We start from the raw sequence: 124,130 nt of genomic DNA, 5'->3' as shown, positions 1-124,130 counted from the left end.
ACAAATTTCATTCAATTATGTGTATCTCAAGATCCAGATCAGCTAGAAGGTTGGTGTGTTCTACAAAGATGTTCAACATATCAAGAGGTATCTGTTGGTAAGACATATAATTGAGAATTTATCCACTAGGTGGCGCTAGTATTTTGTACCATTCTTATCAAGATCCTGGTACAGTCAAAGCTCGTTATAACGAAAACTTTTATAGTGACAAAAGCTCTCTATAGACATTTTTCGGTCCCTTGAAAAATACTTTGATGTTATAACTATTCTCTATAGTAACAATTCGCTATTACGACGGTCCCTTGCGATGTCGTTATAACAAACTTCGACTGTACACACACTTAAATTATTTTACGGATTCCTGTAAAAATCTCAACAGCTGAACAGTTCGGTGAAATAAATTAACGGAGTACGGTAAATTTTTACAGTATTCGGTGAAAAATCACCGGAACCCGTAAAATTTCGACGGAATTACGGTGTTTTATTTCACCGAACTGTTCAGCTGTTGAGATTACGGTGAAATTCACCGTAAAAGCTTAGTGTGCAGCTATAAGATTCATAAGATGACGTGGAAATCGAACCATGACACCCCATTACATTCATCCACCTCGAGATGATTTAAAAACTTTAACGAAGTGACGAGCCTTCTAGCTTTTCAGTATCTTGAGATACTGGAGATTGAAGAAAATTTTGTTAAAATCGTTGCCCAGCGGATAAGCTCTCAATCAGACTCTTCATTGCCAGATAGGGCTTGATCTGCCGAATAGCTTTGAAACATCAACCTTTAAGCTGATCAGGATCTTGAGATACAGAATACTGAAGAAAATTCAATACTAGCAACACCTGCATTTTCAATAAGATTTTTCACAGTGGCGCGGGAAGTGGGTAGGACAGATAGGACATGTACTACGAACAATAAAACCTGGGTAGGACAGTCAAAGGGTTGTTATACCCACGATTCAGTAAAATCAAGGTCAATACAATAAGGTATTTTATGGTTTCTCATGGTTTCCTAAAAATATCCACGACCAACCCTGTGTATGTTCTGGCACAAATTTCCGTGAGCATTCCTGGAAGTAATTCATGAAAAGTTTTTGGAACATCCATAGAGGATTATCAGAAGATTCTTGAAGAAGCTATGGATTAATCTAAGACCAGTCGCATCGTTTTATACAAAGCACGAGTTTGGTGGTACTAGCAATTTTGGATATTGTCTATCAAAGCATTGCTGAACATCTTGACGATTTTCAGAACAACTCCTATAGAACTCCCAGAGTGTCAAGAAGTTCTTGGCATAAATTTTAGAAATAGTTCTTAGTGAATTTGTGAAAAAAGATTCCACATACATTTTCTGATCTATATTTCAATACAAGTCTCTAAAAAGTCTCTACTTCAATGGAAGGTATCTAAAGTCTATGCTTTAACCAACATGGTCCTTATCCTCAAGACATTTTTTCAATTTTCTGCATGCATAGAATCCTGATGCAAAATTGTACAGGCTCCAGAGAAACCTTCAGAGACTATATTGGATTCAACAGGATCTTCAAGATTTTAGTCTCAGACTCCCCGAAGAAAGCTTCGTAAATTATCACAGTGATTTTATTTATAATACTTTCAGGGGCTCCTAGAGTTCTTGAATAAGACGCGAATTTCGTTTTTCAGGATTGTTATTTGGAATTATTACTATCGGCCCTGTCTAGCGTACACTTCAAGCATTAGTCTTTTTAAGGATACTTGGATACAGTTGGCGTATTTTATAATATTATATTATGTTTTATTATAATATATTATAATTTATATATCATATTACATTAGATTGTATTGAGTTATTTCATATTTTAATACTATTTACTATATTACAATATAATGGAAGGGACGGAGCACCAAAGCAACATTCAAGTTGCAACAGGGCGCGAACCTTGGTTTTACACTTTTTTTATATGGAATTATTACTATATGCCCTGTTCGGCGCACACTTGTGGCATTAATCATTTTCAGGATACTGAGTTGGCGGATTATAAATACTATATTGGATTATATTATGTTTCATTATATTATATTATGCTTTGTTATATAATATTATGTTTTTCATATACCATATTATATTTACATCACATTATTATACTATACAGGGTGTCCGCAAATTATCCGAACAGCAAAATATGGGAAAGATGATCTCGCATTGAAAACAATGAAAAATCAATGTCCATGTACCTTTTATAATACATCTATATGTTAACACAAAATACAACTTTAGATAGTTTCGAAATGATTGATTGTTACTGAGATAGGCAAATTTAAATTTTTCAACGTCGTTTTTCCTGAGGGCCGCTAGTCATACTGGAGATGTGTTATCCCTGAAATCTAAAAGAGATGAATCCAAATGTCCTATTATTATTTGAAGTAACCTATAGTTTAGTGGCTTCAAGTTAGACTGGAAATATAAAATTGTACGGTTCAAATCAAGTGAGTTCTGTGGACATTCCCGAGCAACACACATGTTATAATTGTGTATTATCAACTAATATATGACTAATTTTGGTCATATATCAGTTGATAATACACAATTATAACATGTGTGTTGCTGGGGATTACTCTTCCGTCATAAAGCTTGAAAGACAGCTCCGTTTAAGACACCTCTACACCTTTGGCTTCCTTTTACAAATATTGGAAATCGGATATGTGTCAAATTCACTTCTTACGAATGTAATAAGCCAATGTTTAAAACCATGCAAGAATTTTGAATTTATTATGCTTGATTGTTTAGAGCCATGTCTTCAAAGTTTGTACGGATAATTTGCGGACACCCTGTATAATATTGACAATCGACTGGGAAGGGAGGGGGCATCAGGGCATCATTGAATTTACAACTGGACAATGAAGTGGAGTGCCAATCGGAGTCAGGAGGAAAAGTGTTAGTCGTTCGCGTCCAGTACTTTTCTCTCCAACAGTTGTAAAAGATTTGACGCGCCCTTTTTTTAACAAATCTTTCCGTGGAAAGCTCGACAAGTATTGCAAATTCTAATACTCAATCTGTTGGATCATATGACTGGAAGGAGATTCTCTATTTCCCGCGGGTTTCGCGTAAGTGTTTCTACTTACGGGTCCGCCACCCCCCATTTGGCCCTTCATACAGCGATATGTTGAATGCAGATTGGTAATAAAATTTGATCTTACTGTTGAGTGGAGCCGCATGCAGAGCAAGACTCAAGCAAGGATTGGTGGCTACCTACATACATACATACAATACTTTTAGGGGCTCCTAGAGGAATCTCTTCTGAATTCTTCAATTCTCCCATAAATTCTTTCAACGATTTTACAAATCATGCGTAGAAGAATTTCTACAGAATATGTTAAAGTAAATCAATGAGAATTCCAAAGCTACTGCCTCCAGTAATTTCCTCAAGTATTGTTTTGATTTTTTTTCTAGATTTTTAGAATTTTTTGTAGAAGAACTATCCTAGAACTTCCTCCATATATTTTTTTTCGCTAATCCTTCAATCAAATTCTTCCATTGTTACTGTAGGAGATCTTCCAAAGAATTCGAAAGAATTTCTCCCGAGGACATTCACAAAGGTTTATTCCAGAGTTAACAAAAAAAAAGCTTCAAGAAATTCCTGCTAGTTCATGTCCTCTTCTCTTTCTAGCGTTACGTCCCAACTGGGACAAAGCCTGCTTCTCAGATTAGTGTTCTTATGAGCACTTCCACAGTTATTAACTGAGAGCTTTCTTTGCCGATTGACCATTTTTGCATGTGTATATCGTGTGGTGTGGTGTGGTTGAAAGGTCTCATTTCCCCTCTGTACAAGAAAGGGCATCGACTGGAGTGCGCCAATTACCGAGGGATAATACTCCTTAATTCGGCGTACAAAAGCATGTCTGGAATTCTGTTCAACAGATTGAGACCGTATGAGGAGTCCTTTGTCGGCGAATACCAAGCTGGATTTCGAGAGGGCCTATCAACGACGGATCAAATGTTTACCCTGCGTCAAATCCTAGATAAATTCCGGGAGTACAACTTGCAGACTCATCATCTGTTTGTAGACTTTAAAGCAGCGTACGATTCAGTGAAGGGAAACGAGTTGTGGCAAATTATGTCCGAACATGGCTTTCCGGCGAAGCTGATTAGACTGATTCGTGCAACGCTTGATGGATCGAAATCAAGTGTGCGGGTGGTGGACGATTTTTCGTCATCGTTCGTAACCTTAGATGGATTGAAACAGGGTGACGCTCTTTCTAACTTGCTGTTTAACATAGCGCTCGAAGGTGCTATCAGGAGAGCCGGTGTGCAGAGAAGCGGTACCATTATCACACGTTCTCATATGCTCCTTGGCTTTACGGACGATATCGACATCATCAGGATTGACCGTCGGGCAGTGGAAGAGGCGTTCGTGCCTTTCAAGAGGGAGACAGCGAGGATTGGGCTCACGATCAACACCACAAAAACGAAGTACATGATAGCTGGTGGTCAACGTGGGTCCGGACCAGTGGTAGCGAAATGGTGCTAGGTGGTGAAAAGTTTGAAGTGGTGGAAGAATTTGTGTATCTTGGAACACTAGTGACATGTGATAATGATGTTACCCGCGAGGTGAAAAGACGTATTGCAGCTGCGAGTCGGGCTTTCTACGGGCTCCGTATCCAGCTGAAGTCCCGTAGCCTGCAAACGAAAACAAAACTCGCGTTATACAAGACACTGATCCTTCCGGTTGTCCTATACGGCCATGAATCATGGACATTGAAGGAAGTCGACCGGAGAGCTTTCGGGGTGTTTGAACGTAAAGTGCTGCGAACAATACTCGGCGGTAAACTAGAAAACGGCATCTGGCGGCGTCGCATCAATCACGAGTTGTACCAAATGTATAAAGAGGTGGATATTGTCAAGCGCATAAAACACGGCAGGCTGCGTTGGGCTGGTCACGTTGCCCGTATGCCAGAAGAACGACAAGCAAAGATAATATTCAACAGAGAACCCGGACGAGGCTGCCGACTTCGTGGCAGGCCGTGCACAAGATGGCTTTTTGCGGTTGAGGAGGACTTAAGGGCACTTAACGTTCAGGGCGACTGGAAGCGATTGGCCCAGGAACGAGCCCAGTGGAGAAGACTCATCCATTCGGCGCAGATTCATCTTAGCAAATTGTAGACCATCAAGTATCAAGTATCAAGTAAGTATATCGTGTGGCAGGTACGAAGATACTCTATGCCCTGGGAATCGAGAAAATTTCCTTTACGAAAAGATCCTTGACCAGCGGGATTCGAACTCATGACCCTCAGCATGATCATGCTGAATAGCTGCGCGTTTACCGCTACGACTATCTAGGCCCCCCTGCTAGTTCATGTGGATTCCTTCAAGAAGTCATCCACGTTTCCTCCCAGGGACCCAGGAACTCCTTAAGGTGTTCTTCAAACAAATCTCTTATTTCAAAGGACGTTCTCCAGTTTTTCATCCAAGTATTCTCCCGTAGTGTTTTTGTTTGAAATCTAAAATCTTAGAATTTTTCTCAAATCATTCCCATGTAATCTTCAAAAGTCTATTTAAGTTTTTACACCAGTTAAAACTACTGCAATTTTCCCAATACAGTCAGATCTCCTATAAAACGCTGCCATCCACTTTCCTCCCACGGCAATTTCTCAGCAGTTGAGATGCAGCTGATTTTTCGTATTTGACTGAGAGCTTATAATCCACCAAAATTGATCAGAATCGATAGGACAGTAGCTTAGAAAGTTTGGTGGGTGGTAACGTCTAATAGGAGAGCTGACTGTAATTCCTCCAATCCTTTCTGCATAATTTATTTTGAGATTCTGTCCAATGTTTTACGAATTTGTTTTTTAAATCCTGCGAAACACTAACCCGAGATTCGATTGCTTTGTTTTTTGATCATCTCAGCAAATTATCTATGAAATCTTCTTAAACATCCTTGAAAGTCTAGGAGTTCTTTAAGGAGTCCTTCATTAAAGAGAAATTCACACAGGTTTTATTAGAGGGTACATAGAGATTTTCTTCATAAATACCTCACGGATTTGTTTTTCAGATCAAATTTCTTATCATTTTCCTGGAGACATTCCTGGAAGAAATCCTGAAAAAAAAAATCTGGATTTTAAATTAATTAACTCATTTGTGGGGATTTGAAAATTTGTAACCTTTTAAGTAATTGGGTTACCAAGTAGCTCGGTAGCTTAGTTAGTGACCCAATTATTTAAAAGGTTATAAGTTTCGAATTCAAATCCCCAAAAAATGAGTCCTGGGTTCAAATTCCAGCCAAGCTCTTGGATTTTTCCATAGTTCCACTCAAAATTTATCCATCTTTATCACGCGTAATGAGTTAATTAATTTGAACACCATGCGAATTGGATTACCGCACAGCTCAATATAAGCGTCGATTTTTCAGGATTTGCTTTAGAAAATCTCATAAAATTTGTGGAGAAATTTCTGTAGAAATCTTAGAAGGAATCTCTGGAGCAATTGCTGAAGGTATCTTCAGATAAATTTCTAGTTGAAATTTTGTACAAATCGTGAGAGGCAATTTCATAGGAACTCCCTAGGAATTGCTGGAGGCATTTCTAGAGAAGTTATTGATTGTATTTTAGAAGATGATTTAACCATGAAAATTGAAGGATGTCTCAGAAAAATCTGTGGATGAATGTAAGAATCTTGAAAAAGGCTTTTCTTGAAAAATTTATCAAAGATTTTTTGGGGGAAATTTCATTATATCCGAAATAATCTTTGAAGAAATTCCATTTCTGTGGTACAGTCACCCCACAGTTATGGATAGCACACAGATATGGATCAGAGTTGGATTAAAACGGAAATATCTCATCAAATACAGGTGCAATTTCGCAGAACACATTTTACCTACGTGAACCATAAATCTGTACAGCATCGCAATCAATTCAAATATGCTTAAATATATTATTCCCGTCTGTAGGAAATAAAATGTCAATCGTTATCCCAGAAGCGTTGATTCATAACTGTGGGGCATTGAAACCCATACCACAGTTATGAATCAAACATAAGACGATTCCGAAAGAAACGCCAAAACGTATGCTTTCACCAACACACCATTCGTTTTCCTCGCAGTTAAATTGCTGTTATAGTGTTTTGATCCATAATAGGCGGCGTCCATTTATTACGTAACGCTAAAATTGGAAATTTTTGACCACCTCCCCCCCCCCTACGTAACGCTTTTTGTATGAAAATTTTTAAATTTTTGTATGAGCCGTAACGCTTGAGCCTACTCCCCCCTCCCCCTAGAGCGTTACGTAATTTGTGGATGCCGCCATATGAGTCGATTTGATCCATAATACGGATCCTCCTCTTCCACTGATCCACATCTGTGGGGTGGACATCGTTTGGAATTTCAATTTAAATCGACCATTTTTGGTAAATAACCGCAAATTTTGACGTGTATTCTCAAAAACGACTATATTCTGCAGTGTCAGGAAGGTAATTTTGGTTTGTACAGCGCCACCATGTTGTTTAATCATATTTTGTTCTGAAAAATGACCCTTAGTTGATTCATAACTGTGGGGTGACTGTAAATGTCAAAATATCCTTTTAACTGTTTATTTGCAGCTTTTAATTATGTTGTTGTTGTTTGATTGCATATTCAGTTATATAGACAATTTTGTTTTTATAAAATCAGATCTCACTTGCTGTTTAGTTTTTGTACAATTGTAAAAAAATATTTAAACATGTGATAATTTCCGTCAGTAGTCAGAAATTTGGAAAATTCTTTTTAAAAACCCCAAAAAATAAGTTTCGGCCAGCCTGCAACTCAAAATTTCCAGTTATGCGTGAAATCGTTACTCTTCATCTTGGACAATGTGGCAACAAAAACCCAGACATTCTGGGAAACTATCTGCGAGGAGCACTGCCTAAACGAGCGCGGCCAGTTTATAGGAACACTTTCTGCCACTTCAACGGATCAACGTGTACTTTGAGGAAGCTCCCTGCTGCAATTTAGTACCAAAGGCAATCTTCGCCGATCTGGAGCCGGGTGCGATGGTCGGTTTGAAATGCAGCCGCTACGGGTAGCTCTTTTCCCCAGAAAGTATGGTCAACGGGATGCTAGGAGCTGGGAACAATTGGGCCCGAGGCTACCACACGGAAGGCGCCGAAATGTTGGACAGGATCATGAATGTGGCCCGAAAAATGGTGGAAGGTTGTGATTGTTCCCAGGGGTTCCAAATGGTGCATTCGATTGGCGGTGGAACCGGATCCGGATTGGGAACATTGATGATGGAGAATCTGAAGGATGAATATGGATGAGTATAATTTTTAATTTCTTTATTTCTATAATTTTACGGTAAGATACTTTAATAACACTATATATGATATATTACTATATATTGGGTATTGGGGAGGGGTAGCCTAAGGGAGTTAATTGAACTGTTGACTGGATGAAAGTGCGTGGGGTCGCCAGCCTTTTATCATGAGAAAACAGCCTTAGTGTTGTCTTCCAAAGGTCTTCAAAGATATTAACTAGCCCTGCTACAACAAACCATCAGGTAGATCATACCATCCCGGTATGATTCTGCAGCCATAGGTAATCCTTGCGCTGATGGTGGCTAAATAATCATCATCATCAATTGTAAAAAAATATTTAAACTAAGCACATTAAATATTGTATAATTCACAGTGTCTGCATATTTCAATATACAGTCAACAACGCCGATCCTCAGTAGGATCCGTCATCGTTGAATTCTTCTTTGTGTGAATGTGCGAATCTGGTAGAACGTGCATTCAGTTTTTCAATTACTTTTTCTACACTACTACAAGTGTTGGGGGCCCAGATAGCCGTAGCGGTAAACGCGCAGCTATTCAGCAAGACCAAGCTGAGGGTCGTGGGTTCAAATCCCACCGGTCGAGGATCTTTTCGGGTTGGAAATTTTCTCGATTTCCCAGGGCATAAAGTATCATCGTACCTGCCACACGATATACGCATGCAAAAATGGTCATCGGCATAGTAAGCTCTCAGTTAATAACTGTGGAAGTGCTCATAAAGAACACTAAGCTGAGAAGCAGGCTCTGTCCCAGTGGGGACGTAACGCCAGAAAGGAGGAGGAGGAGGAGGAGGGTAGGTAAAATGTGTTCTGCGAAATTGCACCTGTATTTGATGAGATATTTCCGTTTTAATCCAACTCTGATCCATATCTGTGTGCTATCCATAACTGTGGGGTGACTGTAAGTCAACATTTTGAGAATGATTTCAGCATATAAGCCTGCGATAGTGTAATGCACTCTAATAGTCAACAAAATAAGTAAATATGACCATTTATTTCTACGCTTGAATCTGTGGCACATGCTGACAGCAGTGCAACATTACGCTTCGGATTGAAGGGTAGAAGTATATAAAACAACAGTAGAAAGCCGAAAAACGATAGAGTGTGTAATTAACTCAATGTCGGTTTACCGATCTGGCCCGACCCCACTTGATAAAGGTACACATTAGACCTATTCATATTTTCAAAAATGTCTGGAAACTCCCCAGTCAACCAATACTTTGATTTTTCATTGCAAAATGAACTTCTGGCCAAAATTTCACTCAATTTAGAGTAAATTTAGGTGTGCTTCAAATCAATATGTGTTTTTGGGCTATTTTCAAGCTTTGAAAAATCATAACTACCGAACGAAACATCGAAACTTATCGGAAATACCTCTACATAGTAGTTCATCCAATTCTACGAACTTTTGCCGAACACGATTTCAAGATTGGAGCAAGTTTTTACATAGTTTGGTTGAGGTTTGTAAGGGGCCCAGATAGCTGTAGCGGTAAACGCGCAGCTATTCAGCAAGACCAAGCTGAGGGTCGTGGGTTCGAATCCCACCGGTCGAGGATCTTTTCGGGTTGGAAATTTTCTCGACTTCCCAGGGCATAGAGTATCTTCGTACCTGCCACACGATATACACATGCAAAAATGGTCATTGGCATAGTAAGCTCTCAGTTAATAACTGTGGAAGTGCTCATAAGAACATAAGCTGAGAAGCAGGCTTTGTCCCAGTGGGGACGTAACGCCAGAAAGAAAGAAGAAAGAAAGGTTGAGGTTTGTATCTCGAGGTTCTTGAAAATCTCTTTTTTCGGGAAGTGTTTTCACTGAAAAGCATGCCTGCATGAAAATTTCGGATTTTTAATTTCCAGACATGATGACTATGCATATCTTAAAGTCAATCCCGTTCAAAGTTACCATTTATCTTACGAAGATAAGTTGTAAAAAATAGGTAATTATGAAGCACATTTGTAAATCCACTGTGGGTGAGCCAAGAGCACCACCGCGAGCTTCAAAGAACACAAAAAATGAACACGTTAGCACTGCCTTTTCTCAGTCGATGATGATGATTGTATTCAAATCGTTCTAAATGATCAGTGAAATGCGATCAAAACAATCATCAATCGGAAAGAAAAAGCAATGCTAACTTGTTCAATTCATTCGTTTTCGGTACATGTGTCATACATGATATAACTATCATTAGGTTGCGATGCGGTGTTCGATCTTTGGGCATTTATTGTAATTTATTGCCTTAAGCAACATGTAAGCTGTTGATGGTTAATGAATTCATAAATGTATTATGTTTGATTCCCGTTGACTAGGGCCTGAAAAAATAATGTCAATGGGTGTTTTATATACCATGTATATTGAGAAAACTGTAATTTCTGGGTACTTTGGAGAACAAATTTGGATCAAACAATGTTAAAACTCAATTTAATCTTATTAGCGTGTTCGACAAACTTTGACAAAATATAATTAGCTTTCAAATAGTGGTGATAGCAAGTGGTTTTGATTTTCCACATGCTAGTTATGATTTTCCAAACCTTGAAATAACCGCAAAAACACATTTTCAACTTGAAGCATACTGAAATCTTTATCAAATGAGCTGAAAATTTGACCAGATATTGTTCTTAACATGAGAATTCCGAATTTTGCTTGACCGGTAGATTTCCAGACATTTTTTAAAATATGAACAGGTCTAGTACACATGTATGATGTGTCATCCATCCAAGTCCGCGGTGGTTCACGAGCTCTGCACTTTTCGTCTGTTTTGGGACTCAGCTCAATGGGGTGTCTGGGACATAAAATGGAGACACTGGTGTCGTGTTAATTACCGCTTGCTTCCCTATTGATCCAGTCACGTAATTGGAGAATTTTATTGATGGCGTTCAAGTGTCTGCAACTGGTTCGGCTCAAAGCGTATGATTGACAACAGTGGGAGGTAATTTAGGTAACTTAAAATTATATTTCTTCACACTCAACTGCTTTACAACTCCCTTTTTTATGTATAAATGTTTCTAGAGACATAATATTTCAATTTAAAGGGATGTCCTCCAATGCAAGCTTTGACAACACGTTTTCAGATCTACAAGCGAAACCTGTAATATTTGGGAAGTTTTTAAACACTATAGATTCACATAGGGGGAGATCCCCCAGTGCCGGACACTTAAGCCATTAAATTCGTGATTTAAAAAATATGGGTTTTATGTGATCCTGTTACCCATTTACGATAGGTATTATATTTTTTTTTTCGTACAAAATTAAATTTGAAATTATAAATATGAATATTGACATCACATTTCGATGATGTATTCTACCACCAAATTTTCCAATCCTTAAAGTCTCCAAATACCGGACTCAATCTAGAAATGGCTGGATTTTTGTAAATTTCTACATATTCCCCTATTACTTCTTGGCATTACGTCCTCACTGGGACAGAGCCTGCTTCTCAGCTCAGTGTCCAATGAGCACTTCCACAGTTATTAACTGAGAGCTGTCTTTGCCAAAGTTACCATTTTCGCATTCGTATATCGTGTGGCAAGTACGATGATACTCTATGCCCAGGTAAGTCAAGGAAATTCAAAAGTCTACAGGCGAACTTGAATTCTATCCACCGAAACTGTGCAGACAAAGCAAAAGGCTCCGTACGCAACGCACTACGCGTCAGCGAAGAAATGAAGCTGAATACTGTCACCGCCGGGAGAACGAGGAACTCGACCTTCAAAGAGTATGGGTAACGTAGTGTGAAATTGTTTCCACTCGTGTTGAAGTTTTTCTGGCAATGGAGAATCCCACTCGCAGAAGACGCCGTCCTGCTTTAACGCCCACAGGCGCTGCATAAACAACTTTGCCTTTGCGATGACAGGACCTAGCCAGCCCAGCGGGTCGAAAATCTGAGCGATGTTGTCATGTATACCTATCTCAAGTGGCTGCCGAAGGCGCAGAAGAAAGACTTCCCGGACAGTGGACTGATTAACAAATTATTTTATTTTTTATTTGCAGGATATAAAAGATGTATGACATCACTTTCCGCTTGGTAAGAATGGCAGCAGGGAGAGGTATTTCTACCTTAAATCGCAGATTGTTGGCTTTCGGATCCCATAGATGACCGAGCCCAGACAGCCGTAGCGGTAAACGCGCAGCTATTCAGCATGACCATGCTGAGGGTCATGGATTCGAATCCCGCTGGTCGAGGATCTTTTCGTAAAAGGAAATTTTCTCGATTCCCAGGGCATAGAGTATCTTCGTACCTGCCACACGATATACACATGCAAAAATGGTCAATCGGCAAAGAAAGCTCTCAGTTAATAACTGTGGAAGTGCTCATAAGAACACTTATCTGAGAAGCAGGCTTTGTTCCAGTTGGGACGTAACGCCAGAAAGAAGAAGAAGAAGATGACCGAGCGTGGAGATTGTCTGCTCATCCTATAAATCGTAGAGAGGCAGGATGGCCAGATCTTCCGGCAGTACATCCTGCAACACCACCTGGACGTTGTACAATCACTTTTTGAAGGTAAGCCCGGTGAAGCCGAGCATAGCGGTGACTTGCTGTCGGATTACCGCAGAGTGGACGTTCGGTGCGCCGGACAGTAGATTGTCGAAGTAGAAATCTTCTACAACTGGGTTGACAGCAGCAGGATACAGTTCTGCTTGATCTGGTTGATGGCGATTTGCTGGAGGGTTTTCATGGCTAAATACGGCACACTTACCATTCCGTAAGTGACGGTCTGCAGCTCGTACGTAGCGATGGGATCGGATGGTCTACTGCGATGACGAATACAGAGGAATGGACGATCATCGAGATATTTGTGTCCGGAATCTCAGGTAGATGGAGTAGAGGTCTTGCTGGACAACCGGTCCAACGAGGAGCGTGTCGTTCAAATAATAACCGGACGAGGTCCTGCATGACGCGTCAAAGACTACCCGGACCTTCGTGTTCGCGCTGTATTCCTTAAAAACGACGTGATGAGGAGTGTAGCAATGTGGAATACTATCATCCACAGGCTCATGCACCTTTTTCATATGCAGATACTCTTCCATGAAACGATTGTATGAGTCCTTGGTTGCAGGATCTCTTTCAAGTCGGCATTCCAGGCTGACGATCAGCTATTGATCTGGATTCTCCCAAAAGAGTGATTCCAAGCAACAGCACCAAAATTTGGTATTTTTTTTAATTCATTTTTTTCTATTGAGCTGAAACTTTGCACAGTTTTCCAGTTCCATCTAAATCGTCATTTTCCGATATCAAATCTTCAAGTTGAGTCAGGACTAACTTTTCAAAAGGGTGTATGTGAAAATGGTTCAAAAATATTCAAAAAGCTGCACAGCAAAAACGGTTCGTTCGATTGTTAGACAACTAAAGAAACAAATACTTGTTTTAATTATGAATCGTGGTTTACGGCCAACCAGCCGAGTGGAAGTTTAACAACTACCGAAAAGCTAAACATTACATATAATTTGCAATTGGATTAGATTGTCCATCTAATCCAATTGCAAATTATATGTAATGTTTAGATTTTCGGTAGTTGTTAAAGAAACAAAGTTAGACAACTAAATAAAGATTCCAAAAAAAATACACACAGTAAAAATTTTTTTTTTGCATTAAAAAACATAATTTTTGACACAAAAACTCAAATATCTCAAAACCCTATCGGAATACCAACGTAATTTTTTGAGGGAAAACGGTCCATTATATTAGCTATCTACCATAAAAATTTGGTGATGGTAAACCAATAAACAAAAAAGTTATGACATTTCAAACATGTCACAATTTTCACATTTAGTAGAAAAAAAAAATTTTTTTTCGGTGTAAATTATTACGGGAACCGCAGTTTGTTGCTGATTTTATTGTTAAGGGCCTTGCGTGAATTAAACAAGCCGTTTTCATGTATTCATTAGTATTATGTATATTATATGTATAAATATTATGTATATGTATAAATATTATATGTATATGTATATATGTATAAATTAAAATGAATTAACAGATTACACGAAAATAATTTTTTTTTACCAGGATATTTTTTTTTAGAGTATGATCGATGAGTTTCTAAATGTTATATATAAACTTAAAAAGTTTTGGATTTGGGTATGCGTTATGAGATCATGAAAACATTTTATTAATACTTATTTATTTATTGTTATTCAATTTTTTTACAATATCGAACACTTTTGCATCATTATCAGTACAGTTCGAGTATAGTTTTGCTTTAATTTTATTTTCTGACAATGGAATGAAACAGTGAAATTTTTGGGTTCCTTGGATCGTTTTCGCGTTATTATATTGCTCGCTGAGCTCTGATGCCGTTAATTTGTACTCTTCAGTAGTAGTAAAACAAAATGATAATTTTGTTAAATCTTCTTCTTTTCTGCAATTCGCCCAATCAAATAGTTCTTGTGCAGTTTTAATTGGATGCTCACGTTCTTTGGCTAAACTTGCTCTTGTGGCCATGCGCTTTATGGTTCCTCCAATAGCATCACAAGGACCTTTGCCATGTGACGTAGCAAAGAAATGCCATTCTGCATCAATTCAATAGTTTTCAGAAAAATCACAAATGATTAAAAATTCATTATCTTGTAATGTATTTTTCGTATTTTTTAAAAAGCGGGATTGCTCTGTTTTAATAAAGTCGTGAGGAATTAAACTTTCTAATTTCAAGCAAAAAAATGACACAAACTCATCTACAGGTTTTACAATAGTTTCTAGGTCACACCTATCCGTGGTCACCCATTGCTCAAATGATAACTGATCAATATAATTTTCTTCAAACTCAGCGAATAAAGTATTTTCCAATGATGAAGAATCTGGACAATCCGAACAAGATCGTAGATAGCAATTTGATGTTGTATTTTCACACAAAAGACTACCAGTTAACATTTTAATATACTTTGATAAATTGATTCTTTTCAAACTATGTAAGATTATGTTAATATTTTCGTGTGTTGTGCACACACAAACATTATGTGTTCCTGAATTGGATAGAAGCTTGCATTGCCTTGGACGAAGGCTTGCAAATGAGGAAAAACCTACCTTAATATTTTCGTTAATTTCCTTGAAGCGTGTATACGCTTCTTTCAAAGTAGTCATCATTAATCGTTTTTGGATTGCTTGACGCTTTCCATCTTTTTTTACAGATACATAATCTTTTTGGCCAGGCATAGCTCTACTTACTTCATCGTCTTCAAAATATTGAATTATTTTTTCTTTTGTCTCATCTGTTAATGAAGTACTCGACCTAGCATTTTTGGTTGCAAGACAGTTATTTTTGAATTGTTTTGCCTCTTTTGCTGTATTTCTATTGGTTTTGAACTCATCAATGGCATCTTGAATAGACCACGAGCTTGGCAGCATCGACAAAATCAATAATTTTTCTTTCCTTGTCGGGGCTAGATTCGAGAACCTTTCCTTCATATTCATAATTACCTCATCGTAGTCTGTATTTTCCACATCCTCAGGTCCTAATTTGAAGAGGTTTCTTCGTACAGCTTCGTTGATTTCACGGTATTTTTTCTCGGGATAATTGACGTAACCCATCTTCGTCCATTTAATCGGAGTCACTTTTATTCCAGCTATCCCTTCGTTGAAGCGCTCGATGTTGACCTTCTGGATGCACTCATCTTCTGATTGATTTGTTGAAACAGATGTCGCTGATGGTACCGTGGCAAGACTATCTGCACTTGGTAGGGTAACGGTCGTATTTTGGACCCCCTAAGGAAGTGATTTCAGTTTTTTGTCCCAATTAATTGATTGCAAAGCGTAACCAAGTCAAAAAACATGGCAAAATGTAGAGATAAACTTCCTCTACGAGATAAAATGCCCATACGATCATTAGGGATCCAAAAAACGTCGAAAATAATTGAATTGCGAAGCACTGTTTTTCATTATTTTGGACACACTAATACATTTTGGACCCTCAAGGTATATATTTTGGACCCCCGGCATTTTTTATCGTTTGGCGACAATGTCCACGACACTGGTTGTATAATATGCTTGCCCATAGTCTAATCAATCGATTGACAATGGAAAACCGAAGAAATTCTACGCTTTTAGTTCAGAAATTTGAAAAAAGTTTTTGTTTACATCTGGAAAATTTCTGACGGCTTCAATTTCTGTGTGTAACGTATTGTAACGGTTGTATGGATGAACCGATTAAATTAAATTAATTTCAGATAAAATAAACACATTTTCTTTGTACAAACGGTTGATGCAAGTACGGAATAGTCCTATCTTTCCAAATGACATGCGAATTGAGTTGGTCTTTCGATTTAAACTGGGAAATTTGCAGGAAAATAGCCCAGGGGGTCCAAAATATATAGAGGTCCAAAATATATTGGTTACCCTACTTCTGGTAACTCCTCAGTTGTTGTCGGTGCATCTAGTAATTCCTCAGTTGTTGTTGTTTTCGAACTTCCTGCAACCTGATCCACCGATGATGTACAGATTGCCCGTTTGTCAACGTTTAAACGGCAGGACGTACAAATGCGTAAATTTGTATTCAATGTAGACATTGGAGCATAACCAGCCGCTTTCAGTTTATCTATGGTGCTTTCGGTGAGATTTCGTAGCTCTTTCGAACACTTTTTTTCTGCAAACGGCCTGCAACAGTTGAGAAAGCGACTACTCATGTTGCTCGTTAGATTTTAATAAACAAAATCACTTTTAAGTTTTTACTGACTAGTTTGGTGTCGTTTGCTTGACCGAAGAAAAATTTTACAATTAAATCTTTTATAACCATAGTGGTAGTATATTTTTAGCTTTTTCGTAAGTATGTTCATGGTATGTACCTATCATGTTTTTGATGTTGTTGAAGTTACTCGCTTTCTCCCAAATATGATTAACAAAGTCTATTCTCTACCAAGGCGGGTCTATACCCAGGTGTAATCAGATTTTAACTTTGTGGAGAAAACCAGCGCCGAGAAAACCGATCTGCTTTACGTATACTAGATCACCTGGGTATAGACTCGCCTTGTTCTCTACGAGGTAAACTTTTTGCAGGTAAACTAGTCGTATACCCAAGGGGTGGATCACTTCTTCAGTGCACATCGAATGTACATCAAATTGCATTAAATGCATTTTTTCGACATTCACATCAGCTTAGCACTGACCGTTTTTATCGTCGTACTATAGCAACGCGTTATTTGTTATGAAAGGATCAACATAGTTTTTCTCTTCCCAATAAATAAACTTATCACTAATATTTTATTCGTTTCAGATACTCAAGCTGTTGCTTCATAACGAATATGTATTAAATATCAATCAAAAGCTTTATCGATGTCGCGGCAATCCACTTCTGGATCCTTGGAGCTAAAAGCGTCTGATTACTCAGGGGCTTTTTGAAAACCGGTGTACAGATTAACAAGCTTTGTGTACTTCATGAGTTACGGGATAATAGCTTGATCGTCCCACGTCCCTGTAGGAACCACCTTCCTGAGAAACCCACATACTGTTTATTATTAGTGACGGTGGAACAAACAAAAAAAGCCTTGAAAATTTTTGGTCTGAATTATTATTTTTTATGTATTTTATTGTCTATCAAGAGCAGTACAATAAACTCTAGTTTTTCTTATAAAAAAAATGTTCACGTGCCTATTGAACGTGTTGTCTGTCTTCGGAACATATATTTGCTATGGATAATGTCATAATACTGTTCAAGAATCACAGCAAGTGGACAGATCTTCAGATCATAAAACATTTACCACAGCGTGTGAATAGCTACTTCTGAATAAACTCCTCCCTATAACAGAACATGATAGAGCACAATTTTTGATCTGATATCTATGAAGCTTCACACAATCCCTGAACATTTCGGATAGGATCCGTCAATGATCCATCTTCACAATGTGACGATTTCATGCTTCCCCGAAGCTGGAGTCCACCTCCATGAAGCTGATGATAATGTCCACGGAGATTTAACGCATTTTGATGAAGAATGTTTTCAGTCCCTCTTGGCACCATATATCCGTATCGACCATTATTTGGGTGAAGTAGTGTAGCTCTTCTTAAATTCATAGAAAAAAATAGTTTGACACTTCAACAACGACAACAATAAAAAGTTTGAGCAAGCCATGAATTGCAAATCTATCGAGTGTGCATTTAAATGCATTTCGATTTAACAGATGCATCAGGAGTGATCCACCCCTTGCGTATACCTGTATAGAAAACTTTTTTTGTAGCTTTTGTCTTCAATATTAGATTTCTTATAGGTTTCTTTTATCAAAAGGTTTCAACACTATTGAGAGAATTTTTCTTCAGTTACGTACAATAAAAAATATGACACTATCAAGACTTTAGATCACAACACTGGATCGCGTCTAACTTTCTAATAGATGCTATAATAGTTATGAATAATTAAATAAAATATCATGAAAACAACTTGTTAACCTCATGTGGTACCCTTAACAAAAAATTCAGCAACAAACTGCGGTCCTAAAAAAATTAACAATAAAAAAAAAAAATCACTAAGTGTCAAATTTGTGAAATATTTGAAATGTCATAACTTTTTTGTTTATTGGCTTACCATCACCAAATTTTTATGGTAGATAGCTAATATAATGGACCGTTTTCCCTCAAAAAATTGCGTTGGTATTCCGATAGGGTTTTGAGATATTTGAGTTTTTGTGACAAAAATGATGTTTTTTAATGCAAAAAAAAAATTTTTTTTACTGTTTGTATTTATTTTGGAATCTTTATTTAGTTGTCTAACTTTGTTTCTTTAGTTGTCTAACAATCGAACGAACCGTTTTTGCTGTGCAGCTTTTTGAATATTTTTGAACCATTTTCACATACACCCTTTTGAAAAGTTAGTCGTGACTCAACTTGAAGATTTGATATCGATTTGACGATTTAGATGGAACTGAAAAACTGTGCAAAGTTTCAGATATTTTTGAAATGGTCGATCAGAATCGACTTGCATGCCTCCGTGGAATCCCTCAAAACCTTTTCAGGGTCTTCAGTTCGCAGCAGGTGCACGACGTATCGTCCAGTTGCATCGCGCGCCGTCGTTGTAGTGTATAGCTCTTCACAACGGCTCTCTTCAGTGGATCGAACTGGACCCAATGGAGTGGTTTTCATGTCCCAGAATTTGCGTAGAGGGGATTCCAGTCGATCATCGGCAGTAGACAGATATCAGAATCGTGGAATGCAGGTATTGTTACCGATCTTTAAATCGCAACAATAAGCATCCATTTAATTGTCAGTTTATTATTTTGTACATAAATATAAATTATGGTTTAATTAAATTACCATATCTTTCATTAAAAAAAACTATCTGCGAGTAATATACTGAATTTCGATATGTTTAAATTGTCAAATAAAAATCGAGGAGAGAAACACCGTTAGTACTAAAAAGGTAGACGGGTAATTTGGCTACCAAAATGGGATGTTTGGACAACACAGCAATATTGGATCCGGGAGTAAAGAGAATGGGAAGAGAGAAGGAAAAGGACAGGGATAACTGGAGAAGGCTATTGGTGATTTTGGAATGGATAAGGAGGATTATTAAAGTCTAGACCACGAACCGAAGAACAACTAATTTTGGTCGAGGTCCTAAAGTTGTGCGGTCGTGTAGTGCGGTTATTAAAGTGAAAGAAGCCAGTGTCACATGGAAATAGAGGTCCCGAATAATTAGTGAACCGGGCCTGAAGGACGATTCTATACTCAAAACCAAGTGCGGTTCCCGCCACGATGTTAGACCTTTCGGACTTCAACTGACTCCACTGTATGCAGACCACAAACGGCCCACATCTCTGCCCAGGTCGCATCACCCCTCGTCCGGTAAAACCCACCACCCGAACACCACGTGAATATCATAGAACCCGCCGCAGGGTTGCTACAGGTACGTGCACCATCCTCTCTCCCCCATCATCGCCCAAAGGGCCCCAACGTCACCGAACAGCGCTGCAACGATTCCCGTCTCACTCGAATACCCGAATAAAAGATAGTATTAAGTTAAACTCTCATCTCTCCCAATATTGAATAATCTCGAAAGAGTCGGTGGTTGTGGCTTGTTCCGAAACCCTTATAGTCAGCCCGTGTTGTTCATTGGTAAGTGTCTGGTGTCGCGCGTCATCCCGAGGTCGGTGGCAGATTAGATGGCCATCTTGAACTGACGAAATTAATACAAAACAGCTTGATGTGGTGCGAGAAAATCTGGTCCAGCGAGAAAGGCAGAGTTGAAAGATTGGCTCTGAACCTTAGCACCAGACAAGTCGACGTTCAACGGTAGAATTCAAAACCGTTCGGGATCGAAGCTGTAGAATTCCTCTGGGTTTGCTTTATAAGCATACCATTTTTCTTGGCACTGACTAATGGGGTCTTGAAGCTAGACGACGTTCAAGACAGCGTAATCCGCCATGGACCTGTTGGAATTCCACGTCGTCGTACTTCCACAACAAGCCAGTTTGGCACCTGAACGAACAGAAATGTGGAACAACGGATGCACGGACCATTCAGCATCGGTGGACGTGCTTCCAAAGACCGACCAGCCTAGCCTGGTTTTGGCTGCGATTGGGCTACCTTTGACTCCTTCTCTACTCTTGCGTGTAGCCATCACGAACGAGTTTTCCAAGCCGAACAGAATCGTTGGAACAGCGCCGGTGTTCTCAACCGGTAAGCCTTGCAGATGCGTGAGCTATCCGGAAAGTTCACTGAAGTTCAATGATTGTACCGGGAGGTTGATGCTCTGAATGGTGTGCACTTCCTTTAAATCAAACCTCGTGGTGTTAGTAGCTCTTTGAATCTGCAACACAAGTGTTCGAGATGAACCGTCGTCGAAAGTAAAAGTGCGGATGGTCATGTATCGACAACGTAGATATTCTGAAAAGAATGTGCTCCTTGACCTGACGATGAACTGCTGTGGATTTCCTGGATGGAGGAGTATGTGATGGCAATCGTCACAACCGCTCTCTCCACAGAAGCTAGCTTTACAAAGGAACTTTCTGTCAGCACCCATGCACCGGCGACAAAGGTAATGCTCCTGGACGATACTCCAACGATCACCGAGAGTCATCTTGTGGAATACATGGCTATCCTTGATTTTGTGGCCGTCCTTCTGGCAGGCGACACATGGCTTCGGCTAATTCTCCTTGCGATCGGTAATGCTGTATGGCACCTTATTTTCTTCTGAACCGCACGTATTCACGTACATCTTCCCATTGGTTATCGGGTTTTCCTGCTTGATACGATGCCCATCCGCCTCGTTGATGGTCAGGCTACTAAGATATCCGCAAAATAAAAGTTCCATAATAACTACCGCCGCCTGGTGACGTAATTCCGAATCAGATTGTCCACTAGGGTGCGGTTTATTTTTCGAATGTGCTCGAAACCGAAATTTCGTATGCTCTTCTGAATTCAAATCACATAAAATGGGAAACCTCAAATTTTGAGCCAAACATATTAAGATTTGGAAGTGGCGCAAGTGACTTGAAAGTGAATTTTCAAGTTATGAAATATGACCTTCAGTGGAGTCTTCATAACTTTGTTATTTTGCAACCAATTTTGAAGCGCTTAGCGCTCTCTTCAAAATTAATGAACAGAAACATCAAAACATCAAATTTGTATGAAATCAAAACTAGTTTTAGTTAAAAGTAGTTTTCTCCAATATTTTCGTTATTTTACTAAAAAAAATCACTTTTTTGTGACTATAACTTCATGGATAATTAATGGATTCTAAATTTGTTTACATGCCTTTGAAGCAAATTTAGTAGTTTCTAAACTGTGGGCACAACAAATTAATTAAAAAAAATAGTTTTAACTTACACAGTTAAAAATATTTGAATTTCAATGTGGCGTAAAGAGAAGAGTATAGTAAAAGTAAATCAAATTCATCTATTGTTAAAGCAGCGCGTTTAATTCTCAGCTAAAGATGCTTGAATGTTACATGATCGTGTAAATTTAAAGTGCTCTATTGAAAAGTAAACGATTTGTCGTTGACATTTCAGTTTATTTTGATGCTCCAAGTAGGTACATGAAAATAAACTGAAATTTACAACATATTTTTAGTTGTGTAGTTATCTAAGAAAAACTGCCCAAAAATATGAATTTTCTACAAAAAATACTATATTCTTCAATTTTTTGTCAGCTTAAAGTGAACACGTTTAATAAACAAGTCAAAAAATTTTTTAAACAAATTTGATATATACACAATCTGGAATCAACCCAAATTTGCTTCAAAATCATGTAAAAAAATATGGAATCGGTTGAGTATTGATGAAGTTGATGATGAGTATTGATGAAGATCAAACAAAGATGATATTTTAAGTAAAAAGAGGAAACATTCTCTTTTAACTAAGACTAGTTTTCATTTTAGACAAATTTGATGTTTATACAAATTTTTCTTTAATTCAATTTTTATGAAAATGATGCTAAGCGCTTAAAAATTGGTTACGAAACAACAAATTTATGAAGACTTCACTGAAGGTCATATTTCATAACTTGAAAATTCACTTGCAAGTCGCTTGCGCCATCACTAAATCTTAATATTTTTGGCTCAAAATTCGAGGTTTTCCATTATATGTGATGCGAATTCAGAAGTGCATACGAATTTTTGGTTCTGAGAACTTTTGAAAAATAAACCGCATCCTGATGTCCACTATATGGCAGTCTTCGAGCTACAGAACAACTCTTTCGAAGACACCAACCATCCAAATCATCCGGATCTAGAGATATCATATGTTACAAAGTTTGCATTCTTATCCCTCCCCGACCAACCAGTCCTCCGATTTCTTTATAGATCTTTGTCCAACGATGGCGATCGCCAACGATTCAAAACGAATCGGTATCGATCGCTATCGAAACTCGCTGACTGGTTGACCGGGTCCAAATAGGAGGCAAATAGGAGCGCTTTTTCAGACTTGCACTATATGAACCTAGTGCAAGTCTGAAAAAGCGCTCCTGTTTGCCAAGTTCTCAACCAAAAGGATGGTCAGCAACTCATAAAGGTACATCGTATTGAGTGCAGAAACTTCTCCCAAGACAGTACTGTGCTATCTCTTAAAGCATACGATATATTCCCCCAAAATGATGAAATCCCATAATCCCTGGGTCTCCTAGAAATCTGTAGACCTGACTGTACTAAACGCATCATCCATACCGTTTTTAGGATAAACATGTGTGTAAGCATTTTCACTCACTTGAAATTGAAGCATGAAACGAGCTCACCAAATGATAATCTATCGTCGACAAGGCAGCTGTAAACTACTTTCCATTTCGACGCATAACGCATACGGTTTAAAATCTGAACGCCTCAAACGCACACAGATTCCATTTCCCAGACAACCAGAAATCACATGAAAGTTCACGTTACAACTCGTTTATTCATACTAATTACATCAAACCCGCAAAACACCGTGGATAAACTCGTCTGTTTGATGAGTTTCCTCGCATAAAACACTTCTTTTCTGAGTTCATTTATACATTTTGTTTTGTCTCGTACACTCGTACAAAGTAAGTCGCATCAATCCGTAGCAGCTGTCAAATCAACATTTGTTATCATAAGTTAAGTCGCATAAGATCACAGGTTGATTCGGTGGAATATTTATACACTCACATTGTATGTTATTATTCATCACATAATATATGCACGCATATCGCCTCCACTTTTGTACGTAGAAGGCCTTTTCGCGACATCTTATAAGTGAAATTTTGCACATATAAAGCCTCCAGGTGATTTCGTTATACGTACATTTTGGTTGTCTGGGTTATTAATTACTTAAATAGATGTTCCGAAAATGAAGGTTTCAGTGTAGTTGAAGTACCTAGTAGACAACTGCAGTAGGACAATTCTAGTTTAGTTCAAACATTCTACTGATAATTATATGTTTTCTTCCAGGGAGCACATAAATTATAACATAACACAGTTTATTACCAACGTAGTTTCGTTTGTTCTAAACTCCAGTAAACGAGCACTTTATGATGATTATCCTCCTTTCCGGCGTTATAATCGTAGAATAATTAATTATGAGTCATTATTTACCCGCCTGAACGGGAGTTGGATTCCTCCATTTCTCACGCAAATTCCGCCCTCAGCAAGCGTAAAGGGAAAGGAATTGGAGCCTCCTGGTTGCTGACTTCTTCATTTGGATTGACAGTTCGCTCGCAGGACATCTTCTGGGTGGACATCCACTGTCTATACGCAGTGAGTGAGTATACCATATAAATTGGACTCACGACCGAGAACGCACTCTAGTCGGCAGTGAGCAACCGTCGCGGTCAGACGTTGAACGTTCTCCGGTCTCTCTCCGTTGTGGGTGGTAGTACATAGTTCTTTTCTCGACAAACTCTGTGTCCAATTGGTTCATCCGAGCTGTGAAGTGAAGCTCAATTCTGGAGTTGGAAATCGTTTGGCTTGTTCCAATCAAATTCGCGGTGGATGCTGTTCTAATTTTTGGGGTAGGATATTTCGGGTGGATTTGAATGCTGGTGTGGTGCAAACAAGGATTTGTGATTAATTGGTGGGATAAAGAGCGTGGTCTGGAAAATCTACGACTCGTTCGGTTTCGAATCAAACAGGTGATGTGGAAAAACAAACGGTTTCCACTGCCTCTGGTTTGAATCCATTTCCGGTGGTCGAAACCTGAAGAATAATGGATGCGGTATCAGTACATAAATATTCATCGTGATTTGTGGAAGCGTGTCAGTGGTGCGGTAGAAGAAGATTAGTGGAAATTGTTCGTTGGGAATGTGTGCAGTGGGAGACATTCGTCTCTATTGTGGGCGATAACGCTGAACGATATGTTAGCAGTTGGTGGAAATCAGAGGATATTGTGTAGATTAACGTAGAGTAAAATGTGAATGATTATGTCAAGCCCATTGAGAAGAAGAGACGACTAGATTGCTGGAAAATATATGCTTGTTTAATATGGTGCCTTGTCTAGATCCGTCGTATGGAACGACGATGGCTGAGAAGATTTATGTATGAAAAGAAAAGAAGAAGGGAATAGAAGACTCGCAGTCGTAATTGAGTTTGCTGAAGATTTTTTGTGTATACTTACAGGCATGGATAAGTATCGTTACAATTTTTTCCAAAATTTCTTTATGAAGAAAATTAACATTGAATTAGAATAGAATAGAGATTGAGGCGCCATTCGATTTGTACATACTTTTGTAGAAAATATGATTAAGAGTTTAAAGTGCATGTAAACTAATTCTTAAACCCATGTGTACCTACGTGCGTTTGAAACCGCTTTACGGGAATATAAAGATTTGCATACTACCTTGTGATGATTCTTAATTGAAACAGGCTTTGTCTAACGATTGAGTGAGTGTCATGAACTTCCACAACAATTTTAAACCTTACTCTTCTGACCATAAATTCTTTCAGCAAGTTCAGAATTATTTCTCACAGAATAAACGTTTAAGGGAAAAATCCAGAATTTTCATTTAGAGGTTCTACCAAAGATATTCCTGCACTATCGTTGGAAATGTCTAAGGGTCTTCTCTTGGTTCTGCCAGATATTATATCGGCAATAGGTTTATTTTTTTTTAAATCCTTCATAAGAAACATTTTAAACAATCATTTCTTATGTTTAGGTGTTCTAAGTTAGGAAACATTATCATCCTTCTTTGAGAGCGTATATTGTTTTCAACAATATATTACATTACAGTTACATCAGAATTTTTACAGGTGATTTAATTGCGCCTGCTAATGAAAAAAAAACGTTTTTTTATTAACTTAACCTAACTTAATTATAATATATACGACATTGATCATGGCACTGGAAGATGGCAACGTATTTTGTTTAAAATTCTTAATAACTAGTGGTCCCGGAAAACTTCGTCAAGCCATCAAGTAGGCTGTTGCAAAATGTCAATGGAACCTCCCATACAAAATGTCATATTAAAACTCTCCCGTTTTACCAAATTTTCCGAAAACTTTTTCGTCACACGAACTCGTCGGAACCATTCAAGAAAACAACCGTGAAAGAATTATATAAATCGGTTGTCCCGTTCTCAAGCCATTTCGTCACATACAAACACCACTTCATTTTTATTTATATATAAGATAGAAGATAGATAGATTGATTTTGTTTGAAATTTGTTCCAAAGTTTCAACTAAGGTTGTTTCAGGTAACAACTCAAGTAAGTCAGATGTGAAAGTATTGTACAATATTGGTCCCAAAATGCTGCCTTGAGGAATACCAGCTCTTACAGAAAGTCTATTAGACTTGGAGTTCTGATAATTAACAATGTGTACGATTTGACAGAAAGCTTTGGATTATTTTAGCAATGTATGTTGGAAAATTGAAGTTTTCTTTAATCATTTTTCAATCAAGCATCCATGTCAAACACTATCAAATGCTTTGTCTATATATAGAAGAGCATGACCAGTAGAATAGCCTTCATATTTGTTGGAACGATTCAAATTTCCCACACTCAAAAGTTTATGAGTGGCTGAATATCCATGGCGGAATCCGAACTGTTCCGAAAGATTCTTGATGACGATGTAGAAAATTCCATAATCGCCAGGGGCTATCATATTTTTTATTTTTTATAATAATAAAATTCTCACTTCTTCCAAATCAGTCTCTCAGGAATTTTTAAAAACGTTCTCTTGATTGAGAATGCTTCCGAAGTCCCGAGTAACTTGATATTGAATTGGACTAGTAAATCCTAAATTAAAATCATGCCTGCTTTCAAACTGCATAGCAAGTTTTCGAATTATTTCGTAATTAGTTAGTAATAATTCGGTTTCCTCGTTCAATGCCAGAATTGGTTTCAGAGTTTTTTTTTCAAATTTTTTTTTTAATATATTTATTTTTATTTTATTACCGGAGCAGGGAAAAGCCCGCTGGAGTAGAATATTCACCATATTTATCCTTCCTCCAACAGGCATAAAACCTCCTCATCTTTTCAATTTCACAATTCCAATAACAGTAAGATTTTCATATTCACCTCCAGTGAGTGTGCACTCTTTGAAAGAGGTGGGATTTTAAGTTTTTACAAAATTGTAGATAATTTCCAAAAGGGCTTAGAGCCAGGGTCCAATTGAGAAATTTTGTTTTAAAAATTTTTGTTTCTAAGGAAGAAAATCGTTTTTTTAATTTATTTCTGCCAATCCTGCCATCTAACTTTCATAGCAGGATCGCGAGTGCTTTGAAATTGCCTTATTCTTACGTTTTAAGACGGATCAAGAGTTTATCGTATATAATCATGGAATCGAATTTTATTTCACATTTTAGTATTACAATGCCTTTTGCTTCTTCAATGGAATTAATTAAATTTTGGAGCTGATAGGATTGAAAAACACTTCATGGGACATTTTAATCGTAACAGTGACATGCTCAGAATCAAAATCAGCAAGCGTGATAAATTGGCTACAAAGGTGACTAGAGTCGGTTAAGACCAAATCAATCGTAAAAGGGTTTCTAGAAGAGGAAAATCAAGTAGGGCTATGAGGGTATTGAACTGAGGAACATCCAGAAGAGCACTTATCAAATAAAATTCTGACATTGGAATTACTTAGCGAATCACGTCGAGAGCTTTTTTTGCCAATTCACCATTTTTGCATTCCTATATCGTGTTGGAATCACGGAGATACGCTATGCGCTGGGAAGTCGAGAAAATTTCCGTTTCGAAAAGATTCTCGATCGGTTAAAGTCTTAAAGTAGAAGCTTGTAGCGCTGATTGTGAAAAAATTGATGAAAAAAAAATATTGGAAACATTAGGTTTCCTATTAGAAATTTCTGAAGTAGTTCTTAGAGAAATTCCTTTGGAAATTATTGGTTGTTACCTTCATTGATTCGTGGAAGGATTTACTAGAGAAATTCTTTGAGGAATAGCTGAAGTTATCTTCACAGAATGTTACGAATGACTCCGTTGAGAAATTTCTGGATCAATTCTTTCAGGAAAATACTAAGGAAACCCAAGCAGAATCTGGAAACAATCCAGCAAGAATATAAGTTGAGGTTGAGCTTGATTGGCCTACAGTATCGCCAGAGAGCTGACTGCTTGGGACTAACAGACACTCTCAGTGTATATGTGCAGATAATCTCTTACTCTTACTCTTAGGCAACAATGGCGCCTGCCGTCAGAATGCAGACCATTGAGGGAAAGGGCTAGGAATTGATGTTGCATTTAAAACTGGCCCACAGTAGACCAGATATACCTCTTCGCCTGTTCATGCGGAAAGGTATAGGGGCACGGCAGAGAGGATTGCTTTGGTTAGCAGCCTGCCTTTGTATCTGGCATAAGGAGAGGCGTGGTATGAGGAAGAATGGAAGCATAGGGAAACGGTTTCTTGTTCGTCTCTGGTTCTAGCGATTGCTATGAACGAATAGTTTGGTAGATTAACTCTTCAGTCGTCGCGCGGTTTGCCACCGTGAGAACCACCACGCTGATGCTGTGTACGATAAGCGAGTTTTTTTCACCACAAAAATACAACAGCGCGACGACTGAAGTGTTAAGAGTGAGAGATAGAAGCATGCGGACGATACAACTACAAAGTAAGGGGAAAGGGACGGGTCTGGGATTGAATTCTGCTTATGAAGTAGAAGTGGTAGCCATTAGACCACCAACCCCGTATGAGGAAATTCCCTCATGACACCTTGGAAATCCTTAAAGGAAGAAAAAAAAATGCCAAAAACAAAATACATGAATTTCGTGAACATTTTTGGAAGTATTTCATACCGTACAAGTTTTGAGAATAATCCTAAGAGTATACCGTTGCGAAATTCTTGGTGGTACTGCAGCAGAAAATTTTGGTAGAATTTCTAGAAAAATACCCAGAGCAATGTTTGGAAAAAAACTATTCAATTCATGAAAATATTTATTGAAATATCCTAGGAAAACCTTGACAAATATGGGGACGGACCTGGTGTAGGGGTTAGAACTCTCACGCCGAAGGCCTGGGATTGAATCCCATCCCCGAGATAGTCACTTGTAACGTAAGAGTTATAGTAACGGCTTACTGAGATGCACTAGCCCAGGGCTAAAAATTTCGATAATAAAGATAGACATTTTTTTTAAAGACATATTTTGAGGAGTTTTTAAATCATTTCTTAATGAATCAATGCTGAGTAATTCATTGGAAATGTCTTTAAAATTGAAAAAAATCCTTGAGAAAGCTTCTGGAAGAATTTCCCAATAAATTATTCAAGGATTTTTTAGAAGTGTGCGTAAGAACCAGGGCAACCCTTGCATGATTTTCCTATGAAACGTTCCCGAACGAATACTTACTGGATATCTAGGATGAATCCTTGGCGGAATTCCTTGACAACTCTGCGAACCAAGAATACAGCACACTGTGTTTTATTTTCTCGTTTTCATGCGCTTTTTGAATATTTTTATATTTATTTATTTCGTCAATCATTTGTAGACTACATAGTTACATAGTTTCTTATATTCTAAGATTTCCTAGTGAGTTAAAATATGATTTCAATTTAGTCCGGGGCATACTAAGATCAATCATTTCACAGTGCTCATTGTAAACAGACATCATTTGATTTAGAGGACTAAATTTGGCGTAGTTTGTACGATAACGATCTAAAGTAAACAAATTTCTGTGACGCAATTGTCGATTAGGAGCATAAAAGTTTAATTTAGATAATAGCTTTGTTGAGTCAATACGTTGTGAAACGATATCATTAACAAATGCGACCATGGCATATTCTCGTCGCTGTTTTAATGTCTGAATGTTTATCAACATGCATCGTGCTTTATATGACGGAAGAGGAAATACAGTCCATCCTAATTTGCGGAGTGCGTATAGTAAAAACTGCTTTTGAATCGACTCTATTCGTTCTTCATGTGATTTCAAATATGGGGACCAGACAACACTACAATACTCTAATATGGATCTCACATAAGCAACGTAAAGGGTTTTGATCGTATAAGGGTCTTGAAAATGATATCCGAAACGTTTTATGAAGTTAAGCATATTGCCCGCTTTATGAGTTATTGTGTTGTAATGTTCAACGAACGTTAATTTGGAATCCAAAATTACTCCTAGATCTCTAATTTTATCACATTTTTTAACTTGTTGGTTTCCTAACCTTATTGTTAAATTCGGAGTGTTTCGTTTTCTGCTATAAGTTATTAGATTACATTTTTCAACATTCAACTTCAATAAACTTTTAAAACACCAGGTATTAAATAAAAGTATTTCATTATGGAATGTTTCATAATCGTCGTCTTTCATGATTTCTAAAAACAATTTCATGTCATCTGCATATATAAGAATCCGTATTTTTTTTAAGAAGAAGAGATACGTCGTTAACATATAAAATAAAAAGGAGAGGTCCTAAGTGGGAGCCTTGAGGAACACCTGATGTGACTTGAATTGGTTTGGATTTTTTGTCATTAAATCTTACTATCTGCTGCCGGTCAGTTAGATATGATTCAATCCATTTGAGAAGCTTTTTCTCGATACCTATTTTACTCAGTTTGAAAATTAACATTGAAATGCCAAGTCTATCAAATGCTTTACTAAAATCAGTGTAGAGAGCCTCTACGTGGTTACCTTTATCCATTACCATTATGGAATAATCAACAAACTCCAGGAGGTTTGTAGTAGTTGAACGGCCTTTAAAGAAGCCATGTTGTGAATTAGTTATTCTGTGTTTAATTTGACCAAAAATACATTTGTTAATAATTGATTCGACCAGTTTTGGAATGCATGAAATAATGGCAATCCCACGATAGTTCAATTGAATAGCGCCCTAACCGTTGATTTTAGCGATATAGTTTGTTCGGAGAAGTTTCTTGGTATATTAAAGCGCAACTTTTGACGAAAAAAGTTTTATGATCAATCCACCTAGCAGTGAGATAGAAAAACTATTTTTGCAAAACATTTAGATAGACATATGGTGTCTTTAGCAAAGTTGTAGAATTGGCAATTTGAAACAACTTTGTCGAAGACACAATTTTTCTATCTCTTATACTTTTTGAGATATATGCCGTTGTATGTGAATGACCCCTAAAAATCATATTTTTTATCATGACTTTTTTCAGCGTAACAAAAATGACATTTTTGCGTGAAGCAAATTATGCGTCTCTAGTAGATTTGGGAATTTTGGATCTGATGCCGTTCTCAGAAATGTTTCAGCACGTCCCAATTTAGAGCTACAGGTCATAAAAGTTGTATAAAATACCGTTTTCATTGATGTTTACATGAAATTTAAAGTATGATGTATCAAACGTTTTTGTGACCTTCCAGATATAATTTGGTTGAAATTGCACGATTAAATTTAGATTAAATCGATTGTTTCAACATGCTTGCAGGTCTCCTAACAAAATTATTCGTTTCTCTCATATGGTCAAATGTAATACTTTACGAAACCATCGAAAAATAACTTTTCAGTATCGAAAATATTTATAAACTTTGTTATGAAATTAAAAAAAATCTAGAGGGATCTCTAGACAAAACTCATTCAACATAAAATCTTTGAAAAAATGCAAGCAGAACCTAGAAAACTAACAAGAGTGTATAGCGAAATTCCCGCAGATCGTCGGAGAAATATCTGGGAAAAATCCTCGAGAGAGACTCTCGAGAAATTCCACAAGAAATCTCTGGAAGCTTTTGGCAATATCATTGCAGAGATTCCTGAAGGAATCTTAGGATGAATTCTTGAATGATTGCTTAGGGAAACTCTTGAAAGCATTCCTGTTCATCTAGCATGGAGTTATCTTTGGAAACGTTTTCAAAGTGATTCTTGAATAAAGTCCTGTAGACATTCCCAAATAATTTCCAGCCATATCCGTAGAAGACTTCTCAAGGGTTTTAGAAGAATTTCTGGCTGTTTTTTTCTTTAATAATCCGTGTAGAAATTATTAGAAATAATTACTGAAGTTCATTTTATTTAAAGAGACTGGAAAAAAATATTTTTTTACTTGATTGTATTTTGGAGGTGAATCTTGGGAAAAAAATGAAGCAAAATATTTTTTCAAAATCTCAGCAATATTTTTTTTGAGAATTTTCTTTAGAGTTGCTCAGCAAAAAATCTTAAAATCGTCAAATCCTCCATGGAAAAAATCATGCATGAGCTATTATTGGAGCTCTTATATATGATGTCTCGATTTGTTTCCGTAAAATATTATTTCTAGGCAAATTACTGGAGGGATTCCGGTAGTAATACTTGGAGGAATTTGAGATGGAATTTATGAAAAAAAATACGATAGTATTTCTTGGGAAATATTTGCTTTGGTTTATTTTAAGGTGTCTAGTCAAATTTTTAGAAATTTCTTGTAAGAATAGTATACAAGATTTTTCGAAAGAATTCCGAATCGAGCTTTTAAACAAGTTTTGGAATATTCAATAGAATATGTTTGGACAATGCTTCGAAAAATTCAAGAATTGCCTTGACTGAAATGGGTGTAATATTATTATTAGCATAAGAAGTTAAGAAATTTTGCTCTATACTGATTAAAGAATTACTTCAAATTAATTATTTTTTGAAAAAAATCTTCAAAATGCTTATCTTAATATAGCATACACACTAGCCTGGGACACGGTTATATGAAAAAAAAAAAATAGATTTTCGCTCCAGTTCACTTTTTAGATTGCACTTAGGTCCCATAACAACTGTGCAAAATTTCAGCTCGATCGGAGAAACTATATTTTAGCGCCAGCCGTTCAAAGTTTGTATGGGATCTACTATGGGAAAACTTACTTTTGCAAAGAAAAATCGCCAGAGGTCGCCCATACACCTCTATAAAAATTCTGAATACTGATCTCGATAGGTATTCATACGATGAACAACATTGCCGAAGACCGCAAAGCAATCGGATGCTTGTGAAAAAAGTTATTAAGCATAGCCTATTCCTAAATTTTGCCCGATTTTGTTGTTATTGTTATTCCTTTACGTGTTAATCAACGCCGCCTTGCCAATAGGTTTCCATTGATTTTTTTTTTTCACAAGTGTCGGATTGTTTCGCGGTCTTCGGCAAAATTCTTCATCCTAAAAATACCTCTGGCAATTTTTCTTTGCAAAAGTAAGTTTTCCCATAGTAAATCCCATACAAACTTTAAACGGCTGGCGCGTAAATAAAGTTTCTCCGATCGAGCGGAAATTTTGCACAGTTGGTATGGGACCCAAATGCAATCTAAAAAGTGGACTGGAGCGAGAATCTGAATTTTGACCCACTAATACACACTGACTGTACACGTCAATAGTTGCTACTGCGTTATTAGTCAGAACTGGTAAGAATTGCACTTCGATCCAAATCAATAAGGGATCGGACTTTCCACTTATTATCGAAGTGCACATTTTAACATTTCTCATATTATTGATCAATACCGGCGCCGACCAAGTCCTTACAGTTGGTTGGGATGGATAAGGAATGTAAATGCGTAATGATTCTGCTTCTGGAGACCGAGAATACCTCTGCATCTCCACAGGTAGCATGGGAAAGATGATCTGGTCAACTTTGGTCAGTGATGTAATTCATGGACATGGAGGAAACGAGGTACGACTCTTACTTAAAACTAAAAGTTATTTGTAGAAGGTTAAATATATACGTTTACATTCATAATGTTGAACGAAATGAGAAAGATATGTGTGTATTGAAAATATAGAGAACAGGTATAATGCCGACACTTGCAGTGACGAACCGTACATAGTTTGTTTAAAAATTACATAAAAGCGACGCTGACACATAAGCATGAAAACAGCTCACCAGTTGGTAATCCATCCTCGACTGTACACGAATGTCTTTTCTCACTCGTAGAATGCGAATCGCACACGATTGGTGTTAATTCCGCCGCTCACCCCACAAGAGCATGCAACTGTACCAACAAAACGCGCAAAAACGAGAAAAGATAAAAACTTCTTTACGACGTCACGAAAACTAACCGTATTGTTTGGGCTTTCTAAGGCACTACGTCTTCAAAATGCTTCTCTCAATATATTTCCTGAAGACTTCGGGCGATTTTTTAAACATAGAAATCAATGGTGTGCTTCTAGATGGCATTTATGGAGTTATTCAAAGCTAAAATAAAACAATAAATGTTCTACCAAAATATCGTAAGAAAGATTTGGATGTCTTTTTTTTTATAAATTGTTAAAAACATCTGGGACAGGCTACTTCAAAAACCATTGATAAATTCTAGAGAATTTTTATTCCTGAATGTGTTTGAAAAGGAAAACTTGTATATATTACCTGAAAAAAAAAGTGAAAATTGCATTGAGATGCCATCAGTGGGTATGAAAGACGAATACTTCAAGGAGTCGTTGCAAAATCTTAATGTTATAATCTTGTCTTCTGGAAGAAAATTTATCCAGGATTTAATGGATTAATTTTTGAAGAATCTTTATAAAATTTTCTATGGAAATAATAAATAAATGAAATTCAAGAAGGGTTTTCAGGATATAAATTTAGTCGAATTCCTATGAAAATACATAAAGAAATCGCTGAGCACTCTCTAAAGAATTCCTTATTCTTAGGAAAAGTTTTGGAATGATGCTTAGAAGAATTCTTGGAAAAAACTTTATTTTCTTGATACTTCTGCTTGCAAAATTTTCAACTGTTTTTTTTTTGTGAACTTCATCAAAATATTTTAAGGCAGATTCCTTGCGAGTTCTTGGCGAAATCTTCGAATGATCTTTGGAAGAAGCATGATGTTTGAATCATTTCCGAGAAATTTGTAAAACATGAAGTTTGTAATGAAATGAAGATTGATGTTCACGAACCGATCCGAGATTTCGAACATACCAACGTCTAGTTTTTTTTTCAGTGAAAAATATTCATTCAAGCCAGCGTAAGTATAGTTTTAAAATTTATGTTCTCAGCTATAGTTTTAAAATTTATGTTCTCAATTCTACGAATAAATTATAGCAGAACCACTTTAAGAACTTGTAAACACGAGTTTGCTATGATGCTTTGTGCTCGTAAAAATTCTCCCCAACGATGTGGAAAATCAATTCCGCGCGACACAATGTGGAGTGCGAAAACGATGAAAAAACAACAGAACACCCAAAATGCAAACAAATTTGTACGGATTCTCATCCACTACGTGAAGCGAAGAACGACTCATACATACATAATTTACGGATTTACGACACGACTAAACCCTTGAGCATATATTTTGAGGCGTGCTTGATCAGCAACATGCTAGAGAATTATGGATGATGATCTGAGAATTCTCTTCAGAATGGAGGGAATTTAAAAAGTTTAACACCTTCTTAATGTTTCTTGTTCCTTGGTTCATGTCCATCAGTGCAAAATTACATACTAAGGAAGCCACATCAATGGATTCTCATTCTCCAAGAAGGACGATTGTCCATATCGTGTACTTCCTTTCAAACAAGCGACCGTTAGGGTAACGGTCGTATTTTGGACCCCCTAAGGAAGTGATTTCAGTTTTTTGTCCCAATTAATTGATTGCAAAGCGTAACCAAGTCAAAAAACATGGCAAAATGTAGAGATAAACTTCCTCTACGAGATAAAATGCCCATACGATCATTAGGGATCCAAAAAACGTCGAAAATAATTGAATTGCGAAGCACTGTTTTTCATTATTTTGGACACACTAATACATTTTGGACCCTCAAGGTATATATTTTGGACCCCCGGCATTTTTTATCGTTTGGCGACAATGTCCACGACACTGGTTGTATAATATGCTTGCCCATAGTCTAATCAATCGATTGACAATGGAAAAGCGAAGAAATTCTACTCTTTTAGTTAAGAAATTAGAAAAAAGTTTTTGTTTACATTTGAAAAATTTCTGACGTCTTCAATTTCTGTGTGTAACGTGTTGTAACGGTGGCATGGATGAACCGATTAAATTAAATTAATTTCAGATAAAATAAACACATTTTCCATGCACAAACGCTTGATGCAAGTGCGGAATGGTCCTATCTTTCCAAATGGCATGCGGATTGTATTGGTCTTTCGATTTAAACTGGAAAATTTGCAGGAAAATGGCCCAGGGGGTCCAAAATATATAAAGGTCCAAAATATATTGGTTACCCTACTGTTTCGTCTCGCCAACCAAGCAACTAAAGGACAATAAATTTTATGAGCAAAGTTTTCCCCTCGTTTCGTCTTGAGGAATCTGCTTATCTAGCAAAGTACTGCTTCATTCTGGACCGTAATGATGGCGCAATCTTTGCGCCGATTTGAGCTCTTCACCAAATCAAACAATAAGAATTCAGCTGATGGACGGCTTCAATGATGATACATTTGGCTGCTAAGGGATGAAGACAAATCTCATCAAAGAACTCAATTTCCGGCCGGTTTCTGGGAATAGCTGATTGGCATACGATGGATGTCGCCACGGCAGCTTTCGATTTTGGGCTCCCAATCGGTGGAAAAGAGCGAACCGTTCGTAACTGGGTGCACAGTGGTTCAGAAAAGTTAAACTTTCAAATGTTCACATGCTTCAATAGTTTTCGATGTTTGTATCTGTTGTGTCGATTGTTGTGTCTGTTTTTGAATTCATTCAACCACTGTGTAACGCGATAACAATGTAGACAGACTGGCTAAGGAAAATTCTCATCGTTATTCATAGCGACAACACGGTCTGGATCCTTTCTAGCTTGAATGGTTTTTGCTGCATGTGATTTGGTGTTTTTGTGGGAAATATTCTACTGAGATTTATAGGACAAATTCAGTACTGAGGAGCTAGTTTGGCATGTTACCGTCTAGTTTACATGTCTCCAAATTTTCCAGAACGCTAGGATCAACGGAACTGTAAATGTTTCCACACCATGGCCTTGAGTTTCATGCGAAATGTAGTGTTGGTCACGGACATGAGCATTGTAGTTTATGGGAAAAAGCTACGGCGGCAAGTTTGATTATGTCGTGATAATTCTCATATTATTTGAAAGAGCCTGCGTATCCTCAGTTCTCAACGAAATCAGATCCCATGTTTGGAGGTTGGTGTTTAATCAGAATGCGAATCCGAATCCGAATCCGAATCCGAATCAGATTCAGAATTGCAATTGTGTTAACCTTCGGGCTTTCACGCTGTTGTCTTTGTACAACAGTTGTGATTTATGTGCTATCATTTTGCAACAAAGATATCTATCGACAGCAAACCAAAACGTATTCCTCAAGAACCTTCTTAAGAACAATACTCGACAGTTTTATTTACAGTATAGCCCTTTAAAATCAACAAATGTACATAGAAGTCGCACATTAATGCGCTATATACGGTACCACAGTTTGAAATCGGTATATCTCAAAATCCAGCTAATTTAGAAGCTTGGTGTCTTGAGTAAAGTTGTTCTGGAGGTGAAGCGCTATCTGATGGTACTTCATTCAATTTGAAATTTGACCGCTAGGCGGCACTAGTGGGCATGGAAGTTTTACTTTTGTTTTGCAGATATTTCAGGATCCTGACCACTTAGAAAGATGGCGACTTCGGGAAAGTAGTTCAGTAGCTCAAAGGCTATCATTATTAAGGCCAAGAAGTAGGATGTTTGGCATTAGGCGGTGCTAATAAGCATGAAACCTTTGTTTTGCGGATACTGCAAGATCCTTACTTTTAAGACAGATGACATCTTCGGCAAAGTTGTTCAGAAGCTCAAGGACCATTATTTTATTAAATCTCGAACTTCATGGATTAAACAAAGAAAGAATTCGAGCTACTGAACAGTTCTGCCAAAGACGCCATTTTTCTAAGTGATCAGGCTCCTGAGATATTTGCAAAACAAATTTTTTATGCTCATTAGCGCCGCCTAGTTGCAAAATTTTTAATCAACTAGCTCGAACAATGATAGTCCTTGAATTATCGAACAACTTTGCCGAAGACGCCATCTTTCTAGGTAGTCAGGATCCTGAGATCTGCAAAACAAAAGCTTCATGCTCACTAGCGCCGCCTAGTGGCAAAATCCCGAATTTCTTGGCTAAAATAATGATAGCCCTTGAGCTACTGAACAATTTTGCAGAAGACGTCATCTGTCTAAGTTGTCAGACTCTTGGGATATTCGCAAAACCAAGGGTTACTCACGTTACAAAAATTCACGCGACAACCGAAAGGTTTATAGAAGGGTAGAACCTTTGATTTCCGCAACGTAATGGACTGGAAATTGATTTTGTGTAAAGTTTACAGCTAGGATGACGGAAGAAAGATGAACAACTATCTGGATTGAAGGATTTATGAACAGCGGTGCTATGAAAACTATGCTGCAAACGTAAAAGTACATCAGTCACATATTTCCCTTGGTAGGGTGTTTATACATCCACTAAGATTGTGTGGGAAAGCGCGTGTCATTCCATGTGCTAAGCTGTCGTTTGATGGCGGCTTCGATGTTGCGGTACGAGAGTAAAAGCACAACTGACTGGATTAGTTTTGTTTGCTAAGCACATAGGCTGAATGTGTTCTACGCCATAGTCAATCAATCTTGGTGTGGCGGCATGTGGGTTTTGTTTCCTTTCTTCACTTTTGATTTGTTTGCGCTATGGTGTACGCTATTACACTGAATCTCTTTTACGCATTTTTTCCACATGGTTTTTGTGGACTACCCGGTGCTCATATTCATAGTGGATGTCTTTCTCGCTAGAAATTCAATTCAAGATCAATCATTTTTAAGGGGTCCGCGGGATTTTTCAAAGAACTTAAAACATGTTGGGAACCACTGGCTCATGGAAACCTTCCATAGATTTAACAGATTTGAGAGTTTTTTTTCTTGTATCGCCAAGCTTCTACCAGATTCCGCGAAGTTCTCGTCAAGATTTTTTTTTCCAAAGATAGGTCCAGGTCCGTATTTCCGGGGCCGAGGGGGCCACGGTTCATAATATTCCAACACCATATGATTCGATCTTTCATATCTTGAATCTCTAAGATGATTTCATAAATCCAGAATAATGGGTGAAATTTATGCAAATATGCTCAAATAATAAACATCTAAGAACATTCAGAATGAGATTTTGTGGACTTCACGAGAAACAAAATGATAAAGAAAGATTGAAAAATGTTTTGGATAAACACGTAGAATGACATTCTGTTGCTTAAATTCCTTACGATTTTCTAACGTGATTTTTTCTACTCTAACGAAAGCTTTCTCAAGTAGGTTTGTATTCAATTTATACGATGCGGTGGCGTAGCCAGAAATCATTTCTAGGAACAGTAGGGGTCATCACAAGAAAAAAAAATTGGGCCGGCATACACAAAAAAAAAAACACTTTTTCAAACCCCCCTTTTCTTAAATACGTTCAAAACTGCAAAACCATTCATATTGTAAATTGCAATACCAAATTATCTCAGATTTATGCATGAAAATTGAAAAACAAGAACATCAAAAAACAAATTCCGGATAATCGAGTCTAAAATTCCGAATAATCGAGTCTCCGGATAATCGAGTCCGACCTGTATTTGGAAGAATAAAGATGTAATCCCTGACGAAATTAATGGAGGTGGTATCGTTTGTGTGCTCAATTATTTCCTGGAGAAATTCCGCCTCATGAATTTCTGGGAGAGTTGGTAGTGGAATCTCTAGAAATAGTTCTTAAGAGATCCTTAAGAGATCCATGTGTTTCCAATTATTACCATTGAGGAGATTTGCAGTCCGTGGTTGGGTCATCTAGGAAAGTATTCCAAATTAAAGTATCCAAAAATAAAGTCTCTGGACAAGATTTCTGGAAATTATTCCTCGACGAAAGTAAGGCAAAATGCATGAAAAACCTGCTGAATAGCCACGTTGCAATCAGAATAATGAAAAAAAAGACGTCGGAGACCATGTTGGTATAAATAGAGACTTTAGAAATCTTTCATTTAAAATAGAAACGTGTATTAAAACGGAGATCAAGTCTCTACAACGACAGCTGCTACCAGCCTTACACAAATTTATTCATCTATAGATTGATAAGCAAATCTGTATGTTAAACAACTTGAATATTAAAACATGAATAGAATAAGCATAATTTGATTTAGGATACCAATAAGAAGGTAATCGTCAAATGGATTTTTGTTGTTAACCTTTCGGTCGTCGCGCGAATTTTTGTAATGCGAGTAGTCGTGCGTTCTACTTTGTACAAACGCTTGGTTTTGCGAATATTTAGCGCCGCCTAGTGGCAAAATTTTGACTAGTTGTTTCAAAATTTTGCCAATGGACAATGATAGTCCTTAACTTACTGAACAACTTTGCCGAAGACGCCATCCTTCAAAATGGTCAGGATCCTGAAATATCTGCAAAACAAAAGTAAAACTTCCATGCCCACTAGTGTCACCTTGTGGTCAAATTCCGAATTATATGAGGTACCATCACATAGCGCTTTACCTCCAGATCAACTTTACTGAAGACCCCATTTTTTTAAATTATCTGGATTTTGAGATATACCGATTTAAAACTCTGGTTCACTCGAACCGTATATAGTGCGTTCATTATTATGCGACTTCCATGTACATTTGTTTATTTTACCGCATTATTAAAGGCCATACTGTAAATAAAACTGTCGAGTATTGTTTTTAAGAAGATTCTTGAGGAATGCATTTGGGTTTGGTGTCGATAGATAGTTTTGTTGCAAAATTATAGCATATAAATCACAACTGTTGTACAAAGCACAACAGCGCGACAGCCCTAAGGTTAACTAAAAAGCTACAAAACATTGAATTTGATCTCAACATCTACAAAGTCACATAAAATATTGAAGAAAATATTAGTTACATTCATTCAAATTCAAAATTGGTTTACGTTCATGCAAGATCTAAAGCATTTTTTGGACGTTATAAAACAGTTTAACTTCTGATAATTAAAACATTACAAAGAACATTGAAAACTATCTATTCTATTCTAGAGTATCAACATGTTTTTCAGGGAATAGGGCCTCCACCAGACAATGGTTCCCGGTCCCGGACATTTGTTAATCCGGCCCTGGATAGGGTATATATCTACATTAGCATTGCCTCTGCAACCTGCTTTAGTATTTTAAGGAAACTAATGAGCTTACTAGGAAAAATTATTTCAAAAAATTCGACAGAAAATCATCAAAAATCTAGTCAGATACTCGTCAAGAATCTTCGCAGGAATCTTCAGAAGATCAGTCGAAATTCTCATCAGTCCTGCAGTTCGATTTGAGAAGATTTCGCCAGTGATTTATGTGGAAACGATGAAAAATTTCGAATTTCTTAAGTCCCGTCAATAGTTCGTCAGGAACTTCTAAAAAAATCTAAGATTTCTCCATGAAGCGAACGATGATCGAAGAATTTCCTACGGATACCTCGAGGCCTTAGGAACGATAGTATCGAGGCCTTAGGTTCGCACTGGAAAAAACACGTATGAAATTCCGGTGAGGTGAGAATGAAATTGGACGTTTTTTTATTAGTTATTATGAAGATTAAATCGAACAAAACAGGTAAAAAATTTGAAATGTAAATCTGGATCAATCAGATAAGATAAGATATTTCTTACATTTATTAATCATACTTAAAAAACCGATTCTTATTCAAAATGGCTAGGAGAGGTCATGACAGAACCTAGACGTCCGTGGACTACCGGTTTGGAAGTACTGCGATATACTCATACTAAAATGGCAACTAAGGCAAAAGAAGCTCATAGTCTCATAGCTCGCCATTTTTTTGGAAATACTGTCTCTATTTTTTTAGCATTTGGCTGTTTCAGGCGTCGGTATCGTACACATCGTGAAACCATGTTAAGATCGGTGGGCTTGAATCCCGGCAGTCGAGGGTCTTCTTGGGTTGAAAATTTACTATTTTTTACCAAGACAAAGAGTATCTCCGTGCTTCTTTAAATATATTTTTGGCCTTTTAAACTAGCTTACATAAGTATACAAGAAAATTCAACTCAGCAAATATAAATCGTAATATCACACCGTTCTCATTGCTCATCACTTGAGTCGTGGATATTGTATAAAATTACATCCAAACTGTTGTAATTACTCAATAATGTAATATATAAATAATATGTAGCAATGAAAAATCGTTGTCTGCTTTGCAAATCAACAAATTTTCTTCAGCACAATTGGTCGGCGTTGAGTCAGTCATATTTTTTGATAAAGTGATTTGGTTCACTCTTTCAATCTTTTGATGTTTACATAGTCAAACTCGGTTCATATCATTAAGATTAACAGATTACCAACATCTGTTTTTTTTTTTTTTTTTTTTTTTTTTTTTTTTTTTTTTTTTTTTTTTTTTGTATGTAAAATTACCAACATCTTTCTTTCCAATATCTTCATCAGTATCGTAAATTCTTCAAGAATCTATATTTTCAATATCGAAATAAGTGAAATTACGATAGCTTGAAGATTAAAGTTTTGTTGGGTCAGTACATTGAAGGCCAGAAATATTCAAAAATGTTTGGCCAGAGTGGCCAAAATATACCAATCCAATAAGCGGGATCTAGGACATTCCATAAAGACACCATATAGCTGCTAAAAATTTCAATCGGATTCTGGAATCGACTTCAAGAATACAATGATCAATAAGTTCGTTGCGTTTTGCAACTTGATCCACTCTGTCTGCATAGAAAGGTTTGGAATTTCTGATTACCTCTCCAAATAGGGTAAGTGATCAGAAAACTAAGCCAGATGCATGGAATTAAGTAATTTTTATGAATTTCTATTGATGGTTGAGCAGAAGCATCATATTATGTCGAGAAATCTGACAAACAACTTGGAACGTCTTGCATTTCCTCGCATTTTTCAGTCCACTTATCGTTTTCGTTGCTATGATTAAAAGCACTTGGTCCACTCTAACCTATTTACTATGGTCGATTTTTATTGATCGTCCATTGTAATTGTTTAACACATCTTTCACAGTTTACAACGTCCATCGAATCCGATCAAATGAATGAAATTTTGCATCTAATGACAGAATAATCAGTTTTTACCAAGTTTTGCTCTTGGTTCATTCTGATTTAACGCCGACCAATTGATCCATCAAAAGATTTTTTTATTTTTAGAGAAAATCTCATGCATTCCTCAAGTCATCTTTTAAGGTTTTTAAGGTTTTTGTCCCCAAAAACTATGCAGCCAAACTTTCTTAAGGCATCAAACTATAATTCATATCTTTAATATTACTACGCTTTATCATCGATCCCAGTTACTTGAACACACAAAAAAACTTAAAAGAAAAAGACCGAACAAAAGCGCAAAATTTTCAAGAATAACTGCCACAACCCGAGGACGAAAGGTAGTAAAATCTCGTTACTGAGCACAATAACCAAGTTTTTATTTTCCCCTTGTAGAATCAGCTCTCTTCGTTCTTAGGTCACGCAGTTTTCTGTCGCAGCAGTGACTAGCTGTTCCCGTAGCTCGGTCATCGTCGCTCGTTCCTATAAAAGCATAACTGTCCCATATGTAACAAAATCCAAAATTCGTAATTGCTTCGGGGGTTGAATGTTTATAAGGAGACTGATATCTGCCTTAATTTTTCAGTACGGGGGTACACTAACTTCATACATTCCCAACATTTTCAGACAAAGTGTGTTGATTTCTGAAAGCATAGCTAACATTAAAACGAGAAAGACTCTCGCCATGACAAAAAAAAATGTTGCTTCGAAAAGCCACATAGGATGGTTATGCTTCCATGGGCAGTTAACGACGAGTAGGAGGCTGGGATGGGAAAAGCTCAACCACTTAGCTGAGATCAACAACCATCCAACGCCCCCATGGAACACCTGCTGACTGTGTGGTGGTCGAGCATACAAAGATGGAAAAGCATAATTTATCTCTTTTGTTTCCTTGCACGGAAGTGGTTTCTGAATGAAGGTAAAAATAGGCATGCTCCCGAAATGGTGACCAGGAATCACTTTAGGGATGCGTATTTACCTTTAAATAAAGTTTTGGCAGAGCCACAACGCATTAATGGGAAGTTACACATTCTTTCTGCTGGCGGAAATTTCGGTTTTACTCAAAAGGGATGGTACACAAATTATGTCACGCTAAATTTCGAATTTTTCGACCACCTCCTTTTGTCACATTTTTTGTATGAGCCATTGTCAGAATGAAACAGTATTTTTCAGTGTTTTTTTCGTTGGACTTGTAGACACAAGTAAAATTTTTTTAGCGATTACCACCTATTACTACTACTACCTATTACTACTCCTAGAACACCGCATCGGGAAAAAAATATCTTAGAAGGTCAGCTACAATTATTGTTTCAAAATATATGGAATTTTGAACTGTCGCTAAAGATCTCAATTTTTGAATTTATCGAAGCGTCGTATGCAGCCCATCATCAGCTCAGTCACTACCTTTCCCATTTCTGATGATCCAGACAACTTGTTGATAAACCAACCATTTTCAATTCGTGAGATTCTCTTCGCACTCAAGTGTTGTAGCGGAAAATCTTTTATCAAGGCCCTAATTTTTTTATCAAGGCCCTAAATATTTTTGAAAGAGTTCTTCTAAGAACATGACAAGGAGTTTCTCAAGGAAATCTTCGAAGAACTTAAGGCATTTCGATAGAATTACAGAAAATATTTTTACTTCGCACATGTTTTTTTTAATATTTTTCGAAAGTCTTTAGAGAATTTTACCAAAAATTCAACTAAAGAATCCTTTATGAGTTCTGCATGGAATTCTACATGAAACAACTTCAACTAGCAGGTATTTCAATGTTTTCGATTTTAATCCAAAATCCAGAACAAACATACCCAGCAAGATCATTTTTTTCCATACATTTTAAAACGTTATACTAGGATTTGGAGGATGCGTTGAAGGCAAAAAATCATTGACCGTGAATAATGGGCATTTATTTATAAGGCCTGTACTCGAAAATAATGCACCATTTTTATCCGTGTGTAACTTGTTTTTCCGTGGGTAAAAATTGATGAAAATCTGGGTATAACTAGATTAGAGTGTATAAAAAATTGAAGACAGCTGACCCTGTGAAGGCCCGGAAGGTGTTGGATTATTTTAAGCGTAATCCGAACCTTTCGATCAGTGACGCGGCTCTGAAGGCCAAGTGATCCGTCTGGTCCATTCGGTAAACAGTGAAACTAGCTGGGCCTCATGTATTCAAGGTCCGAAAGGCACCGAACCGGGGTGATCAACAAAACACGGCGGCCAAATCCCGCGCAACGAAGTTGTATTGAGAGTGGTTAACGAAACCGAAATGTATGGTTTTGGATGACGAAACCTACATCAAGGCAGACGCAAAGCAGATACCGGTAAACTGAGTAATCCATACATTACAACAGGTACCATCAACAGCAAAATTTACCGCACCAAATGCCTCCAGAAGCGTCTGTTGCCCTTCCTGCGGTCTCACGGAGGCGAGACATTATTTTGGCCGGATCTGGCATCATGCCATTACGTGCGAGCGACGTTGAATTGGTACAGAGACAATAACGTTGTTTTTTGTACCAAAAACCGCCCAAATTCACCATAAATTCGTCCGGTACAAACATGTTGGGCTATAAATAAATAAGTTATGCCGAAACATAATCCATCTGTATTAGTTCATTCCTTGAAAGTTTCAAGAAAATCCGACTTAAAATAAATTGTTGGCGAACACTTTTGTCTGGTGTATTTTTCCGAGTAAGGGCCTTAGCACCCTGGAAGTAAATCATAAAATTCAAAGGATGAAGCCTGCTTGTTATTAGTGTTTTTTTCTTTATACTTGCAAAAAAGGAAAATTTCTCCTAATGCTTCCAAAACTCAACATATAATATTCCCACGTAAACCAAAAGCTCCTAAGGTTTCAATTCAAGTAGACATGTTGTCACTTTGAAAGGGGTTCCAATATATTGGTCAGCAGATGTAAGTATCTATTGCCCATGCAAGATAAAAATTTAACTTTCAAAAGCGTAATGTGACGAATCTATAAATTGTCTATATTCACTCATTGACAGAAAATCGAAACTTTGACTTAAGAACAAGCTTTAGATCTATAAACAATTTGTTTATAGACCAACTATGTTATATGGTATACCGATATGGACTAATTGTAGTAATACTAAGATGGAAGCACTGCAGAGGATTCAAAATAAAATTTTGAAAATGATCCTGAAGCACCCTCCCTGGTTGAATGTTAAATGTCCAATGTTGAAACATTGGAAAATAGATTAAAATTAATTATTAATGATTTTAGACAAAAATCGTTGCAATCATCTATTGCCACGAAGAATGCGTTATACTTTTAGGTTATGTAAAGTTAAGTTAATTAAAAGCATCTTTTTTCGGTTATAAGCAGGTGAAACCAAATCACCTGTAAAAATTCTGAACTGCTACGGCTAATAAATTGTAATATGTTGTTAAGCTTTTCTAACACAATGTTAATAAAGGCTTAATTTAGTTTAACCAAATTAGGATGATAGTTTTGTCTAACACAGAACATCTAGATATAAGAAATGAATGAATTGTTTGAAATTATACTAACAAAGGAATAAAAACACGTGTTAAAGGTATAAAACTGTGTTGGTTAGAGCGTCACATGAAAAATTTCTTCTGCGAAATACGTAGGAATGATGAACTAAGCTTGTTTTCTTTTCTAACTCAAGGCTGTTTGAATATTTTTTTAAGATTCCTTGCGGGAATCTGGAATAAAGCTGAACTATTATGGAAAAAATCAAAAATACTAAAGTGGCTGTCGATGATGGAATTTTTCACATCCTCATCCAGAAACTTAAAAAAGTAGATTATTGTTCTTGATTAACATACATAACAAATGTTTTTAATTCGCATATTCTCGTAAAAAGTGAAAAAGGCCAAGGTTATATTAATTTCAAAATTAGATAAAAATCCTACCTGTGCTTCTAGCTATTGTCTAATTGGATTGATTTTCTCTTTCAGTAAACTTATTGTTAAAGTTTTGTTTTTTAAATAATAAATGAATAAAATAATAGTAATATAGCAAATTATTCAAATAATAATAGGAAACCGCACTGTCAAAACCAGAGCAAGTGCTCGCAGATAACCAAACAGTTTTTGTTCAAATAACGATGTTAAACCAAAAAGTCATTTTTTTCTTGCTATTTACTATCATAGTTCTCCCAACAACGTCAGTGATTTCACTTTATTTGGTCCAGTAAACATTTCTTTCATGCAAACGATAACAGAATCCTCAACTTCACTTCAAGGAGCTAGGGCAATCCAACTGAACCAATGGATGAAATATTTAATTAAATTTTTCCTTTCAAATTGGCCCTTCTTCCACCGTGAAGGTGATTTGCACACGCTCCAGATGAAACGTACCGTAAAATACCATTCTAGTCTGACGCGTACCAAACATCCCATGATTTAAATGTATTATTTTCGGTTCATTGATTACACATTTTCCTTCAATGATTCCTTATTTGATCGATAAATTTGAAGCCAGTCAACGGATCCTAATTGGCACTGAAAATGCGGGTCGCTTTGAATGCCCAACCACCCCAATGGCTAAGTAAGTATCCACCAGATGCCTTGTAAGTGGATGTCGTCAGTTTCGCTATAGTCATCTTTGGTGAAGCAGATTATCTGCCCATTTCATAATAAATTGAATGTGATTCCAAAGCCTTGTACCTTTCTCGAATTTCGAATTCACTTTGATGTCCGCCTTCCTGGTCGATTCCATCGGACGCCACATAGGAGTAACAGGATCAATTTCATGGTCAAAATTCTTACGTTTTTCGTCTTCTTTTTCTTCTTCTTTATGGCATTACGTCCTCACAGGGACGGAGCCTGCTTCTCAACCCAGACACCTTCAGCATGGCTTTGCTTTGTAGACGCGGACTCTAACCACTCGGCTAAGGAAAGCCCCAATTTTTCAATGTTGTTGACGAACATGATACGAGACATAATCATAATGGTTTAGTTACTCCTGTGTGGAACGGATGGGGTGAGTTTACCGAAGAGGAAATTATTTGCTAATCCAATCGAAATCCGTTCTGGTAAACCAAAGCAAAGATTTTCTCTCGCTGGGATGGACGACCGAGAGTTTGAGAAAAAAAGCTTGAAGGTTATTTACACTTCATTAGGATCATCATTGGATGGGAGGAACCGTTGGCGAATCGTTTTTTTTTCAGATTTCTTTGGAGAATGCTAGTGGTCTTAACAAAATTGTGCGAGATTCACAACAAGTTTGATTTGGTGTATTTTCGATAAATTCAATATTATAGCACTGATTCCATTTTCCTAGAGTAACACCACTAAAATGAGCAAAATTTCTTTCTAAATTTGTAACGACAAACCGATTTTAAGAAGAATGGGTAATACGAAAATTTGAAATCCAATGTTAAAGCAATTGTGATAACTAATCATCAATTATTCTACAGTTTACACAAATTGTCATGTCATCAGTTCAATTGAAAGTAGCACTGATGTAATTACTCCTTCCGTTTCATTTTAAAAATCTCACCGTCTCAAACCGGGCTCAAATTCTTGTCAGCTTCCGACTACCGTCGATTAAAAATTCATGACCTTCGCTGACAGTAGGAAAAACGGTGGAACCTTCACAGGTTACACCATTCTTCGAAGGTTTAATCCACTACTATGGAGAGGAGATAAATCGCCTCGCGCTGACCTAGATTCTGAGTCCTTCTGAGAATTGCTGGCAAATCCACCTCGCGCAATATTGTTTCGTCATCTCGATGGGCAATCAATTTCCGGGAGAGTGGAGTTCATCATTTTTTTGTTTCGACATCGCTAACGATGTCGAACAGAAATATGACTTTTTATGAGGATATGCAAACAAAGTTCTGGAAAAGTTTAGTAATTATATTCCGAGATGGACAGATTAACTTTCAAAACCTGGGACAACCGTATGGCGAATTTTTGAAGGAACTTCAAGAGTAAGATTTAGGCTAAAACACTGTCCAATGCTTATTCTATGTCTAGAAGAGCAAGGCCAGTAGAATAGCCTTTAAATTTGTTGGAACGAATGTCCATGTCGGAGTCCAAAATATTCAATGCCAAAATTGAATTTTCGTTGATGTGGACCATCATTCTGTTCAAAATGACCTTTTCAGAAAGTTTACTGATGAAGGAAAACAAGCTGATTGGACGTTAGCTAGAAGCTTCTGAAGGACTTTTGTTTGGTTTTAAAATTGGTACAACCTTGACATTTTTTCATTTTCAGGAAAATATGCCAACTACATATATTTGTTAAATATATCAACCAAAAATGATATGCTTCTCTCTGAAGGTTTCTTGATGAGGATGTAAAAAATTCCATCCAGTTTCTTGATAAGGATGTAAAAAAAGCTCTCACTACTTCCAAAACAAATCCCTTGGAATGGAATGGAAACGTTCTCTTGATTGATAATGGTTTTGAAATCCTGAGTAACTTGATTGTCAAATGAGCAAGTGATTCCTGAATTAAAATTGTGCGCGCTCTCAAACTGCATAGCAAGTTTTTGTGGTTTTCCGCAATTAGTTAGTAATAATTTGTTTTCCTCTTTCAATTCCGGAGTCAACTCCTGAGGTTTTTTTTTTCAAAATTTTAAACAATTTCCAAAAGGGCTACCAGTGTCCAATTGAGAAATTTCATTTTCAAAATTTTTGGTTTTTAACGGAGTACAAGGTTTTTTAATTTTCTTTGGCAGATCCTGCCATATCATTTTTATAGCAGGATCGTGAGTGCGTTGCAATTGCCTTTTCCTCAAGTCTCAGGACGGATCAAAAGTTTAAAATCATCGTCTATAATTGCGGATTCGAATTTTTCTTCACATTTTGGAATTGCAATTCCCCTTGCTTCAACAAAAGAATTTGATAAAGTCTCGAGAGCATTGTCAATCAAGATCGAGATTATTTTCGAAGTATGTTCCATATGTATTCCAGTTGGCTCGAAAATAATTGAATGTGAAACTGATAGGATTGAGAATCACTTCATTGGATATTTGAAATGTAACTGGTACATCGTACATGAATCATAATCAAAATCAGCGTGAGTACTCAGTTGGCTACAAAGGTGACAAAGTCGGCCAAATCAGTCGTAGAAGGGTTTCTAAAATAGGGAATACAAGTAGAGCTCTCAGGGTATTAAATTGAGAAATATCCTGAAGAGCGCTCATCAAATTATATTCTGCCTTTGGAATTAAGGACTGGTCATTTTATAAAGTGTACACTTTGTTTAAGCTATATCTTTTTTATTTATTGACAAAATCGTAATCGGTTTTCTGTGCATCGTTCAACTATTATTCTACAATGCTATGAAAATATAAGATCTTAGAAAATGCTTTTGGTAGAAGAGCTAAATAGTTTTTCCAAAAACTCTTAAGAAAAGCTGATTGTCAAAGTTTAACACTTTTTTCGCAAAACAAAATCCTCTTTTTAATGAACAAATTGTATGTTTGAATCCTTTACTATTCTAATACTTAAAGGCGTAGCTTTAAAGAAATGAATTATATTCCACCATTCACTGACATTAGGTAACATTAGTGGTTTATCCATTTATGGCTAAATTTGTTGATACACCATCCTTTCACTCCCAGCAAAAGGGAAAAGTAAAAAGCGTGTTCAAAACTAGTTTGGATTACTAAAGAAAACATTATTTGTATAAACGAGAGCTAAATCGTAAGTTTGAACCACAGTCTTAAGTATAAATTTTACACTTAATGGTCGTTTTACTAAAAAGTCTCTTGCTTTTAGAATCATGTATGCATATTTATTGATCTACAGCAAATTGTACACGTTTCTCTCCGAATGTTGCAATTGGTTATCTCAGAATAACATATTATGAAAATAATATGTGGAAAATAAAATCGATTTTATTACAGCAGTGTTGCCAATTTCAATTATTGTCATTGTGCTTTGAAAGGTCTTCTAAAAATAAAACAATTGTTTTTCTATTGTGATTCAAATGTGATGTGGGGACTCAAAAAGTGACTCTATTAAGGCGTAAATTATTTTGAATACTTATACTATATTAGCAGTTCCGTCAGGACGTGCTTTAAACCAAAAAAATCTACTCATATTAGTTCCCTTCAAATTTCAAATATTTTTCTCCAAAAATATTGGCGAAAAATGATTTTATTATATCTGTAAAATTGTTGCTCCAAAAATAACTTGATTTTTAATACCAGGCCTCTGAATGATGTTGCTTTCAAAGAACAAGCCTTTTTTGAAAATAAAAAATATAGATTGTAGAATTTTCCAGCCAATTTATAACAATCATTGATTTTGATAACCTCAAAAAATCGACCGTTCCTAACGTTACACTTTTTTTATATTAAACTTTGGGAGGGATTATTAGAGTATGTTTAAAACTACAAACGAACTTTAACACTTCACTTTTTGCAAAAAAAAAATAAAATACTCAAATCACTAAGGTGAGCAAATACCTTTAAACTCTAATATGTGTTGCTTATCTTGACAGATAGGCCTATTTCGTCTGCGACTTACAGACTTCTTCAGTGTCGAGTGCTCGTCAGGGGTCAGAGATGTGCGAGTTTTCAATACGGATTGACTGTTTAACAATAAACTTGCGACGATCGACGCGGCACCATATTTCATATAACGGAGGGTATTAGAACTAACGGAATGTCTTAGGTTGGCACCTCGAAAAAGGGTCACGTAGAGATCGACTGAGTTGTTCAGTTGTGACCCTGTTCACTTCCTGCAGAGCTAAGCACCATGGTGTAGTTGAACTTGTGAGAAGCTCTAGGTTCGTGAGATTATCGAAAAATCCATATATATTCCACTGAAGTAACTGGCTTTGGGAGTGCAGGCGTAGGATGAGAGGTTTCGGAAATCGATGAGTCACGGCTACGATTATACGAAGTTTGTCTTTAGGGCCTGCTGCCATAACGGTGCCTGGACTGCCGTTGGAACGATGCAGCCCGATTTGCAGGTAAATGGTTTGTTAGGGGTTTCGTTGCAGGAGCAGCGAAAAACAGAGATCTACCGATGGAAGATGACGGCGATGGGGAATAGCATTATGGGACTTACCGCCCGAGTTGAAGTGCTCGGGATGCCCAGGATTGCTGTTTTGAGGGTTACTGTGAACTGCATACGACATGCTTCGCATGGAGTCCTCCTAGCGAATTAGCCGAGGAATTTTGCCCAATACTTCGAAAAAATCTTGAAATGGTTCTTCGCGTACCCTTGGGGAAAACACTTGAAGGTCGTTTTAGAGAAATTCTCGGCAGAATCCTTGAAAAATTCCAAATATGTTTCCCGTAAAAATTCTCAAAAAAAAAAAAAAAATCCGGGTAAAATTTTTAAAGACGTTTTCGGAGAATTTGCGCCATTTTCTTGAAATATTCTTCCATAGTTTTAAAAGTTGCCCATATAATTATTTATTTAGTTGGTGTTACATCAATTAATTTGATAAACCCTCGTTAACGAGGTTACGCCAATTTACTCGGTCCATGGCTGTGTCTCTCCAACTTCGATTTTTGCCCACGTTCTCCAGATCTTGTTGCACCTCTCGCTCGCTGTGCTCCCCGCCTTCTTGTGCCAACCTGATTCGACGCGAACACCATCTTTGCAGGATTGTTGTCCGGTAGTCTTGCAACATGTCCTGCCCAGCGCACCCTTCCGGCTTTCGCAACCTTCTGGATACTGGGTTCGCCGTAGAGCCTAGCGAGCTCGTGGTTCATTCTTCGCCGCCACACACCGTTCTCCTGCACTCCGCCAAAGATCGTCCTAAGCACCCTTCATTCGAACACTCCAAGTGCTTGCAGGTCCTCTCCTAGCATGGTCCATGCTTCATGTCCATAGAGGACCACCGGTCTTATAAGCGTTTTGTACATGGTACATTTGTTGCGGTCACAACTGTGCCGAAGACCGTATTCAAATCAAACGTCTCAGTAACTAGCAATCCATATTTAGTTATTCTAATTTAATGAAATCAGTATAACTTGACGGGGTTGGTGGTCTGATGGCTACCGCTTTTGCTTCATATGCAGAAGGTCATGGGTTCAATCCCAGGCCCGTCCCTTTCCTCGTACTTTGTAGTTGTATATCTCTCACTTGCTTCTATCTTCCATTCTAAATATATCACACTCAAACTATTCGTTCATAGCAAACGCTAGAACCAGAGACGGACAAGAAACCGTTTCCCTAACGCTTCCCACTTCCACGCGCACGCCTGATACATAGGCAGTCTGCTAACCACAAAAGCAAACCTCTCTGCCATGCCTTTCCCCCATCCATACACTCCCGCATGAACTGGCGTGGATGCAGTGGAATATACGGTCTACGTGGGAGCCAGTTCAATGCATCATCAATTCCTCCCCCTTCCCCTCATTGGTCTGCATTCTGACGTGGCAGGTGCCATTGTTGCCTAAAAATAGAAGATCACCAGCACTTATACACTGAGGATGCCTGTTAGTCCCAAGCAGTCATTCGGTTGGTTCCTTGTGTAAGTGCAGCTGATCTGGCGATACTGGAGTACATCCACGGGCGGCCAATCAAGCTCAAGCTTTAATGAAATCAGTATAACTGGCACTACCGCAACTATAGGATAAATACCCACAAATAATGGATTACTTAGCCTCAGGGATTGAATCCTGAGAGAATTGAGAGAATCTCTCACGTATCGCTCTCTGTAACTATCATAACTTGCTGCACATTATGAGAGACTATTTATCGTATACTGCTACAACTTTGATCAGATTGGGGGTATGGTAGTGCATGATAAAACCCCTCTAATCATGCTCCAAGCCTGGGGACACTTTTGCTATTGGAAGTTCGTGGATTGTTTATCGTGCCAGTAAAGAAAAACACCTATCCCCAACGGTAAACAAGCGAGAAAAATGGATTTTATCATCGCTCTCTCTTTGGGGCTCTCGCTCGCTGCTTCCATTTATCAGACTTGTTACACCTTGCGATACAATGACGATCGTGGACCGCAACAGATGGGATGTTTTTCTTTGCTTGCTTTGATCGTGCTTCATACTCAAATGAGAGCGAATTCTGCAATGCCTGCTTAGCCTATAATAATACCTGAAATACTGAACAATACCCAATTACGGTATGAATACATAATATGGCATGCACAGACACGTGTGAGTTGAGCAGTTCCAGATTGTACCGTAGCGGGCGTCGGTACCGAACGCTGTTCACATAGGAAAGTCTTTGGCGCACCTCCTGTACCTTAGTACCTCCTATTGTGTATAATTACATGGCAAGTAGATATTTAAGAAAAAGACACGGATACCGTCCTCAGCCATTTAGCTGCACAGAGTGTCATTTAACACTAAACAACGGACAAGCATGATTCAAGTTTCAATGGCTGAAGCGGGAATCGTACCCCTTGATACGATGCACTAAGATATTCGATGACACTAACCGCACGGTCACGAAGCCACCAAGGTATGCTTAGGAAACTTAGGACTTCTTTGGAAATATAGTGATCGGAAAGGTTGTCCGAAAACGAACAACTGTTTTAAATGAGTATGGGTCTGAACTGAAGGTTAATGTGGAATTGACATCTTTTGCTGCTTTTAATGATTTAAATAATAGTAAAATTGGTAGGAAAAAAAGATACAGTGGTCGACTACTCGAATATGGCTACACCGTATCGACAGGGATTGTAGGAAATAGGTAATACAAAATAACATACATTTCTTTTCCACCAAATGATGATAAAAGACGGACCAATGGCGATGATAACAATTCCAGTGGTGGCCTACGGTCCAATGGCTATGGTGGTTGTTCAGTGAAGAGTGAATATTGTGTGTTTGAATAGAAGCGCGGTGCCCACCGCCGACCCGACCGACAGACATCTCAATTACCTTTGGGTCCCCTAATCAACGACAGTGCAGCAGAGACCGGAACGTTCGGCCGTTTCCTCCGTCTTGTCACGGTAAAAGAAAAGCAGCAGTCTTCTTAGGAGGACTACGAAGACCAGTCTTATCATGTACGGGATGCTGCTGGAAAGCGTTCAGCACTTTGTGCAGGTAAGATTCCAGAGAACTTGTTGAAATTTGGTAACTTTTATGTAGTGTGTATAAACGCTGAGAGGCGTTCGTCCCCAAAGCACACGGTGTGTGTAGTAACAGTGAATGGAAGGCCGGTTTGTTTGGTAGTTTAGCAAGATATGTTCACTTTTACACACACCGGATGCTTGCAAGTTTGACAGAGTGGAAAAGGATAGAGTGGGTATTTGATTTTTCCTGTTTTCTTTTCCCTTATGGATGGGTCCATTAAAGAGGGTAAGCTACTTTAAGATCCGGTGCACCGCAGTGCACAGTGGGCAAAATTCGACTCATAGTTAAACTTATTTCTTGCCGCTGGATTCGAAAGGAATGATGTAGCAATTTTAATGTCAAAAACAGCGGGACAGGCATTCGAATGGCGATAATTTCATCCATCGCACACCTCTGCAAGTACCTAATTTTTAGTAGCAGAAATCATATCGGAATGCGATCACCATTGTTTAGCAATTTTCAAAAAAATGTTGTGTAATGATTAATAACGCTGCTCAGAACACTTGCGTGATGAGAAAGGGTTGCGTAATCAGTTGCGAAATAAATATTACAAAACTGCCTAATTCAGTGCAGGAAAGTAGTCAGTTTACTTACAGATTAGCCTGATAAAAAACAGCTTATAACAATTTGAAATTGCAAAAATATTATTTTTGCAATTTCTCATAGTAATAGACTGTTTCTCATCACGCCAATATGTCATGAAACGGCCTACTTTCCTGCACTGAATAATTATGTAGTGTGGTAATAGTCAATAAGCAACTAAAACCAGTGGTGTAATGACCCATTACGCTACTCGGCAAGCCTCGTACGATACATTTACGACTCGTGCTGTAAAAATCACCATTCTGCAACCGTAAACTACTATTATCATTGATATCTTTTTTCAGAAAAGAGGTTACCAATAATATAACTAACTTATTTATGTCGTAATATTGCGTAATATAAATGCTAGACAATCTCCAAATTCAAACAAAATGGGAAAACCAAGGTAAAATAATGTATTTGTAGTGGCGTGCGGCGGATGAAATTCTCACCAATTGATTCCTCGTTGTTTTTTATATAATACCTTATGGATCCAGTGGCAAGGAAAAAGTTTAATTAGAGGTCGGATTTTGCACACTGTGAGTGGTTTCGATTACTTCCCTTTTAATTAATTAATCCATCTGGAATCAAAATTTTTGCTTTGGCATTTTATTTCTATAAACTTTTGTGAATCTGAGATGCAAAATCACTATGACAAAATATAACAGACTAACTCTTTCTTAAATTTTACTCACGGAAAGGCAATTTCAGTAGCTTTTCTAAATTCAAACGCCGTCTTGTTTGCCATATCAATCTTAGATCAGTGGCTTAACCCATGCCATTCGATGTCACCCCACAGGAAAAATCAAATATTTGATTTATTCAATTTCCTCTGATTGATTGGATTGTTTCTACTGCGACGGAAATGTCGACAAACAGGCATTTTACAACGCGCGACGCGTTTTTATAGATATGTAGACATACATGCGTCCTTTCGCTGTCTTGTGTTGTACCGATTCAAGTTGTAACCAAAGTTTGCTGTTTGTACATGTGCCCTCTTTCCCAATAATTGGCTTTCGCAGAGAGAAGTTGACGAAAGACGAAGATGCCGGTTTTTTCGACGGGTCTCTCACCAAGTTCACACTGTCGGTCGGAGCACACTGGATCAAACGAGGAAACACCGTGCCTTGAGCATACTGTGCTACATGTGTTCGATTTTGTTTTGTGTAGCTTTCTAATGATGACGAAAGTTTCGCCCATGAAGGATAAGAAAAAAAAACAGGCGTGTTAAGAATATTTGGCTTCAATTTTTCACTAGAGCAGAAAAGTATCATGCAGGGATGAGTTCATATTAAGAATGAAGCTGGAATGGATGTGTTGAGCTATGTTGGAATGAACATTTGTGTTTATGACAAGTCAAATCGACAAATTTTTGCAGTACAAAAAAAAAGAAACTTTTGGATAGTGATGTTGATAAAATTTTATTTTATCACCTTGCCCATATTGTTTGCCTTATGTATTTTTGAAATTTTGTAAAGTAAAGTAAAGTAAAGCAAAGTAAAGTAAAGTAAAGTAAAGTAAAGTAAAGTAAAGTAAAGTAAAGTAAAGTAAAGTAAAGTAAAGTAAAGTAAAGTAAAGTAAAGTAAAGTAAAGTAAAGTAAAGTAAAGTAAAGTAAAGTAAAGTAAAGTAAAGTAAAGTAAAGTAAAGTAAAGTAAAGTAAAGTAAAGTAAAGTAAAGTAAAGTAAAGTAAAGTAAAGTAAAGTAAAGTAAAGTAAAGTAAAGTAAAGTAAAGTAAAGTAAAGTAAAGTAAAGTAAAGTAAAGTAAAGTAAAGTAAAGTAAAGTAAAGTAAAGTAAAGTAAAGTAAAGTAAAGTAAAGTAAAGTAAAGTAAAGTAAAGTAAAGTAAAGTAAAGTAAAGTAAAGTAAAGTAAAGTAAAGTAAAGTAAAGTAAAGTAAAGTAAAGTAAAGTAAAGTAAAGTAAAGTAAAGTAAAGTAAAGTAAAGTAAAGTAAAGTAAAGTAAAGTAAAGTAAAGTAAAGTAAAGTAAAGTAAAGTAAAGTAAAGTAAAGTAAAGTAAAGTAAAGTAAAGTAAAGTAAAGTAAAGTAAAGTAAAGTAAAGTAAAGTAAAGTAAAGTAAAGTAAAGTAAAGTAAAGTAAAGTAAAGTAAAGTTAAGTGTAGAAACTATTTGAAACATCTTAAAGGTATTTTTTTCAACTAAACGTAGCTCAACACATCCTGTCTATTAGAATTATTTACACAGATAAAATGCTGAAAGTCGAACACAGCGCATAATTATAACAAAACAGTTGAGGTAAACTCCCGTTAGTGAAATACGTAAATTTTGGTTGTGCTCGAAATCCACTGTTTTTACTTCAACCACTCCAATCATATTTATCTAAGAAAAACTTAAAAACCATGTACGGAATAATTCTGCGCGGTATCATGGATGCCGTCCTGGTAAGTAACCAGCTGTCGATCGTCCCTCAATTGCGTTAATTGTACACCAGTGTGTGAGTGTGCGTGTGATTGTGTGCTGTGTTGTGTTTTTTACTCATTTCTTGTATCGTCTGTTGTTCCGGGCGGTGTGCGTTTACTGTTTGGGTGATAAAAAACAATCGAGACTCGCATCAATCACACGTTCGTTTTTGTGAAGTTTCAACCCAAACCGAAACGAAGGCGGGAAAAATGCGTACAATACCACCACCACCTCGTGCACGTGTTCGTTTGGTTTTCTTTCTGTCGTTGACGCGCTGGGAAGGGGAAGTCGTACGCTGTTTGTAATGACGAAATCCATACAGAATAATCGAAATTATCAGAAATCGTTCCCGATAATCTTCAATTTGAATTAAATTTTACTCATGTTTTCGGTGTGATAGAATAAGTGTTTTCCATGTGGTCATTTTGACTCAAAAATGATCTATGAGTGATAATATATATGGGATATGATTATTTAGTAAGAATACACTGTGAAAAAACTATTACAGTAGGGACCCGACTCTATGAATTTTAGGCTGACAAAATGAGAAACCTGACAAAATCGGGTCATTTTATAGTTCATTTTTTTTTTACTTTGACGTGTTAATATTTGCTCATGAACTACGTTTACAAGCTACAAAGACTTTTAAGAGTACGAGGGACATGGGTGTAAACAGGTTTACAATAATAGGGGAGTTGTAAAGAGCGGCTCTGAGCTTCACGGATATGCAAGATATCTACCCTACTTTATTCATAGTTAGCAACGTGAAGTCATTAACGCGTATTGATGTTGAGTATTTTGTTGAGATTAACGCGTATTCTGATGTTGAGTAACGGGGTCATTTAACGTCTTGGAGATTTACTTATTGGAAACATTCTGAAGATCCGATTCACTGTGGTCTCTTTGATCGGCAATATTGATCTGATCAGTAGGACAAGGGATCAACCTGAGTTCCAAGTTGTACATGACCGTTGAATTAGATTAGAATTTCTCTCAGAACACCGAAATTCCTGAAGAGATCCATATAAAAATTCCTCAAGAAGTGTTTCCTAGATCAAAATTCATTAAAATATCCTGAAAAAGCTTAAAAAATCGTATTTTTGGTGAGATTGTATAAAGAGTTTATAAAATCATTCAAAGCAAAACATTTGAAAGTAAATTTCATTTGAATATATTAAGATATACCTGAAGAAAACCATGAATTAATTTAACAAGAAGTACAAATACGAAGATAAATATTGAAGTAATCCCATAAAAATAAAATTATTATAGGACTTTCGGCTGTAGCTCCTAAACGTGTTCAACAGGGAAAGTATGAAGAGATTTCATCTAACCGAGTTTCATAAAACCCCTTCAATTTACGAAATATATTTCTGGAACAATTTATGAAACTTGAAACCTGAGCATCTTTGAAAAAAGTTTCATCTGAATTCCATAAATATAGTTTTGGAGTAGTATTGAGAAAAAATCTCGGAGGAATTCAAGAACCTGCACACCTAGCTTGTTTATCATAAACTCGGCTGTGTGAATTTCGGTTTTTCAATTTTAACCTAGATTCAGTTAACAAATTGTCAGGTTGTTTAGTAACGAACGACGATTTACTCATACTCGAGAGCTCATGAAATTCATTTGTCGACTACTGTGCATATTTCTTTTAATTTAAGTTGAGATTCAGCATACTAAATTAAACTTGTATGCAAAAATTCAAAGAGGCATTCCCAAAACGATAGAGATATTTGAGGTACTCCCAGGAACGGTTTATGGAATTATTCCAGAAATAATTGGAGAAACACCTTGAAGAAATATACAGAGGAATATAAATGAAACCTAAATGGAGCATTTTTTAAAGAGGTTCACTGATGAATATTTTGAAGAATTCCTGAAAAGCTTTATTTAAATAATGAATCAGCTGATACATCAGGCAGAAACTTTTAGAGATGCCTAAGTGATTTTTGGCAGATTCCTCCAATATTCATTGGGGACTGCTGATAAAACCTTCAAATAATTCATTGCGGGTTGTGTTTCAAAAGCCTAATTGTTTGGTGGACTTAATATGATTTCCAATTCATCATGACGTAATTATCATATAAATACGAATGCTGGAGACAATCTTCGAAGAATTCAAATAGAAGATTAATTCCCGTAGTAAATTTTTTCCATCATCCAAAGGGAACAGGGTATTGCAATTACCCTCTCTGGCTACGCTCATGCATGCATGCAATGAAGCATCATCATCAGTTTTAATATAAACGGGATAAAACATGACGAAAACAATTTTTTGACATACATAAAATAAGGCTGACAAAATACTGAAAGGAAATAGATGTATAGGGCTATGTTTCATGACGGAGACTTATTTTTAATTAAAATAGTTTTTACAAGACCAATGTTTCATCTATGCATTTGATTTTTATGCTAAAATATGAATCCTTAGGATATTTAGAACCTCAATAATATTAGCAAATTGGGGACCTTCCTTAGCCGAGTGGTTAGAGTCCGCGGCTACAAAGCAAAGCCATGCTGAAGGTGTCTGGGTTCGATTCCCGGTCGGTCCAGGATCTTTTCGTAATGGAAATTTCCTTAACTTCCCTAGGAAAAGAGTATTATCGTACCTGCCACACGATATACGAATGCGAAAATGGCAACTTTGGCAAAGAAAGCTCTCAGTTAATAACTGTGGAAGTGCTCATAAGAACACTAAGCTGAGAAGCAGGCTCTGTCCCAGTGAGGACGTTAATGCCACAAAGAAGAAAAAGAATATTAGCAAAAGTGGCCATTTTCGAGTTATTTTAAGTTATAAAATATCCCGGTTATAATATTTTATCTTTTGTACAATTAATCCATTTCCCGTGGTTTTTCCACGTTTATATGTCAAATTGAACAAGATGAAAGTATTTTTATTGTTTTGCTTTTGAAATATTGTGCTACCATTTTCTCACAGTGCATGCGAACCTTTGCCCCAAAGGGGTCATGCACAAATTACGTCACGCTCCAAGGGGGGGGGGAGGGGGTCGAGCCAAGCGTGACAAGCCTTACAAAATTTTCAGAGGACTCGTACAAAAAGTGTGACAAAGGGGGAAGGCCAGTTGTAATAGCGGGTGACTTCAATGCCTGGGCCGTGGAATGGGGAAGCCGTAACACGAACCAGCGAGGTCAAATCCTGCTAGAGGCACTGGCCGTGCTAGATGTCGATCTGGCTAATGTTGGTGCCAAAAGTACCTTCAGCCGTAACGGAGCGGAGTCGATTATCGACGTTACTTTTTGTAGTCCTGGCCTAACGAGTAGTTCGAACTGGAGGGTAGACGATGGCTACACTCACAGCGACCACCTGGCGGTTCGCTACAGTATCGACTACAACAACAGCAGGCAGCGGGTTGAGGAAGCGGCTAGGTCAAGGCCAAGCCCTCGTAGGTGGAAGACATCGTACTTCAATGATGAAGTACTTAGGGAGGCGCTCCGCCGTGAGCGTAACCTACTCGGCCTAAGCGGGGACGAACTGGTAGCGGTGCTTACGCGTGCATGCGATGCGACCATGCCTAGAAAAGTCCACCCTAGGAATGGGAGACCACCGACATACTGGTGGACTCAAGCTATTGCGAACCTGCGCCGTGCCTGCCTACGGGCCAGGAGACGGATGCAGCGAGCACGTACCGAGCAGGAGCGTGAAGAACGACGGGCGGTGTTCACCGCTGCCAAAGTCGCGCTGAAGTCTGAGATAAGGGCAATCAAAAAGGCCTGCTTCGAGGGACTCTGTCAGAGTTCCAACGCGAACCCGTGGGGTGATGCCTACAGGATCGTAATGGCGAAGACAAGAGGTGCAATTGCTCCTACGGAGCAGTCTCCACAGATGCTGGAGGGGATCATCGAGGGGCTCTTCCCGCGCCACAACCCTAGCCCATGGCCTCCTTTTGTAGGACAGCCGGGGATTGGGGCTGGTGATGAGGATAGAGTAACTGATGAGGAACTTGTAGGGATTGCAAAATCCCTAAGCATGGGGAAGGCACCAGGTCCGGACGGAGTTCCAAACCTGGCCCTCAAAGTCGCAATCTTGGAGGCTCCCGGTATGTTCAGATCTGCTATGCAGATATGCCTGGACGAGGGAGTATTTCCAGATGCGTGGAAGAGGCAGAGCCTGGTACTATTGCCAAAGGCGGGGAAACCACCCGGCGACCCGTCGGCGTATAGACCAATTTGCTTGATTGACACGGTGGGGAAAGTGCTCGAGAAGATCATCCTCAACAGACTGTCGAGGTACACCGAGGGTGTAAATGGTCTCTCAGGCAACCAGTTCGGCTTCCGGAAAGGGAGGTCCACTGTAGACGCTATTCTGGCGGTTAAGAAAACCGCTGAGATAGCACTCCAGCGTAAGAGGAGGGGTATTCGCTACTGCGCAGTAGTGACTCTGGATGTAAGGAATGCATTTAATAGTGCCAGTTGGGCGGCTATTGCTGATGCGCTCCTGCGTCTGGGGGTACCCGAGTACCTGTACAAGATTCTCGGAAGTTACTTCCAGAATCGGGTATTAGTCTATGACACAGAGGTGGGTCGGAAGTGCTTTCACATAACCTCAGGAGTCCCGCAAGGTTCCATCCTGGGTCCGGTGTTATGGAATGTCATGTACGACGAGGTGTTGAGATTAAAATTCCCGGCGGGTGTGGTCATCGTTGGCTTTGCCGACGATATTACGCTGGAGGTCTACGGTGAATCGATCGAAGAAGTGGAATTGTCTGCAGCCCACTCGATCGCAATTGTGGAGGAGTGGATGAGCTCCAGGAAACTGGAATTGGCTCACCACAAAACGGAGGCTGTTGTTGTCAACAACCGAAAGTCGGCGCAGCAAGCGGTGATCAGTGTAGGCGACTGCACAATCACTTCGAAGCGCTCCGTCAAACACTTGGGGGTGATGATCGACGACAAGCTTACCTTCGGTAGCCATGTCGATTATGCCTGCAAGAGAGCCTCCACAGCTATTGTGGCACTGTCCCGGATGATGTCCAATAGCTCTGCGGTGTACGCCAGCAAGCGTAAGCTTCTGGCCAGTGTCGCCTCGTCCATACTGAGGTATGGTGGCCCGGCTTGGGGCACGGCTTTGAGTACCGATAGCTACCGTAGCAAGCTAGAGAGTACTTATAGGCTAATGTGCCTGAGGGTTGCGAGCGCGTACCGTACCGTGTCACACGATGCACTTTGTGTCATCACCGGTATGATGCCTATTGGTATCCTTATCATGGAAGACATAGAGTGCTTCGAAATGCGCGGCACAAGAGGCATACGCAGGACTGCCAGACTGGCCTCCATGGTCAAATGGCAGCGTGCGTGGGACAGTTCCACCAAGGGAGTGTGGACTCACAGGTTGATTCCGAGGTTAGATATCTGGGTCAATAGGCGCCATGGGGAACTAACATTCCACCTAACATAGGTCCTTTCGGGTCATGGATGCTTTAGACAATATCTACACCGTTTCGGTCATGCGGGTTCTCCCGAATGTCCAGTTTGTGCAGGTTTAGAGGAAACGGCGGAACACGTTTTGTTCGTGTGCCCGCGTTTCCGCACAATGCGTGACCGCATGTTTGCCACATGCGGTCGGGACACGACTCCGGACAATTTGGTCCAGAGGATGTGTGCAGACGAGTTTGGCTGGAATGCCGTTTCATCGGCTATCACCCACATCGTCTCGGAACTCCAAAGGAGGTGGCGTGTGGACTCGAGGAGTGACTAGTGCAGACGCTAATCAACAGGTGGTCCAAGGGTTCGCAGTCGGCTACGTAGGTCATACCGGTGCCCTACGGTTGAAATCGACCCTTACAGCGATTAAGTGGCCGCGGGGAGAACATCCTGGTAGCGCTGCTGTCGTGGCGCCGGCCTACTGGGTGGGTACGAGCCTCTGGTTGTTCGGGGCAGGTGGAGGCCCCTTCGTCAGCAATCCCAGCTCGTGCTAGCTGATAGGGCCTGAGCCTTCAGTAGGTCAAATTGCGAAGCCCGCAGTATCAGTTCTTGATACCTGCGGTGCAGCTGGGCGCGGGCTTAGTGGTCGACCCTGCCCGCCTTCAGCGAACAACGGGAGGTGAGGACCACCCGGGAAGCTGGCAATGCGCCAGCATGCTACCTTGGTGGACCCCCATAAGCGTGTCATCGATGTTCGTTGCTGCATGGCTACGCAGCTAACCTGGAGGATGCGATGTGCAATAGCCCCTCTCCGAAGCAATGCCTTCTTGGTGGTCCCGGAGAGACGAAGGGTTTGGCGGCAATGGAAATGGTTTAGTGGGTCGGGGGTGTAGTCCTGTTTACTGCTTGTACGTAGTAAATGGTCCCCAACCCCACACTCCCGGAACTCGGTCCGGAGTCTGTTGAGCAGATTATCCCCCCATTGCTTAGAAGGAAAAAAAAAAAAAAAAAAAAAGGGGGGGGGGAGGGGGTCGAAAAAGTTGAAATTTAGCGTGACATAATTTGTGTACCATCCCAAAGCCCGAAAAAGACTTCTACTCAGAGTACTTAAATTTTCACATTGAAACCAATGCACCCTAAAATTATTCATAACATAAGACTTAAAAAATTACTGAAGTTTCTTCGATTTTTTCTAATCCAAACCATACAAAACACTTATTGAAAACTTTTTCAATAATAGAATAGAATGGCTCACAATGGCTCAAAACACTACTTCATTTCTAACTCCCTAGTACCCCAACGAAATTGTCTATATTTATACATATCTCTGAACAGCTGGCCTAATGAGTTGACCTGTACAGTGTTGTCAGGGTTTCTGTTGCCTGTACCGAAAAAAGCCCAACTGCAAACATTTGCCCCAAATTATCACAACTACTTAAATAAAATCGAATTCAAGCTTTCACATTTTGAATCTTTTCGAATGCTCTAACAACAACTATATTTTATATTCAACTACTTAAATAAAATCGAATCAAAATTATGAAATACATAAATTATCACATATGACGATATAGGGAACCGCTATGGCCATGACAGGTACACTTATCCCACACGAATATAAAAATTCATGAAACATAAAACATATATTGACTCTAAATCCGGGGTGAAAATTCACCGTGGACCTTTTTCAGCACACAAGAAAGAAAGCATGGCAACACTGTATGGGTTTGACACCTTATTGCGTTAACTGCTCATAGATACAAACATATTTTTTTCCCTTGTCTGTACAGCCTTTTTGACCACTGTTTGCAGTATTTAGGAATATTGTGGTATGACCCATGTTTTATCTAGTAGGGTAGGTGTACCAGTTATGGCCATAGTGGTTCTCTATTTCGTCATACGTAGTATCTTGAATACCTTCACATTTTGAAAAGTGTTTTTGTGTTTTAGCAGTAAAATATAGGATACATCTTGATGTTAAGATATTCAAAAAACTTAAAAATGTAAAAGTTCACAACATTTAGCATATGGCCAAATAGGGAACCACTATGGTCATAACTGGTACACTTTCTCTACTCATCAAATATCCTCCCACAATTGAGATGTGATAGACATTGGTTGATGTTGCACTCTATCCCAATTAGGCTCAATTCGTTGTATAAAGTCTATTACCCTATTAGGAATACTTTGCCAAATTTCCTCTACAAATCTTTTTACAAATGTTGACATTCTTTGATTGAGCAATGCTCGCAGTTGCTAAGTAAATGCTCAGCAGTTTCGTTTTCATATTGACAAAAACGACATTCAGAGGTTATTACTCTAAGATTTTCTTTTTTAAGGTTCAGTATAGCCCGTGCTTTTGTTAGACTAGGTTTTATGAATCTTTTCGTTTGCTTGGATGTATCCGTAGCATTCCAATTGAATTCTACCGTGAACACTTCCCATTTTTTTTAGTTTGATCCTAAGAGTACACTCAGGAACACCACAGAAAAGTTCAGGGCCGACAAAGCTCGATGCTGCACCCTGTCTTGCTAGATTGTCGGTGATTTCATTCCCCTCTATACCACAATGGCCGGGCACCCTGTACAATGTAACTTAGTTCCTAATTGCTTCAGAGAAAGAATGCATTCTCACACTAACGTTGATCGACATGTGAATGCCTTTAGAGCATTCAAAGCTGCTTGACTGTTCGGGAAAATAAACATTAACAACTTTATTAAAGTATTTCTGTTTCTTCTTTTTCTTTCTGGCGTAATGTCTCAATTGGGACAAAGCCTGTTTCTTAGCTTAGTGTTCTTATAAGCTTATAGGGCTCTATAAGAGTATTGTGTAGTAAAATATGTGAAAACATTTAGGGAACTCTAGTAACTTTCTGAGTGTTATATGATTGATTGTAAAGCGACGGTATACTTCCCCCGGGTACCATTTTTATCAGAAAAAATATCTATCAAATCACCAGTCGTTTCCTATGGCTAAGCTGCATGTCTTGGCAAATATTAAAAAATGGTAGGGCCCGTTTTAAAGTTAGGTGCTGTCCATAAATTACGTAACGCTCGAAAGGCGGGAAGGGGTTGGCACAAGCGATATAACTCATAAAAATTCTGAAAATTTTTGTGCAAAGGGCGTTTTGTAATAAATGTAACTCTTGAAACTTTCTAAATGTTTTATTACAATTGATTGTAGAGTACATTTGATTTGGTGTTAAAAGCTAAGTGCTTTAAGCAGCAAACACTTTTTTTGCTACATCAAATTTTGGACACAAATTCGCAGTCGTCTCCTAGCATGAGTTCGCACTAGATTTTCAAAGCAGAAAAATTAAAATTTGTTTAACTTCTCCAATTTAAGATGTATATGAAAGAAAATTACTATCAAGTAATGAAAAGTGCAAAAAAAACTCAAAGTATTATGACAGGAGATTTTAATTGAATTTTGTAGGTAGGAACTGTCGTTCTCAATATTATTGCCAAGTAATATTTCAAGGAAAACTATATTTTGTGATACTCTTATTAGCAAGTAATCTGAACCATCTCTTCTTTTTAACGTTATGTGGTCTTGATAAAGAAGAGCCGCTATTGTACTATTATGCTAACGAATGCAAAATTTGATAAGTAGTCAAACATTCTATGACACATTTTTCAATCGTCCTATCTACTCTGGCCGTATTTTTGTATTTAATGTTATTTAGCTACATCACAGTATAGGATTCTTAGACCGTTAACTCAATATTTCAAGAAACTGGTTGAAATACACTCCCGTGCAAAAGTTTGGGTTCACCCCCTCAAAAACATACAAAAGTGTTCTGTCCATATCTCTGTGATTACACGTCCAATTGAAACTCTTTAAGCCGCATTCGAAAGGCAAAGAGTTATTCTTACTTCGTATGTATTTTTCCAAAAACATTTTTTGAATTTTGTATACTAATTTTTTACTTAAAGTTGTGACATTTTTCAAAAAACACACTGAAAATTCATATTCATTTTCCTCAGCATTGGGTCGACCAAAATTTTAAATCAAAGTGTCATTAGAATCGTAATCTTATATTCTTTGAAGAGACCCCACAAAATTTTTGCGGAAAAATCTGGAAAGTATTCAAAATCAATGAAACAGTCAGTCAAGTCATCGTGCAAAAGTTTGGGTTCACCCCTCAGTATGATGCAAATCGTGCAAAAGTTTGGGTTCACCTGAGCCGCATGCACATCATTTTTGTCAATATCTCTGCCATTTTTCCACTGATTTTAACAGTTTAAAGCTTTTTTGAGCGCAAATAATGGCGCGTACATGATCGGTTTGAGATTTCACAGATTTAGGTAAGTTCAGGTGAACCCAAACTTTTGCACGATACACCATACTGAGGGGTGAACCCAAACTTTTGCACGATGACTTGACTGACTGTTTCATTGATTTTGAATACTTTCCAGATTTTTCCGCCAAAATTTTGTGGGGTCTCTTCAAAGAATATAAGATTACGATTCTAATGACACTTTGATTTAAAATTTTGGTCGACCCAATGCTGAGGAAATTAAATATGAATTTTCAGTGTGTTTTTTGAAAAATATCACAACTTTAAGTAAAAATTTAATATACAAAATTCAAAAAATGTTTTTGGAAAAATACATACGAAGTAAGAATAACTCTTTGCCTTTCGAATGCGACTTAGAGAGTTTCAATTGGACGTGTAATCACAGAGATATGGACAGAACACTTTTGTATGTTTTTGAGGGGGTGAACCCAAACTTATGCACGGGAGTGTACAAATGAAACGTTGTGAAGATTACATGTAGAGGTAGAAATTGCTTAAATGATTTTAGTGAAATGGATATCTTCTGCGACCAGTTAGGTACTAAATTTTGCCCCGCACCTCTCTATTGTTTTCCCTGAAATTTTTTAAGTTACTTTGGTACGTAAAATATTGAGTAAGAAAATCGAATCAGTTCTTTTCTATCAAAACTTTTGAAAGATTCTATTACGATTTCTATTTTTATGTATATTAGGCGGCATCCACAAATTACGTAACGCTCTAGGGGGAGGGGGGAGTAGGCTCAAGCGTTACGGGTTATACAAAAATTTGAAATTTTTCATACAAAAAGCGTTATGGGGGGGGGGGGGGTGGGGTTGGGAGGTGGTCAAAAATTTCCAATTTTTGCGTTACGTAATAAATGGACGCCGCCTTAGAAACTTCAAATGTTTGATACAATTATTGATTTGAGAAACTTTAAATACTTTATTAATATTAATGTTAACGAATAAAAAAACAACATTTGATTATATATCGTTCAAAATTACACATTTTCTCTGAAATTCGAAACAAACTTAGTTATTTTCTCAAGACGACGATTTCCTTCTTCTTCTTCTTTATGGCATTACGTCCCAACTGGACAAAGCCTGCTTCTCAGGTTAGTGTTTTTATGAGCACTTCCACAGTTATTAACTGAGAGCTTTCTTTGCCGATTGACCATTTTAGCATGTGTATATCGTGTGGCAAGTACGAAGATACTCTATGCCCTGGGAATCGAGAAAATTTCCTTTACGAAAAGATCCTCGACCAGCGGGATTCGAACCCACGACCCTCAGCATGGTCATGCTGAATAGCTGCGCGTTTACCGCTACGGCTATCTGGGCCCCAACAACGACGATTTCCCTAATCAATGAAAATAAAAACATGTAGGGGACTTAGGGGCATTATGGACACATAAAGCAAATGCTCATTTTAAGACCATAAAATAGCAATAAAATTAAGTTATCCTCGTTAAGTTTCCAAGTTTGTTTTTAATATGACATGCAGTATTTCTTCATGTTGAAAAAAAAAAAAAAACAACAAATATCAGAAAAACGAGATAGAAAATTTTGTTGAAAAAAAGGCTAGTAAAAAGGTATCATCGGGGCAAAATAAACACTTTCGCGGAATTTAGAGAAAACTATATTATTAATGAATGTCAAACGTTCTGATATGTCAAAGGGCTTCAGTTTAATCACATTTGCATGATAAAACTACTCTGGGTTCTTTACTTTGTTCGAAAATTAGATTCTTCCACCGCCCATACAACAATTTGAAGCTGAGGAAAAATAAAAAGGACAATTGCAGCAGAACATAAACTTTAATATCTTCATAAAGCTCATAATACAATACAGATTTCATACAGTGTTTGAAATTTTAATGAAAAATGCATACTCTCAGAGAATAAAATGGGGGTCCATTTCGCCCCATGTGTTAATTATGCTCCTTTACCCTTACTGTAAACTCAAAACAACTGATATATACTATCCTCCGAAAGTATTGAACCGTTTCAATACTGAAGTAGTTACAAGTTTAGTATCGCTCAAAACCTGAAGAAACATGTTTTTTTTTAAGAAGAAATAATGTATTTGCTCTTGTAATGAATTTTGAAGATGATTTCATCAAATATAAAGATTTTTTTCGCAATTTCTCATCGTAATATGCTATTTTTCATATCGCAAATCTGCACACTTAGAATTAAGAGTGAATCTTTACAAAACTATTTTCAGAAATTTCTAAATAATGTTGAATACATCACAATGCTATGCTATTTGTCAATTCGCTTGAAGTTGAAGCATCGGTAAACTTGAACACATTCGAAATGAAAGTTAGTGTAAAAATTCACAGAAGAATGAAAGAGAGGCAGATAGAAAATAGTCATCAATGGATAATATTTATTAATTCGGTTAATTTTTAAACGTATCAAGTTTGTATGGCAAGAATTTTAAAAATAAAAAAAAGATTTTCGTATATATTTTTTTAAATGAAACTCATAACTTTTTCATAGAACTTTTTTTCAAAATCACCAGTATCAGAGATAGAAATTTTCAAATGAATAGCATGCAACAGCTTGAAAGCTCTCTTCAGAAGTTACTCTCGAGTCAAGATAATCGCACTCTCTAAGGAAAACACATATTCTATGTAAATTCAATCCAAATTGCAGGTGGTCTTGTTCGGTGACTGATTGATTTGACATGGAATTCGTCTAAGCCATTTTGCTCAAATTATCCAACCATATGCCGTAATCATCTCGCGTGTGATTCTTGTATTTTCTGTTGAGTGTGGTGCACGTGTGCTATTAACTGCTATGAAATTCATAAAAGAGGGCAATCAACGCGAGGAGAAATGTATTTGAAAGGATTGTCTTCAATATTCACTGTAAGGCGAGATAAGGCTTCCTCAATTCTTATCCAAAGCATAATAATTCGTATCCATTTCCGAAATGTATCGTGAAATATACGTCCCATCATAAGTTTGAAAATGGTTTAATCCTTCGTTTTATATTTCTCGATCTCATAATTTAGTAACCTACATTTCCGTCATTTTCTTTTCTTTTATGACCGCTGTGTAAATTGGGGAGGCTTTTCCTCGCCTGAGGTGGAAATTGTCGGAATCAAAACTGTTTCGCTTCCATACTCCTACTGATGCTCTTCGTTGGTATCATTTCGTGTTTATTTTTTTTCCATACAAAAACTCTCCGTCATCGACGGCGAGTAGCGGGAGCCGAAAAGACATCACTCGCGCAAATTGTTCTCAGTTTACAGCACGGAAAATTGGCTTTCAGATTATGAAACGATGATACGTGATGATAACATTTGGCGATGATTTAGTTATGTTAAATAGGTTGCCGTGCAGCAGAGAGATGACCCACATAGGACGTGTTTACCTAACTGAGAGCAGCAATTTGTTATGTAAATTGATAGAATTTGAACTATTCATTCCATTCCCTACAATTTTGTTTTTTTTTTTTTGGTGTCGTTCAGTACATTGCTTCCTAGGGATCTTATCTAAATTTGTATTTTATTTCCTCAGAAATTTATAGGGAAGTTTCGAACACTAGCTATTACTCAGAATCAGGATAAATATTGTCCTACCTACGCACCTTCCTGGATAGGAATCAAATGAAAGCAAACGAATCGACGATTATCAGAAAAATCTTTTATGAATCAAATCCATTGAACGAACATTTGTGTGGCAGCGTATTCCGATTTACTCTCGTAAAATTTCATAATCAAGCTCCCCTCCTCCATCATCGTATCGTGCAAAATTTGCAGTGTTCCGCCCTTGGTGCCTACTCATTGCCCTGGGGATAAAAGCACAATCTCAGTCTGGGTGATTTTCAGGAGTTCATTCTGCCGCGTAAAGTTTTTTCCCTACCTCTTGATTGTACAAAGAACCACAACCATAATGAACTTAAACTTTTTCCGGAATGTGTGTAAGAAGTTGTGAACTGGAGCATAAGAATTGATAGGGCGTCAAATCGACACGTGTGCGAATGATACTTTTTACGACAGTATCTTCTGAAGCGAATATGTACACTCTGGATCGAAAGTTGGATGTAATATGGTATGGTTTTATGTTTATTTCAGATTTCTGATTTTGAATAGGTATGACTAATTTGAAGCACAACAAAAGAAATTTTATATTCATGAGATATCTACAGCGAATACAATTGAACGAAAAGCGAAGAAGTTAATAACAAATCGCGAATAAAATCGTGTGGTTTGTTTCTCAAAGGATACCCCCTATACTTATGAGAGAGGGATGCTTCTTATGCTCATTGCATCATCTGGGATAGTTCAGATATTATTTTGAGAGGTTTTTTTTTCTTTACAAGGGGAAAATCTGCGATTAGACCCCTTAGAAGGGAATTCAAGGAATGTGGGTATACCGCACCACCGACGACCCACTGAAGCCAGCTCATTAACTGTACTTCAGCAATTTTTTTTCAATTGCTCAAGTGGTGTACAGAGTGCTCAAACTTTACCATCTTTTCCCCGGAACCACCCTACGGTATATCTTCGGAGAGAGGCCTTATAGGGTTACAGGGGACCAGCCTCAGCAGGGCGTAGTCGCTGCAATTCTAGTATAATGTGAGTTACAGCCCAAGTTACTGCATTACAGCACTCTCGAAACAATTGAACACGACTAGATACTGCCTATGGACCAATGCATGAGTTCACTATTTGACGTTTGAGCGGTGCCGTGTTATTTACGTGACCATGGGAACGAGTGAACTTGGCACCGCTGAAACGTCAGATTAGTGAACTCGTGCATAGGTCCATAGCAACCATGTACTGGCAAAAACAGCGTCAGGTGGAAGTTCATTTCTCCATGGTTTCTTTTATGACTATCTGACACATTTGGTATAAGCCGATGGGTCCATCTACCTTGAGTGGAGTTATCCCATTTCTGCTGCCAAGCTCTGAGCGTCGTCTCTTTATACGCATTGCGGACTCCTCTCGTACCTCTTTGGTTGAAGCAGAGGCGCGTCCACGTTCGAAACCATGGGTAGGACAAACGTTGGAAAATATTTTGTGCACATTGAAGCTAAGAAAAATTTTAACCCTATGGAATCCTAGACTGGAAATTTCAAGTTACCGTATTCAAAGGGCTCAAACGCAAAGGGGTGTAAGTGACATTTTGGTCGGTTTTGAGTTGAGGAAATTCTTCTGTTTCCAAGCGTTCTAAAGATATTTTCAAGTGACTTATCCGCTCAATAGACAAATAACATGATTGTTAGAAAACTGACTTGTTTTTATTGTTTGGCTCTCATACAATTTGTATGGAATGAAAAATTTCAGTTAAAGTTCGAAGTGGGTTTTCTCAAAACTGAGTTTTTTTTCCACTGACACCCCTTTCCTTCTAACCCCCTCATTTTCACGCCATACTACGCAAGTGGCTTAAAATAGGAAATTAGAGACCTATTGCCTGAAAAAAGAGATTTTAAAAGATTCAGAAAGAGGCTGTGAAGAGTCGTAAGAGGAACCAAGAAAACAAAACGAAACCTATTCCTTCTGCAATTTATTAAGATAAAATGTTTAGATGTTACTCCGAAAATTTCCTAAAGAGTTTGACTAGGGAATTTTGTTTTGGATGCCTCAAGAATTCAACCTAGTTTTACCCAAAGAAAACCACAGAAACAGAATTTCTTCAGAGACTCATTAGAATTCCTCCCGAAATTCTTTGTGATTTTTTTCAAGAAAGTCCAATCTCCTCTAAGACTTTATCCAATGATTAATCAACCTTTCTAGGGATTTCCTATAAAACTGTCTTTGAGAGTTAATATAAGATTTCTCTAAAGATACCTTCAGCAATTCCCTCAGAGATGTCTTCTAAGGTTTCTTCAGAAATTCCTCCTGTCATACTTATATTTTCTCCAGGAAAATGCCAATGAATTATTTTGGAAGAATAAATCCGTGAAGAACTTCTAAAAAAATTCTGAAGTTATCTCATATAAAACTAGTGGAAGTATTAAAGTCACTATTAATCATTAATGATCTCTGAAATAACGCCTGAACTCTTGAGTAAGTTGCAGAGGATTTCCTAGGTAATTTTATATCCTGCAAATAAAGAATAAAATTATATTTTAATCAGTCCACAGTCCGGGAAGTCTCTCTTCTGCGCCAACTGCAGCCAGTACTTATAGCTCAGAAATACCGTAGGTACGAACAGATAAAAGGTACCAAGCCAAAAGGCAGAATAATTAATATCACTTGAGATAGGTAGACATGACAGTCCTTTCCCCTTTAGAAACTTTCTAATAACTCTTTAAAAGCCAGCTACAAATTGCATCAACTCATACAACGAACAATCGAAAATATATCCAAAGAATTCCACGACCTTATTTTAAATACGCAAATTTGCTAATTCCAAGACTACAACAAAACATTCAAATCATTGGATTTTACTGCTCAACATTACAATTGACAAATTCGTCAACACTAAAGAACAATTTCGTTCATCTCCATACAGCAATCGCTTCACAAAAGAACAACTATGTTCACAATAAACGACAATTTCGTCAGCTCTGAAGAACAATTTGGTTCAACACAAATTGGCAATTTCACCACAGTTTCAAAAACAGATACAATTGGCAATTCGCCACCCCAAAGAAAATTAATTATCTTCAACACACGTTTCCATGATCCTCGTCGCCACTTTTATATCCTGCAAATAAAGAATAAAATTATATTTTAATCAGTCCACAGTCCGGGAAGTCCCTCTTCTGCGCCAACTGCTGCCAGTACTTATAGCTCAGAAATACCGTAGGTACGAACAGATAAAAGGTACCAAGCCAAAAGGCAGAATAATTAATATCACTTGAGATAGGTAGACATGACAGATAATTTGCTAAGATAAACTTAAAAACAAAATCAATCGAATCTCGGGATAGCACTTTGCAGGATTTTCTAAAGGAATTCCTCGAAAAACATTGGAAATAATATCTATAGAAGCTTGTGTAGGAATGATCGGAGGAATTATTGGGAAAATTGGTATAGTATTAGCTGGTGTGAAAACTTAAATAAACTTTCAATAGTTGCATGAGAATTTTTGGGAAAACTTTTTTTAATGTTTGGAAAAACTGCAGGAGTAGGGTAAGTGTTCCCTTAGTTGTGGGTGTTCCTATAGTTGCGGTAGTGTCGTTTTCACTGATTTTATTACATTAGTCACAGAACCGACACTGCCAATCGACGTATTGGCTTGTTGATATACGGAATAGTTGAAAAGAGCGTTCAAATTGCTTCAAAACTGATGAAATATCACTGAAATTGCTTTCTTACTTGTACCAATAGTTGCGGTAAAGTGTTCCTATAGTGGAGGGTCCCATAAGAAAACAACGGATACCGCAACTATAGGAACACAAATTAAAAATATACCGCAACTAAAGGAACAGTGTATCAATAGTGGAGGTATTATTTTTCACTGACATGCGATGAAATCACTTTTTTGACCAAGTCAATGGCCGTTACTTCCCGTTACAACATTAACATGTACATTAATTGCACTTCTTGAATTTTGGCGGTTAAATGAAGTTCAATCGTGCTTAGTACCTCCACTATTGGTACATCTACCTTAATACTTGGATGAAATGCTGAAGAAATTTTTAAGTAAATAAATGTTTTTTTTTTTCGAAGAACCCTTAAGAAATTTTGGATTTCTGGGATAAATCGTGATGTACTCTTGAAGAAATCCATATGAACAGAAGAAATTCTTGCAGGCTTTCTTGAAAAAAAAAAAAAAAAAACTCACAGCGATTTTTTTTTTCAAAAATTAAACCTTTGAGGATTTCCTCAATTCTGAAGAATCCTGTGGAAATCTTAGAAAGATCTCCTAGAAATACAACAAGAGAACTCAGTTGAAGAGATAGTGAAAAAATATCTGGTGAAAACTCGATGATAGGAAATTACTGGAGGTAGTCGCAAGGAAACCTGGAGCATATTCTGAAGAAATTCTTCTAAGCATCCTTTGTAAAATAGAATTTCTGGGAAAATTAGTAGATAAATCTCTAGAACAATTTTGAAAGAGATTCCTGTAAGAGACCCTGGAAAAATCTAAATAAAAACACTATGATAATTCCTGAAGCTATTCTTAGGGGAATCTGAGATAGAATTCATGAAGAGCCTGTTGAACCCTTTATAGTCTCTGAAATTTCTCTGAAGCATAGTTTTATTTATTTTACAAGCTATCTGCTGATCTTATTAATTTTTTTTTGCCAAATCGTGGGTAGGACACTCCTTTGAGTGTCCTACCCAGGTGTTTTTGTGCGTAGTACATGTCCTACCTGTCCTACCCACTTCCCGCGCCACTGGGTTGAAGCATTGAATATATTCCTTGATGATGAGCTCGATAGGAGTCACACTAGTCAGGAGACTATAATGCCAACGGCCTCTCTAGAAACCGTTCGTTATGCGCTTGCTACTCTTAAATACATAATTCTATACGCGCCTTTCAACCGCTTTAGGTTTCTGCTCGTTCTAAAGCGCCGCTATAGCCGTAGATGCCCTTTTACAGGCATATTCAACGAGGCTAGCGAAGCTGACCTGTCATTCCTTGAGCAGCGTTGCATCGTGGTTCTGAACATGCCCAGATCCGCATTCACTGCCGCTTTTAAGGCATCATTCGGGATACCATCGGGACCCGGTGTCTTATTTGACGCAAATGAATTCACGACTGCTGCCAGCCACTTATTCTTCTTCATCTGTCGCATGCGGCATCAGGGGCCATAGAGCGATGACCCACATAGGACGTGTTTACCTAACTGAGAGCAGCAATTGGTTATGTAAATTTATAGAATTTGAACTATTCATTCCAGATCGATACCCTATTCCGATACCCTATAAATTCAAATATTACAACAAAATGAACAAATCGGTACGAATTTTGATGATAGAACTCGTTTTGGGGATATATTTCAAGCATCCTTACAAATTTTCAGGTTGACACCATGTCCAACTCCCTGTTTAAAACTATAAGTTTGTTGATGTCTGCCAATACTACACAGAACACGATTATGGAATTTTCTATTACAGTGGGATTCCGTTTTTGGCATGCTCCGTTTTTGGCATGCTCCGATTTTGGCACCCCCCGATTTTGGCAACAAAATGGATCCGTTTTTGGCAACATTTTTCAATACCATTAAAATTTGTAAATTTTTGTAAATATTATCGTTTTTGTTGCTTTAGTCATATGAACAGTATGTCAACTCCACACCGATTACATTCCAGAGCTTCATTTTCGTCGATATTTCTCCAAATCTCACCATCTACTAGGACTCACGTACGCGCTTATTTACTTCAGAATGGTCATTGGTCATAGATTGGCAACGGTTCATGAGGCCAATAATCTCCACCAGTATCTCAACTAAAGACCAATCTCTTTCTTTAGGCATTCATATTGAGTGACCAGCCCACTTGAGTCTGCTGAGGTGATATAATAAAACACATGTTCTTTAGATTTGGAACAGCTTGTTGAACCAGCACCGACATAAGAGCAACAAAATGACTCACACAGAGTTACAATCATAAATTTGGTCTCATCTTGTTGGCTCACTGTCTTTATTATTATGGATTTACATACATTGCGCATGTACACACTGCAATAATAGATATAAATATTTACAGCAAAATGTCGTGTATCATAACTTTTAATAAATTTCATTAAATAACATGACAAATGCAGATACAGTCCAAACTACAATTTATTCTCAATAATTGAATAATAATAATAATAATAATAATAATAATAATAATAATCATTGAAGCGCGCGATAAATACGACTGAGAGTGTTTTAACTTTTTGTCTGTGGTATTGGTGTGTATATTGATCTTTCTGCGTCAACTATTTAATGCTACGTTCCCTCTTTTCTTTAGAGCCTGTAAAGCGTTAGATTTGTTAAGAGACGATCCAGAATTCTGTACATGATTGTTAATCAAGGATACGGGTCTCATCATCATCAAAATGTTCCTTACGTGCTGAGTCTATGAGTTTCCTAACTGTACCCTGGAGAATCCTTAAGGGATTCTTGGTTCTTGTGGGATTTTTTAGAAATTTTAACGAATTCATGAGGATATCTACATATTTCAAGTGGACATTGAGGGCTTCTTTAGGGATCCTTAGAGTGTATAAATGGTTATGGAGGATTATGTCCAAAATCTGGTGATTCCTAATAAACTCTAGGGAGTCCTGTAATTTTTAAGCGGGTAAATGTGAATTTCTAGTAGTACTTTAATATTTCCGGCGAAAGCTTGGGGATTTTGAAATGGTTCCCAGAGGAATTTGAGCTGTGCTAGTGGTAGCCTAAAAATAATAAACTTTTATTTTTTTTCATTGGAGACTTGAGAATTTTCAGCAACATCACAGCGGAATTCCAAGATGTTAACTTCTAGCAAAGTCCTTAGCAAGATCCTGAGAACTTATGCGAGATCCTACGGATAATTGGCAAGATGCTTCAGAGCACAAGCGTTTTTTTTCTGTAGATCTCTTATGAAAACCTGAAGATTCCTTTAAGGTTCTTGAGGTTCATAACATGAGTCAATTTCAGTTGATTTCATAAGGTACAGTCGAATTTCGTTTGTTGCACTATCTTTAAGTGGGCTACGTTTTAATTGAGCTCCCGCTAGTTGGGCTATAGCCCACCTAAAACAATGGCAAACGTCATTTTCTGACATAAGACGCAATTTGTCTATGTTGGTAGCTCTGTTTTTCTTTTGTTCTATGTTATTTGATAGCTGGAAACTCAACCCGATTAGTGAAAGTCTTTCACTAAGTGGGCTACAGGTTTAGTGCAACGAACAAAAGTTGACTTTAGCTGTAAAAATATATCAAAATGAATTAAAAATTATTTTAAGTAAAAATTAAATTCTACAGAATTACAAGTTACATTTACGCATCATCTCATGTTTATGTTTGCCCTTTTGATGCAGTCAACCATTCATTATAAAATGCTTTACTTTTTCAGAAACATAAATTGAAGGAGCAATTCTAAACTTACCGAATTTTTCAAATTTTACGCTAAAGTCCAAAAGTTAAACTGATTCTAAATGTTCATTTATTTAGAAAAAAAAAAGCTCATGCCGTTTTGCAATACTCAGCGCTTTTGATTCGTAAATACATCTTTTAAACATAACACTTTATTTTTCGTTTCCTTTCACAGTTTTAAGAAAATGTCCAGTTCTTCAATAAAAGTCACTTATGCGATTATAGGTTTAACAAGGCCTTCTCATACAAAAAATATACATAAAGCTTCAAAAAAATAATTGAAGACGTTGAGGCGTACAAACGCCACCAGAAAAACGTTTGCCTGATTCAACATTATGGGGCTATAGATTCATAGCATAGTATAACCCTTCGGAAAAATGCTTAGAAGTGAACTTTTTCTAAGGCTCAACGCCTTATGGTTCCATAAAAATGATGTATTCATATTGTAATGATGTTTTCAAAACCAATAATTGAAAACCAAAATTTGAAATATGGGTTCCGATTTTGGCACGGTTCCGTTTTTGGCAACTGAAAATTTCAACTTTGTTGCCAAAAACGGAATCTCACTGTATTTTCATAGAAATAAACATTCCTTAACACAAAAACCTTCACAACATGCAATTCGACAATAGCTAAGACAAACCACGTTCATTTACATAGGTTGCATTGATTTATGTGCTCTATTAGAGGGAAATAAAATCATGTGACACAGTGATCAATTTCACCCTACTGATCAATTTCACCCGAATTTGCGGTAGGCAATAACCATATTGTCTACGCCTTTTATATCATACTTCTTAAATTACGTTCATATCCACACTTGTGTATAATGTTTGTAATCTTATGTGAACAGCTGAGTTGAGTAGCCGAAGACTGTTACAGCCCTTCGGTGGCTGTAATAATGAGGTCGACAGTCCCCCCCCCTGATCCTTTGGTCTTGTCGCTTGCTCCTGTGGGGCGAGCGACGAAGACTTGTTTGGCGTTCAATGCGTTTATCGAGTAATATCGCGGATCCGGTTAGGCGCATTCATTTCAAATTATATATTTATCGTTTACCAAAACGAATCCTTTACCCAAACCTTCCCCAAATCCAAACTCTCAGTGTTTACTTGTGGAAGTGCAAAGGACTCCTCGGCTTTCATAAAGCAAGTAACACGTCAACATTTCCCTCTCATCCCTAAATCAGACGCAGCCGGCGCCGTAATTGTTTGTTATAAAAATTAGAGCACCAGTACTTACACATTGAGGACGCTACTGATACCGAGTAGTTTCTGTTGGTTCCCTGTGCAAGAACAGCTGTTCTTGAAATAACGGAGTAGCAACTGCGGACGGTCAATAATGCTCAACCGCAGTTCTGCGAGTGCTCTTGATAGCAAGAAGACTCTATTAGAAGTATGGAAATGACGTAAGTCCGATGTGCACAAGCTGCGTTCAGAGTGGATGTCTACGTGCACATTCCAAAGGAAAACCGCAAGAAGCTAGATTCGAAATCGTGCATAACGTGATTTTCGTTGAAAGTGGTAGAAGCGATGTTCCCTTGGTTCGGGAGAGTTCAGCAAGTTGAGACTACGTTCGTGTTCGTGGAAAAATTCGTCGACGAAATTAAAAAAAGAATCGTCATCGTCACTCAACCAACGTTGGATGACGATTTGCTGCAGTGGTCCGCCACAAAGGCTCGACGTCATGACGAACAAATAAGCCTCCTTCGTTATGGTCGAATCTTCGTTAGGGAGCTCTGAGCCGACTAAAAATATGAACCGTGGCGTCGATAGATTATGAGCCTTTTTTGAAGAAATAAAACAAAAACAAAAATAAACAAAACCTGTCCTGAATTGAACAAACGATCTCTGAATCGTCAACGTCACGCGCTTACCACTACTATTGTTGAAGCTTGAGGAGTGCGGGTTAACTCGCCAATACAAGCAATTCTGGGATGGCATTCGCCGTTTTGTGCATAGCAAGCGAATATACAATAAACGTCTCCTTCGTTTGAGAAAGGGAAGCGAACGGCATGAAGACAAAGTTGTTTGTTGACGATTTTGGATTGACGTTCGTCGTGCATTCTTTCGTCGATGACGAGACGACGACCTGCCAGAGCTATTATACTGGATGACGATGTCTTTTTTTTTTATTTCATCATCGCACTGTGACGAATCTGACGATTGCCTGCCCTGCTCATAGGTATGAATTCGGTTAGGTTTCGAAGTTAGACACAATTTGGACAGTTTTAGCGGTTGCCAACCATGAGAAGATGGCGGTCCATCAGATGGACGTAAAAACCGTCTTCTTAAACGGAAAGATTTTGAAGGAGATATATATGGTGCAGCCGGAAAGTTTCCAGAAAGGTAAGGGTCTGGTGTGCCGTTTGAACCGTACTCCCTGGAACAGGCGTCGAGTGCCTGGAGCGAGCGGTTCCATGTTTTCGCCGAGAAGCTGGGACTCAAGAGAGGAGCACGTGAAGCAAACCAAAACCGGTCCACTGTTTCTGGTGATTTATGTGGACGGTATTTTGATTATCGGTTTGCATTTGAAGGCGATCAAGGCGCTGGCCGGCGAATATATGATGAAGGACATGGGGGAGGTGAAGAGCTTCGTCAGCATGAAAATTGAACAGGTCGTCTATGAGAGGTACCTGTGGATTAGCCAGCGCACTTTCCTGGAAGACCTGTTGCATCGGTTCAATATGCAGGAGTGTAAGCCGATTTCCACACCGATCGAGTGTCAATCATCTCACCTGGTACACTGGAGCGGCCAGAGCCTGCCTTCGCCACAGTGTCTAGGCTTTTACCCACACTGTTCTCCCTTAAGTTGATGTTAGTTTCCTTCTTTCTTGGTGGGAACCTTAGCCGGTTACTGCTGGTTCCAGAATCCTCTCCTTCACATTCCACTAGTTTTTTTTGTTTGATAGATCATCTGTTATAGGTCCCCTTAATAGCCACTATCCATCTTCGCTGGAATAGATACCTTGGTGGTCCCATGGTTATTTATGCAAGCAGACATGCCATGCTTGTTTTACATTTGATGTATCCTGTAGTTAGCAGAAGTTTTTAAGCCTAGCAATACAGCTTGCTTATAAGCTTTATTGATTTCCTAAGTAATATAGGTTAGCAAAAACTGTAATCATTAATTAATACCGCATCCAAAATAGTGTTGTCGAATCTGTTAATGTGCCGGATAGAAAAAACCTTGAGCTTGGCACTTGACAAACAACAGACGCTTTTACTGCCCATAGTTCAAATGCAATCCATTTGGCAAAACGTATTATGACGGAACTCTAATGGGTTTGCGTGATGATAGCACAGCCAAGTTTCTACATTCGCTAGATGACGATACTACCAACCCATTCAGACGGAAGTTATTGCTGATGATATGAAACAATTTTCATTGAGCTAGTCGGGGTTTCATGGAATCGCATAAAGTCGTTTCGCTTGAGGGCGTTTAGTTCAATGGATGTTTCCAATATAGAAATTTATTGCAATAAAACGGCAAGCATGTAATAATCTTGATGTGAAATATCACAATCCCGGGACTTCGGGTAAATTGTTTCAAACTTATTGGAAATATGTTTTAATTGACTGATTGAGATATGTTTTGAATAATTTCAATAGTATCATTTCATAAACAATTTGAATATCAACAATGCAATACAGCTGATGCATGATATTCTGGAAGGTCGACATTAACTCGGGCATAAGGTACCCCGGGGCAAGAGGGACATAAAAAAAACGATAGTTCAAACAGATCGTTTAATATAAGACGAATTCCATCCAGGGTGAGTCGAAAAAAAAATTAAAATCGTGCTCAATAGTCTTCGATTTGGATTAAATTTTGCACATGTTTTTGGTATGAATAAATGTTTTCCATTGAAAAATAGATAATTTTGACTCAAGATTAACTTTTGAAAATGGCCCATAAATGTTTGCATGCAACTTATTTGAAAAATTCTAACTCCGAAACTGTTGATTTTAGAAAAAAATGTTCTATGAAGAAGTTTTAGTGAACTGTTTGTACTTTAAGAAAAAAAAAATACACTGAAAAAATATTTTATGTTATTTCATGAAAAATTCAAAAAAAAAAATTATAATTTTAAAATACACAAAAACCCCATTTTTAATATTTTTTAAATTTTCACCATAGAATCTTGATAGTATACAGATATTTGGGACAAAATTCCATAACTGAGAAATTTTTAAAATTTTTCTTTTCTAAGAACAACTTTCGGCCGATTTAAAAAAAAATGTTGTCAAAATTAATACGTTCTGATACAATAAGATTCCTTCTGAACCAAAATGATTATATGGATAATTTCTCTAGAAGTATTTGTTTACGAATTATATTGAGTTTAATAGGCCATTTTCATTAGGTATTCGCGATTCTCCATCAAGGAAAATAAGTGGAAAGTAATAAGGTTTTTATTCAGGAAAACGTATTATTAATGATGGGGAATCGTGAATAATTAATGAAAATGACCTATTTTATTATTTAAATAATATTTTTTGCATTAAACTCGATATAATTTAAAAATGGCTACTTCTAGTGAAAGTATTCATATAATCATTATGGTTCAGAATAATTTCAAGATTCTTGTTGTGTCATCAGAACCTATTTATTTCAAAAAAAAAAACAAAATTCTGAAAATCGACCACAAGTTGTTATTAGAAAAACTTTTTTACTAATAATTTCTCCATCATGAAACTTTGGCCCAAACATCTGTATGCTATTAAGATTCTATGGTAAAAATTTAAATAAATATCAAAAATATGGTTTTTGAGTAATTTTAAATTTAAGTTTTATTTTTGAATTTTCTATGAAAAAAACATAAAACATTTTTTCAGTATATATTTTTTCTTGTAGGTCAAACGGTTTTCTACAACTTCTTCATAGAACATTTCTCTCTAAAAATAACAGTTTCAGAGTTAGAATTTTTCAAATAAGTTGCATGCCAAAATGTATAGGCCATTTTCATAAGTTATTCTCGAGTCAAAATGATCCATTTTACTAAGGAAAACACTTATTGTATCATACCAAAAACATGTGCAAAATTTACTGCAAATAGAAGATGGTCGAGGTCTGTGACTGACCGATTTGACATGGAATTCGTCATAATTTAAAAATGACAATATTTTGCAAATTAAACAACACCGTCACATTTTTGCAGCATATTTTCTGGTGTGTGCATAAATTTGATCGAATTATTTCAAAATTGTGAAAACCTCAGGAGAAAGATGGACCATGAGCTATTAGACGCAGTTACCTCGCTAAACGGGGCAAGTGGGACACATCCAGTTTCATGCGTCAAACCACATCAGTAAGTCGACCATTGCAATAATAGGATTGATAGATCATAGATTTTCAATTTTGAGTACATATTTGATGTACATAAGAGATAAACCATAAAATACGTAACGTTTTAGGAAGAAAACGTAAATGTAAGGTTATGTCACATTGCATTCAATTATATCTGAAAATTCCTCACTAAAAGCGTAAAGAGGTATAAAACATGTTCAAAATATATCATTTAGAAGTAATCAATCGAAATGCAGCACGTAACTTTCAATAAATTTTAAATGTTTTATTTTATTTGTTTTATTATTATGCATGGCGAAAAACCACTTAATGGGATGGAACTGTTTTCCGCAACTACTGAATTTCTACCAAATTCATCATATCAAATAAAGTGCAACAAAAATAGTATAGTAATCGTTCTTATGATGTATTTAAAGTTTTATCTCTGTCTTCGTATAATTTTTAATTTAAATAATTCAAAAATAAAAATAGAATAAAAATATTTTAAAAAATTAGTCATTTTTTCTCCCTATTCAACAATTACGTAATATAAGATTGATTTTTTTTGTTAAATATCATTCGTTTGAATGTTTTAGTGCTACTCTCTAGGAAAATGTTTGAAACGTGTAGAAAAAGTTTTGATACTGGTGCTTGTTTCGATAGCTCCCACTTAACACGGGTGTAAAGATATTTTGGGATAAGTTAGACTATAGAAATTTACATATGAAATGAAAACAAAATACATGTTTATCGTAAGCAGCTTGTAACAGTACCTACAGTTGTAGCTTACCGATGGTAATTCGATTTATAGCACAATTATTTTTTTGCGAGCCAATGAACAACGTGAAACGTGTCACAATTCATCATGCAAGTTGAAAATGGTGCTGAGCTGACAACTGTTACATGGAGCACATGGTAATAAAAATATCAATAATGTTTAGTACAAACACTTATACAAATACTTTCCTTATCATTGTATCTTCAACTTTCTAGAAGAAAACCCCCTTGAAAAACTTTTCCTAAACGAGCTATTGTGGAATGTCTCACTTACCCCGGATTCTCACTTGCCCCGGGATACCTTATTCTTCAATTTTATACAAAAAGCTCATTCCAATTTTTTGTTTTTATTATAAATATTGCCCGATTTATTTGAAAGTGCCACGAATTGATTAGACGTAGTTCTTTCATATTATTTTTATTATAAGCTTGCTATCCAAAGTTTTTATTATATCTTGGCTTTGTCATTAAAGTCGCCAAAGGAAGAGTGCGGCAGTAACTACGCTGTTAAACGCAGCAAATAATAACGCTCTAGACAAAAATATTTGATATTTGCCCGAGTAAAAATTATGATAACCATCAATTCATTCCAATGGGAAACCCACCATTACGGAAAGGGGAGAGAGGCCAACTCAATGCTGATAATGATTTAGCGAACGGAAGGAAAATTATCTAAATTAACTATCTATCGTTTCGTTTTCCCAGCTGATTGACTTTTGATGGGAAAACCATTAATCATCATGAAAGAGTGTCCTCGATAGAGTGTCTTCGACGATGAAAGTGAAGACGAACTTGTTTGCTCTAAGGGATAAGGATCAATTTTGATGTTTGAGGTTCTCATCGTGATGGTGTTTGCTATCACATTGAAGTGGCGTGCTTGTCCTTGTACGACGAGTGCCGGTGTCATTTAGTGTTACGACCGACAATTGTGATAATCTCCGGTGTCGTCCATAAGGATTGTTACAGATCATTGTTTTTTTAGATGATGGGTGGTAATCATTTTATGATGGCAATAATGACTTTTTCGCTTTGAGGACAAGATGGTATTTGCTGGTTCGTTAAGTGACATTTGACAAACTTATTGTCTCGAGTTTTGAAACAGTTTGAACTTGATTATCTGTTTATTTAAACATTAACAATTGACAAATTTGATTAGATTTGAATTGGATAGTTGGACACTTTCATCTCGACAGAAAACACCATGTTATTGTATATAAAAATCTTATTTTCTTCCGAGAACAGAGCTTGATCTTATACTCATTAGTAGAGTTACATATTTCTCAGGAGCACATAAATGTACTGACGAGCCTCCAACCAATCCGTCTCTCAGCTCATCGGAATCCTAGTGTGCTGCGCTAGAAGGAGGCTCACGAAAATCCTAAAAGCGCGCGCTAGGTGATGTGCTCTCGGGGAGACTCGTCTCATGCGCTGTTTGGCACTACGGCTCGCCATCGGTATCCAAGTTGTGAAACAACTGCTTAGTAACGAAGAACCTCTACAGCTATTTTCGCCTCGTTATGCAGGTGTCTAGATGGCTTACATGATATGGTCGAAGCCTCGCGATCCAAGAGTTACAATTTCGATCCACATTGAAAACTTTTGTAATCACTTCAATTATTGTGCTGAATTTTAAACAGCACATGTGACGGAGCGCATGAGACCGCAGTGAGACACTTCTCAAGAAAAATGAGGCGCACCAAAAAAGGTCTCACAATGTACAGCGCTCCCGTGCGCATGCAAGCAATGAGGCTCCTGCACCTAAGGCTGCAGCACGTGCACAGTAACTCTACTCATTAGAACCACGTAGTGAAAGGATTCGGAATAAAACTGTACTGTCCCGTATATCTTTAAACTTCTGAACAACTCTGCCAAAGGCTTAAACTTTATATCAACAGCTGGGAGGGATGGAGCTATCTGAACGATTTTACGCAAGATCATTTTACATAATTTTCGTAAGCCTTGGTTGATTTTTTTGGCCAGATTGGAGTGTGAAGTCTGAAGATTCAATTGATAGAGATGTTATTCCCTAGGGGTCCAAATATCCGTAGCGGTAATCGTGCAGCTATTCAGTTATCGCATCATATAAATTAAACAACAAAAAAAAGATAATATATTTAAGTTCTTTTATCGAAGATTTCAATTTTTTTTTGTGATTCGATTATCCGGAGGATTCGATTATCTGGAGTGAAAAAAAAATCGATACTCCGGATAATTGAGTCCGACCTGTATAGAAAAGTATTGCACTAGAGAGGCGAAGAGTTTTGTATGGAGACAAAGTATGTTGATGAAATAGATTTAATCTTAATTTAAATGACCAATTCAAACCAAATCGGATATTGAATAAAAGTTGAAGCCCAATTTTGTATGCTTGGAGGAATAGATTACTAAAAATTTTGATCAATCGTACTTTAAATTTCATATAATCATCAATAAAACTAGTGTTTTACACAACTTTGGTGACCTGTAGCACAAAATTGTGACGTGCTGAATCATTTCTGTCGCGCTCAGTTCCGCCAACCAGCACGTACTTTGTTTTCGACTCATTCACCATTAGGGGTCATTCAAAAATGACGTCCATCGTTTGTGGAGGGGGGGGGGGGTATACGAAAGTGTGACAGTACGTGTATAAGGTATTGGGAAAAGCGTGACAGAGGGAGGAGGGGGTCTTGAAATCCCGGAAAACGATGGACGTCATATTTGAATCGTCCCTTAGTCCGATTCTTGTTGCTTCGCGTTTCAGGCGGGTAAACAAATCTGCCACCGTTTCAAATTTTCTCCCAATAATATCCATGTCGTTCACGAAGCAAACAAATTGTCCGGAGCTCGTGAAAATCGTGCCTCGACTGTTAAGTCCGGTTCTTCCCATGAAACCTTCAAGCGCAATATTGAACAACAGGCATGAAAGTCCGTCGCCCTGTCGTAGTCCCCGCCGAGACTCGGACGAACTGGAGTGTTCGCTCGAGATCTTCACGCAGTTATGCACACCATCCATCGTTGTTCTAATCAATCTTGTGAGCTTCCCGGAAATGCTGTTCAAGTCCATGATCTTCCATAGCTCTACACGGTCAAAACTGTCGTATGCCGCCTTGAAATCACCTTGAAATAAATGGTGCGTAGGGACCTGGTACTCATGACATTTCTGGAGGATTTGCCGCACGGAAAAGATCTGGTCCGTTGTCGAGCGGCCGTCGATGAAACCTGCTTGATAACTTTCCACGAACTTGTTTGCTATAGGTGATAAACGACGGAAGAGAATCTGGGATAGCACTTTGTAGGCGGCGTTTAGGATAGTGATTGCACGATAATTTTCACACACCAGTTTGTCGCCCTTTTTGTAGATAGGGCATATAACGCGTTGCTTCTACTCCTCCGGTAGCTGTTCCGTTCCCCAGAATCTGAGTATCAGCCAACCTGTCCGGACCCATCTTAATGAGTTCGGCTCCGATACCATCCTTGCCAGCGGCCTTGTAGTTCTTGAGTTGTTGCATGGCATCTTTAACTTCCTCCATCGTGGGAGCTGGTTGGTTTCCACTGACCGCTGTGCTGTCATTATCATCGCCTTCACTGTGCTGAAATTCTGTGCCTGTGTTCTCTGCACCATTCAGGTGTTCATCGAAGGGCTGCTTCCACCTTTCGATCACCTCACATCCGTCCGACAAGATGCTCCCATCCTTAACCCGACACATTTCAGCTCGTGGCACGATGCCTTTGCGGGATGTGTTGAGCTTCTGATAGAACTTCCGCTTTTCTTGAGAACGGTACAGCAACTCCATCTCTCGGCATTCCACCTCTTACAGGCGGCGCTTTTTGTCCCTGAATAGGCGGGTTTGCTGTTTCCGCTTCGGTCTGTATCGTTCCACGTTTTATCGCGTACCATGCTGCAGCATTGCAGCCCACGCTGCATTCTTCTCCTCTAAAACCTCCTGACACTACTCGTCGAACCAATCGTTTCTTGAGCTCCGTTCCACATATCCGACAATGCGTTTGGCAGCGTCGTAATGGCTGCTTTGATTGTCCTCCAGCAGTCCTCAAGAAGGGCCCCTCGAGCTCGCCCTCATCCGGCAACGCTGCTTCAAGATGCTGCGCGTACGCATTTGCGACATCCAGTTGTTTCAGTCCCACTTGATAGTACCGAGGCGGGCGTCGGTACCGTACATTGTTGATGACGGATGGGGTATATATGATTGCAAAACTATTCACTGTTGGAAAATGAAATGAAATACGATGCACACAAAACGAAAAAAACATATAAGTTTTTTCACAAGTATGATAACCACACTTAAAAGTACGATTATACCTAAAAGTAGAGGAGGTATGGGCAAAAAGTGTGTTAAACCAGCATTTATTATCAAGTTTACATAAAATTTCTTGTTTTTTTCTTCCAATTGTTTTATCCTCATTGCCTATTCAGTTTCCTCAAAAGTGTGACTTCGAAATTATTTAAACCTATGCAAATATTTTAATTTCGGTGCAATGTTCTGCGATCAATAGTTTTCAGGAAGTTTGCCAAGTAGTTGACCTCATAATCACGGTATTTCCGAGATTCAACAACTCTATAGTACGATTTGATGGAATATCGACCGTCTAGATTGATTTTGAGATTTATTGGCGTAATTTCGGTCCACGGGTTACATTAATAAACAATCGTTCTGATTAAAGCCGACGTTTCAAGCATTTATTTGCTCATCTTCAGGGCAAACTACAATTTACAAAAATATATACTACTAGTGGACCCAGCAAACTTCGTCTTGCTATCAAGTAGGCTGTTGAAATACGATATGAAACGTCCCGTACAAAATGTTAGTTTCGTGCACTCCTGTTTTTCCTACTTTTGCGTTCAATATCCTGGACTTTTTATACACACGAACACGTCGGAAAACTTGAGGAATATAACAATGGAAGAATTTTCAAAATCCGATAGCCCGTTTTCAAGCCATTTCGTGACATACAAACACCACTCCATTTTTATTTATATAGATTTGTCTAGTCAAGTCCGAAACATTAATTAATACTACTTACATCATTGATTTGTTTTTAAGTCAAGTGGGTATGGACAAACATTGATTGAACAGCTAACAACATTACACTGCAATTACAAATAAATTTCGGACACAATAACTTAATTCACATAATTCTAATTTGAACGGAGCACAATTAGAATTATGTGAATTAAGTTATTATGTCCGAAATTTATTTGTAATTGCAGTGTAATGTTGTTAGCCGTTCAATCAATGTTTGTCCAAACCCACTTGACTTAAAAACAAATCAATGATGTAAGTAGTATTAATTAATGTTTCGGACTTGACTAGACAAATAGTATATATTTTTGTAAATTGTAGTTTGCCCTGAAGACGAGCAAATAAATGCTCGAAACGTCGGCTTTAATCAGAACGATTGTTTATTAATGTAACCCGTGGACCGAAATTACGCCAATAAATCTCAAAAACTCTATAGTACTTCCCTAAGATGTTTTGAGAGTACTAACAATGAATTGAATTTCGAAAAAAATCTTTTGACAATTTCAGGATGTTGTTGCACACGAAAAACAGTTGTTGTTCGAGATGCTGTCAAAAGGTGAAGATGAATCGAAGCCAAAGTTCAAATTTTCAAGAGAACGGATCTGGAGAACCAAACATTCGATTGAGCTGAAAACCTAATCGATTGGTCACTAGCTGGTGGTGACCAATCGATTAGGTTTTCAGCTCAAACGGATGTTTGGTTCTCCAGATCCGTGCTCTTGAAAATTTGAACTTTGGCTTCAATTCATCTTCACCATAATGCTTTGCATTGCTATTCGATGCATGTAATTCATAAATACACTTGTATGATGTTTCAGCGATGCTGTAATTAGAGAGGATAAATACATCTTAATAAGGAAACAGTACTCATGACTCCATGAAACGTTAAAAATGTAGACTTATGATTATATTCACCATCGTTCTTGCATGACCCAATATCACCCCATTTTTATTGTTTTTCTAATATAACCGTAGAGCTTAAAGTACACGCGTAATACTTTGCACAGGAAAAATTGAATTTTGTAAATTTTCTCTAGTAACAACATACAAGTTTCTTGATATATTAAACAAGATCTGCTATTTATAAAAGTGTGTATTTTGAATAATAATGTGTTATAAGATGCTCCCTAGTATATAAATTGTTTTTTTTTTATTATAGCAGCGGTTTTGGCTGAAATATTTCATAAATCATATTTTTCTGTTTTGACACAATCTTATCCCTTGAGCTACTGTCACCCCGATCGACGGTACATGGAGAAAAACATAGTATCATAACTTAAAACTTCTGAAATTAAGTTACTAGAAGAATTCCCGGAGTAACATTTTTGTAAATCCGTGCCTAGAGCATTCTGCAATGATTCCTGTAGGAATCGTTCTTTATCATTAGCTGTTTCGAGAGAAATTACACAAAATGATTCAAGATAGTTAAGGTTAATATAAATTTTAATATAAATTTAGAATCAAAATTATTGGCACTTCTGGAAAAATCTCTAAAACAGTTCCTAGAAGAGTACTAAGCGGTATCTTTGAACATTTTTTTATTAGCCTTAGATTTCATTTCATAAAGAATATTATGATAATAAATTTCCCTCTATTCATGTTATGCGCAACCTTACATTTAATTATATAAAATGAAGGGTCCTAACAGAAGAGATATAAGTGAGTATACCCCATTAGGCATAAAGACGTTAGGCATAAGGACGTTCGGCATAAGTATGTTAGGCATAATGGACGTTAGGCATAAAGACATTAGGCATAATGGACGTTAGGCATAAAATACGTTAGGCATAATGGACGTTTGGCATAAAATAACTTGCGTGTGTGTCATTCAAAAACTCTTCTCATATCAAAATTTTTTCGGGTCCATTTACAAATTCCATTACGTTCATGGGAGTGGGTGGGTGTCTTTAAGATGTAACAGCTCATAAAAATAGTGGAAAATTCACACAAAAAGCGTTACGAGGGGGTGGGTCAATTGGTTAGTTGTAAATTGCAATTTCCGGTGTTATGAAATTTGACAATGATCGCAAGATATGGAAGATATTGAATCGATGATCGCAAGATATGGAAAAAGATTGTTATCATGATCATTGTTATCATTCTAAAGTCCATTTTTGTAAGTATTCATTTTTATTTGCAATGTGCAAGTGTTATTTATTTCTAGAGATGTTTAGTTTGGTGAGTATATGCCATTTTTTACACTTCTCTTACATATTTGCGTTAATTCTAAAGAAGGGAAATCTTCCATATAATTATTAGTAGTTATAAATCAAATAACTAACTTGAAGACAGCAATCTAGAGTCAAGCCAAAAATGCATGTTGTGATAGGTGACATTATCTTCAACAATAATATTCTGGTAGTGTGACGCCAATAAGAGCGTTACATTCCCACTCCGAGTATGCTCGCCAATTTAATGTGGTGAAAACAGTTCTTTTGCTCTTCTGCCAACAATTTTCAATGGTTTTCAAACATTTTTGATGAGCCACATTTGATTTGATTGACTTGATTTCAAGTCAATTCATCCAGTCAAGCTCAAATTTAGCATAACACAACATTCAGCATTGAGCATGGCGTTCATTTTATAATGGAAATATTTACATAACTATTAGAACAGAAAGAATCCACAAAACAGTATATTATTGGAAGAAAGTGCCTTTCTGACAGTCATTGAATTGACCGTAAAAGTATAAAGAACAGCCTATGATTTAAAGAAGGGAAAATGTATGATGGAAGTATTAAGAGCAATAGTGATATTAATTTTTGAATAAGTAAGTCTCGAAAGAACAGTTTGACTATAAAAGAAGAAAAATTTCCTGATTTAAGCATTGGCAGCACTAACTCCAATAATTTTGTCAACAGTATAACTATAAAGAACAGCTTCCAATTTAAAGAAGGGATAATCCGTCAATAATATGTGTACAAAAGATGAGCAGCAGTTACTGCGTCGTTCATACTCTTGGCATTACTCCCCAACTCAAGCTTTTAGCTTAGTGTTCTAGGAACACTTCCACAGTTATTAACCAAATGTTTGCTTTGCCAAAGTAGCAATTTTGCATTCTTATTTGTGCTACGACACATTAATACGTTTGCACTTCATGGCCAAGGATCCTGGATCGACTTGAAACGAAACTGAAATACCTTAAACATGGCTTTACTCTATGGGTCACAGAAGTTACCACAAAGCTAATGAAGGCAATTGACAGCATTTTCATGCTAATCATTTCATCAAGTTTTGCCCTAGAAATTGTCCTCAAAGGATTCACAACTTTGGGACGACTGCAAGGCAATCGTATTTCAAAGAACACAATTTTGATCTTTGAAGCTCTCCACAATTACCAAAAAAAGTCAGCTCACTTTTCACACAAATAATTTATTTTTTTGTATTTTGAGAATTATGCCTATCGTCCATTATGCCTAATGTCCATTATGCCAAACATCCATTATGCCAAACGTCCATTATGCCTATCGTATTTATGCCTATCGTACTTATGCCTAACGTCCTTATGCCTAACGTATTTATGCCTAACGTCGTGCACCCAGATATAAGTGGCGTTTTGGTCGAATTTGAGTTAATAATAAAAAATTTCTACCAGTTCCAAGATTTCTAACATAGTTTCGCGGTGATCTTTCTCATCTAACAGAAAAAAAATCGTAGAAAATTGCCTTCCATACAATTTACATGAAATGAAAAATTGCTGAAAAAACTTCAAAGTCAATTTTCTTAACTCTGTTTTTATCACTTACAGCCCTTTGCTTCTAATACCCTATAATAGCTTTAGGCTGATATGCATATTGATTGCCGTGATCTACCTAACAGCTCTTGAATTTTAAGTTTCTACAAAAGAGGGAAGAGAATTATGACTATACCTAGGTTAAATACATAATGTGTGCATATGATGGATTTCTTCAAGTCGAATCTAGTACACGACACTGAAGACGGCTTTACAGTTGAGGTCGAAATACACGTATCTGTCCAATGATACAAACTCTAGCGGAATTAAATAATATAGTACTTTTTTCGTTTATTTGTTAATTTTCTGCCATGTCACCACTCCCCTTTAGAAGTCGAAAAAAAAGAAGGGAAGCAAACCTATTGAGAACCTGGTGAACCTGCTTCCTCAAAGACAACCTACGAAGGTAAAAAGCATAATCTAAGATTATTGTCACATTCTATTAATTATATAATAAAAAAATACGAAACTAGGGTTGTCATGTCTGTTACGGCTTAAGCCAGCCGACGGTGTTAAGAAAAAAAAATATCAGAATTCGTTCTGCATTTCATCCTCAATCTTCCAGGGTTCAAATTAACCCTCTAATACCCAACCCCGCCTTTAGACGGGGTACACTTTGGAATTTTGTGTATTTTTTTTTGTAGCTCGGAAATTAAAATGATTTTATTTTTGGCTTAAACCTTGACCCATAACATGCATATAACAAAAGTTTTTTATGATTTTTGAAACTTTTTTGTATTATTGAAAATTGTTTGAAAAATTGTATTCTTATATAACCTTCAAATGCCTGGGATTCATTTAACGTGTATTATAAAAAATCGTACCTTTTATATTTTTCTACGATCAACCTATCACAGAAGAAGAGCCTGATGGTATTGAAATGATTTCAAATCTGTTTTTCCGTTAGTTACACGGAAAATAAAAAATGTTCCAGAAAAAAAATTGAAAAAATCATATTTTCAAAAGTATAGTAAAAACACTAATTTTTATTATTGTCAAAAATCAGTAACCAGAAGAGGCTTCAAGAAAAAATTGAAAAGGATAGGAATGTTCAAAAATAAAAATAATAAAAATCAAAAACCAAAATTCATAAATTTGCGAAGAAAAATAAATCATTGCCCAAACCGTGTTTAGAATGATTTTAAATAACGAAAAATTATATTTAGATCCAAAACAAAAATTTGGGTATTAGAGGGTTAAATCTTTCACGACTCTTTCCAAACTTTCTACGATTCTCACCTCAATTGCTGGGATCTCATCTGAAGTCCTGTGATTGTGAAAGAGATTTTTCCAGGATTCTTATTATAAGATTCAGAAGATTCTCATCGGAATCCAACCAAGATTCGCATCAAAAACCTTCTATGATTCTTATAAGAACCCTTGCAAGGGTTACATTTAAAGCCTTCTAGGATTCTTAACAAAACCATTCAGGATTCTCATCAGCTTGATATCGAAGTCATTCCGGAACTAAACTCAAAATAGGTCCTATACTTTCAGAATGCTCCCACACACAAACCACGTACATGTTTTGCATGTTTTATGATTATAAAAATCGGTTTTGGAACCAAAAACGAGGTTCTGAAATTGGACTCAAATTGGACACATGTATTTAAGGTGAAACATCTCAAAATCTAAAGATGGCCGGTACAATGGCCGATTTGTGCCCTACACACTAATTTGGAGAAATGGTTGGCAAAGTTTTCTGATCTTCTTATTTTAAGCTTTCTGCTAATGCACAGACCCAAAATAAAAGTGCGTTGTTGTTGTATGCTTTCTTCGCGAGATTTGTGCCTTTGAAGTTTTAGTGCAATCTTAGAAGCTGATTTCAAACTGTTTCACCTTAACATGATCGAAAATGCTTCCAATGGCCATGTTTTATCGAGTAACTATGAATTTATTTGGCACAGTATGGACGTATGGACATTTTGGTTGGTTCTCCGGGACAGCATACTAAGACTTCCGGTCTCCAGTCTCTGAACATGTCAAGAGGCTATGTGATTATTATGGCTCAAAAATGTTCCACATAAGCTCGCAAGACTTGATACATACTATATTCATATACACATAAATAGTATTAAAATATACTGCAATTTGATCAACAATCATTGGTGGAATAGGAGATGTACACTACATTTCCGTCCTTGTATCTAGATTGGCCACCGGTATCAAAATCCTTGTGGATGCATTTGGAGGTGCAACTAATTCCCTACACAAAACTGTTAACATTTTTATGATTGATCAATTGAATCAAAATATTTAAGCAAAAGAGTGCAGAAAAGTCGTCCACGCCTCTTAAGGGTTAATCTCCATTTGTCTATCGTTGCCACCCGTCACAAAAAAACTGATACATCATGAATTAATAATAACTTCCAGCAAAAGCAGATGAAATGATTGATTGGTTCGAAAACACTTTTCAACTTTAATCCTTCTTGTTAGCTTCGTTTCTTGACCAACCCTTTCTGAAACAGCCGAAACGGCTACCGGTCACGTTTATAGGTGTTCAGCATCATTTTCCATCTCGCTTGTTTCCCGATTTGATTTTTCTCCCTGCCACACAAATGTTCATCAAACCAGTGCGAGAACTAAAAGGCGAAGATTTTTATCAATCTCATAACCGGAACAAAGACCGTATGCGTATTCGATCATTTTGAATTATGTATCCTTCGAATAGAAATAACTGTTTTGATTCGTTATTTATGAACTGAGTTTGACCATCTGCTAGAAATGTGCGGAAGGAAAAGACTGGACTTAAAAGCGAGTAAACCAGATGTGAGTGTGTGATTTTGGTCATAGCATTATTATTTTTTTCCGTTGAGGGCCGATCGATGGCTGGAAAATGTTTCCGTCTCACGTCGTCTGCAATCCGCCCCTAAATCGGAACGAAACGTGTCCGGCATCTGAAGTTGGTTTGCAAGAGCGACGACCTATTAAGGTTGAAGTGCAAGAGCACCCTTTTTCGCATCAGGCTTGGGAACTGTGACCACTATTTACCACAGTTCATCGATTCTGCCAGTCAACCAAAACACAAAGCAGCAGCAGCATCAATACCATCAGGTGTTTCGCTGCCAACGGTTCACACACTGCTTGACTGTTTTTGTCTCTCCTCTATGACCATTTTCGGGCAGCCATCTCGAGGTGAATGATTGGAAAAAATGTTAAATAATTCAATCGCTAATATTTCGCTTGTGTTTTAAACTAATTGAAATCTATTAGCGCTAATAGCAAGAGCACAATCATTCCGTTGCGATACATATAAACAAATTCAATTTAATGCTGCCTTTATCGAGCAAAAATGCAAAACCCCGAAAACCGCAAAAATCGCGTCACCACTGTGCTTGAGTCATTTCGCATTCGGGTTTGAAAAACGTTGGGAAGAAGAAGATTACAGTTTTGAAGAGCCGTGACATTTTTTTGTTTTGAACTGTCATGGTTTGCTTTGGATTTTGATGGTCGTGTAGAAAAATGTGAATGTCGAGGTGGTAAATGTTTGCTACAGTACATTTCCCATCCCTGTTTCGCATCCTATCCTTTCGAAGAGTGCAAAGGTTCGTCAGTATCTCAGGTTCGGCGCTGAAAGCCAATTATCTGCGAAAACCCACCACACACGTTATTCACCGTAGCACGCTTTTCACCTATAGCCACCCATTCGTCTGACTGGCCGAAAGCTTTCATCGACAGTGTTTCCCACTCAGATTTCGAGGCATCAAAGTCCGTCGTGATATCTCGGGAAAAGGTGCCTGTGTCAGACTGTAGGAATCGGAGGGAAATTTTAGGACAATTGATCTAAAAACGAAGTGCATTATGTCCATTCCTGAAGTTTATCCTCTGAATATCAAACCCTTTGTATATGAGTAAGGACTGTAACGAACTAAACTTGAAAAAATGAGAGTCTTGTATATTTTTTCTTAGCTCTAGTTTCACCCTTCAAATGTTATTGAAGTTTGATTATTTGTTTCAAAATTATTGTACCACGAGTGAAAGTTATTTGCATTAACTATTCTATTTTTGACTATACAACGTAAAAGTTTCTGCCATGAGATTCTTAATATGATTTTATGACCGGCAAAGTTTAATTTGCAACAACAATAAATGAATATATCACAAAATTTCAGTAGCTTTACGATGATTTCTATTTCCGTAAACCATGTCAATCTGTCAAAAATGTGGAATAATAGTGACAAGTTTCTTTAACAGGGTTGGTGTAGGATTTCTCACGCGTCATACAAATTATTTTTGATTTGCATATAAAAAATCTTACTATGGGGGAGGAGAGGGGGTTTAAAAACCGTCACGCCGTCTTACGTAATTAATGGACAGTCCCTAATAGGTTATAAGTTATGTCAGCTTTTCATCTATGTAGAATACTGTTTTGGTTGATCCAGAGCAAAAGTTAATCATGGTTGTACATCTTGCCAGAAAAACTGATCCGCGAACCGATTACAGTTAAGTTTTTATATTTTTGGTCATTGTATTGTTTATCATTCTTAACAGCTTCTTCGATATGCGTATTACAACTTCAGAATCTTAAAGTATAACCGTTCACTTCACATTATATAAACCGTTCCAAGATTGCAGAATAACCCTGTGTGTAAGGCCGCATTTCAACAGCGGAACATGCATTGTTATCTTTAATATTCATCGTATCATTGCATCAAACGAGTGCCCCACATCCACAACACGATTGAGAACCGCAATGTGTCACAGAATCGATCACCCTGTTACTGGATACTGTTTGGACCAGTCTAGCCAGACCATACACCGTTTTGTGCAGTACCAATCACATGTGTGACTTTTTCAGCTTCAAACTTCACGCTCTCGCGTATTAAATTTCCTCACATGCAAAAGTGCTCTAACTAATTTTAACTTTTTTCATCGCACTCTCCCTTCATCGCCGAATTCATCCGACTACCATGGCAACCGTTCGCTCCCTCCATCGGAAGCTCGAGTATGGCGAACTCGTATGGAAGCAGGCGTTACACACGGCCGGCTGCAAGCTAACCGTATTCAACACGTATCAGGTTAGTGAAGAAGGGCCTTTTTGCATACGATTCGGGCGCATTGAGCGAAAAGACTGAAGGTTTAGGTAATCAATTGAGCTAACTTTTTTTTTTTAATTTTACAGTGTGTACCATTAGCATGTTAATAATGTTTTCGACAATTTTCAGTTTGAAATGAGGAAACTAAAGCTATGTGAAGAAAACATGTAAAATTCGAATTAAAAGTCTGCAACTGCACATCAGTCGAATATGTGATACACACTGAGAAATTCACAGTACAAGTACGGCTATGTTCCGTTTATATCAACATGATCGGAAATTTTCAGTCGACAAAAACGGAACAGTGAAAAAAACGGAATAATTTTCTTAAACATAATATTTTACAAATTTGAAAAAAAATGCACTTTGTCAGGATAATACACATTTTCATCATATAAATGTACAGTATTGATGTTTAGGAGCTATGAGGAGCATTAAGATTGTTCATTCTCATAGGTTCGTAATGATTCGAGTTGATTGCAGACTCCTATAAACCAATATAATTTTGTAATAAATCATTAATAGTTTTAGTTTTTTTGTAATATAAATATTTAAACGATAATCACATAAATGTTCTTTGCAGCATAAAGTGCGTAATATTTGTAAAAATAACTACAAGAAAGAGGGTCAAGCTGATCCATTTTTTTAAAGAAAGATTAAACAAGAAACTGCTTTTTTCTACTGTTTATCCTCATCCTTCTGCTGCTTCTTCTTCTTCTTTTTTTTCTTTATGGCATTACATTCCAAATAAGAAAGAGCCTTCTGAACAGTTCTTTGTATTCTAGCCACATAAGTAAGTATTCAACTGATTACAAATTCCAGTTGTTGCTAGGACGTGGCCAGAGCAACTCTCAATTGTTGAAGGATGGATCAATCTTATCCAACAGACAATGTTAAGTTTAAAATTCCAATTGATTAGTGGATAGGAAGGAGTTAAACCTTATTGAATCGTATATGACTTGACACCTACCGTGTATCGTAGGTGCTCAACATTAACTAATGTCAAGGGGGTGATTACTCTTCGGCACAGCTGTGCCTTCAAAGCGCCAAGGTATGCCAAGCGCGCCAAAGGTGCTATAATACTATATTATTATTATATAAGTTTATATTATTACGTAAAATTTACGGGAAAGCCAAGTCATGTAGGTATATGTAAGACTTTAATGTAAAGGCATAGGAACCATCCCACATGAATTCCCAAGACAACACGGGAGCTGCGATTCGGAGCGTCAACTCTAATGTACGGGGGCGTGTTGGGCGTAATATAGAGCTTGAAGGGCGATAAAAAATAAGATGAGTATATGTACACGATACAATTTTGGGATCAGTGGAATCAGTGAAACTAGAGAAATTAACTGTCTTGTAAAGTTTAGAACAAACATTAAAACTTTTTGTCCAAACGATACTTTGTTTATTAGCTCGAGTAAGGAGTGACTTTTATATATTTTTTATTTCCCCGAATTCCCACAATTTTTCATCATTTCCTCGCGTTTGGGATTCGCCTTGAACTGATTACAAGGCCACTGTATTTTTTTTATATATTTTAATACTTTTTATTCACTATTCCATCCCTCAGTTCGATTCAGATGAACTCTGGTGGTTTGGTGCCACTCTATAACTGAAATCAAAAAGTTTATTACAGGCTTGGGAACTGTGATCACAATTGACCACAGTTCATCGATACTGCCAGTCAACCAAAACACAAAGCAGCAGCAGCATCAATACCATCAGGCGTTGCGCTGCCAACGGTTCACACGCTGCTTGAATATTTTTGTCTCTCCTCTATGATCGTTTTCGGGCAGCCATTCCGAGGTGAATGATTGAAAAATGTTAAATAATTCAATCGCTAATATTTTCGCTTGTGTTTTCAACTAATTGAAATTCATTAGCTCTTACAGCAAGAGCACAATCATTCCGTTGCGATACATATAAACAAGTTCAATTTCATGCAGCCTTTATCGAACAAAAATGCAAATCCTCGAAACCCGCAAAAATCGTGTCACCACTGTGCTTGAGTCATTTCGCATTCGGGTTTGAAAAACGTTGGCAAGAATAAGATTACAGTTTTGAAGAGCCGTGACATTTTTTGTTTTGAACGGTCATGGTTTGCTTTGGAATTTGATGGTCGTGTAGAAACATGTAAATGTAGAGCCGGTAAATGTTTGCTACAGTACTTTTCCCTTCCCTGTATTAAACCTTGTCAGTAGGTTCCTTTTGAAGCCGAAACCAACATGAACATTTCGTGAAATCCGTTTCTGACATATTCACTGATAAAAAAGGTATGGTAACGGCGACTAAACCGAGGGTCAAATTGAAACTACTTTACTATACTTGATTTTTGCAGACCATGCTACATCATTGGATCGACAAATCGGTGGTTATGATTACTATGTTTTGACAGAATATCGACATAGTAATACATACTATTAACATCTTTAATATGAGAACACGGGTAGTGCATAATGATTGTTTTTTTTTTTATGAGAATGAAAAGAAAAAAAGGAGCCCATTTTGCTTGTATAATTGAAGCTAGATGTTTTGCCTTGTATTATTAGTAGTAGATAACATCGAACATTTCAAAATATTAAAATAAGTATTCAAAGAATGATTAATCAATGAAGGACCTAGCCGAGTGGAGTGGCTCGATTTTTTCTGCAAATAGTTTTCAAGTATCGGAAGAAGTCCATTCGGAATCGACTTGCGATGACGGCAGCGCCCATGTTTTTTTCTATATAAAGACATTTGTCCCCAGACAACCAGAAGTCGCATAACAGTTTACGAACAAAGTCGTTTATTTACACAAATTACATCACACCCGGACTACATGGTGGATGATATCGTTTGATCGATGAGTTTCCTCGCATAAAATGCTATTATCTGAATACGCTTCGTTTCGCCACGTATACTTGTACAAAGTAGGTCAGATCAATCCATAGCAGCTGTCAAATCATTTTTGTTATGATAAATTAAGTCGCATAAGAGTACAGACTAGTTCGCAAGAAAATTTACACACTTGCATTGCATGTCATTTTTCATCATATAAAATATGCACGTATATCGTATACGTATGCACGTCCCCACTTTTGTACGTATAAGGCCTTTTCGCAACATCTTATACGTGCAAATTTGCGCATATAAGCATCGCATAACGCAAAAGGTGATTTAGTTATACGTACATTCTGGTTGTCTGGGTCGTCACATGACCAGCTGCTGGAGAATTTCACCAGAACTTGCACGCATGCCAAGTTTTTGCCTAAAATGAAAGTTCTTGTATGGTTTGAGATTAGCCGAAGAATAAAGTTTTAGAACTTACCAGTCGGTATGCAAAAAAATTAATAAGCACTGGAGCAATTATAATTGGACATCATGAAAAACGCCAATAGACTAATTAGACTAATAAAAACGCTTAAACTAGGCGGGAAACTTTCGGCAAAACCTCAATAATTGCCTGGGTACTTGTTACAAACTTAATGATACTGCCAGATAAATTCATGATGGTGGAATTAGATCTTCTGGAAAATGTGATAAGCACTCAAATGTACACAAGGTTGACTCTTGTTGGATTAGAGTTGGCTACCATGAAAACATAGTGCCTGTTATTGAAACATAGTAATCCTAACACGACATGTAGGTAGTTATACTATTTTTCGGCATAGTAGAATTGAACATGTTATAGTAGTTGATTTTACCACAGTATTATTTTCAGTGTAGCCACGGTGTATTATAATGAGAAGGTGATATATTCCGAAAACTGACAGCTACTTGGCGTCGTCATTCCTATCCATCTCGAACAAATTTTCGAAAAAAATTATTTAGTAGTCCGGATGATATTTGGTACGATAGTAGTGACGTCACATGTTTACAACCAAATTCAATGTCTACACCAGTAAAGAGCCTGTCTTGTTATTTTTTTGCCGTTGCACATAGCAAACAACTCAGAAAACTCAATGATTGCTGAGATGGAAATTTCAGTTCACTGTAATTTTTATTGCAATCCACTGTAAAAAAAAAATGTGCCAATCAGTGCGCCGAAATGTGCCATTCGCGTCAACGAAGGTAATTACCACAGTTGACCCTATGCGTGAAGCTCCGATTATTTTACATGGAATAGCATAGCATAGCATATGAAGTCAATTTTCAAATGCTTCTAAAAATTCAAAACACTTTTTAATTAAATTCTGTTAAGTGTACGAGGTTATACTACACTGCGGAACACGGTTTTGTCTCAAGAACCAAAATACCGCTATTTACTAAATTAAGGGTTGCTGAGTCCATTGCCGTTTTCAGAAATATCATGGCACGTCTAGTTTTTGAGATATTGACGATTGAAAATGCTAAATTTGACTGTTTCAGCCAACTTGCATGCAAGTTTTCCAACTTGTACGGCAATTTGTTTGCTCAATTTGTCACAGAATTCAAACTTTATGTATAGAACAATAATTATCAACGAAGTTCATAATATTTTCGATGGTAAAATGTTATTTTTTGGTGGTTCAGAAAACTATTGTATTATGCCATATAAGAGAAACGAAGAATTTTATATGAAGACTGCAAACATGTTGAAAAAAATCAATTTAACCTAAATTTTATCGTAAATTTCAACTGATTTGTATCTAAATTGAAAATTCAAGTCCTATTTAACATGTTTGGTAGATTATATCACAAAAAAGTTTGATAAATCATACTTTAAATTTCATGTAAACATCAATAAAACCAGTGTTTTATACAACTTTGGCGACCTGTAGCTAAAAATTGTGACGTGCTGGAACATTTCTGAGAACGGCATCAGATTCAACGACCCAAAATCTACTAGAGACACATAATTTGATCCTTGAGACACGCGAAAGTGTCATTTTTGTTACGCTGTGCTATTGATTAACTATAGAATCAGCAGTATATTGAGAAAAAAAAAATAAAACTCAAAATTATATGCTTCTAATGTAACCCATCAAAAGTATATCAACATGTACTGAAAAGATTTTAAATAACTATTGCAGTTAATTTTATATGAGCATTTGAAATTTCACTTCCTATACCTTGCCGGGTAAAATTTTCGAAGCTTCACGCATCGAGCAAACTTTTCCCAGATGGCAGCACCGTACCTTCGTACACTCGAATAGCTGCGCAAGGCACACTGCGTAGGGACGTTCCGATACTTCCGATATATCGGAATATCAATATTTTGATTTCGATATTCGATATTTTGGTATCGATATTTCCTATTCAATATATCGGTGATATCGATATATCCTTCCGTTATATCGTACATTAATACAGTCGACTCTCCACATCTCGATGTTCTACATTTCGATATCTCTCCCTATGTCGATGATTTTTTCGGTCCCTTCATTCTGCATACATTTTCACTCTCCATATCTCGATATCTCCCTACATATTTCTATGTGATTTTCGTTCCCGATTTTCTCTCCCTATGTCGATATGCTCATTATCAAAGGTTACTAGACTAGATTTTACGGATTTCAAAACAATTTGCAAAGACGAAATGACGTCTATTTGTTTTCAATTTTCTTAGTAACGGAGTGATTTTCAATCTAGTATTCATTAAAAAATTGTTCTATGTCTCGATCTCTCCCTATCTCGATGGTCCCTTCGATATCGAGATGTGGAGAGGAGACTGTATAAAGAAACAATTGTAGGGTTTTCTCCATATGAAATTAATATTTTGTATTTAAGGCCGCACGGGACGTCATCATAATCACCCTGTCCATTTCAAGAAGCAAATCTCAAGAATCACTCCATATATCGATGCGAAAATGTATCAATACGATTCTATATATGTAGTGCACAACCCACTACATTTTCAGCTTCATCGGTTCACTAAAACTCGAGATTTGCTTCCACAAAGTTTTGATGATTATTGCTAGAGTGAGACAAAAGATAGGCAAAATAACACGGTCTCCCGTGTTGCCTTAAAAAAGCAGTTACCGTTCAAATTGTACTATAATGTACCTCAACAGAAAATTCTTGAGTCCATACCGGTTAAAATACCAATAATATTGAATATTCGAAGCTTGTTTTTTGAATCTTGGGAAACTAAACAACAGGTCACTAAGCGATACAGAAATTTTGCTCCATTCAAATATATCATATGATATTCCGATATATCGATATTTTGAATCAATATATCGATGATACCGATACTTTGATTCAATAATTGTATCGAATCAAATATCGATACTTCGCAATATCGGAACGTCCCTAGCACTGCGTAGAGTGACCATCCTCTTGCATAATGTCGAAAGTTCAACTCTGAGGCTATTGAAAAGCATTTAAATTGTTCCAAAATAAGTATTAAGTTTATATTCTAAACATTTTGAAAAAAAAAAAAACAACTTTTGTGTACTTGTTTTTAATTATGAATCGTGGTTTACGGCTAACCAGCCGAGTGGAAGTTTAACAACTACCGAAAAGTTAAACATTACATATAGTTTGCAATTGGATTAGATGGACAAATTGATGTGAAGATTTGCGAAAAAGTCACACGTCTTCTCAGTGAGAATCGAACTCACGACTCCCCGATCTCTAGTTGGTGCTATTCCTATACCTAAAAAAAAATGCGCTCTCGGGCTAGGCATTGGATATATATAGGAAGCGTTGTGTTTGGATGGGCATCTAATTCTTCCGAAAGAGGTGCACTTTGCGAAAAAAGGACCACGTGATTTTTGACCTGAAATCGAATTCAGGTTAACTTCTGCGTTCATGAGTCCTCTCATGGCGTAGTGGTAACGCGCCCCAACTAGAGATCGGGGAGTCGTGAGTTCGATTCTCACTGAGAAGACGTGTAACTTTTTCGCAAATCTTCACATCAATTTGTACATCTAATCCAATTGCAAATTATATGTAATGTTTAGCTTTTCGGTAGTTGTTAAACTTTTGTGTGTTGATCAAAACGGAATAATTTGTTGACGAAATCAGAACGTGATAAGAACGGAACATACTTGTATCACACTTCATATTATACAGTCAACTCTCCTTTACTCGATATTCAGTATCTCGATGTCGAGTTAGAGAATGGACCATTGCACGAGTGCACTAATTTGACTTTTGAGCGGTGCCGAATTCACTTGTTGCCATGGTCATGTAAATAGCACGGCACCGCTTAAACCACGGTTTCTCAACCTCGGTAACGCCGAAAAAACAGCTCGCTGTGAGGTGTTCGTTTCAGCGTGCTTTTCGTATGGTCGGGGGTCCGCGGACCCCTTGTTGAGAAACGTGGGCTTAAACGTCAGATAGTGAACACGTGCATCGGTCCATAGTAAACGATGGTTCTCATCTGAGAGAGAGAAGACAGCTCACCGACTGCTGGCATGTTTTCTAGCCTTCTTTGACTTCTTTTTTCAATTCTTGGGTAGTGCACAACGGTCAGATGAACTTATTTTGGTTAAAATCATATTAACTTCATGTTGTTCACTGTGAAAAAGGATTTGAATACAAAAAAATTAATAGCAGTTAGCAAACACACAACTTTATTAAGGTATTCTACTTTTCAAAATGTGAAATCATCGAAAAACACCTAGAAATTTAAATTTCGTCTACTTGAATTTTGACGCTTTTTCACGTTCTGCCCTCCGAATGTGTTGGTTTTCCAATGACAGTTGGTGACAGGTTCCCTTGACTTTTGGGAGCTCGCAATCTAAGCCAGCTGTCTCCTCTCTCTGTCAGGTTCTCATGGCTAACTCGATGGTCACTTTGATCGCATATGCACTGGTTTTACGCTAGATAACGTAGGCCGATGATATCTTGCTGCTGAAGATCACGGGTGAAAGCGTGTTTAGTAGGGTTAGTGTCGATATACTTGGACCTTCTCTGCAAACAATCGGATTTGCATCCACAATAGTTCCTGGCATCCCTCTGTCAGAACTTATCTATGAATGATAGTTCAGAGCACGGCATAAACAAGACAAGGCAGTCGTTTCACTTGTATAAACAACAAATTTTACGTCTTTTCTGGATTTTCCGTAGTGTAATGGTTCATATAAAAATTTTGAATTTTCTATACAGAAGCTGTTACGTGTAGGAGGGAGTGAGTATGAAATTTGAATATTTTACGTAATATTTGAATCATTTCTTAGAGTCCCCGGCTACAAAGCAATACCATGCTGAAGGTGTTTGAGTTCGATTCCTGGTCGGTCCAGGATCTTTTCGCAATGAAAATTTCCTTGACTTCCTTAGGCACAGAGTATCATTGTACCTGCTACACAATATACGAATACGAAAATGGCAAATTTTAAAATAAAGCTCTCAGTTAATAACTGTGGATGTGCTCATTGAAAGCTGAGAGGCAGGCTCTTTTCCAGTGAAGACGTAATGCCAATAATATGAAGAAGAAAATGCTGCACAAATAAGAACTTATAATTAAAACGAAAAGTATATATTAGTTGGGATGAAATACAAGAAAGAAGAAGCAGAGCGTTTTTATTATTTTGAGAAACAAATGGGAAATTGATAAAATTTAAACCGATTATTTTTAATAATAATTTTCTTTCTCGATTTGTATTTTTACAACAGCAATATCCGGACAGCCTTATCCCGGACCTGGCCGCAGCCTTGTCAGCCATTACCGGCAGAAGTATTGACGATTTCATGGTGTTCTTTGGGCGATGCTTCGTACGATTCTTCAGCAATTTTGGCTACGACGAGCTGATCAAGGCAACAGGAAGATACTTTTGCGACTTTCTCCACTCGGTGGATAACATCCACCTGCAGATGCGGTTCACATATCGAAAGATGAAGAGCCCCTCGATGCAGCTGACCGAGGTAGATGAACAGGGTGCGGTCTTGGTGTACAGAAGTACCCGATCAGGATTTTCCAAATATCTGAGAGGACAACTTATGGAAATTGCTAAGCAGCTGTACAATATGGACGTGACGATTAAGGTGCTGGAGAGCCAGAATGACGTTCCCGGAGGAACGGCAGGACCAATTTCAATTCAAGGAGGACTCAAGACCGTGATCGTCAAGTATCGGTTGGATTTCGACAATCGAGACTACGTGAGTATTCAATGTATCATATCCCGCAATTATTTGTTTGTCTTCAATTTGCTCAAGTTTGCTTCAAGCGTTATGAATATTCCAGTAGTCATAAGTCTCACCTAATATTCCTCTACCTTCCACTCACAGATGCAAAGACGTGTTCACATCACCGCTCATCCCTCGCAATTACAATTGGCTGCGGTGGACAGCAATGTTTTGCTGGAGCTGTTTCCGTTTGCGCTAATCTTGAACGAACAAATGAGGATTACAGCCGCCGGTGAGAAACTTATCGAATCGTGGATGCTTAACAATACCAATCGTTCACCAACGGAGCTCATGGGAGCCAAGGTGACTGAACACTTTAAGCTGCGCCGTCCAACTGGAATCACGTTCACTTGGGAGAATGTAGGGCATTTTGATTGTTATATTGTATCGATTAATATGAGATCATTACTGATTATAGATGAAGCGCCTCCAAACAGTAAACTTTGAAATTCAACTGCTCAAGGGAACAACGGCCACCGAAGCTGCAGAAGCGAGCGGCATAGACCTTAAACCATCGATACCAGAACATGACGATCCATCCAAGTTGATGTCAATCGCCCGCCGTGGTTCGCAGGGTCTAAGGAGCATTCTTTTGAAAGGAGAAATGCGCTACATAAAAGACATCAATTCCTTGGTCTTCTTGTGCAGTCCTCTGTATGAAGTAGGATGTAGAGTACTCAAATTGGGCTGATTTATCACTTCCATTTCAGAATCAACAACCTGGAGGAGCTGCGTGAAGTTGGGCTATATCTAAACGATCTGAACACTCATGGGCTCAGCAGGGAAATGGTATTCTCCGGATTTTCACACAACTCCCGGCTAGATCTGATGTGTGAGCGCGAGGAAAAGCGAGCTGAAGAGCTGGAAACGTCGTTGGCCTTGGCCGATTCGTGGAAACGGCAGGGTGACGAGTTGTTGTACTCGATGATCCCTAGGTCGATAGCTGAACGGCTGCGAGAAGGGCAGAATCCTCTGGAGACATGCCAGAGCTTTGAGGAAGTGACTGTTCTGTTTGCAGAAATTCAGGAATCGCTTATGTCCGATGACTCGATTAAGTACGCGATGACGACGGTGAACACGCTGAATGCGGCCTTTTCCGCATTTGACGAGTTGATACAGTCGCCGATGGCCTACAAAGTCGAGACAGTTGGCAAGGTCTATATGGCGGTCAGCGGTGCGCCAGATGTTAATCCTTGCCACGTACAGCACACGGGTGATCTAGCGTTGGGGATGCTTCAGAGTATCCATGACCTAAACCTGCCGGGAGTTGGAGTGAAAATCGGATTCCATACCGGGCCAATCGTTGCCGGAATCGTCGGTCTGAAGGTGCCACGGTACTGTTTGTTTGGCGATACGGTTAATACAGCATCCCGGATGGAGAGCAGTAGCGACACCAATAAGATCCAGGTTTCCGGATATACAGCCAACAAGCTGAGGAAATACGGTTTTCAACTAACGTTTCGAGGAAAAGTTTCTGTGAAAGTATGTAAATCCAGATCAACGTTGAACACATTTCGCAATACATGCTCCTTCATTTTAGGGTAAAGGAGAAATGGAAACGTTTTGGTTGGAAGCAGGACCTAGCAGTTCAGGTAAACGTGTATCCGTGGCTAAATAATCACATTGAACGTTAGCGAGCGGTTTCTTGCACTAGGAGACAGTTTCAGAATGTGCCTTCACTTACGCAATTACACTCAATAGGACTCAATTTACACATGTTCACAAAGACTTTCACTTGCTAGTTGATTCTTGGAAAATAAATGTGTCTATATCTACTGTTGTAATCTATAGCATATTACAGAGGTCGTATTTAATGAGAAAGAACTATCCAAGCTATCTTTTTGATGATTATTGGTCTGCCCATAACTGCATTACAGTCACACTCAACATTTTTAAGTTTTCTGTTTCTCGGTATACCCGTATTTCCCGGGAAAACCTATTTGATTAGAGAACTGACCGTCTATTTTCAAACAGAAACTATCGCATAATTTACTTTTCATAAGTAAATGAAGCCCGAATTCAGTACTACACCATTGAATTCCACTAGGGTTCCCGACCAGTGGATTACAACAAAATTATAGCTTGATTATATCTAGATATGTTACAAATATCCAATTTTGTTTCATTATTGTTAAAAGCACTTTGAGTTGATGAAGGAAATTATAACGTAATTAAAACAAAATCCGTTATAATAACAAAGGCTTCTTCAAATTTGTTTCAATTCAAAACATATTTATAACACAATTTATTATAAAAAAAATTTAAAGCAATTGCTTATAACAAACGACTTTGTTAGAGTCGAGTCTAGTATAAAACACGATTACAGTTTAGGGCAAAATACGCGCATCTGTCAAAGGATATAATATCTAGTTGGAATTATATGGTATGGTACTAAATTCGGTTTTTATTTACTTACTAGCTCTACCCTATGTGGCTAGCCACGTACCAACGGAGTTTGGAAGGAAAAATTATGTATGACCTTTTCAAGATTGATTGTATCTGTGTTTGAATGCAAGCTAGGCAATTTCTTTACCAATAACTGTAAAAACAAATGAATTGCTTACTTCTTTGATTGTATATCGTATGTAGAAATTCAAAAGTATAAGTTAACTCTACATATTTTTCAAAATAAATAAATAACTGTAAAAGTGCATTGAGAATACATAACAGCTGGCACCGTCTAAAAGGAGATGTTCAGTCATCCCATAGTTATGGATCAACTAAGGGTCATTTTTTCAGAATAATATATGGTTTAAAATCATGAACATGTTGTACAAAACAAAATTACCTCTCTCACAGTGCAGAATATAGTTGTTGCTGAGAACAATTCAAACTTCGCAATTATAACCAAAAAAGTGTCAGTTTCTACTGAAATTTCAAACGTCCATTCAATAGATATGGATCAGTGGGACAGCAGGATCCTTAGGGGTTGTTAATTATTTATGTGATATACTTTCTAAGATTTTTCAACACCTCTCCCTCCATGGTAAGATTTTTTTGTATGGAAATTGAAAATTAACAGTATTCAATTCCTCAATTATTCAACCGATTGTTTTAGCTTTCATTGAAAGGAAATAGTTTTACCAGCTTTAAGCGTTGGCGCCATTTTTTGCACAAAGCTAATCAAATTGCTCTGGGGTTTGGTCTGGTTTAAAGAAGCGAAACAACCTGATTCACTGAAAAATCCGCAATATCCATAAATAATATCAATTTATAAAACCATCCTAAACAGCTGCCGTTTATTGCAAGCTCGTCAGCGTTCCTTATTATATAAAGTAATAGATTATCGGAACTGCCCATGGGCATAAGTGACCACTACAACTCCCTTTAGAAGATTTGCAAAATTGGCTGTAAAAATCAGGCTAGACCACTGTGGGTTTTTGCATTTCATTGCAAAATTAATCAAATTCATTATTATACAACATAAAGGATGAATATCAATATAGACAAATGTCATGACAAGACATCCGCAAGATCTGAAAAAAAAAAACTACGTATGTCTAAGATGATTTTTACCAGATGTCCATTTTTACCGTTGCTCAGATATCTGGTGACAGATATCCATGAACAATTCAAGTCATCCGTAATGTTTTTTTTGTAGATAAATTCGACTGGGATGTTTGAGATTTAAAATACGTTTATTTGGCTTTCTCAGTCATGCCCATCACAATCAACATCAGCTCCGACCATATTGATCAACGAGTCACCAACGAATCATCATCATACGACCGACACCACACAAGAGAAAAATCACTCCCAGACCAAGCCAGTCACATACAGATCGATTCCACACATCCCGATGCTGTCCCGTTCCATCTGCAATATCCTAAAAAGAGATTACGAAGAGGTAAAAATATCCACACGCAATATGAAGACAACCAAATGTCTTCTAAAACCAGTCAAGGACCCAATTCTACCACAAGATCAATACAATGTGATCTACAGCATCCCATGCAACGATTGTAATGATGTTTATATCGGTATGACCACTAATCATCTAAAGAAACGAATTAGTGGACACAGATCAGATATAAACAAACTTACAACTTCTACAACAGACACAATACAAGCAAAAACAGCCCTCACACAACACATTATAAACAAAAAACATACATTCAATATAGATGCAACCAAAATCATAGATCGCACTTTCCGATCATCAGCTCTCCCCATACTAGAAATGTGTCATATACAAAACACACCTAACACAGTTAACTACCGAACTGATGTAGATGGGCTCAACACCACGTATGTCGGCATACTCCACACCAGTGTCTGCATATTTCAATATACAATCAACAACGCCGATCCTCAGTAGGCTCCGTCATCGTTGAATTCTTCTTTGTGTGAATGTTTGTTTGACAATACATGCACGAATCTGGTAGAACGTGCATTCAGTTTTTCAATTACTTTTGCTACACTAATTCTCATCCAATACTGACATTCAAATTCAATTTCCCTAGTGAAAAAAATCATTTCCGTCAGAATACCCCACAAAACATCCGCAAATTGCAAAAGTTGTATTTTTTATTAAAAGACAATCATGATTCATCAACTGGAGGCATCACATTGCCGTTTTCTTACACCAGTAATATAAAATTCATTTGTAATTTTTTATATTCAATTTTCAATTTCAGTGCCTCTAGGTGAAACTGAATTTTGAAATGACACCAACAGTAGGTGAAACTGAATGTGTGTGTGTGTTGCACCCACTCTCTTTCTCGTCGCATTCGCGCTCGAAGTCATATTGGCTTCTTGCTAGCGGAGTTTGTTTTTGTTCGTTTTCGCACTGATCGGGTATCATTCGGCTGAATTTTTACGACACTGCTCCACACTATCAAATCAAATACCTCCCGAAGAGACCCAGATAACACTACTACAAATAGTATAGTTTTAGACCAAGTAGATCAGTCGACATAAGCTCAGTTACAGCTTTCCATCTATCTATTACGCCATCTTCAAATCAAACGTTTATCTTTGTTCGTCTCTCGTCTAGCGTAGTTCAAGTCGTTGATAATAGCCATAGTGTCTCAGTGTCCCAAAATTATTAATCTATGTGTAAAATTGTAAATCCAATCAACTTATCTCTCTCTTTTTGTTTGTTAATAGTAAATTGTTACAATTATTTAGATGTACAGGAAGCTCCCTATCAAAAAACGGCAATTATTGTTAAAAATTGACAAAAAACGGTTGACAGCGTAAGAGTGTATTGTGTTATATGTTGTGTAGAAAAGTGTTTTAAAATGTTTCTCTATTTTTTAGTATACCCTTGGAAAAGGCCTAATAAAAGAGCCGAAACGTCAGGCAAAGCAAAACATACCGTTTTAATTTTTTCCCATGACTAAGAAAGCCAAATAAACGTATTTTAAGTCATCCGTAATGTTTAGCAATTGATTTCTGACATGTTCGAAAAAAAACGTAGTGATCTAGGATGATTTTCACGAAATGGCCAGTTTTACGGATGTTCCGGATATTCCAGAGGCCGTTATTGTTACTACCTAGGTCCATGAATAATTCAAATATTCTATTGCGTTCTATAATAATGAATTCTAATGAGCTTGCAAAAAAACCGTTGCTGTTTTCTGATAAGATTTGGTCCACTAGCCAACGAGTTTATTCAAAAACCAGAGCTACTTGATCAGATTTTAGTGAAAAACAATAAAAAACAGACATACTCACATCTCTCAAAAAACGGGGAGGGTTTCAGCAGGGCGGCACCAACGCTAATAAATGAAATCTAATAAAAATAATTCCTTCTACTAAAAGCCAAAAATTACGAAAATCGGTTGTAGCATTGCTGAGAACAAGCATTTTGAAATGTTTAGTTTCATCAATAAAAATAACGGTTAAAATTAACGTAACGCAACACCATAATGTTTCACCTAGTGTAACTTTTTGAAGAATGCACTATGGTCGGGCTCCATATAAAGGAGCAGCCAAAACTGCCAAATCTTTTTTTCAGATTTGTATGTTTTTAATCATTTCAAAATATACCACATTTATTAGATTACTATGATCCTTAATTGGAATTGAACTAAAATTTAGATTTATTTGACTTTTATGACGTCAAATTGGCCAAGGTAAAAAAAATTGAAAAATGTAACAATGAAATAAAGTTAAAAGTTCATATTTAAGTAATGCAATATTTCCCTAAAGTTATGCACCATCTGAAAGCTTATGGTTCGACACTTTTATCAAGCATGAGGATGGAAAAAAATATTTAGTAGAAGTTTTATTACTATTCAATATTAAACTTTAGTGATTTTGATGATTTTGAACATGAAAAACAACTCTTGACGCGTCATGTCGCCGCCATTTCTAATATTGCACATCAAGAAGCATCCTGAGATCTTACAAAAAACATTTAAATTTTTTGCAGAAATTTGCTGATTTTCAAGTTAGAGCTATTTGAATAATTCAATATTTTACATATATTAGGACGATATTTTCCTTACAAAATTATTTTAAAATATATTTATCCACTCTTCATACACATTTTTATTAAACTCGGTCAAATACAAACAAAATTTGCGCTTTCAGCCAAATTTGATGGCATTTCTAAGAAAAATATATTGTTTTAAAAAAAAGTTACGTAATATTTGAATAACCTCTTCTAAAACAATAAAAACGCCAAATAACATATCCAGATTACGTATTTAATCAATTAAAGTGATAAAACTAGTTTTGGCAAAACTTTTTTTTCCGACCATTGTGGAATGGTCCGATTTTAATTTTTTTTATGCAAACACGTATCTTGGCGAGTAGGAAGAGAATCCAAAATATAAGAGTTCTATAATAAGTATTTATCTTACAATGTAAACAATCAGGCAATTTTGGTAACTCGACACCATAATAATGTGACTATTTGAAAAATACCCTTCTAGTTACCGGTTAAGACAGTCATATTACACTTGATAAACTATGAAACAGGACTTTTATAAAAATGTTGTTAAAAGTCTCAATTTCTCATCAATAAATTACATCAACTTTATATAACTTTTCAGGTATGTTTTTATAGTATTTTCAATCATATTTTCGGTTTTTTCTATACTTCAACATATTGTTTCTCATGTTCTGCATGGATTTGGAAATAATTCGGAGTTTGAAATTTTGATATCTTAGCGTAGATGTGTGTGGAATGTGTCCTTAGCCAATTGAAATAGCCGCTACTGGCACTAAACGGCTATTTGGGCTGATCAGGAAAAGAAGGCTCCTGTCGTGCCCAAGCTGCCGCTATAACAGTCTTGAAATCGAACAACCATTTAAGACTTGTAAATCAGCAATGTCATACATATGATCTTTGAACGCGTAATAATGGCAATGTAATTTGCATTATTTCATTTTTGTACTTTGGATGGATTTATTTTTTTCTAGACTGTAAAATTGCGTAAGATTGACGACTGAAAGGTATTGCTGTTTGCATTTGAGGTGCAAATCTTGGGTAAATGTCCTCCAAATGCGGTAACACAAACCAATCAAAGGACTCCTAGCAACGATTATCTAAATCACCGCTGACCTAGAAAGAAAAACCTATCTTTGACATCGCATTTCTTGTGGAAAATCGCACCGCGTTTGGTGTTACCGCATTTGATATTTGCGTTTCAAACGCACACAGCAATATAAACCAGTATAATATGATCAAGCATTTGTGCCTTGTATGAATTTTATGAACGGTATAAACCAGGAAGTGGATGTTTTTTTTTACATTACCCACGACGGTTTAGTCATACAAATTTAAATGTTAATGTTTTCAGCACAATTACAGATATTCTTCATATAATGTTGAGTTACTTTAGAAACTTGATCACTTGAAATTCAAGTGTCTTCGGCGGTTCTTGTGATTTAAAAAAATAGAACTAGGACAATAAAAGAGTTGCATGAAATTCTTCATCAGCATTAGAGACCATTATATTGCAATGTAGTAATGTTCGTAATGCTTAATATGGTCGTTACAAAAAAGCAGCAAAATATAAATCTCAATCAGACTAGTTTTGTCATGTTTCCTACATTCAAAATGTTAAATACTTTGGGTAGTTACAATCTTCGTAGATCAGTACTTGTTTAAAATAAAAATCTGATCATTTTTTCTTTGGATAAGAAAATTTAAAAAGTTAAATTTATCTTTTTGAACCATATACAGTTAATTTATTTGATTTGTTACTTCCTTTTTTGGTTTAAACTTAATATGGTTTGATATCAATTGAATGAAAACGGCACACAATTTGACTCTACATTATCAAATTATTATAAATTACGTGCAAGAAAAAATAATGAAAGAGTCGTTTTGTCATAGTCTCAAGCAAATAGTTATCGTTTCAAAAGTAGTTACTGCAAATATTTTGAGAATTTCAATTGAAATTATTCTCTTCCTTATACATATATTGAACAGAACAGTTTTAATTATGCATTGGTTGTTTTTCATACAAAATGCTCAAGTTTCAAGAACTGAATCTCATCTTCTAGTGATTCGATTAATATGCCACTTCCACCACAGCTCAGAAATATAATGAATATCACTGGAAAATCACAATATTTGGATAACCAACTCTAAAAACTATAATTTTGTGAAAAATGGCATAAATATTTTCAAAGCTATCAAATTTACTGCGAAGCGTTTTTATACAAGATTGAATATCTTATCAAATTGTACAATTTTGCAGACAGGCATAGTGCTCTTGATATTTATATTTGAAAGTTATCTCAGGTATCTTAAATTCAAAATTTTATCATTTTTTTCAAAATTAGAGATTTTAGATATCTTAAAAGTTTATGAAAAGCTTTAAATTTCCAGTTTGATATATATTTATTTCAAGCTGCGAAAATTTTAAGCCGAGATCCAAGCCTCCAAACTTTTCTCGGAAAGATGGAATATTGGAAATTATACTGAAAAGAACTTGAAACATTATTTCGAAAACGAGCATCCATAATTTTAAAATGTGATCAATTTGTATTTCATTAATCTATGAAGTTTTGTTAAATAATTAATATTATTATTAATAATAATAATATATATGGTCTAAATGAAGCACTCGTTAAGTCAATGAAACCCACAGTAAAGTAGGGAAAAAGCACTAATTTTCGACCCATTCATACGATTTTGGCCTACTTTGTATGAAAATCCGAAAATTGGCACAGAATTCTTGTGGGTCGAAAATTAGTGCTTTTCCCCTATGCATTGAATGTTTTTATAAAATAGAATTAAGAATTTAGAAAAAAAAAATAATATTAGGAATTTTTAGAAAAAGCTTTTAAATTTCATATATTTTTAAAATTGATGAGTATTTGGAACACAAATTGTATTTAAATCAACAATATGTCAGTATTTTTAATTAAAATATTCGGCGTGCATGGGAAGCAGTTTACTTATTATAGGACAAATTGAAATAGGAAAAAAAAGTTTGTTTAAAATGGTCGGTGTTAAGTCAGGCCGGATCAAGGGCTTTTCAATGAATTAAGGAACTCCTTCAAGTGGAACAAATCAATCCACAGATTCACAGAATGAATCCACATATTATATCATCCATGAAACCTAAGTGACGTCACGCTACTTGTTGCTTGCATACCTGTTGAAAACATTGCTCGATACAAATGACAGATCCCGATATAACAAATTTGAGGCAAATTATCGTTACAAAATGTAAACGCAACGTTTTTCTTGCAACACGTAATATTTAGCACAAATTTTTGATTCACTAATTCATTCAACATAATAGTTTTACATCAATTTGACGAATTGTTCTAAAATATATGTTTACAGTACAATTTTATTTTTATTCCAAACTGCTGTCAACACACAACACAGGTTTTATATTTTCCATTAAATCATAATATCTGAAAATCCACCGAACCATACAAATTTCGAATTTCATGTGCTTCCATATTAACATTTTGTTTCAAAATTTCGGCTCTGGGGGGTGTAAACCCTTTCCATTGCCGTTCCACTATCATTGCGTTTGAGCCTTTCTGATAAATATTGAACAAAGCTACACACTGAATTTTCAAGGGCACTAATCTTAAGAATATTAATTAATTCTTCTGTGCATTTATGTTCTAGTAAAATTTTATTATCTTTTGTTGAAGTCGAATTTAATATGATAACATACAGTTTCACAGCCATATAACAAAACATTCACAAGAATTTATAGGATAAATAAAAATATCTTGCTCACTTGTTCAGTTTTACGAATTCTCAACAAAAGTAAGAAAATTTGTGAACAACAGCAGTTCTACTGATTGTTACCATCTTATTTAGAAATATTCTATAGAAAACCATTTACAATGTAATTTAAGATGAAGATGAATCGAATCCAAAGTTCAAATTTTCTAGAGCACGGATCTGGAGAACTAAACATCCGTTTGAGCTGAAAACCTAATCGATTGGTCACCACCAGCTAGCGACCAATCGATTAAGTTTTCAGCTTAAACGGAAGTTTGGTTCTCCAGATCCGTGCTCTTGAAAATTCAAACTTTGGCTTCGATTCATCTTCACCTTAAATTCAGAAATGTTTCAATTTGAATATGGTGATCGCAGCAAGCCTCGCGCGCGAACAGACGTCACACGGCTGTCACACCAGCTGTCACGATTTTTCTCTTTTCCTCGTATAATTTCGATTCGGCTGATGATGCTGCAAGAACAAATATTTAGGGGCCTTCCTTAGCCGAGTGGTTAGAGTTCGAGGCTACAAAGCAAAGCATGAGGTGTCTGGGTTCGATTCCCGGTCGGTCCAGGATCTTTTCGTAATGGAAATTTCCTTAACTTCCCTGGGCATAGAGTATCATCATACCTGCCACACGATGTACGAATGCGAAATTGGCAACTTTGGCAAAGAAAGCTCTCAGTTAATAACTGTGGAAGTGCTCATAAGAACACTAAGCTGAGAAGCCGGCTCTGTCCCAGTGGGGACGTTAATGCCAAGATGAAGAAGAAGAAATGTATGAATGGATTTGACTAATATTTTTACAATTAAAACTAACACTGCGCCAGTTATATAACTGATCAATTAGTGTTTCGTGAGAAAAATCAAATTACTTGACATAATATCGTTTCGGCTGTTGGAAGTGAAAATCCAAATTAATACTTATATTTATGTGGAAAAACTGTGTAGTGCTGCCCAGAAATAATTCAAATCATAATTGTGTTCAAAGTGAATATTGATCAAATAATAGTTCTAGAAGAAGTGAAGAAAAGTTTTGTTATACTTCTATTTCTAATTGCTATTTAAATGGCGCCACTGGAGAAGGCAAAATCGACTTGGATAATTTGGTGAGTTTTTTCCGAAATATTCTGTGTGTGTTAATCGATGTGTTATTTTAATCGAGAGCTGGAGTCGATAAATTTTTCGTTGTTTATTCAAAACTATTCCGTTATGGGTGGGTCGTCATGAATATCCAGAGAGCAAGAAAAGGCGCTTAATCCAAGGTTTTTGAGCCAGGACACAAGTGAGAAATATCTGTGTTTCATCCTAAAAAAAGGACAACACTTGGGGTGTGCATTAACATTCTTAGCTACGCCACTCCCAACGATTTTATCTATCTATCGGAAATGAAATTGTTGGTACAGTTGTCCCCGTTTCTTCAACTAAAAATTCAAAAATTTGCGTTTATCACGTTATTAAAACGTGAAAAAAATGATATCCGTATTGTATTTGAATTATCTTCAAACCCAAGTCTGCACAATGAGCCTTGCCATTTCAATATCTGTATCATATCACGGATATGCTTCATATATTAATGCTGACAAGAAAACATTGTGAGTAATTTCGGTATTTCGAGGATGCTTTTCAATATTGTACACAGCCAATATTGAAAAGCATCCCAGAAAAGCACTTAGAATAGAATAGCATATAAACGTTACAATTTGAGTGTGTAATTGAACAGCTTGAAAAAATAATCAATGTTACGTATGTTCGGATAAGAAACAATATGTCGAGTTTGATTTTCGTTGAAAAGATAGACTCAATTTACGCTTGTAGATATTTCCAGATTTCAAACATAGTCTCTTTAATGAACAGGTGCTCAGTGGAACAATTTAATTTGTAAAAGTGCTCCGCGAGCCAAAATGTCGGAAAACCCATGATTCATTGTATTATCTCGTTAGAAGAAGAGAAAATACAAATACAAAAATAAATAGATAGTCCCACAATATTTTCGAAAATGAGCCATTGAAAAGGAAATCTTCGGAGAATCTATTTACGATGCAGAAATTTTACAAGATAATATTCTTGTTTGCATTGCATTTTGAAGTGATATTTCTAAGATAAAACATTTATACATAACAATTTTTTTTCATCAAAATATCATCTCATTTTTCATTTAACTTTCAAAACTATATGTCTAATCAGCATTTATAGTCTACGATCTAGCAGCCGCAACCAGAGCCGAATAGAACAATGAAGTCCAGATTATTGTAAACTTTGCTAAACACCGACAACTGATTTGTTTCTCCACAACCTTGGTTCGGGACATCGATGGCGACACCCAGCAGAGTTAGGACCGTAGCGTCGGTACGCGATGGATACATTAGGGCAGCTCCATCGTCACCCTGTAAGAACGTTAAACGTAGGCATTAGATGGTGTGATGAAGTTTGATATATCAGTACGTACCTTGCAGGTGGCCTTAATAAATGCGTCTGAAGCAGGCTTGATTACTCCACCGCACAGATTGTTGGACGTCAGCCTTGAATTCGACAGCTGACATTCTCTGTCAGTGTAAAGCGGGATGGACACTTCCCGTGGTTTGTTGGAACCTGCACCTGTAGGAGTTTGGGCGCCCCATCCGACCAGTGTCCCACTGGTGCCCCCAATCGAATCGTAATACTTTGGCAGGCAAATCGGCATAAATGTAGTGCTGAAGGTAACTGGTGTCGCCAGCCGAATTATGCCAATGTTGTAATCGTAGATATTGGCAGGGTTGTAGAGTAAAGGAGTGTAAACGTTTGCAACTCTTCTCTCCAGGCGTTGTTCAGTGGTAGCGGTTTTATCGAAAACGTTGAATAGCACCGTTACGGCCGTATAGATGGGAATGGATTTGACAATGGTTGCAGTGGTGACTACAGCTCGATCGTTGATAAGCGTTCCTTGACCAACATCGGTGCCAAAGTACATAATACGGGCAGTCCACGGGTACTTGTTGCTGGGAGTTAACTCTACTCCTCCAGCTACACGAGCATGTGGATTAGCTTTTCCGCAAACCGGTGTACAAACCGGGCACAGGAATGGTAGAGGAAGTGGGTTTAGATTATTATTGGACGATGTTAGCAAACTAGACGGTAGAAGAAGGTCGCTAACACTGTTCCAGTTCAAAATGTTCGGTATTAATGAATTGAGTATCCCTGCATCGTTGGAAACGTTCGGAATGTTGGCTTCCAACTGTGAGCCAATTCCTTGGAGCTGACCCTGAACTGAGCTTGGTTTCAAAGCATCCACAACTTGGTTCGAAGTTTGAGATAAGGACGATGGACTCAGCTGGTTTACAAGGTTCTGAAGCTCTGCAGTTGTGTTGGGTACGCCTATTGGGGTATTGGGAAACAAACCTGATGTGGCATTTGAAAATCCTGTGACGAACTGTGAGCCAATGTTTTGAATTTGATTAAAAGGAGACGAACTGGAACTCTGATTTGCACCGTTGTTTCCGAAGGGAATGGTTATCGGCTGCAAGATTCCCGGAAAGATCGGGTCATTAGCTGGTTGAGTCGTGCTGGAATCGGTTGAATATTCACTGTTTGGACTGCTGGTTGAGGCTGAACTGCTGGCTTCAGTTGACGATTCATTTGTTGTTGGAGGACTGGTTGACGATGTGTTTCCAGGCAAACTCAGGAGTTGGTTTTGCAATGATGTAAGGAATGACGAACTATTTCCGGTATTGCTGGATCCAGTAAATGCGTTGGTAACGTTGGTTATACCTCCAGTGATTTGCGTTCCTACATTCTGAAACTGTGAAGTAAAGACTCCAAAAGGATCTGTTGCTGTGTTGTTGGCACTGTTGCTAGATCCGGTGAAGGTGTTTGATACGTTGGTAATACCTCCAGCAATCTGGGAACTCACATTTTGAAATTGTGAAGCGATACTTCCTAATGGATTCGAAGCGGCACTGTTGTTTGTGCTGAAGAAATTGTTGAACTGTGAACCTAATTGTTGAAAGAAGGAATCTTGTGAAACGCCTGGAGGTAGACTATCGGATTGTGGTTTAGTTCGGTTGGGTCCTACAATATTGATCAGCTGTTGCAATTGGCTTTGAATATCTGCACCGTTTGTCCCTACAATTAAGTTTGTTGCATTCGGAATAGCCCCTGCGAACTGGTTTCCAATGGTTCCAAGTTGTGAAGTAACGGGCTGTAGAGGGTTGGTAATTGAACTACCATTCGCTGCGTTGATACCAAAAGGGTTAGTGACTTGCGATCCCAATTGTTGAAATATGCTGTCTTGAGGGATGCCTGGCGAAGGACTGTCTGATTGACTGTTAGTTGGTTTGCTGTCTGAAGACGGTCCTATACTATTGATAAGTTGTTGCAACTGACTTTGAATACCTGTGCCAATTCCACTGTTACTTGACCCCGTAAAAGCATTCGTTGCATTTGTAATTCCTCCAGCTATCTGCGATGTTACGTTTTGAAATTGTTGGCCGCTATTGCTTTCGAGTACGTTAGCAAATTGTGTCCCCACTATTTGGAACAAATTGTCACGCGGCACTTCTGAAGGCGCTGGACGGCTCATACGGCTAGTTGAATATTTATCGGCATCGACTGATGTTTCAACAGCGCTTCTGGGTGAACTTCTCGTTTCCTTACTAGGCACTGTCTCTTCTGGAGCTGATGTTGGATCAACTGGTTCTGGTCCAGGAATTCCAAGTTGTTCTAATAAGCTCTGAGGCGCAAAGACATCTACTGTCGGTGTAGGTGTGGTAGAACTCAAGATGTTATTCAATGCTTGTTGGAATGATTCCAAAACTCCGACACCCGGTTCGATAACTAAATTACTGCTTCCATTTTCCGGGCTCACTTCCTCAGGTGGCTCATCTGTTGATTGATCTAGATCACGGCCTTTAGTTTTCACATTATCTACCCTCTGAAACTGCAATGGTTCCAATAAGGAAATTTCTTCCGATGTTTTCAAACTCATCTGAGCATCATTATGCTGCTCCACACATTCTACACTTGAAATCACTCCAGTAAAAATTAAGAGCAATAAGCACAGTTCATTTTTCTTAACTCTCATCCTCCTAAGGAAAGGGGACACCAAACACGTTATCACTTCCGAGCAGCGTCGCGGGCACTTTGCGAATGTACTTAATTCGATTTTGGCAATAGCATCGGCTATTTATGCTTTCTCTGGGAGGTGCAATGGGATGGAAAATTACCAAAAAGGAGAACCGAAACGCTCTTTCATGCTGCCCAAAATATAGAATGCGCTCCAATTGAAACCAGTTTCAAGGGACCAGTTCCAGAGAGATTTTTTTTAAGGCTGCGGCCACTGCAAATGTATCTTCCTGGCAGACAGTGATTGCAGGTGATTCGGCATATCTGATTGCGGGGTCAGCGACACTTTCTGTTTTTTGATCGTTTGAGGTCATGGTTGTCAGAAGCCGTTACTTGATATTCGGAGGAAGAGGAAGGTTTTTGAGTTTGTTGCCTTCCGTAAACAGCTTTGCGATTAAATTAAGATCGCGTTGATTGATGTTGCACGAAATCAATAGCAAGATTTCAATATTAACTGATATACGTATTGAATTTGAATAACTCAACAAAAGTGCAAAGATGACTAAATGCATGATTTCCATTTATCATGCTTTGAAGTCCTCGCACAGTACCCGTGAGAAGCATTTTGAGCCTCATACGTCAGATAAATCAAATGGCTTATGCTAATAAAATATGAGGCAAGGTGATTTGTGTGAAAAATTATAGTGAAACACCTTCTCTGTAAACCATTAACGCCTGAATTATTTCACATTCATTATTAGGCTGACCATAAGCCAACCAGATAAAAACGGGACAAATAAAAACAAAAACGGGACAATTTTAAAAGACTCTGAAGCCATTTCCCCGAATGACCCATTCCCTTGTAAAGCAATACAGCTCAAAAAAGTGCAATAATAGCATTTACTCTAGCAGGCGAAAAAAGCTAAGTAATAGCAAATTTTGATATGGACATACAAAAGTGATATTAACTTGAAAGATATAAGAGATAAAAGATCCGAGAATAATATCTAAAATTTACTCATGGAATACTATTGGCATATCATATTTAACTTTCATAAGATCTCACCAATATCAGCGAGCTATTCCTAAGATCTTCCAACATCAAATTTAGCTATGGCTAAGAAGTTCCAGGAATAAAATTTTGATATTATCTTCAGATCTTTTATCTCTTATGTCAATCAAATCAATATCTCGATTAAATGGTCAGAACATTGCTTCTGCTCGGGTAATGAGATAATGTTGAAAGATCGATAAGCCACCAAAGAAGGAGATATTTGATCATTCTCGACTAAATACATATTGCAAAAAATACATATTGTTCACCACCTTGAAATGCAAAAGGTTATGACAATAGGGTCCTAAAGCCCTGTCCCGATTTTAGTGACGAACGCTTAAGTTTAGGCCAAAAACACATGTTTACTCAATTTTCTTATGTTTTCCGTTGGCTT

The 124,130-nt window shown here is 37.3% G+C and overlaps 2 protein-coding genes across 3 annotated transcripts; one reads left to right on the top strand and one right to left on the bottom strand.

Moving 5' to 3' along the window:
* Positions 1-24,458: 24,458 nt before the first annotated feature.
* LOC5577130 (soluble guanylate cyclase 89Db) lies at positions 24,459-109,272 on the top strand. Of its 2 annotated transcripts, XM_021856919.1 has the most exons (8): positions 24,459-24,652; positions 54,623-54,930; positions 98,354-98,431; positions 106,979-107,461; positions 107,591-107,848; positions 107,907-108,142; positions 108,199-108,970; positions 109,029-109,272. In XM_021856919.1, the coding sequence occupies exons 2-8, from the start codon at positions 54,889-54,891 to the stop codon at positions 109,104-109,106; spliced, it is 1,947 nt and encodes a 648-aa protein (XP_021712611.1). In that variant the 5' UTR covers positions 24,459-24,652; positions 54,623-54,888; the 3' UTR covers positions 109,107-109,272. The 2 variants fall into 2 exon arrangements, with proteins under 2 accessions (XP_021712611.1, XP_021712615.1); XM_021856923.1 differs by lacking the exon at positions 24,459-24,652 and having other exon boundaries at positions 54,333-54,930.
* A 10,494-nt stretch (positions 109,273-119,766) lies between these two features.
* Positions 119,767-122,753, bottom strand: LOC5564700 (putative GPI-anchored protein pfl2). Its single transcript, XM_001648994.2, has 2 exons — positions 120,092-122,753; positions 119,767-120,029 (listed from the first exon to the last, which is right to left on the bottom strand). The coding sequence occupies exons 1-2, from the start codon at positions 122,699-122,701 to the stop codon at positions 119,847-119,849; spliced, it is 2,793 nt and encodes a 930-aa protein (XP_001649044.2). The 5' UTR covers positions 122,702-122,753; the 3' UTR covers positions 119,767-119,846.
* Positions 122,754-124,130: the final 1,377 nt, after the last annotated feature.

This window comes from Aedes aegypti, chromosome 1 (assembly GCF_002204515.2).
Source record: "Aedes aegypti strain LVP_AGWG chromosome 1, AaegL5.0 Primary Assembly, whole genome shotgun sequence".
NCBI classification, from domain to species: domain Eukaryota; kingdom Metazoa; phylum Arthropoda; class Insecta; order Diptera; family Culicidae; genus Aedes; species Aedes aegypti.
This window is presented reverse-complemented; position numbering and strand designations above follow the sequence as displayed.

Coding starts and splice junctions, on each gene's coding strand:
- LOC5577130 (XM_021856919.1), top strand. CDS start 54,889: ATGTACGGGATGCTGCTGGAAAGCGTTCAGCACTTTGTGCAG. Junction 98,432..106,978: donor CCGTATTCAACACGTATCAG/GTTAGTGAAGAA, acceptor TTTTTACAACAG/CAATATCCGGACAGCCTTAT. Junction 108,971..109,028: donor GAGGAAAAGTTTCTGTGAAA/GTATGTAAATCC, acceptor CCTTCATTTTAG/GGTAAAGGAGAAATGGAAAC.
- LOC5564700 (XM_001648994.2), bottom strand. CDS start 122,701: ATGAGAGTTAAGAAAAATGAACTGTGCTTATTGCTCTTAATTTTTACT. Junction 120,030..120,091: donor TTATTAAGGCCACCTGCAAG/GTACGTACTGAT, acceptor ACGTTCTTACAG/GGTGACGATGGAGCTGCCCT.